General features: G+C 39.4%; 6 protein-coding genes across 6 annotated transcripts in view; 2 read left to right on the top strand and 4 right to left on the bottom strand.

Annotated features, from left to right (window-relative positions):
- Positions 1–20,578, top strand: part of LOC121378075 (biorientation of chromosomes in cell division protein 1-like 1) — a 51,343-nt gene extending 30,765 nt beyond the window's left edge. Inside the window, exons 2-3 of the mRNA XM_041506175.1 lie at positions 5,944–6,180; positions 15,939–20,578. Of these exons, the coding sequence (XP_041362109.1) occupies positions 5,944–6,180; positions 15,939–19,831 (4,130 nt within the window). The 3' untranslated portion in view covers positions 19,832–20,578. The remainder of the gene's footprint in view (positions 1–5,943; positions 6,181–15,938) is intronic.
- A 20,161-nt stretch (positions 20,579–40,739) lies between these two features.
- On the bottom strand, positions 40,740–77,252 carry LOC121377404 (glutathione hydrolase 1 proenzyme-like). The gene is made up of 16 exons (XM_041505383.1): positions 77,129–77,252; positions 74,576–74,720; positions 66,094–66,202; positions 65,366–65,517; positions 64,405–64,525; positions 61,914–61,981; positions 60,833–60,906; positions 58,690–58,886; positions 56,128–56,215; positions 53,396–53,526; positions 52,658–52,746; positions 51,520–51,669; positions 44,293–44,413; positions 42,632–42,758; positions 42,038–42,178; positions 40,740–41,108 (listed from the first exon to the last, which is right to left on the bottom strand). The coding sequence occupies exons 1-16, from the start codon at positions 77,151–77,153 to the stop codon at positions 40,936–40,938; spliced, it is 1,911 nt and encodes a 636-aa protein (XP_041361317.1). The 5' UTR covers positions 77,154–77,252; the 3' UTR covers positions 40,740–40,935.
- Positions 77,253–102,026: 24,774 nt separating this feature from the next.
- On the top strand, positions 102,027–113,983 carry LOC121377268. The gene is made up of 4 exons (XM_041505197.1): positions 102,027–102,096; positions 106,342–106,414; positions 109,521–109,760; positions 111,570–113,983. Exons 3-4 carry the CDS (start codon positions 109,557–109,559, stop codon positions 112,464–112,466), a joined length of 1,101 nt encoding a protein of 366 aa, XP_041361131.1. The 5' UTR covers positions 102,027–102,096; positions 106,342–106,414; positions 109,521–109,556; the 3' UTR covers positions 112,467–113,983.
- Positions 113,984–126,510: 12,527 nt separating this feature from the next.
- Positions 126,511–129,074, bottom strand: LOC121378074 (filaggrin-like). Its single transcript, XM_041506174.1, has 2 exons — positions 129,043–129,074; positions 126,511–129,007 (listed from the first exon to the last, which is right to left on the bottom strand). The coding sequence occupies exons 1-2, from the start codon at positions 129,072–129,074 to the stop codon at positions 126,511–126,513; spliced, it is 2,529 nt and encodes an 842-aa protein (XP_041362108.1).
- A 9-nt stretch (positions 129,075–129,083) lies between these two features.
- Positions 129,084–134,930, bottom strand: LOC121378073. Its single transcript, XM_041506173.1, has 3 exons — positions 134,835–134,930; positions 132,918–133,250; positions 129,084–131,783 (listed from the first exon to the last, which is right to left on the bottom strand). The coding sequence occupies exons 1-3, from the start codon at positions 134,928–134,930 to the stop codon at positions 129,087–129,089; spliced, it is 3,126 nt and encodes a 1,041-aa protein (XP_041362107.1). The 3' UTR covers positions 129,084–129,086.
- A 1,609-nt stretch (positions 134,931–136,539) lies between these two features.
- On the bottom strand, positions 136,540–143,688 carry LOC121377266. The gene is made up of 3 exons (XM_041505195.1): positions 143,461–143,688; positions 141,918–142,221; positions 136,540–141,444 (listed from the first exon to the last, which is right to left on the bottom strand). Exons 2-3 carry the CDS (start codon positions 142,212–142,214, stop codon positions 139,891–139,893), a joined length of 1,851 nt encoding a protein of 616 aa, XP_041361129.1. The 5' UTR covers positions 142,215–142,221; positions 143,461–143,688; the 3' UTR covers positions 136,540–139,890.
- Positions 143,689–144,179: the final 491 nt, after the last annotated feature.

Genomic DNA, 144,179 nt, shown 5'->3' with positions numbered 1-144,179 from the left:
TAGGAATTAAACGTAACATTTGCAAAAACTCTTAGGGTCTAAACAATTGAACAGGACTATAGTACGTGTAATCTTGAAACAGCGAAATAGGACACTTTAAAAAAAAATTAATGTCCGACCAGGACCTAGGACTTGTATTTCTAGATGTGCTAGAAACGTTGAGAATGTTAACGTTTATCTTGTTTAACTACACTACTAGAACACATTGATTTATTAATCATCGACTATTGGATGTTAAACATTAGGTAATTTCAACATATAGTCTGAGAGAGGAAACCCGCTACATTTTCCCATTAGTAGCAAGGGATATTTTATATGCTCCATCCCACAGACAGGATAACACATACCACAGCCTGTGATATGCCAGTCGTTTTGCACTGGCTGGAACGAGAAATAGTCCAAATGGGCCCACCGACGGGGGTCGATCCCAGACCGACCGCGCATCAGAGAGCTCTTTACCACTGGGCTACGTCCCGCCCCATAACTTGCATTTCTAGATATGCTATATTTAGAATGTGTATCTTTGAGAATGCATGTCCGACCAAACCAAGGACTTGCTTTTCTAGATGTGTTCGACGCCATATAACCGTAAATAAAATGTGTTGAGTGCGTCGTTAAATAAACCACTTCCTTCCTTCTAAATTTGCTATATTTATAATGTCTGACCAGAACCAAATACTTGTTTTTCAAAGTCAAGATATACTATATTTAGAATGTTTATCGATCCCTATTCATTGAGAATGCATGTCTGACGAAAACCTAGGAATTGCTTTTCTAGATATGCTACTTTTAGAATGTGTATCCATAGGAAACAAGATTCCGGTGCAACACCTATTCTTATAGTCTTGTGGACTGTGTAAGAGACACTGGGGTCGATGTGGTGGAATGCCACGCCAGATATATGTAAATTTTAGAAGCTGCCTGGCTTATCTGTCAGGATTTCCCGTTTTATATTTGCTTTGAGCGTAATTCCGCCAAATGGATTTTACAACTGGCTGATTGCTTTTTGAGTATTTGGAAATTGTTCTGAGTGCCAACGTATCAGGCGGTCATTGGAGGGGAGGGACTGGGTGACGATGTTTGGCAAGTGCGTAAGTATGTGTTATAAAAACAAATTGGGTTGTTTAACGACACCACTAGAGCACATTGATTAATTAATCATCGGCTATTAGATGTCAAACATTTGGTAATACTGATACGTAGTCACTAGAGGAAACCCGCTACATTTTTCTTAATGCAGCAAGGGATCTTTTATATGCACTTTCCCACAGACAGGAAAGCACATACCACGGCCTTTGATATACCATTGTGGGGCACTGGTTGGAGCGAGAGAAAAAAAACAATCAGTTCAATGGATCCACCGAGGTGGTTTGATCCTGCGACACAAGCACCTCAAGCGAGCGCTCAACCGACTGACCTAAATCCCCCTCCCCCTCCCCCTCCTCTATGTCTTATAATAGCATTTATTAAGCGACGGGGCGGGACGTAGCCCAGTGGTAAAGCGCTCGCTTGATGCGCGTTCGGTGTGGGATCGACCCCAGTCGGTGGGCCCACTGGACTGTTTCTCGTCCCAGCCAGTGCATCACGACTGGTATACCAAAGGACCGTGGTGTGTGCTATCCTGTCTGTGGGATGGTGCATATAAAAGATACCTTGCTACTGATGGACAAATGTAGCCGGTTTTCTCTCTATGACTGTGTCAAAATTACCAAATGTTTGACATCCAATTATAGCTGATTATTAATAAGTCAGTGTGCTCTTGTGGTGTCGTTAAACAAAACAAACTTTCTGTTTCGTTCCAGTCAGTGCACCACGACTGGTATACCAAAGGACCGTGGTGTGTGCTATCCTGTCTGTGGGATGGTGCATATAAAAGATATCTTGCAACTGATGGACAAATGCAGCGGGTTTCCTCTCTCAAAATTACCAAATGTTTCGCATCCAACTATAACCGATGATTAATAAATCAGTATGCTCTTGTGGTGTCGTTAAACAAAAAATCATTTCCTCTCTAAGACTATGTCAGAATTACCAAATGTTTGACATCCAATAGCCGATGATTAATGAGTCAATATGTTCTAGTGTTGCCGTTATACAAAACAATTTTTTTTAAAGTGCTGGGGAGGGGGATACGGGATCCCTGTGACACCACCACCACCATCACCACCACCACCACCACCACCCCACCTCTGGATCCGCCAAAGTATCCTAGACTGAGAAGATCAAGAGCGATTTACAAACGATAACAGAACAAGACGCGTGATTCGATGTCTAAAAATAGAACACACGCGGCGTCGGAAGCAATCCCATTTTAATCTTTGTGACGATATTGGCGGCCATTATTTTATTTTTGTCTTCGAATCGTCGCTTGCGTGATCAATCAACGAGATACGGTCTCCATTTAATTGCAGAAATCACGCACCGACCACAGAAATACTTAGACGTTGTCCCTAACAATGCCGGTCTTTTTGGCCTATTCATCAAAGTGTCGTATCTGGTTTCTACGTTAAAACAAAAAGAAGAAAGAAAAGAAAAAAAAGAAGAAAAGGGAAACTTTGTTGGTTTTTAACGTCACCACTAGAAAACATTGATTAATTTATCACCGATGACTGGATGGGAAACATATGCCCTAAGTTCAGCCAGCAAACGTTTCGCCAACGTTCGCGAAACTATTTCATTACTTTTCCCGACATGGCCATACGGTTTACCGTGAAGCGCATAAACCAGTCTTGCGGACGTTAGTGACAAGTGGTTGATTGAACTTACCCTTTGTCATTCTAGTCGTCGGAGAAAACATGCTACATTTATCCATTAGCAGTATGGGGGCGAGGCGTAGCCCAGTGGTAAATCGCTGGCTTGATGGGTTTGGGATCGATCCCCATTAGTGGTCCCATTGCTTTTTTTTTTTCGCTCCAGCCAGTGCACCACGACTGGTACATCAAAGACCGTGGTATATGCTATTCTATCTATGGGATAGTGCATATAAAAGATCCCTTGCTGCTAATCGAAAAGAGCCCATGAAGTGGCGATAGCGGGTTTCCTCTCTCAATATCTGTGTCGTCTTTAACCATATGCCCGACGCCATATAACCGTAAATAAATTGTGTTGAGTGCATCGTTAAACAAAACATTTCCTTTCCATATAACCGTAAATAAAATGTGTTGAGTGCGTCGTTAACTAAAACATTTCTCCTTCCTTCCATTAGCAAGCATGGCATCTTCTATATGCATGTTTTCCACAGAAAGGACAGCACATACCACCATCTGCGTCCCCCACCTTTTTGAAAGGGGCAGGGGGCAGACTGATTTTTGCCCGAATTATACGAAAATGTTCCAATGTGGATAACGACGTTCTTTGTATTACTACCCAACATATACCATTTTTACTAGGTTTACAATTAGTATTGTGGGTAGAATGATTTAAATATACATGGTTTCAGGCCAGCTCATAATGCCCGAACGTCCCCATCGTTTTTGCCCGAATGCGAATATTTGCTTCAGTACAAGCGAAGGAGAGAGGGTGGGGTGGAAAAAATCTGAGATTTGGGGTATTTTCAGAATAAAAGCAGTTCTAAATATAAATGTGTATTTTATCATCATCATCATCATCATCATCATCATCATCATCATCACAATCATCACTAGGCCTATGTTATATTCGTCTAACTAAACTGATTGATCTAATCAAAGTTATCCTGTGACTTTTCACTCGATCACTCCTATTACAGCCATGGTGAGCTGGTATTATTAGTATAATAGCATTGGCCTCCTTATTTAACGGACTTTGATATTTTCTTTGATACTGTGGCTTCATTCGAAATAATCACAAAAGGTGTCTGTTTCAAAGATCCGGATATCTGAGACGCCATATTACATTTTGTTTAATCGCCAATTAACGACTAATTTCGTCATTTCCCGGATAATCTCCGGTTAACTTCGTTTGAATTCGGGCGTTCACCTCGGCTGATGCGTGTACGTAAATTATGACTTGCAGGCTAGCGGTAGAGTTTGCGTTTCGGATACAATTAGAGGCAAATTTTTAAATACATATCGATCATTTTATGTGACATTTTGTGTAGTACGGCTATTTCCCTTGAGGAATCTCTCTATCAAATTATAACCGTTTCATGGTAAACATTTAATTCCCATCGCACGTGTATTTGCATATGCTATATCATATAATGTTTGTTTTGTTTAACGACACCACTAAAGCACATTGCTTTATTAATCGCTGGCTATTGGAAGGACAGAAAGAAAGAAATGTTTTATTTAACGACACACTCAACACATTTTATTTACGGTTATATGACGTCGGACATATGGTTAAGGACAACACAGATATTGAGAGAGGAAACCCGCTGTAGCCACTTCATGGGCTACTCTTTTTGATTAGCAGGAAAGAAATGAAGGAAAGAAGGAATTTGGCTTGAAACTTTCTAGTTTTTATTTTGAAAAATATTTAATTTAATAGTCGTATATGTATGTTTGTGGGGGGGGGAGACATGAGGGCATGCCCCCACTCCCCCCACCCCCCACCCCCCTCGCTTTCTTCCTGGCTAAGCCAATGTCTTTCAGAAACTGGATCATCTTCTAAGGTTTCTCGTTTTCGCTTGAATTCAGCAGACCATTTTGCAAATGTTGAATAATGGGAAGGAAGATCCATTACACCAGCCCTACACTTATGGAAAGGAAATGTTTTATTTAACGACGCACTCAACACATTTTATTTACGGTTATATGGCGTCAGACATAATATGGTTAACGACCATACAGATATTGAGAGAGGAAACCCGCTGTCGCCACTTCATGGGCTACTCCCTTAGCAGCAAGGGATCTTTTACATGCACCATCCCACAGACAGGATAGCACATACCACGGCCTTTGGTATACCAGTCGTGGTCCACCGACGGGCTTCGATCCTAGACTGACCGCGCATCAAGCGAACGCTTTACAACTGGGCTCCTATTATTGATAGGACAGAGTTATAAAAGAATCAGCTTTCGGAAGAAAGAAAAAACCTAACATATGATAGTGTACGAAGCCATGATATAGATAGTTCTACGATCTTTTTAAAACTGTCCCTCAAACCCCAGTCACACTAGGCTTGCGACCTCTTACGGCCACTTGTGATCACAAAAACATCGGGTGTTCGCAAGTTGGTTGCAGATGGTCGTAAACAAGTTTTAAGTGGTCTTACATTGGCCTTCACTGATCGCCGATAATGTTTGCGTCATTTTGGTCGCTAGAAGTTTGCAAGTGTTGCACCAAGAACCTTCTAGCGACCAAATTGGTCGCCAAAAGGTCGCCAAGCTTTTTCATAGGTTGGGGATTAGTTGCCTGATCAGTAGGAGATCAGTCTCAGACCGGTCCCAGATTAGTTGCAAAGTGATTTTCTTGGGTTTGGGGGGGGGGGGGGGGGGGGGGGGGGGGGGGGGGGGGGGGTATTTTGATCGCAGAGCTGTCAGCGATCATTTGCACCATAGAACACTGATCGCCAGCAATCAATCAGCGACCAGTCGTAAAACGTGGTCCTGCTCCAGGGACGGATCTAGGATTTAGTAAATGAGGGGTCACCCAAATTCTTTAAAGTGAAAATTCGAGTTTGCCAAACAAACTTTTTGATCGTGGATCATGAATTTTATTTAAATGGATAGTAAACTCAAACATGAGCCTTATGTGTTGGAAAGTTGCATACCCGGGCCCGTGCTTATAAAACGTTTAGAGTCTAGACTCGAGACTAATAGAGTCTGAGACACTAATGTCATGACAACGCCATACAAATTGTATGCGTGTGACGTCATTAAAGATGAAGTCATTAAAAGAGCATTTTATATGGGCAGAAGGCGTCACGGAATATTGTTAACCTCCCCCCCCCCCCCCCACCCCTCCCCTTCCCTGTATCCCCTAATACCTGATCTAAACCATTTTGTCCTTTTATTTCCAGGTAAACCGAAGAAGAAGCGCGCCAACAAATCGTGCAAGCGAACGGTGTCGTTCCCGCCAATGTTCCCCACCATTATTGAGAAGGTTGAGGAGGAAGAGAGGGCCGCTAAGGAAACCGCCAAGTTGCCACCTTCACCCCTTACAGAACTCTATGATGGACTCACCCTAAAGCAACGTCACACATGGCCGCGTTTCCTGGGAGATTGGGCGTTCGTAGACGGTGTGCCCAATCGTGGAGGTAACTGGTGTCTTTGTTTGTTGTCTTTTGTTCATGGAGAGTACATAGTCATTTTTTATTTATTTATTTTATTTATTTATTTATTTTTAATGTGCCTGCCCTTTTTATTTTCTCTCTCCTAACTCCATCTTATTTCTTGCCGATCCGGCAGCTCCTCCTATCGTTCAACTTCTTTTGCTGTCCACCTTCTCATCCCAGTCCTTGTCTCTCCAACCATGATGCGCTTGTCTCTCGTGATACAGGACCAACAGCAATACAGGGTCTCGACGAAATTATTTCAGACAAACATCGACAATGGGATAGGCTACTACAAACATTGCGATGTCCAGAAATGCATTGTTTATAGAGCTATTCATATTCTAAACCGGCCTATGTGATGCCGTGGTCAAGCCATTAGACATTAGGCTGGTAGGTACTGGGTTCGCAGCTCGGTACCGGCTTCCACCCAGACTGAGTTATAACAACTCAATGGGTAGGTGTAAAACCACTACACCCTCTTCTCTCTCACTAACCACTAACAACAAACCCTCTGTCCCGGACAGACAGCCCAGATAGCTGAGGTGTGTGCCCAGGACAGCGTGCTTGAACTTCACTTGGATATAAGCACGGAAATAGGTTGAAATGAAATTATATTCTGAACAAGCAAATGTAAGTAATTTTTTTTTTTTTTATTATTATTTTTTTTTTGAAGGCTACAAACTCGGGATGTCCGATATCTCTTTAAAAAGTAGGGTCATGATTTCCTTCCGCCATGCCGCCTGTGGCACGACATCAATTTCAGAAGTCATTCTGTGTAACCGTATTGGCTTTTAATTTTAGATTTGCGCAGCGCGTTTTCTGACATTTGTTTACCACCGCATCGGCTGCTGGCTTTGATTTGTCTCTGCCTTTAAATCATTCGACTATTCAACCGAAATGGGGCAGTTGTGGGCTTCCAAAGAAGCCGGCGCCATATTTTAGAACTACTTTTTTTTAAACAAGTACGGAGATGCTACTATCTTGCCGACCGTTTGTGATGAAATGACTACGACTGGAATTGGTTTTCGGTGTCGGGATCAGACGAGGATCTCCCGATTGCTGTAATCAGGAGCTGCAATAATTGCAGCGTTTGGCGTTTGGCGTGGCCGTTTGTTGGCACAAAAGGAAAAGAAACCCGAGCAGACAAATCATCTACCGTTCTCAGTGATTGGTAGGGACGTAATTAGCGAGAGAGGAAGCAAAGGGCGAAAATACATTTCATTTCATTTATGGAAAGTTTATTAAAGTTTATTTTGTTAACCGACACCACTAGAGCACATTGATTTATTAATCATCGGCTATTGGATGTCATACATTTGTTAATTTTGACATATACAAATGTAGTCTCAGGGAGGAAACCCGCTACATTTTTCCATTAGCAGCAAGGGATCTTTTATATGCACCATCCAACAGACAGGATAGCACATACCACGGCCTTTTTTAGTATGATTGAGGTTAGAATGGCACAAACGTTGTTACTAGTTATTTTGGTGTTCATTAGTGTTAATCAGAACACTATGCAGTGTCTGCGGAGATGTTCTGGACAGTTTAGGGGTACTAAGGATCTTCCATGTTTAGGGAGTCGATACGTGACGTCACATTAACAAATCATATCAAGCGTGTACACGTATGGAATCATTTGGAAATGACAAGGTTAACATCCCAATACATCCCTGAGTTAAGGCCAATCAGTGGAAGAACTGTACGCAACCAATTAGGTGATACTATGTACGACCATGACCGTACCTCTGTATGTTGTTCTGTTACATCGTCACCGACGGCGCACCAAGCACTGTGTAGACCGTACTTCAGGTTCAGAAGACAGAAGAGGATCACTGTCATTTTAACAGATAAACAGCACATCTGTGTAAACACACAATATAATATTTTTAGTGTCACTGAAATTTTAATGATGCACATGAATTTTTTTCCGTGAGTATATATACTGACACACAATGAAAACGCAAAAACAACTTTTCATTGCAAATAACGACAAACTATTAATGAATTGATGGATAATGTAATGTGACATTAATGACTGGTATTCATGGGATACATTCACATGGAAACATGGCCAGTTATCATCAGTAATCGAGTTGCATTAGTAATCGAAAAGTTCAACCCCTCCCCCCCCCCCCCCCCCCCCAATATCAAGGTCAGTATCTGGTGTGTCCACCATTGGCCCGTGAGCATGCGTGAAGATGACGAGGAAAGGATTGGCACAAACATCTCTAATAAGCCACATGAATGTTCCTCCACTCCTCCTGCAACGCCTGTGCAAGCTCAGCGACGTTACGCGGTGGTGATTGGCGGTGACGTACACGACGTCCTAACTCCCACATGTGTTCAGTTGGGTTCAAATCCGGTGAAACGGCGGGCCAGTTCATAACGGTGATACCGGCTTGTTGCAGGAATGCCTGGGTAATTCTTGCAGTATGTGGACGGGCATTGTCTTGTTAAAACAGAAGGGGACATCCTGGTCTTCCATTCCCAGTCTGCAGCTCGACGCGGTAAGACGTGTTTGTTTCGCTCGTGCATACTGCACGTGCTTTCGTGTGTTCGACATGGGGATCCTTCATTTCGTTGTTTTTGTCAGAAAAATGAAGCTTTCTACTAGGATGTATGCGGCCATTGGAACTGATTGAACGCTGAAACGCTTCTCGTTTCGACAGCCTGCGCCACCAGGTTGAATTCTTTTTCAGCGAGATTCCTTGCCTCCACGTCATTTCTCCAGCTGATTATGTCGACTTGTTTCTTTCGTGACTCGTATGACAGCCATTCTGCAGAACGCCACGGTTGTTCGCGTTTAGTCTCTACATGACCGAGCCTGTCCTAGCAGCACTGGGAGATTGACCGCCCCACTCTAAGAAGAAATAGGAAGTGGGGTCGGCCCCTACTACTCTTATTCTAGACTTTACTTTGCTTTATAGTGATACCATCTCGTATCCTCCGGAGTCGGGCCCGTCCGCACCACTATACCAACCCATGACGACTGGACTATACCCTAGTCTGATACTCTCTCTCATTCAGACGGATCCGGCTTCTCAAGATCTGTATTTCAGCACAGCACACCTTCAACGTCTATTGACTGTCAATCTAGGGGTGTTCTTGACGGGATGCAACCCATCTCGTCCCTATAAGCTGTGCACCCAAACGGCCTTAACGAGGCCACTCACGTGGACATATCGATCGGACTTTAAACTTTTACATCTGCGTTCAAAATTTTATGTCGAAATTACTTCTTTTTTTAAAATATTATTAAATAGTCCGATCCTCTCTTCTTTCTCTTATTTAATTTTGGACTGTCCTTCTAAAATGCTCCAAATGATATAAATATTCGGCCGAGCAGTCAATTATTTTTAATTTTGGCTTGTAACTTTTTTTCTTTTTTTTTATTCTTTTAACTTTTTTACTAATTGCTATTTTCAAAATTCTGCCCATTTTCAACTCTCCCCCCCCCCCCCCCCCCCCCCCCCCCCCCCCCCCTCCATCCCGAGTCAGGCCACCGATCTTATCAGGTCGGACTCGGGATGGGCGTGTTCGAAACCCTAGTGGTATATGGGCACGTTAAACTAGTTATCATCATCATCCTGGTCTTCGGTGACGGCGCAAAAGTGGCTGGAGAACTGGTCTTAGAATAACGTCAACATAACTCTGGGCTGTAAAGCCATCGTGGACAATGATGAGATCACTCCTGAAATCACAGTTGATTGCCCCTCATACCATCAGACAACCGCCACCAAACCGATCACGTTCCCTCACACATCCGTCAGCGTACCGTTCATGTAGTCTCCTGTACACACGTGCTCTTCCATCGGCAAAGGAGACAGAGAAACGGAACTCATCTGGGAAAACAATGCTCCGGTAAAAGGCTGGTGGATGATTACCATTCTGAAGAGCAAACTGTAGTCTCGCAGCACGATGTCGCGGTGTCATGATGTTACCGTTGTACGGGCGTCTGCATCTGAGTCCATCCGTTCTGAGTCGACGGATGACCGTCATCGGATGGATATGCCTTCCATGACGTCCTATCGTGTTGCTTGCTGTCATCGTCGCAGTTCTAAACCGGTCACGGAGGTGGTGTTGTCGAATCTGCCGATCTTGGCGTGGGGTCGTAACGGGACGTTGACCAGGTCGAGGTCGATCACGGACACTCCCGGTCTGTTGATGACGTTCAACAAATCGTCCAATAATTGATGGATGGACTCTGAAGGTTCTAGCAACTTGGCTTTGCGAAGTCCCCCCTTGAACCATGCCCAACGCTCGCTCCATTTGTTCTACTCTGAGTCGTGGCATTCTTAATGTGACGAGGAATATGACACCGTTACGTGACTTTTATGTGTCCACATACTGGCATTTCACGTGCATTGCAGTGAACGCATTTCACACCATTTTGTGTGTTTCTGCTATTGTGTGTATAACGAGAACAAAACCAGGATTAAAACCCAGACAAAAGTACCAATCAATGGATTCCTCTCATAAATTGTTATTTTAAGTCCAATAAATATATTTTTCATTAATCACAACAAAATATTGAAAAATATCTGTTTTGCGTTTTCATTGTGTGTCAGTATATATATATATAGACAGCTGTCATTTTTGTTTGTAACTCTTTATGGCTAAGAGATGCAAAAGTTCATATATGCGATGGTTGTATTTGCTAAAATCCCTCCATATCTCGGCAGCACCGGTCAGCCGAGCGAACGTTTTCAAAGGGAATACAATAATTGCATGTGTTGACATCGCGATGCTTGGGGCAGTCTTTGAACAGATTTAATTTACTTTGGTTGCTTCGCTCGGTGAAAGTCTAGCGGCAGTTTGAAACACAGAAAGTGGCTACGGTGGCCTCCAGTTCATATTCTAGTCATAATTATGTCCGTCTATTCCTGTAATACAATTTAAGAGCTGAGAAATTTGGCACATCGCACAAGCGCCTTTACAACACTGTGGAAGAAAGGAGGAAAGGAATGTTTAGGGTCACTTCAGTACATTTTAAACCATCGCTATTTGACCAGAGGAAAGGAATGTTTAGGGTCACTTCAGTACATTTTAAACCATCGCTATTTGACCAGTGTGTAACATGGTTATTTCAACACTTGGTGGAGAGAGGGGGTGGAGAGAGGGGGTGGAGAGAGGGGGTGGGGAGAGAGAAAGAGAGAGAGAAGGAAGACGGTGTGGTGGCCTTACACCTACCCACTGGTAAACTCGTTCGGGGGGGGGGGGGGGGGGGGGGGGTAAGCCGGTACCGGGAAGCGAACCCAGTACCTACCAGCTTTATGTCCGATGGCTCAACGACTGTAGGTCAGGTCAGGTCATAGGTTTTAGTGTGCACATTCAGAAAAAACTGTTGTATCACACGTCTGTCATGTGCGCAGGTGTTGACTTTCGGTTACCAACCACCATTAATTACTTCATGCAGTTCAATACAATTTCTATGTCAGAATATATTCTGTGAAAAGTACAACACTGTCGAGAGGATCGTGTGACTACTAATTTTAGGGAGTGCTCTCAACTGACAAGTACCGTGTAAAAAAAAATCAACATAGGTCGACCACGAAATTGTTCAGTTAACATCCCTCACGCCTGAGCACCGCCTTGTGTTGCTGTTTCACAAGTGGCACTATACCACTTGCACAGTTGTTATCAGTTAGTACTACATATAACAAGTAACTTCAAACCAATGGGATATTTAAATATTTATTATGTCAACCTACGTGTAATCATCAAAGAAAAAGTTCAAAAAGCATATCAGAATTTTGTAGTTTTTTTTTAATGAGGAATTATTTCCTACACCTGACTATATTAAGCTGCTATAACAAGTAACCACTACAGCGGTGTAGTTAAGCCATCGAACATAAGGCTGGTAACTATCACGGGTGGACCAGTTTCGGTGAGCATTAGCATTCGATTCTAAATCATATCAATATTTATACACAGACAGTTGTTATTCAAATACCTTCTACGCTTCAAATGAACACTAAACTGACCGCTATGTAGCAAAGGTCACCACACGTGCGTCAAAAACTGTAGCATGCATCCGCAGTAAATATTGTTAACTACGTCACCTGTTTCGGTGGTGAAACGTTTAGTGGTATAGCTTACAGCCAAAACGTTCCAACACAAAACCTTTCAGTGTTTTATCAATTTTATAAATTTTATAAATTATTATAAGTACATGTTTTGTTGAACATTTCAACAAAACATGTACTTATAATAATTTATAAAAAAATGTTTTAAATATTTTAAGACAACTTATAAAATGTAGTCCTCGAGAACTAATGTTAACTGACATTTTAGGAAAACGAATATAACAATTTTGATGTCTTGCAATTGTGTTATAACTTGAACAAATTAATAGTTATATAATGGTAAAATTGTTTGGTTAAAAAAATATAAGTTGCATTCTGAGTTTTAATAAATATATAAATAGATATCCAGAAATATATTTATGTTAAAAGCATATAAGGACCATATATTTTTGGCAAGTATCTGTAAAGAGATTTGCCAGCAGACGCCGTTACAATCATATGATTTCAATAACAAAATTGCTTTCTTTGCTCGTTTTTATTTTATTTTATTTTTACGAACATTTCTCTGAATGTGATAGACATTTGTTCACTTTCCCCATGCAAAAGTCAACGACGTCAGAAATCTTCAAATGTACGTACTTTTGAGCAAAAACGACGAAACCACCGAAACAGGGCCCTCACCGAAAAAGGGACACAGACGATACTGGGTTCACAGCCTGGAAATTAATTTTTTAGTTGTTTTGGAGGGGGCGTGGGGGGGGGGGGGGGGGGGGGGGGGGGGGGGGGGGGGGGGGGGGTGTTGTTATTTAACGACGCACTCAACACATTTTATTTACGGTTATATGGCTTCGGACATATGGTTAAGGACCACACAGATATTGAAAGAGGAAACCCGCTGTCGCCACTTCATGGGCTACTCTTTTCGATTAGCAGCAAGGGATCTTTTATATGACCCATCCCACAGACAGGATATACATACCACGGCCTTTGTTACACCTGTTGTGGAGCACTGGTTGGAACGAGAAATAGCCCAATGGGTCCACCGACGGGGATCGATCCTAGACCGACCGCGCAGCATCACGCGAACGCTTTACCACTGGGCTACGTCCCGCCCCTTCGCTGCCCGGTACCGTGTGTAAGACCACTACACCCACTGCACCCTCTTTTTCTATCACTAACCACTAACAACTAACAACTAACTCACTGTCTTGGACAGACAGCCCAGATATAGCTGAGGCGTGTGCCTAAGACAGCGTTGTTTAAATCTTAATTGGATACAAGCACGAAAACAAGTTGAAATGAAAAAAAGAAAGAAAAGTAGTCACTACACCACCGAGTCTGGTTATATCACAATTATCGTTTATGATATTTAATGACGGATTTTCGCTTCGTTTAACTGACCCGAACGCTCCAAAGCACTACCAATGGTCGGGACGTAGCCCAGTGGTACGGTGCTGCGCGGTCGGTCTGGGATCGATCCCCGTTGGTGGTCCCATTGGGCTATTTCTTGCTCCAGCCAGTGCACCACGACTGGTATACCAAAGGCCGTGGTATGTGTTATCCTGTCTGTGGGATGGTGCATATAAAAGATCTTTTGCTGCTAATAGAAACGAGTAGCCCATGAAGTGGCGACAGCGGGTTTCCACTCTCAATATCTGTGTGGTCCTTAAGCATATGTCCGACGCCATATAACCGTAAATACAATGTGTTGAGTGCGTCGTTAAATAAAACATTTCCTTCCCTTCCAAAGTATTACCATATCTTTGTTAAGACTGATTTTAGAGCTTAATGTTACTAGAATGTGACAAAACGGTCAAATCAGCAGTAGATTGTTGCAACAAGTCTCCCGAGTGCTTATCACCGACCTCAGTGGTGTAGTGGTTAAGCCATCGGACATAAGGCTGGTAGGTACTGGCTCCCACCCAGGTCACATTTTAACGACTCAGTGGGTATAGGTGTAAGACCACTACACCCTCTCTCATTAACAACTAATTCACTGCCCCGGACAGACAGAGCCCAGATATAACTGAGGTGTGTGTGTGTGCCCAGGACAGCGTGTTTAAACCATAATTGGATATAGCGCGAAAATAAGATAAATGAACGTGGTTATCGCGGCTATGGCGTAGAGGCGAACAATCCAGTTGAGACGTAAACGGCCACTCTCTAAAGACACGGTGCCGCTCTAACGATTCAAAGATTAAGCCATCGGACACAAGGCTAGTAGGTACAGAGTTCACAGCCCGGTACCGGCTCCCACCCAGATCGAATTTTAATGATCCAATGGGTATAGGTGTAAGACCACTACACCCTCTTTTCTCTCACTAACCACTAACCTACTGTCCTGGACAGACAGCCCAGATATAACTGAGAGGTGTGTGTGCCCAGGACAGCGTGTTTAAACCATAATTTTGAAAATAAGACAACGTGAACGCACTTATCGCGGCCTTGGCCTAGAGGCAAAAACTCCAGTTTAGACGTAAACGGCCACTCTCTAAAGACACGGTGCCGCTCTAACGATTCAAAGATTAAGCCATCGGACATAAGGCTGATAGGTACAGGGTTCGCAGCCCGGTACCGGCTCCCACTCAGATCGAATTTTAACGACTCAATGGGTATAGGTCTAAGACCACTACCCTCTTTTCTCTCACTAACCACTAATAACTAACCTACTGTCCTGGACAGACAGCCCGGATATAACCGAGGTGTGTGTGTATGCCCAGGACAGCGTGATTAAAACATAATTGGATATAAGCGCGAAAATAAGATAAAATTAACGTGCTTATCGCAGCCTTGGTGTAGAGGCAAACACTCCAGTTGAGACGTGAACGGCCACTCTTAAAGACACGGTGCCGCTCTTACGATTCAGAGATAGTTAATGGCCATTCATCTCCGCAGTCATGTGTAAACAAGTCCAAATCAATATTAGTCTACTTGACAGTCAGTTACTGGTGTCTTGCGTTTGACACTTTACAGTTCATGACCGCTGGTATTGTCTTCTGGGCGCATACACACGATGTGTCTTGCGTTTGACACTTTACAGTTCATCACCGCTGGTATTGTCTTCTGGGCGCATACACACGACGCCTGAAACCAGTCGTGAGGTGTTGGTTGCCACACGTAAATAAAAGTGTGTAACTAGTGTCAAGACTAAAATTCTAATATGTAATTAAAAGTTCCAGACGAACGTCTGAATTGCGTACCAAATACATCTCTCAGTCTCTTCCCTCCTTCTCAGTCTGTTTGTCTGTCTTTATAAAACTTTCTTTTCCCAATATTTCTCTCTCCCTCCCTCTCGCCCTCTCTCTCTCTCTCTCTCTCTCTTCTCTCTCTCTCTCTCTCTCTCTCTCTCTCTCTCTCTCTCTCTCTCTCTCTCTCTCTCTCTCTCTCTGTGTTTCTCTCCGTCTTCCTCTCTGTGTATCTCTCTCTGTATGTTTGTCTCTCTGTCTCTGTCTGTCTCTCTCTCTCTCTCTCTCTCTCTCTCTCTCTCTCTCTCTCTCTCTCTCTCTCTCTCTCTCTCTCTCTCTGTGTGTGTGTGTTTCTCTACGTCTTTCTCTCTGTGTATCTCTCTCTCTCTCTCTCTCTCTCTCTCTCTCTCTCTCTCTCTCTCTCTCTCTCTCTCTCTCTCTCTCTGTGTATGTCTGTCTCTCTGTCTCTCTCTCTTTCGCCGACTATTAACTTACAAGTTTGTATACATTATTTCTTATTTCACAGGTTCGACCGGAAGTGATGACGGTATAGAGTACATCGACTTGGATGCGATCGACAACGATGACGTCTTTGCTGTTGACGCTAAACCGAGTGACGTCCACCCTCTGTTTTTTCTCGATGTTGACGACAAACCATCAGAGGCTAAAGACGTCAAACAGACGACACAGAGTAAGCAAGAACAAAACAACAACCAATCAGACAAAGCGGAACCAAAGCCCATATTAGTCAAAAAGTCAAGTCAGCCGGATAATAAGACTGCAGACAATAAGGAAAATACCAAAGACAATGGTAACTTGAAAGATCCTGCAAAAACGCAGTCAAATAGCGTTGTGTCGGACAGTAGAGGTAAGGCATCGCCAGGACCTAAGGGTATTCTGAAAAAGACTAAAGAGGAAGAACCGAAACAATCAAATCTTAGCAAGACGCCCAAAGCAGACGACAACTCACAGTCAAAGAAAGACGATGTTGTTAATATTAAACAAGACAGTGTGGTAAAGCCAAAGGAAAGTGACAAAAGGGAAAATGACAAAAAGGGAAGCGAAAGAAAGTCTATTACTGGTGAAACTAAAGACATGTCCGCTAATACACCACCGGTTCCAGAAAAGATTGGTGATCTGGGAAAAGTAGAACTGAAACCGGTACAAATGGCGGGAAAGAAAGAAGCTACGTCTGCCCAAGATGGCGGATCTGTCAAGACAGGAGGCAAGCAGAAGATTGTGGAAGGTGACAGCAAGGAGTCTGCTGTTAACAAAAACCTTCCAGGAAAGACTGGGGATGTAGAAACGGCTAAAGTGAAGCCAGTAAAAGTGGCAGAAAAGAAAGAAAATACTCCCGCCTTGGATGTTGGGTCTACAAAGACGAAACCGACTGGCAAAACGAGTCCGTCTGTTGACAAGAAAGATGCAGGAAAGCCTGGAGATATCGAAAAGGTTAAACTAAAAGCGGTAAAATCTGTGGAAAAGAAAGATGATATTTCTGCTACAGATACAGGCAAAACTAAGGTTAAGGAATCCGGGAAATTGAGCTTAAAATCGGAAAAAACTACAGAAGTGAAAGAGGATGCAACCACTAATGGTGTGAAAAATGAGAAAGCAAGCGAAAAAATAAAACTGAAACCTGTAACACCTACCACAAAAGAAGAGAAGACTTTGACAGATGCAGGAGGTGAAAAGCGAAATGGAGTTGAAAAAGTGAAATTAAAATCGGCATCATCCGCAAAAAAGAAAGACGATATAACACAAGTTAAAACGCAGCAGCAAAAAGCTGTTGAAAAGGTCAGTCCAAAATCAACAAAACCGCTTGGCAATACAGAGGTGAAAGGCAATGACGCTGTGAAACCAGATAATTTCAAGAACGTGAAATTACACTCGGTTAAAAAAGTGGAAAAGGGTAGGGATGCCTCTCCTGAAGTAATTACCAAGCAAAAAGAATTCGAGAAAGTCAGCTTAAAATCAGTTGAAACGAAACCTGAAAAGATTCAAGTAAAGACGAGAAATCTCGAGTCAAAACCTGAGGAAATTAAGAAACTGAAACTTAAATCCGTAAACGGCGGAGAGAAGAAAACAACTGATAAGATCAATTCTGTAAATGCAGTAGAATCAAAATCTATCGAAATCAAAAATATAAAGTTGAAATCAACAAAAACAACGAGCGTGAAACCACTAGAAGCAAAATCAGAAGTGAAGTCAGAAATCAAAACGAAAGTGAAACTAATACCAGTTTCTAACGATGCACATACAGCTGGAGATACGAAACAGAAACCAGGTGCATCAACTTTACAGTCAAGGGATATAACAAATGACGACACAAGCAGGGTTAAACACAGAAGAGCGAGCGAGCCGAGGATAAACAAAATAGATTTCATGAAACAAATGTTTGAAAGCAGAGTGGAGAAAGGCTGGCGGTCTCGTAGTGCGGAAAGGCCTAGAACGTCGGCTACAACCACTGAGAAACAAAATTTGTCTAGAGATGAACCCATAATTTCACAGCACCTTGGCGATGCCATAACTTCGCAAATCCTTCACGAAACAAAAAACATAAAGTCGTGGGTACAAGCAAAGATTATCATCGAGGGGGAGACAACACCACAACCGAAGAAATCTTGTGAAAAGGAGGCCAGATCGAGTCCATCTCCAACAGTCGGGGAAGTCCGTACGACTGCGACTTCTCGGAAACAAGAGACTATCACCAAGCAAAGTGAAAGTAAGCAAAGCACATCGAAACACGAAGTGGGGCTTAAAACGAAAGTAGAAAAAACCACGGCAGTACAGAAGGATTCGAACAAGAGCTCAGCTAAGCAGAAGGAAACTCACGAAAAAATTACGCAGATAACCACAAAACAAAATACAACTGTTAGAAAAGAGACCGTCACAAGGGAAGTAATTCAAACTACAACGAAGGCAAAGTGTGTCGTCGATCAAAGGGCGGTAACTGGAACTACGATTATGGAAAGGCAAAATGTCAGCCTAGGACGGGAAGTAACTAAAAGTAAACAAAAGGAAGAAATGAAGACCTCTTTGCAAAAACAAGTAACCATGACAACCAAGAATACGGAAGAACATACGACTGTCAGTCGGGGAGGTCACAGCAATGTGCAGTCAAGCCAGATGATGAAACAGACAGTGAAAACTCACCAGCAAAATCATAAAAACAACGGTGAAGACAGGCCTGTTTCGACTGTTCTATTACAGGTCCATGAAGTCCGGCATTCGACAATAGTCGGAGAACAGAACACAGCACAGAAAAGCGAACCGGAGCTGCATCCCAGGACTGTAAAGCCGAGTCCAGGTCAGGAATACCTGAACATCAGAAAAGCAATTTTAAAAAACGCCAATTTTGAGATGGGTGACGAAACAGTGACCACAGAGGGTGCTGTGACACCAACCAGTCAATATCCTGGTGTTACCGATACCAGTTCGTGTTCTAACCGAAGGAAACCAGCTTCTGACGGATTGTCTGGTTTAGTTCCTGAACGTAGTGAGCGTGTTCAAAGTGAGGACGATCACGATCGTAGCTTTTCTGTAAATAATGCTTCTTGTGACTACAATAAGACAATCGCTAAAGCGGAAGGGAAGCTTATTAGTAGTGATAAATGCTGCAAAAGATCACCAGATACTTCTAATGAAGGAGCGAAGCTTGTTAGCAGTGATAAATGTCTCAAGAGATCACCAAATACGTGTAATGACAAAACGAAGGTTGTTAGTAGTGATACGTGCATCAGAGGTTCATCAGATTCTGCTAACGGGTCATTACCCAAAACTAGTATACATTTGTCTATGCAAAACCCAAAAGAAACCCGCCTTACGAGAAGTCAGATATTCCATTTGTTGGAATCAAGACAAAGTGTAAATTTAGGTTCAGACGAAACGAGTGAAAATGTGCATGCGTGCTCTACAAGAGGTGGAAAGTACGCGGGTGTGCAGAATGGTGACGTCAGAACAGACGGCAACAGGTGGGATGATAATCCCATCAAAACGGAAATCAAGAATAAAATTAACGAACAGATTGAACTCAGGAACTCGCCTAAGACGAGCAGAAAGCACAAAATATCTTCGAAAGCGAAAGTGTCGTCTGGTCAAACAAAACTGATTGAGTCGAGTCAGCCTAACATTAGGTCCCCCATTACGTTTTCGTTCTCGAACTCTGTAGCCCGTCGCCATGGCAGCACTTCGCCACAGTCGCGGGTCGATGTGCCTGTTGTAGAATCCGGAGAGTCCATTAGAAGTCGTTTAGAGTTATTTCCCTTCCGACGGAAATTTGAGTTTGAGGATGTAGCTTTTTTGTTGTGTATGCTGACGTTTTCTGCCCTCATGACTGGCATGCCTTCGATGAGTTTCGTTCTCCTCGTTATAACGGTAGAATTGTTGTATGTATTGGTATTTTGTTGTTGGACGTAGCGATTTAATTTATTTAATACCATTGTGTTCATAAAACCATATATATCAGTTGAACCTGAAGTTAGTCCACTACTGGCCATAATAGTTTGTGGGGGGTTTTTTCTCTCAAAAAAACATTTAGACCTCACCGTTTAATGGTAGAGGTCTCTATCACTGTGGCTCGAGTCTCTATCACTTCTCTGAGTCTAGTTCAAAGAGTGTAATTGTTAGGTCCTTGAACAACCTATTAACGTGCCCCTGTCCTCAAAAAGATTCTGTCACCCAGGGACCAGGGCTTGTGCTTAAACAACTTTTAGAGTCTAGACTCGGGCTCTAATAGAGACAGTAACGTCATGGTAACGCCATACAAAGTGCATGCGTGTGACGTCAGTTGAGATTGAGTCTGGACTCTAAAAGTTTTATAAGCAAAAAAACCCAAAAAACACCACAATTTATTCTTGAACTTTCAGTGTTTATCTAACACTTTTTAGCAGTATTCTGGTTGTCAATTGCTATAGTAAGCTGTCGCATATCTTTTAGACCGGGCACCAAAATTAATTCTGGACTTTAAACAGGCTTTTCTGCCAGAACATAAATTGAGTGTATGTAATAAAAACAAAACAGATCATAAGTGCCCTTAGTAGGTGATTATGGGTTAGAAATGTATTTAAATAGGACACTGCATTTCATGCGGTTTCTCGCTATTTCTCGTTCCAGCCAGTGCTCCACAACTGGTGTAACAAAAGCCGTGGTATGTACTATCCTGTCTGTGAGATGGTGCATATTAAAAATCCCTTGCTGCTAATTGAAAAGAGTAGCCTATGAAGTAATGACAGCGGGTTTCCTCTCTCAATATCTATGTGGTTTTTAACCATATGTCCGACGCCATATAACCGTAAATAAAATGTGTTGAGTGCGTCGTTAAATAAAACATTTCCTTCCTTCATGCGTTTTGATAAATTTTAAATAGCAGTTATCTTACTACCATCTATCTAAAATTTAAAGAATATATATCCATCAATTTCCGAGATTTTCCGTTTGGTAAAAACCCTTGGACGCAGTACAGAAACTATTACGGCCAGTATGGAAGCATGTTCAGGAGGGCAACCGATGGCGGTCGCTCTCTAGACTGGTTTTTAGCGCATACATTAGATGAATACAATATGATAGAAGACGACGGAACCAGTCTACGAGTTGGCGAGCGCTTGGCCCCCTGAACACGCCAGTGGAATACACTGAGGTTCGAATCAGTGGCAGGCTCTATTTTTACTTTACGGACCCAGATAAAATTAATATATAACATAGCACTGTGATCTGTATGGAAAATGTCCATGATTTTTTTTTTAGAGTAATTAACACTGGATGATTCATGAGACGCCCTTTTTCACCCCACACCACCCCTTTTATGGAATATGAAAGTAATAGATATTCTAATTAAAATTAGCTCCACTATTACATGTGGATCTAACAGCAGCCCGTTGGAGCTCATGTCCAGTTGACCTTTCATTCGACCAATCAAAAACATACTTGCAAAATCATGCCAGTGATTTGAAAAGAATTTGAAAATATTCGGGATTATGCCGAAGGTATACGAAATAATTCGGATGAATTACGAAGTATGCTGGAAACTAATTTCAATATAAATTCGTTTCAAGACGAAAAAAAAAACACGTGATGGTATAGCCATAAAATCTATTTATACTAGTATTCAATACAGTTTATTACTGCATCCACCTCCTCCCCCCTGTTTTTCAATGTTGAAATAGACCAACAAGTTCGCCTATTGCATAAAAAGTCTCGACCGATATTTTTAGAATTTGTATGCTCCCGAATAACGTTATAAAAGGCGATGTGTAATTGGTCGATTTTTAAATTGTTATTTATAGATGAAATGTCACCTGGACATGGGAGTCCATGCAATGCTGTTAGATCTACTGGCGAGACCAGTAAAGCTAATTTTAATCAGATTGGTAAATAGATTAATTTGCCTTCATGTGATAAATACTAGATTTTTCTACGCACTTCTAAGTTTAGTTCGCATGTCTCCTAACCCTATTTAGGTTTATATCCTGACATATAAAGTTTGTTTTGTTTGTCGACACCACTGGAGCACATTGATTAATTAATCAAGTATGGGATCAACTTTAACAAGTTTGGGACCGATTACTGTACAAATATGGACGATCATGTTGAGTTTTCTAAACATTAATTTAAATTTTAACTTGTTTCATGAATTGCATTTAGAATTTGAAAAATACTAATTTGAATTTTCAAAATACTACGTTGAATTGTCTAAATGCTACGTTGAATTGTCATAATAATAAGTTGAATTGTCAAGATAGAAATTTAATTTTTAACGTACTATGTCGCGGAATTCAAAATAAAGATATTTGTGGATAGCCACAACGGGATTTTGGCAGCTCTCTCTCTCTCTCTCTCTCTCTCTCTCTCTCTCTCTCTCTCTCTCTCTCTCTCTCTCTCTCTCTCTCTCTCTCTCTCTCTCTCTCTCTCTCTCTCTCTCTCTCTCTCTCTCTCTCTCTCTCTCTCTCTCTCTCTCTCTCTCTCTCTCTCTCTCTCTCTGTATAAACACGTTGTTGCCCTGTAACCAAACTAGAATATTTTCTTGTTTCGACATTGAAACCACGAGAGCGTAAACGATATATTTTAGGATGCATTTATTTATTTATTTTGCTACTAACGGTTTTCGTAAATATGGCAGATGGTGAAATATATTAACAAGGTCCTTATAGAGAATATAGTTTTGAGAATGTGTAAATAAAGTAAGGGTTTTACTATTCTACTTGTTTATTGTGTAATCCAAATACTTCAGAAATAAGGTCACAGATATGTATGTTGGTTAAAGGTGCTACCACGTACGTTGGCTTTCCTAATAAGGTTAGGCGGAAGTTCCATTTTTTCATAATCCGTATCCGTATTCGTATTCGTAATCTACGTATCGGATACGCACACACGTACGGATGATGCAACGGAATCTACTCAACTCAAAAATTTACGGATTAAATATACTTATTCGTATACGTATACGAAAGCGGATTTCGGGCACATGGTAAACAATATATATGCATTGGCGTAGTCAGGATTTTATATTAGGGAGGCACCCACTGTGGGGAAGGCCCCATGGACGGGTTACCTTTTTCCGGGGGAGCGGGGTGGGGCGGTGGCAGGCTGATTTTTATCCGAATTAAGCGAAAATGTCCGAACTTGGATAACAATGCTTATTCATATTATACCTAACAGTTATATAAGATTCAAAACTAATCGCTACACATTTTTTTTTACACAAATTCTTGTGAGTAGAATAATGGAAATACACAATGAAAAACGTTTTGCCTAAAGATCTCCATCGTTTTTACTGGAATGCGAATAATTGCTCCATCACTCGGTGGTTGGGGGTGGGGGTGGGGGGATTTGACCCCCGACACCGGTAACGCTAGAAGTAAGAATACTTGTTTTCACTATTCCACCAGACAAGTTTATCTAGAAATCTTACTTGTCCAAATAAAGGGTTTGTTTTGATCAAGTAGAAGGACAATGTTTTTGACTGCTCAAAATTAAAATGCATTGAACATTTTTACTTGTCCACTTCACAACCATCGAGGTACAGTTTGCTTGTCCGAGCAGATTAGCACTTGGCAGAACAAACGGACAAATACTTATAAATTTCGAACACTGACACCGTATCTCGTACTCTTATCAGGGGCGAATTATGCTTTAGGTAAGTGGGGGGGGGGGGGGGGGTGGGGTCCGAAATAATATGTAAATGTTTATAATTTGAAATTATAAATTTTACGCGGACATCAATTTAGATCTACGTGGTGGGGTGGGGTTCTTTTAGCGGGGGGGGGGGGGGTCCGTGCAACTGGGAACTCCCCCAATAATCCGCCCCTGTCTTATGGAGGGTTGACCCACACTTCCTGTGAGTCTTTAATTTCCGGTGTTTTATGGGAAGGCAGTCAAATACAAAGGTGGTAGTGGTGGGAAGAGGTGTAGGAGGGGGTGGGTGGGGTCCTGCTTGCTACTCCAGTGTATATCTGAAAGATCCGGTGGGTTGGGTGAGGGACGTGCCATGTTTAGTTTTCTCCCATGCGTCTGTCACCTGACTACTGTCATAAACTATTATAGTTACAAGGGGTTCACAACAGCAACTTCGATACTGAAATAGCAAAGCGGAGCTCTTTGCGTCGAGGGAGGAAATTACAACGTGGAATACGAAGAGAAATATTAAAATTTTGTTAAAAAGTTTGTTTTGTTTAACGACACCACTAGAGCACATTGATTTAGCAATCGTCGGCTATTGGATGTCAAACATTTGATTATTTTGACGTATAGTCTTACAGAGGAAAGCCACTACATTTTTCAATTAATAGCAAGGGATCTTTTATATGCACCATCCCACAGACAGGATAGCACATACCACGGCCTTTGTCCAGTTGTGTTTCGATCCTGCGACGCAAGCTCCTCAAGCGAGTACTCAACCTACTAATGGAAAAATGTAGCAGGTTTCCTGACCTGGACGAAGGAGCTGGCTTAAGTCGACACCTGCGCCCATGACAGGCGTGCACTACAGCAGCTTGCTCTGAATGTGCACGATAAGCCCTATGACCTGACCTGACCTGACCTAGTGGAAAAATGTAGCGGGTTTTCGTTTGAAGACTGTACCATAATTACCTAATGTTGACATCAAATAACTGATGATTAATAAATCTTTGTGCTCTAGTGGTGCCTTTAAACAAAACTTTTCCTTCCTTTCTTTTTTTCTACTTCTAGTGGTGAAAGATCTGTTTATTGTGTGGACATTTATTTGGAATTAAGAATAATCTATCTTAAATTATGGATTCGTGGACTGGTTGTATGTATGTTTGTATTATAATGGCATATAAGCAAAATATTGTTGAGAATTTTAGGTTAATATACCGGAAAAATATTGTTGAGAACTATTTACTGAAGGCCAAACTCCAAAATAGCGCGGACCGACTAGCAGAACTTTTTAGCCGTGTTCTGATTGGCTGAACACTTCGGTGACGCCTTTTTTTTTTTTTTCTCTGGACTCTTTTTTCTAGAGACGGGATTAACTCATATTGAGATTCACGAGAATTTTAGGTTAATATACCGGAAATGACCGTTTGTAATCATAGGTTAATATACCGGAAATGACCGTTTGTAATCATAGGTTATTATATACCGGAAATGACCGTTTGTAATCAAGTAAACCTCGGCCCGTGCTTATAAAACCTTTCGAGTCCAGGCTCAATTACCAATGACGTCACACACATAATTTGTATGACATTCACGTCTCAGATTCTATTAGAGTCTCGAGTCTAGACTAAAAGTTTTATAAGCAACAGGGGCCTAATTCACAAAGGTCTCTTAGGCTCTGCTAGACAACAAAGCATCCTCTTTGTAAGTCTTTTAGCATTGCACTGCGAGATCGCAAAGTTGCGAGCGTTTAGTAGTTGCGAGCGTTTAGTAAGTTAGGCCCGAGGGGCCTAATTGACAATGGTCTCTTAGACAACAAAGCATCCTCTTTGTAAGTCTTTTAGCATTGTACTGCGATATCGCAAAGTTGCGAGAGTTTAGTGAATTAGGCCCCAGGCCAGGACCCCGTTCCACGAAGCGATCTTAGCACTAAGATCACCTTAAGTGCATAACTAACCTTGTAGACTTACGGTGATTTAACTCTTAAGATCGCTTCGTGGAACTGGGGCCTGTTCTAATTGTCATCAATCCCTAATTCGGATTTTCATTTCTTTTGGTCTTCAGTGTATATTGGCAGGAATTATGGATCGTTTATAAATTACGTAACGCCATGCTTACCCACCCCCACCCCCCAAAATCCCCCTTTCAACTACTAGTATTGTTTTTACGGGCCTGTAGTTGGTGATTATGCTATGGTATTTTCGGATTTAGGCTATTCTCATAACACCAGCCCCAAGCTCAGCCAGCTAACGTTTCGCTGACGTTAGAAAACTCTTTGATTAGTTCCCAATGTGGCCATTTTCTTTACCGCGAAGCGTTTAAACCAGTCTAGTGGACGTTTTTTTCTGCTCGGTCTGGCTGAACTCGACCCAGCCCCAAATTCAGCCAGCAAAGGTTTCGCTGACGTTCGAAAACTCTTTGATTAGTTCCCAACTTGGTCATTTTCTTTACCGCGAAGCGTTTAAACCAGTCTAGCGGACGTTTTCTTCTGCTCGGTCTGACTGAACTCGATCCAGCCCCAAATTCAGCCAGCAAAGGTTTCGCTGGCGTTCGCAAACTATTTCATTGGTTCCCGACGTGGCCATTTGGTTTGCCGTGAGGCGCACAGAGACCAGTATAGCAGACGTTTTTCTACCGGGTCTGGCTGAACGCAACTCAGGGGTATATGTTTAGCCAGCCGTTTGTCACTAAACGTTTGTAAAGCTGTATAACGGTTTTACGTGTAGCGTAAAAACTAGTTTCGGAAAGCGTCAGCGACAAACGGCAGCCTAAACATGCATCATATGCTGAATTGTATTGTAAGCTTTAAAAAAAACACACAAAAACATACAACTTCTTGGTGTTTCGTAAATAGAGTCAAATGTACTCCACGACCCCACAGTATATAGGGATAAACTCCCACCCCACCTGACTCCACCCCTGGCGTTACGTAATTGTTGAATGTCCATTTACTGACATGTTGTTATGTAAACACTTTAAATATTACTCACGTTTTAATAAAGTGATGAAACAAAACATGTGTTTTTCTGTCGTTATTCAATACTGTCGTACCTTTTCACCGGGAGCGGCCCTCTAAATTCCGCCCCGTCGGGGGGGGGGGGGGGGGGGGACTATTTTTCGTTCCAGCCAGTGCACCACGACTGGCATATCAAAGGCCGTGGTATGTACTACCCTGTCTGTGGGATGGTGCATATAAAATATCCCTTGCTGCTAATCGAAAAGAGTACCTCATGAAGTGGCGACAGCGGGTTTCCTCTCTCAATATCCGTGTGGTCCTTAACCACGTCTGACACCGAAAAACCACGTAAATACAATGTGTTGAGTGCGTCGTTAAATAAAACTTGTCTTTCTTTCTGCATATACATTGTAGCTCTCGAACGACAGATAATGGAGAAATCTGGAGTGTGCCCCTCCACCTCAGCACTACAGAAATACAATTAATATATAGTTCCTACGGCTGGAATAAGGTTGTGTTTGTCACATATGTTGTCACTTAAGAGCAAAGTGAGAGTGGCAACTCCAGTGTTTTGTTGTCAGTTCACTGGTATATTGATTTTCCTCATGCTACTTGGTACTAAGAGATTGCAGGTTTCGAAAAGTGGCAGTCACTTATTAAATAGTGTGCCATTGTTGTGTTGGAGGGGGTGGGGTGGGGGATGGTGGTGGTGGTGGGGTGGGGGGTGGGAGGGTCTACACAATTTATTGTATTCCATACAGGTTTGTATTGAAATGCCTCAAGGAATAAATGATGGTTTGCAACTTAAAGGATCTCTTCATGAAGAATCAAGTTAGTTAGTTTTGTTTAACGAGACCACTTGAACACATTAATTAACCATCGGCTATTGGATGTCAAACATTTGGTAATTAGGACTTGTAGTCATCAGAGGAAAAGTTAAGTCTGTTTGTTTTGTTTAACAACACAACTAGAGCACATTGATTTATTAATCATCAGCTATTGGATGTCAAACAATTGGTAATTTTGACAGTCTTAGAGGAAACCCGCTACATTTTCGCATTAGCAGCAAGGGATCTTTTATATGCACTTTCCCACAGACAGGATAGCACATACCACGGCCTTTGATATACCAGTCGTGGTTCACTGGACCATTAGTAGAAAGGGATCTTTTATATACACCATCCTACAGACAGGACAGTGCATACCACAGCCTTTGATATACCAGTCGTGGTGTACTGGACCATTAGTAGAAAGGGATATTTTACATGCACCATCCTACAGACAGGATAGCACATACCACGGCCTTTGATATACCAGTCGTGGTGCACTGGACCATTAGTAGAAAGGGATCTTTTATATACACCATCCTACAGACAGGACAGTGTATACCACGGCCTTTGATATACCAGTCGTGGTTCACTGGCCCATTATTAGAAAGGGATCTTTTATATACACCATCCTACAGACAGGACAGTGTATACCACGGCCTTTGATATACCAGTCGTGGTTCACTGGCCCATTATTAGAAAGGGATCTTTTATATGCACCATCCCACAGACAGGATAGCACATACCATGGCCTTTGATATACCAGTCGTGGTGCACTGGACCATTAGTAGAAAGGGATATTTTATATGCACCATCCCACAGACAGGATAGCACATACCATGGCCTTTGATGTACCAGTCGTGGTTCACTGGCTAGAACAAGAAATAGCCCACCGACGGTCATCTGAGGAAACCCACAACATGATGAAGAATAAAAACAAACCCCTGGTAAATCTCAAGTAATATTTATTGTAGACATAAACTGAAGACCACAACACAATAAATAAATATTTATTATGTAAATACAATATACAAGGTCATGTTAAAGAATTCACAAAAAGATAATAAACCTGTATAATGAGAAACACATACTCTTTGAAAACATGTCAAACTGATCACGAAAAAAACAACAAAAGAATGTCTGTTTAAGGACACCTCAGCATGTTTTATATTATGTCATACATGTAATTTAACATTATAATTATTTCACCACAGGCTACTTCAACCTTAAGAGGTGAAAAATGTTCAAGGAATTTTTGGTATGCACTTTCTTATAGAAAGAACAGTACGTACCACATCATTTGATGTACCAATCATGGGGAACTAGTCGTAACCAAACAAAAGCAAAACAACCAACCCCTCCATTATTAGGGGATCGATCCTATGACCTCTTGGTCCTCAGAAATGTGCTCTATCACAATCACAAAAGACAAAAGAAGAAAAAAAAAGAGTTAAAGATTTGTTTTGTTTAACGACACCACTAGAGCACACATCGGCTATTGGATGCCAAACAATTGGTAATTCTGACATTAGTCATCAGAGGAAACCCGTTAAATTTTTCCATTAGCAGCAAGGGATCTTTTATATGCACTTTCCCACAAACAGGAAAGAAGATACAACAAATTTTGACCAGTTGTGGTGCACTGGTTGGAATGAGAAAAAAAAACAATCAGCCAAATGGATCCACAAAGGTGGTTCAATCCTGCGATGCAAGTGCCTCAAGCAAGCATTACACCGACTGAGCTGATGTTTTTAATATCATGAAGACAATTAAATTTTTTTTTTTAAAATGCATGTGCGTCTGAGAAGTAACAGTTGTCACAGTCCCTTTTTAAATATCAGTACAAAATAAACTCTCTAAACCAGACACCCCATAAAAGTTGACTTTCTACTTGGTCCCATGGGGGTCAGGTTTAGAGGGGTTTCACTTAATCCATTTGAATAAAAATAACAATTTAAAGAATTAATGATTTGAGAAAAGTGTATGTATATACATTGTACAAAAGGAATGTTGTGTATATTCGGAGTTCTATAAATTATGCACAAGGTAAAGTATCAAGAAAGGAAAGGAATGTTTGTTTAATGACACCTCAGCATATTTTAAACTGTGGCTATTTGGTGTCTAACATACAGTTATTTTAACACTTAGTTAGGAAAGGAAAGGAATGTTTGTTTAAGAGACCTCAGCACATTTTAAACTGTGGCTAGTTGGTGTCTAACATACGGTTATTTTAACACTTAGTTAGGAAAGGAAAGGAATGTTTGTTTAACGACACCTCAGCACATTTTAAACTGTGGCTATTTGGTGTCTAACATATGGTTATTTTGACACACATAGGAAAGGAATGTTTGTTTAACGACACCTCAGCACATTTTAAACTACAGCTATTTGGTGTCTAACATATGGCTATTTTGACACTTAGTTAAGAAAGGAATGTTTGTTTAACGACACCTCAGCACATTTTAAACTACGGTTATTTGGTGTCTAACATATGGTTATTTTGACACTTAGTTAGGAAAGGAAAGGAATTTTTGTTTAATGACACCTCAGCACATATTAAACTGTGGCTATTTGGTGTCTAACATACGGTTATTTTAACACTTAGTTAGGAAAGGAAAGGAATGTTTGTTTAACGACACCTCAGCACATTTTAAACTGTGGCTATTTGGTGTCTAACATATGGTTATTTTGACACACTTAGGAAAGGAATGTTTGTTTAACGACACCTCAGCACATTTTAAACTACAGCTATTTGGTGTCTAACATATGGCTATTTTGACACTTAGTTAAGAAAGGAATGTTTGTTTAACGACACCTCAGCACATTTTAAACTACGGTTATTTGGTGTCTAACATACGGTTATTTTAACACTTAGTTAGGAAAGGAAAGGAATGTTTGTTTAACGACACCTCAGCACATTTTAAACTGTGGCTATTTGGTGTCTAACATACGGTTATTTTAACACTTAGTTAGGAAAGGAAAGGAATGTTTGTTTAACGACACCTCAGCACATTTTAAACTATGGCTATTTGGTGTCTAACATACGGTTATTTTAACACTTAGTTAGGAACGGAATGTTTGTTTAATGACACCTCAGCACATTTTAAACTGTGGCTATTTGGTGTCTAACATACGGTTATTTTAACACTTAGTTAGGAAAGGAAAGGAATGTTTGTTTAATGACACCTCAGCACATTTTAAACTGTGGCTGTTTGGTGTCTAACATACTATGGTTATTTTAACACTTAGTTAGGAAAGGAAAGGAATGTTTGTTTAAAGACATCACAGTAAGTTTTAAACTATGGCTATTTGGTGTCTAACATACTATGGTTATTTTAACACTTAGTTAGGAAAGGAAAGGAATGTTTGTTTAACGACACCTCAGCACATTTTAAACTGTGGCTATTTGGTGTCTAACATACGGTTATTTTAACACTTAGTTAGGAAAGGAATGTTTGTTTAACGACACCTCAGCACATTTTAAACTACAGCTATTTGGTGTCTAACATATGGCTATTTTGACACTTAGTTAAGAAAGGAATGTTTGTTTAATGACACCTCAGCACATTTTAAACTACGGTTATTTGGTGTCTAACATACGGTTATTTTAACACTTAGTTAGGAAAGGAAAGGAATGTTTGTTTAATGACACCTCAGCACATTTTAAACTGAGGCTATTTGGTGTCTAACATATGGTTATTTTAACACTTAGTTAGGAAAGGAAAGGAATGTTTGTTTAACGACACCTCAGCACATTTTAAACTGAGGCTATTTGGTGTCTAACATATGGTTATTTTGACACGTAGTTAGGAAAGGAATGTTTGTTTAACGACATCTCAGCACATTTTAAACTATGGCTATTTGGTGTCTAACATACGGTTATTTTAACTTAGGAAAGGAAAGGAAAGGAAAGGAATGTTTGTTTAATGACACCTCAGTGTATTTTAAACTATGACTATTTGATGTCTAACATACATGTATGGTTATTTTGATACGGTCAAGAAGAAAGGAAAGGAATGTTTGTTTTAACGACACCTCAGCACATTTTAAACTACAGCTATTTGGTGTCTGATATATGGTTATTTTGACACTTGGTCGAGAGTGAGAGAAGAAAGGAAAGGAATGTTTGTTTAACGACACCTCAGCACATTTTAAACTGAGGCTATTTGGTGTCTAACATATGGTTATTTTGACACGTAGTTAGGAAAGGAATGTTTGTTTAACGACATCTCAGCACATTTTAAACTATGGCTATTTGGTGTCTAACATACGGTTATTTTAACTTAGGAAAGGAAAGGAAAGGAAAGGAATGTTTGTTTAATGACACCTCAGTGTATTTTAAACTATGACTATTTGATGTCTAACATACATGTATGGTTATTTTGATACGGTCAAGAAGAAAGGAAAGGAATGTTTGTTTTAACGACACCTCAGCACATTTTAAACTACAGCTATTTGGTGTCTGATATATGGTTATTTTGACACTTGGTTGAGAGTGAGAGAAGAAAGGAAAGGAATGTTTGTTTAACGACACCTCAGCACATTTTAAACTACAGCTATTTGGTGTCTAACACATGGTTATTTAAACACTTGGTCGAGAGTGAGAGAGGAAAGCAAAGGAATGTTTGTTTAATGACATCACAGTACATTTTTAAACTATGGCTGTTTGGTGTCTAACATAATATGGTTATTTTAACACTTAGGAAAGGAAAGGAATGTTTGTTTAATGACATCACAGTACATTTTTAAACTATGGCTGTTTGGTGTCTAACATAATATGGTTATTTTAACACTTAGGAAAGGAAAGGAATGTTTGTTTAATGACATCACAGTACATTTTTAAACTATGGCTGTTTGGTGTCTAACATACTATGGTTATTTTAACACTTAGTTAGGAAAGGAAAGGAATGTTTGTTTAATGACATCACAGTACGTTTTAAACTATGGCTGTTTGGGTGTCTAACATACTATGGTTATTTTAACACTTAGTTAGGAAAGGAAAGGAATGTTTGTTTAATGACATCACAGTACGTTTTAAACTATGGCTGTTTGGTGTCTAACATACTATGGTTATTTTAACACTTAGTTAGGAAAGGAAAGGAATGTTTGTTTAATGACATCACAGTACGTTTTAAACTATGGCTGTTTTGGTGTCTAACATACTATGGTTATTTTAACACTTAGTTAGGAAAGGAAAGGAATGTTTGTTTAATGACATCACAGTACGTTTTAAACTATGGCTGTTTGGGTGTCTAACATACTATGGTTATTTTAACACTTAGTTAGGAAAGGAAAGGAATGTTTGTTTAAAGACATCACAGTAAGTTTTAAACTATGGCTATTTGGTGTCTAACATACTATGGTTATTTTAACACTTAGTTAGGAAAGGAAAGGAATGTTTGTTTAACGACACCTCAGCACATTTTAAACTATGGCTGTTTGGGTGTCTAACATACTATGGTTATTTTAACACTTAGTTAGGAAAGGAAAGGAATGTTTGTTTAAAGACATCACAGTAAGTTTTAAACTATGGCTATTTGGTGTCTAACATACTATGGTTATTTTAACACTTAGTTAGGAAAGGAAAGGAATGTTTGTTTAACGACACCTCAGCACATTTTAAACTGTGGCTATTTGGTGTCTAACATACGGTTATTTTAACACTTAGTTAGGAAAGGAATGTTTGTTTAACGACACCTCAGCACATTTTAAACTACAGCTATTTGGTGTCTAACATATGGCTATTTTGACACTTAGTTAAGAAAGGAATGTTTGTTTAACGACACCTCAGCACATTTTAAACTACGGTTATTTGGTGTCTAACATACGGTTATTTTAACACTTAGTTAGGAAAGGAAAGGAATGTTTGTTTAATGACACCTCAGCACATTTTAAACTGAGGCTATTTGGTGTCTAACATACGGTTATTTTAACACTTAGGAAAGGAAAGGAATGTTTGTTTAACGACACCTCAGCACATTTTAAACTGAGGCTATTTGGTGTCTAACATATGGTTATTTTGACACGTAGTTAGGAAAGGAATGTTTGTTTAACGACATCTCAGCACATTTTAAACTATGGCTATTTGGTGTCTAACATACGGTTATTTTAACTTAGGAAAGGAAAGGAAAGGAAAGGAATGTTTGTTTAATGACACCTCAGTGTATTTTAAACTATGACTATTTGATGTCTAACATACATGTATGGTTATTTTGATATGGTCAAGAAGAAAGGAAAGGAATGTTTGTTTTAACGACACCTCAGCACATTTTAAACTACAGCTATTTGGTGTCTGATATATGGTTATTTTGACACTTGGTCGAGAGTGAGAGAAGAAAGGAAAGGAATGTTTGTTTAACGACACCTCAGCACATTTTAAACTACAGCTATTTGGTGTCTAACACATGGTTATTTCAACACTTGGTCGAGAGTGAGAGAGGAAAGCAAAGGAATGTTTGTTTAATGACATCACAGTACATTTTTAAACTATGGCTGTTTGGTGTCTAACATAATATGGTTATTTTAACACTTAGGAAAGGAAAGGAATGTTTGTTTAATGACATCACAGTACATTTTTAAACTATGGCTGTTTGGTGTCTAACATACTATGGTTATTTTAACACTTAGTTAGGAAAGGAAAGGAATGTTTGTTTAATGACATCACAGTACGTTTTAAACTATGGCTGTTTGGGTGTCTAACATACTATGGTTATTTTAACACTTAGTTAGGAAAGGAAAGGAATGTTTGTTTAATGACATCACAGTACGTTTTAAACTATGGCTGTTTGGTGTCTAACATACTATGGTTATTTTAACACTTAGTTAGGAAAGGAAAGGAATGTTTGTTTAATGACATCACAGTACGTTTTAAACTATGGCTGTTTTGGTGTCTAACATACTATGGTTATTTTAACACTTAGTTAGGAAAGGAAAGGAATGTTTGTTTAATGACATCACAGTACGTTTTAAACTATGGCTGTTTGGTGTCTAACATACTATGGTTATTCTGACACTTAGTTAGGAAAGGAAAGGAATGTTTGTTTAACAACACCTCAGTAACTAAATAGCCCTAGTTTAAAATACACTAACATATGGTTATTTTGATACGGTCAAGAAGAAAGGAAAGGAATGTTTCTTTAACAACACCTCAGCACATTTTAAACTATGACTATTTGGTGTCTAACATATTGTTATTGTGATACTTGGTCAAGAGTGAGAGAGGAAAGGTAAGTTTGTTTAATGACACCTCAGCACATTTTAAACTATGGTTATTTGGTGTCTAACATGGTTATTTTGACATTTGTTTGATAGAGAGGAAATCTGATGTTTCCAAACAGCCCTAAGTTTAGCTAGCTAACATTCGTGAACTATCTGATTGGTTCCCAACATGGCCATTTGGTTTAACATGGACGCATAAACCATGCTCGGTCTAGCTGAACTCGGCCCTAGCTTCTCCTACTGGCAAAGCAGCCATGGATCTTTTATATTCACTTTCCTATAGATGTACAGGACAACACATGATCATCTTTGTTACACCAGTCGTGGTGCACTGGTAGGAACGAGAAACAGACAGACGTCGATCTCAAACCGATCACGCATCAAGCAAATGCTTTACCACTGGGGCTACATCCCGCCCTTTGAGATGGCTAGCAAAAGAAGTTGAAAGATAGCAGCAACTGCCAGATCAGGAAAAAATTAGAAAGAATTCAAAGAAAAAAAAATTCCTCGTTTTCCCTGCTTGTACCTTCTGCACAACCATGATTAAATTCTAAAACAAAGTAATAATAAAATGTCTAACATATTTACAGTTTGAGCATTAGTCACAAGTTAACATACATTATAAAAAACAACATCCTACAGAGATTACCAGAAAACCTTTTAAGAGAAAGGTGGACTGAGATCAAAATGTAAAAAAAACCCACAACCCTATACATAAATATTGCCAAATAAACATACTGCCTGCAAGTATACCATATTAAATAAATTTAAAAACTGTACAAATATGAACTTAAAATAACTACCCTTTTCAAAACCTAAAAGCACAAACCACATACATGTGTACTTATAGGATATTAAACGAGCTTCCATTTCATATCACGTTTATGTCCTGAGTGAAATAATGTTCAATTGTCATGAGCTTTAGCGTGATACGAAATGGTAGCGAGTTTAATATCCTATCTATTACCCATAATCGATCTTAATTTATATCACTCATCTCGTTTTGTTTTACGGTTGTAGTGTGCCAGTTGATGACGTCGTTGTGTGACATCAAAAGCGTTAAGTCGCACTTGGCGTTCTAGTGGAACGTATCACTTTGATATGTACCAAGATATTTTTAACCATATTGGTAATAAAGATAAGTATGTACGTCTAAGTCCTATCAAGTCGTACATACACACAAACATGTAACATGTTTACATATACACCTGGATACATACGAACATGTGAGTTCTAAAATAAACAGACCTTAGCTTACAAAATTAATGTTTTATTACTGTAATTAAATGGGCAAGAACAAGAATCCATCACCATTATGAGATGTAGATAAGGCAATTCCAACCCTTGGGACAAAATGTTTTATTACTGTAATTAAATGGGCAAGAACAAGAATCTATCACCATTATGAGATGTAGATAAGGCAATTCCAACCCTTGGGACAAAATGTTTTATGACTGTAATTAAATGGGCAAGAACAAGAATCTATCACCATTATGAGGTGTAGATAAGGCAATTCCAACCCTTGGGACAAAATGTTTTATTACTGTAATTAAATGGGCAAGAACAAGAATCCATCACCATTATGAGATGTAGATAAGGCAATTCCAACCCTTGGGACAAAATGTTTTATTACTGTAATTAAATGGGCAAGAACAAGAATCCATCACCATTATGAGATGTAGATAAGGCAATTCCAACCCTTGGGACAAAATGTTTTATGACTGTAATTAAATGGGCAAGAACAAGAATCTATCACCATTATGAGATGTAGATAAGGCAATTCCAACCCTTGGGACAAAATGTTTTATTACTGTAATTAAATGGGCAAGAACAAGAATCTACACCATTATGAGATGTAGATAAGGCAATTCCAACCCTTGGGACAAAATGTTTTATTACTGTAATTAAATGGGCAAGAACAAGAATCTACACCATTATGAGGTGTAGATAAGGCAATTCCAACCCTTGGGACAAAATGTTTTATGACTGTAATTAAATGGGCAAGAACAAGAATCTATCACCATTATGAGGTGTAGATAAGGCAATTCCAACCCTTGGGACAAAATGTTTTATTACTGTAATTAAATGGGCAAGAACAAGAATCTATCACCATTATGAGATGTAGATAAGGCAATTCCAACCCTTGGGACAAAATGTTTTATGACTGTAATTAAATGGGCAAGAACAAGAATCTATCACCATTATGAGGTGTAGATAAGGCAATTCCAACCCTTGGGACAAAATGTTTTATTACTGTAATTAAATGGGCAAGAACAAGAATCTATCACCATTATGAGGTGTAGATAAGGCAATTCCAACCCTTGGGACAAAATGTTTTATTACTGTAATTAAATGGGCAAGAACAAGAATCTATCACCATTATGAGGTGTAGATAAGGCAATTCCAACCCTTGGGACAAAATGTTTTATTACTGTAATTAAATGGGCAAGAACAAGAATCTATCACCATTATGAGATGTAGATAAGGCAATTCCAACCCTTGGGACAAAATGTTTTATTACTGTAATTAAATGGGCAAGAACAAGAATCTATCACCATTATGAGATGTAGATAAGGCAATTCCAACCCTTGGGACAAAATGTTTTATGACTGTAATTAAATGGGCAAGAACAAGAATCTACACCATTATGAGATGTAGATAAGGCAATTCCAACCCTTGGGACAAAATGTTTTTGTAAGATCCTCGGTAAACCTCGGCCCTCACAAAAAATAAATTTTCCCTCGGGTTAGAATTGCCTTTTCTATACCTCATAATGGTGATAGATTCTATTAGGGTTCAACAAATCCACAAGCCCTCAGTTCCGGTTAGTAAACATTTATTCTGGGCTAGTGGAAATTATCAAATGCATTACCATAATACAGGGGCACTAGCCAAACTTCTGGGATGGCTAACGACTTTCTCAAACATCTGTCGAACACGGCGTTATCACATGATAATCTATCAAATTGAAATGTAAGTAATTCATTAATCAAATGATAATCCAAGTATTCAAAATTAAAATGTCAATAAATTACTAATTCATGAATCAATGATAATAAATATATAATATATAACACATAATTTTTTAATATATTTATAATATCAGTTTAAAAAATGAAATGTAAGTAATTCACTACTCAAAATGATAATACATATATTTAAAATTGAAATAGAAGTACATTACATATCAAAGGAAAGAAGGAAGGAAATGTTTTATTTAACGACGCACTCAACACATTTTATTTACGGTTATATGACGTCAGACAAATGGGCTACTCTTTTCGATTAGCAGCAAGGGATCTTTTATATGCACTATCCCACAGACAGGGTAGTACATACCATGGCCTTTGATATACCAGTCATGGTGCTGTGGCTGGAACGAGAAATAGCTCAATGGGCCCACCAACAGGGATCGATCCCAGACCGACCGCGAATGGAGCGAGCGCTCTACCACTGGGCTACCTCCCGCCCCCTCATATCAAAGGATTCAAATACAAGGCGATCGAATTGAATGATCATCAGCCAGTTGAACCAATTGATCACCTTAATAAAATTTAAAAACACAATTTTTGGATCTCGGTTTAAAGAGAGGCTATCAATTAAAAAAAATTTTTTACAACCGCTGTGGTAAGAATGAATGAAAGTTTAACGACACCCCAGCACAACTCATCGGTTATTGGGTGTCAAATAAATGTAAAGAAATGTTTTTACAGTCAACAATACACAAAATGAAAGGGGTACAATACAAGAATATATATTCCTGTCCTGGATGAAGGGGCTGACAAAAGTCGACACCTGCGCCCATGACAGGCATGCATAACAGCAGCTTGTTCTGAATGTACACGTTAAACCCTATGACCTGACCTGACCTGGAATATTATGACAAAAATTGAGATTACAGAGTAAAAGTAATTTCTGAAACAGAGTAAAAAATATTACAGTTGACAATATGTACAATGTCATGTAAAATAATACAAAACATAACGCAACATGTTTTTTCTTTCACATTATGGTAAATGAAGTACAATTCAGGAATATATTGAACAAATCGACATTTGAGAGAAAAGTAATTTCTGAACCAGAATAAAAAATATTTCAGTTAACAATGTCATGTAAAATAATACAAAACAAGACTGAACGTTTTTTCTTTTACATTATAAATTAGGTACAGTACAGGAATATATTGAACAAATCGACATTTGAGAGAAAAGTAATTTCTGAACGAGAATAAAAACATTCCCTGGAATGCATAATATTAATCAATACTGAAAATTATCAAATACACATTAACAGTACTGTTAAAAACAAATAAAAAGTTAATATGAAAAATATACAAATTGCACCTTTATACACAAATGTAGTTAATCTCCATAAATAGTTAAACATCCTCACAAAATGACATACAAACTGTACCAGTGCGACATCATTAGAGATTGAGTTTGCACTCTAAACAGTGTTAAAAGCACAGGCCCTAAACTGAATACCCCTTTAAAGTGGACTTTTTATGTAGTCATATGGGTGTCCTGTTTACAGAGGTTTAACTGTATATCTAGAATTCACCTCTCTAAACTGAATACCCCTTTAAAGTGGACTTTTTATGTAGTCCTATGGGTGTCCTGTTTACAGAGGTTTAACTGTATATCTAGAATTCACCTCTCTAAACTGAATACCCCTTTAAAGTGGACTTTTTATGTAGTCCTATGGGTGTCCTGTTTACAGAGGTTTAACTGTATATCTAGAATTCACCTCTCTAAACTGAATACCCCTTTAAAGTGGACTTTTTATGTAGTCCTATGGGTGTCCTGTTTACAGAGGTTTAACTGTATATCTAGAATTCACCTCTCTACACTGAATACCCCTTGTAAGTGGACTTTTTATGTAGTCCTATGGGTGTCCTGTTTACAGAGGTTTAACTGCATATCTAGAATTCACCTCTCTAAACTGAATACCTCTTTAAAGTGGACTTTTTATGTAGTCCTATGGGTGTCCTGTTTACAGAGGTTTAACTGTATATCTAGAATTCACCTCTCTAAACTGAATACCCCTTTAAAGTGGACTTTTTATGTAGTCCTATGGGTGTCCTGTTTACAGAGGTTTAACTGTATATCTAGAATTCACCTCTCTACACTGAATACCCCTTTAAAGTGGACTTTTTATGTAGTCCTATGGGTGTCCTGTTTACAGAGGTTTAACTGTATATCTAGAATTCACCTCTCTAAACTGAATACCCCTTTAAAGTGTACTTTTTATGTAGTCCTATGGGTGTCCTGTTTACAGAGGTTTAACTGTATATCTAGAATTCACCTCTCTAAACTGAATACCCCTTTAAAGTGGACGTTTTATGTAGTCCTATGGGTGTCCTGTTTACAGAGGTTTAACTGTATATCTAGAATTCACCTCTCTAAACTGAATACCCCCTTTAAAGTGGACTTTTTATGTAGTCCTATGGGTGTCCTGTTTACAGAGGTTTAACTGTATATCTAGAATTCACCTCTCTAAACTAAATACCCCTTTAAAGTGGACTTTTTATGTAGTCCTATGGGTGTCCTGTTTACAGAGGTTTCACTGTATATCTAGAATTCAGCATGAGCACTGAACCTCTCTAAACTGAATACCCCTTTAAAGTGGACTTTTTATGTAGTCCTATGGGTGTCCTATTTACAGAGGTTTCACTGTATATCTAGAATTCAGCATGGGCACTGAACCTCTCTAAACTGAATACCCCTTTAAAGTGGACTTTTTATGTAGTCCTATGGGTGTCCTATTTACAGAGGTTTCACTGTATATCTAGAATTCAGCATGGGCACTGAACCTCTCTAAACTGAATACCCCTTTAAAGTGGACTTTTTATGAAGTCACAGGTTTCCTGTTTACAGAGGTTTCACTATATATTGAAAATTCTTCGTTATTAAGAGTGATAACATAAATGCTTTTATCTATAACAGTCTTCTACACTGCAAGTGAAGAAGTTACACTATAATTCTAATGAGGCGTCTAAGTTTGACAGTAATTTCTAAAACTTTCTATCATGTCCTTTATGACTGAAAAGCAAAAAATGAATTGCAAGTGTTGGAACGTGAGAGTGATGCTTACACCAATCAGTTGAATGGATCTACCGAGGTGGTTCGATTCTGTGACACAAGCACCTCAAACGAGCACTCAACCGACCGACCTAAATCCCACCCCACCCCACCCCCTATTGTTAATTACGTCTACAGAGGCAGATCTAGGGGAGTGGCCCAGGGTACCACCCCATGCCCACACACTAAATTTTGCTATAGTTATAATTTTATTATATATTAATTTCATTTTTTTTTATCCCCCTCCAAACCTCCCCCAAAGTTCCCTTGTATTCCACCTCATGTCACTGGGCCCCCCATAATGGATTTTCTGGATTCGCCACTGGTCTATGGACCAAACCAAGCAGCTTTCCCGTGTTTCCGTGAGTCAGAGTGAGCGTAGATGTTGTCGTTATTCTTCATGACGGCCTGGACAGCACACAGCCCCTCCGACACCGGCATCATTGTCTGACCCAACTTCATCAGATCACTCACAATGTGGGGCGGGAACAGTTTCTTCACTGGAAAATAAAAAAGAAACATTTATTGAGGCAAATCTTTATAGAGCTGAATTAGAGTATTTAGTATGATGGGTGGGAAATATTTTCTTCACTAGACAAGGAACATTTTGTTCAATGTCACGTCACAATTCGGTCACAGGTTTCAGAGATCGCTACACAGTTTTAAAAGATTAAACAGTAGTTGCTAATCAATTTTCAATTGACTAGAAATGCTGCTAATAAAGATTTTCAAAACAAAATGTTCTCTGCTAGAAAACATAATTGAACAATTGAGTAAAAAAAATGACCATGCTGGACGGGAAAAGTATCTTCATTAGAAAAAACAAATGAACATTTGAGTCAAATCTTTATACAACAAAATTAAATACTTATAGAGCATTTAGTATGTTTGGTGGGAAAAGTTTCTTCATTAGAAAACATAAATTAACAACTATGTCAAACCTTTATAAAACTAGTTTAACATGCTCATACACCACTAGGGTTTTGAACATGCCCATCCAGAGTCCGACCTCCGATAAGATCGGTGGCCTGACTCAGGATGGGGATGGAGTGGGGGGGAGGAGGAGAGGGGGGAGAGGTAGAGTTGAAAATGGGCAGAATTTTCAAAATAGCAATTAGTAAAAAAAAGTTATTGTCTATTTGATCCCGGAAATAGAATGTAATTAACCAATCACAATACAGAACACACAACAGTCAGTTTACAATAAAAAAAAATTAAAGTAATTTCGATATCACATTTTGAACGAAGGTCTAAAAGTTTAAAGTCTGATCTATATGTCCACGTGAGTGGCCTTGTTATGGCCGTTAGGGTTGCACAGCTACATTAAATGTTGAATTGTTATCATATTTTATTTTGCTAACTGAATCTGAATTTGACAACCGATTTCCAGCTCAAATCTGCGACTACATATATGTAATACTATGCTTACTTTCAACTCCATCAACAACTTCAGTATAATTTTCGTACTCTGTATGATTTGGATGCCACATGTTGTGAAGACGCGGCCTCTCTATGGATTCTGTCAGGTTGAGTCCAAACACGAACGCATTCATGATAGTTTCAGCGACACCTGTAAAGTAGTAGGACTGTGAAAACCAATGACAGTTTGTTTTATTTAACAACATCACTAGAGCACATTGATTTCTTATCATCATAAAGAGATACAATAAAAAACCCACAAAAACACACAAAGGCATACAGACCCTCGTTGGGCTACTTGTGATCCCTTGCATATGCCAGTCCGGGTAACCCCCTCTCCCACCCACCCCAAAATCTTTTCCTGTCTTGGACAGGGAGCCAGTGAAAGTCAACGCCTGTGCCCATGACAGGCGTGTGCTACAACAGCTTGTTCTGAATGTGCACGTTAAAACCTATGACCTGACCTGACACGACCTGACCTGACATACATGTATACAATAAACAGGCGAACAGAGACAGATAGATAAACACATACACTAAAGAGACACATAAAAAACACATGCAATAGACAGACATAGACAGTCAGACAGTCAGACAGACAGACCTGTAATAATCCTCGTTCCGTTGGAAGCGCCGACCACCATCCGGAGAGAACACGGAGAGCGCTTGCTGTACACCACGGTGGGAACCATCGAACTCAGCGGTCTCTTCCCCGGGGCGATCAGGTTGTTCTGAAACAAAAAACAACCATCAATCAGCACTTAAAGTTTAACTCTTCTTTTTTTCCCTCTTTTTTGTTATCCCACTGCCCCCTTTCCGTTTACTCATCTTATTTCTTCACAATCTGGCAACTCTTCCTATTTTTCCATTCTTTCATTGTCAATCTCGACATCCCAGTCCTTGTCTCTCCAAGCGCGACAGGTCCCAATCTGCAATTCCTCCCCTATCTTTCAACTTCCTTCACTGTCCACCTCCACATCCCAGTCCTAGTCTCTCAGTTTTAATTTTTCTCATTTGAATTCCATCTAATTTTTTCCCGATCTGCAACTTTTCCTATCTTTTCATTCTTTCATTGTCCATCTTCACATCCCAGTCCTTGTCTCTTCAACTATGACAGGTGCTTGTCTCTTGTGGCTATCCGTGCCACACACCTGCCATTCCCCATCAGCTTTTAGCTGTGGGCTCAGCCTGACCACTTCAGAGAGTATTCAGTACCGTAGTTACTTCTGGCATTGTTAAGAGGCACTACCAGCGGTTTATTAGTTAGTGCCATGGGTCAGACCAGCTTTATTAGCGACAGAGGACGAGTATGCCACATGTAAAGTTCAACTTTGTTTCATTTAAGGACACCATTATAGTACATTGATTAATTAATTATCAGCTTCTCGATGTCTAACATTTGGTAACTCAGGGTTTTACAAATCCATTAGCCCTTGGTTCTTGCAATTTTCTGAGGCCTTGTGTTAATTATTTTTTAACAATTGGACATTTCAACTCTTTCCCTCCCACTCTCGACTGCAGTAGAGACGTGCAAAAACAAACATAAAAACCCATTCTTGAATTTAGTCGAGACACAACTGGTCTTCGTAAAGACAGCTGTCAACATTCGCAGGAATTATCTCTCTTGATTCCGTGAACGCTAGACCATAGTAGAATGACAATCGAACACATGGAGTGTATTTTGTTCATTGGTATTCGTATTTAAGTTGTTATCACATTATCGAAAAGAAAACAAAAAACGGTCTCAATTTGTGTAAACATTATTGATGACATAACGCACACATGGGTTCGATTTCTCACTATTTTTATAATTATTTCTTTTAAAACATGTTGGATATTATTATTTAATAAAAACTGAAGATTTGTATAGGATGTATTCGCAGTAAATAACTGATAATACAGACTTTGAAGTAGATGATGGATGGATTACTTCTCGTCGATTGAAAGTGAAAATAAACTGTCATAAACAATGACATCATGGATCGTGATAGTAGAGTTTTAAGAAAAAAATATATTAAATATTAATAAGTTCTTCTGTATATTTTAGTTTGGTACTTAGGACTCATTAAGATGTTCTCTAAAGTATGACACACGTCAAAATAGTGTTAAATTAGTTAGGTTTTTTTACAATTTGAGGTTGAATAATGTAGGTTCAAAATTACATATTTCATGTTGGAAACTTGGGTCAGTGATGTTTTCTGGTTGTAAAGCTGGGTGGATAAGAGTTAAACAATCATGTATTATTTAGAGTAATATGTAACTCACTGGGTAAGGCTGGGAGCCTGGTGCTGCATTAAACTTAGGAATGCTGAAGTCGGCCATTTCGTTGTTCAGTATTATCCCACCATCTGTGATGATCTGAGAGCCAAAAAATAAATTCAGAGTCCTAAAAAAAATAACAAAGAAAGAACATAACGATGTATAACAAATAAAAATTACAAAAACACGAAACCAAAGTGCAAATATAAAATATGGAGAAAACTTGGAGTGTTTTCTCTTTTATAGATACATTACCTATCCTCAAACAAGGGCACCTCCCCCCCACGCAAGTGGTCTGGTCCGAACATCCCAACAGCCAATGGGATGGCCTAAATTCTCCTACTGCATACTGCTCTCTAGTTCCGGTCACATGACTGTAACTTCCTTCTTTTTCCCTGAGCGCATCGCACGGAGAACAGGAAGCGGGGAGGCCCGGGCAGGATACAATCTTGAGGACAGGTAATGTATCTATAAAAGAGAAAACACTCCAAGTTTTCTCCATTTCTATAGCCATTACCTGTCCTCAAACAAGGGCAGCATTCAACAGATGGTGGTGGGTGCCGAGATCCGTAGATGCTTGTGATAACTCCCCAACCGGAAAGACGCTGACTAGTGGAAGAATAAGGCCAACCTTGGTAAGCCCTCCTCCTAGTGATGCCCGTCACAGACCAATGCAGGTGATGTTAGTAACAACAACCAGAATGGTGGCATCTATCAGCAGTGGCAGGTACGGCTCCCAGAACAAGGACCAGGAGGCGGCTGCCACATCTCATGCTGATTCTGACAGGTGGGAAGTCGTAGCCACTAGGGATGCAGGTGTTAGGTAACCCTCACGTATTGAAGTGTTATTTGTTTCAATAACAAGCGACAACCTAATGAGGTGCATCCGTCAGAACATTGAACAAAACAAGACCCCCGAGTGTTTTCTGTCTAGTACACCAAAGATCTGTTAGTTCAATAACGACAACCAATAACCACATGCAGTGCAGGGTAAAGGTTATCGAGACAAAAGTTCCGGCACCAGTACGTGAACTGTGCAAAAGAACAAAAGTCTAAGCAATCCTCATCTGTCGATTCGATGGACATCTCGGTATGCAGCCCAGAATCAGACAGACATCAACGGCGACGAGGACGGCTTGTATTCAACAGAGTCTGTGCAGCAACAACCGGACCCAGATGATGGAACCCCTCAACGTCTTCTGTGGAGACATCCCTCAGATAATAGTTGGCGAAGATGGAGTCCGTAGCCCAGAAACAACCAGTGGTAATGTGCTGAATGGGTGTGTTGCAGTGCAGGGACATCGTGGCAGCCAAGGCACAGAGTTCATGCGGATTAGAAGCAGACGGAGCAGGTAAACCCTCCTTCTGATAGGCGGTCAGGATAGAAGACCGGATCCAGGTGGCCACCGTGTTGTTGGTAATATCCCTCAACCGACTCTGGTTACAGGAGAGGAAAAGTCTTTTGCGATGTTGTCGAAAAGATCTGGTCCTCTCGATGTACTGGTGCAGGGCTCTAACAGGGCACAACGCCAAGTCCTCAACGTCCGCTGGACCAACGATAGAAGAGAGGGCCTGCACAACATACGAACGAGGCGCTTGGTCTGGTAACTGATTCTTTGCAACAAAGTTCATGAGTAACCCCAAGTTGACTGCACACCGATCTCGGTGAAAACGTACCAAGTCTACATCAAGAGCATGGAGTTCTGAGACACGGGCAGCCGTGGCGAAACCGAGTAAAAACACCGTCTTCCGCGTCAAGTCTTGCAGGGAAGAGGATTCGATCGGCTCATAAGATGCGGTCGATAACGCTCGTAACACCAGATTCAGGTCTCATCTTGGTGGCCGAAACCGGTGTACTTGATCTTCAAGGCGAAACCCTTTGATCATCTTATGGATCTCAGGAATACCGATAACTTCGTTCCAGTAGTGACATCACGAACAGTAGCAATGACCGAAACATACCCAGCGATGGTAGACCCCTTCAATCGTAAAGTGGTCCGCAGATACAGCAAAAAATCAGCAAGACGAGGTATTTGAATCGTCTGAGGGTTGAGTTTTTGCCGGACACACCATCGGTGAAGACAAAGCCATCTGACGTTGTAAGCCACAGTAGTAGATGATCTGTGCGCTTTCAAAATGGCCGCCGTAGACTGTGAAGAAAAACCTTTCTTCCTCAAACTCTTGGACATGTACGCTGAACTGAAGCCATCGACAGGACGTGCCAATCTGTAAGTTCTAGGAAGACGTCTGGTCCCGCCGGAAACAGCGTCATCCAAGGCCGGCGCCACACCGTTGAAGGATAGGTTGAAGACGGGAGACAATCAGTCACAGCCATGTGGGTCACTGCATCCGGATCTTCTATAACGGAAGGTGCCGACGCATCATCTGGAAAATCAGTCAGTAACCTGGCACAGGCACTTCGATCCAATGTACTGGCTGCAATCGGAACACGGACCGTGGACGGTCCCGTCAGGAGCCGGTGTAAACCCTGAACGCTGAATCAGCTGCCGACTGGTGTGGACGGTACGATGTACACGGACCGGCAGGAGCCGGTGGAACCCTGGACGCTGCACCACTTCGATCGATCACGGAACGACGGTACCGAACGGTGAGCCGATGACGCAATCTTCCAGTTGGTTACAGGGCTCCATCTGCTTGCTGGAACAACGATCTGCACAGGCCGGTTACTGGTAGCCGTGTAAACCGACTGGGGCCTGTGGCAGCCAACGATCGAATGCCGACATCTGCCGGTGGAACCTCCGTGGCGATCATCGAAACCGGACCCTTCTTGGCTGAAACAGGTGGATGGGCCAGCGGCGGTAGCATATCAGATATGACAGCCAGACAATCCCTCAGTGACAGGTGGTCCGCCGCATCCAGATCTTCCAGCACCGCAAGAACCGATACATCATCAGAAAGTCACGTAGCACCCGTGAACAGGCCAGTCGCTCTGGTCATGGCCCGATGGAGATACCGGAGAACCGGACCGTGGGCGGTCCCGTGTGGATACCAAGGAACGGATGACCACATCGTCGTTGGATGTGGCAAGGACGGCAACATGTCGTAGACGGCCGCCAAGCAATCCCTCATAGTCATATGGTCCGTAGAGTCGGGCTCTTCAATGACAGATGCCGCAGGCGCTTCATCACCAAAGTCTCGTAGAACTCGAGCACAGGCCAATCGATGTACCGTAATGGAAGCCGCCGGTTAACCGGACCGTGGATGGTCCCGTCTAGCCCTCGGAGGCCTTGGAAGCCACATCAACTGAAGGTTGGCGCTGACGATCTGTGGAACCCGTAGGGAGCCATACAGGTCATGTGGAACGGCTACGGTCCCGGCTCCGATCCGCCGAAGATCGGTGAGCCTTGGAATCCGTGGAGCGTCTATCTGAATGAGCCGGCTTCTTAGAGGGCTGCGTAGAGACCGCAGGCCTGTCATCCGAAGTCTTAGGTATTGGTGGAGCTGAAGAAGCCGCACCCCCTGAAGAGGGGACTGGAACCGGACCTGACCCCGAACCCGCCGGTTTGGGTAAGGTCGCCATTGACACCCTTGTTTCTTCCAGCATGGTCGGTAGAATTGAACGTAACACTTCCGCCACGGAGTCAGCAATCGAAGGCGAAGATTCCACCTTCTTGGTCCTCGAAGATTCCACCTTCTTGGTCCTCGCTGACACCACCTTCAGGTAAGCCGCGAACTCGACATCAGACAAGCCCGCATCTAGAAGTGAGGCCACACGAAACACGACAACCTGGACATAAGTCGTGTGGGTCGCCGCCGGCACTAACTTCTTGCAGCGTAACACGCTCGAACTAGTCGCCTGAACATTATCAGATATGATAATAGTAATTTTTCAATCTGTGAAAAGAAAGAAAAACCAACCATAACACAAATACAAAGCCGGTAAATAAAGACGCCATTTTGCAAATGGCGTCCGACACGACAACCGGCGATTTGACAACATTTCATGTAATTAACACTTGGCAAGTCAAGCGAAATACACAAAAGACATACGAAAGCTAACGAAAGTTAACGAAAATTAAGGTGAAAAACATTTCACCCAAACACAAAGCCAGTCAACACAGACGCCATTTTGCAAATGGCGTCCGACACGACAACTGGCAATATAAACAACATTTCATGTAATTAAACGCTTGGAAAGTCAAGCAAAATACGCGAAAAAAACATAAGAAAGCTAACGAAAACGAAGGTGAAAAACATTTCACCCAAACACGAATACAAAACCAAAGGTCTTATAAAAGTTGACTCCAAACAGAGCCAAGCAAAAGGACGTCCAGACCCTTTAGCGAAGAGAAAAAGAAGGAAGTTACAGTCATGTGACCGGAACTAGAGAGCAATATGCAGTAGAAGAATTTAGGCCATCCCATTGGCTGTTGGGATGTTCGGACCAGACCACTTGCGTGGGGGGGAGGTGCCCTTGTTTGAGGACAGGTAATGGCTATAGAAATAGGTATTTTTGTTGTATTACTACAGTGTTGTATCTTAATTTTATATTATTTAGGTGTAAAAAAAGCGCAGGCTTTATTAAAAAAAAATTAGTTTTAACATCAATATGTAAATAAAAACAGTACATAACATTTTATCTGGACCACGAGGGATGAATATAGTTGAAAAAACCCAGAAGGAAATGTTTTATTTAACGACACACTCAACACATTTTATTTATGGTTATATTGTGTCGGATATATGATTAGGGACCACACAGATAATGAGAGGGGAAATCCGTTTTCGCCACTTCATGGGATACTCTTTTCAATTAGCAGCAAGGGATCTTTTATATGTGGTCCGACAAGGAAAATGGCACTTAGCCATCGGGAAAGTAAAGAGCAGCTACCGCCAGTTCCTGCAGGGGGATACTACAGATACGGCGACACTGAGGGGCAGATTTTCCAACCAAAACTGGAAACCATTTCCGAATGGGAGCCACTATGAGCTCCATACAGTCCGACTGCAGAACAAAAGATCGGGACTTGGGCGCCAAAAGATCTACAGACAAGCAATCCTGATGTCAGAAATGGATAGCCATACCATACACAGGAGTGTCAAGACCATCTGCGGTGCCGGTTACCACGTCGTGATTCAATACCTACTCAACAAGAAGCACATGGTCCCGAATCTGAGTGCTATACCGTTCCTCAGCTCGCCGTAGATGCTCAACCTTACCTAGGGCTCGATTGGACTTTAAAATCTTTGGGTCGTCATTCAAAATTTTATGTTTATTTTTTGGGGTAAATAGTCCAACACACTTCAAGTTTGATTGCCCATCAAAATTGCTCAAATCACTTTAAAACCTTTTCGGCCAAGCACTCTTAATTTATTTTTGGTACAGACATGTCTCAGGTCTCAGAACCTACTTCTAAATTTTTATTGCAAATTCTGCCCACCTCAAACTTACCCCCACCCCTCTTGGCCCAGCGAAAGTCAGAGATTAAGCCTGTGACAGGCGTGCATGAAGCCCTAGTGGCATATATGCACGTTAAGACTTATCCGCTCCGCTCCTATGAACAGGTTTCAACTTATTTTTTAGTATTAAAGGAAGGAAGGAAATGTTTTATTTAACGACGCACTCAACACTTTTTATTTTCGGTTATATGGAAAGGAAATGTTTTATTTAACGACGCACTTAACACATTTAATTTACGGTAATATGGTCATTGGGCCTATGGTTATGGACCACACAGATAATGAGAGAAAACCCGCTGTCGCCACTTCATGGGCTACTCTTTTCGATTGGCAGCAAGGGATCTTTAATATGCACCATCCCACAGACAGGATAGTACATACCACGGCCTTTGTTGCACCAGTTGTGGAGCACTGGCTGGAACAAGCAATAACCCAATGGGCCCATGGACATGAATCAATCCTAGATCGATCATTATTAGAGATGTTTTTTTTATAACTGAAATCAGACATTACTTAGGTAGTACTATTTAGGTTATCCAGTTCCATACATCCAAAGTGTTTCGGGTCATTCTGGTGTTTGTAGTACATCGAAATGCATTTTTTATATACTCTTCAAAAAAAGTAGGGGAATTCCAATAAGAATTTACAATTAAGGTATATTAGATGTGGGAAATGGTTATATGATAATAGTGAATTAATTGGGCAAACATTACAACTGGTTAGTTCAGTATTACAGTAGGTTTTATGACCACCAAAGATCTTGAAGGATGATTGAGGTCAGAAATGAAATTTGAAAGTTGACATTTTTTATCAGTTGCATACGCCGCATCGCAAATTCAAACAATAAAAATTACTTAAAACAAAACAAAACAATAACAACTGTATGATCAACAGAATGAAAAAAAGATTGACAGCAATAATGTTCACAGTGATTAATCGACATTCCTGGAAATTGTCAAAATCGAGAATGAAACCCCATGCACGTGTACGGGACAACTGTGTGATGCATGTGCAAACTATGGAATGTGTTTCAGTGTGTTGATAAACAGTCCTGAATGTTCTTTACTAGGATATCTGTGGTCAAAAGGTATGTTCGGTCTAATAGTTGATATTAACATTAATATTTCAGGTTCCCCTACTTTTTTTGAAGAGTATAATATAATTCTAAAAATAAACATACATGTACCTCTGAGATGTAATGGTTATGAACACGAGCGATAGTCTATTTTCAGATGGTCAATTTCTCCGTTTCATTATCACAGACTCTCATTTCACGCTATTGTAATTTGGGGGCAAGACATAGTATAATAAATACTATTAACAAAGCAACTGTTACAAACTGTACATAAATGCTTTTAAAGTCTACATAGTTAAATAATATATTTATTTTTACTACTTTATAGTTAAATTAAAGTTAAGTAAAATTAGATTTTTTTTTTTTTTTTGATTTTTGTCAAATTAATTCCCCCATATCTATTTATTTATTTCAACTTATTTTTGTGCTTATATCCAATTAAGGTTCAAGCACGCTGTCCTGAGCACACACCTTAGCTATCTAGGCTGTCTGTCCATGACAGTGGGTTAGTTGTTAGTTGGTTAGTTAGAGAGAAGAGGGTGTAGTGGCCTTACACCTACCCATTGAGCCCTTAAGAACTCGCTCTGGGTTGGAGCCGGTACCGGGCTGCGAACCCTGTATCTACCAGCCTGTAGTCCGACGGCTTAACCACTACCCCACCAAGGTTGGTCATTCCCCCATAGGAGGGGTTGCTTAAAAATATGTCTCCCCATAAAAGTGTCAAGCCTATGACTCACGCAGTAGCCGACACCATGATCTCCTCTGAGTCGACAACAGACAGGTGAGTCGTCCCTTTGTCAAACACCGGCTCCAGGTCAGGCCCGTAGTACGACGAAGGGTGGCTAGAGTTATTGATCTTCGATCTTAGCTTGTTGGCAAAACCTTTGCTAAAAACAGACCAAGGATATGAATATTAAAATATTAGTAATAAATAAATTATCCTGTGTCCTCTCTCTCTCTCAGTCTCTCTCTCTCTGTCTCTCTCTCTCTCTCCCTCTCTTTCTTCCTCCCTCTATCTTTATCTCTCCCTCCTCCCTCCCTCCCTCTTTCCACCTCTCTCTCTTTCTCTCCCATTGTCTGTGTGTGTCTGTCTGTCTCTGTCTGTGAAGGCATGTCTGTCTGTCTGTGAAGGCATGTCTGTCTGTCTATCTGAAAATACAAGTAGGTGATAATGATTTCAACAGTCCTAACATACAGGTATCTCTATCTCTCCCTCCCTCTCTCCCCCTCTCTCTCTCTTTCTCTCTGTCTGTCTGTCTGAAAATACAAGTAGGTGATAATGATTTCAACAGTGAATTTGCAGTGAAGTTCTAACATACAGGTATCTCTATCTCTACAGGTAGGTGGTAACAACAAGATCATTACTGAAGTTGCAGTGAAGTTCTAACAGGTAGGTACTCATAATGATTTCAACAGTGAAGTTGCTGTGAAGATCTAACAGGTAGGTAGTCATAATGATTTCAACAGTGAAGTTGCAGTGAAGATCTAACAGGTAGGTAGTCATAATAAGATCATTACTGAAGTTGCAGTGAAGATCTAACAGGTAGGTAGTCATAATAAGATCATTACTGAAGTTGCAGTGAAGTTCTAACAGGTAGGTAGTCATAATAAGATCATTACTGAAGTTGCAGTGAAGTTCTAACAGGTAGGTAGTCATAATAAGATCATTACTGAAGTTGCAGTGAAGTTCTAACAGGTAGGTACTCATAATGATTTCAACAGTGAAGTTGCAGTGAAGATCTAACAGGTAGGTAGTCATAATAAGATCATTACTGAAGTTGCAGTGAAGTTCTAACAGGTAGGTAGTCATAATAAGATCATTACTGAAGTTGCAGTGGTCATAACAAGTTCATTAATCAGCAGCAAAGTTCCTACCTTATTAAGACATCAGATATGTTTGACATGGCCTTGCTGAATTCTGGATCACCCAGCAGAGTTCTCTGGGCATAGGCAAACTTGAAGGCCTGTGTATACATAAAAATGAATGAATGAATGAATATGAATGATTTATTTAATTAAAGTTTAACAACACCCCACTACAAAGAACTATAAAGAACGAATGAATGAATGAATGTTTGACACCCCAGCAAGACCCACTACAAAAAGTATTCAGTTAATAGAACCTGTCAATGGTAAATGAATGAATGAATGAATGAATGAAAAAGAAAGAAAGAAAGAAAGAAAGAAAGAAAAAAGAAAGAAAGAAAGAAAGAACACCCCAGCATAAAAGGAAGGAACAGAAAATTAGTTTAACGACACTGTAGCACATTTTGAACTACAGCTACATAATTAGTATTGTGGTTTTCTTTACAATGCATATTTATCTGAATTTACCGGGCTATTACTTTTCTTAAAATACTAGAGATTGCAATACATATTTTTCTTAATTTACCAGGGTATTACTTTTCTTAATATACTAGAGATTGCACTTTTAAAACATCGGACTCAAATACTAGAGATTGCACCTTTAAAACACCAGACATAAATACTAGAGATTGCACATTTAAAACATCGGACTCAAATACTAGAGATTGCACCTTTAAAACATCGGACATAAATACTAGAGATTGCACCTTAATACTAGAGATTGCACCTTTAAACAACCGGACATACCTCCACCATATGCTGGTAGGTCAGCGATTTGTTGACCTCTTTCTTCGTCCAGTTGTAACCATCAAGAATGTTCAGCATCAGCAGCAGAGCCGGGCCGGAGGAAGGGGCTGGCATCGTGGCAACAATACTTTCTAAACAACAAGGAATCAAACAATACATTTTAAATAACAAGGACAAATAAAATACTTTCTAAACAACAAGGAATCAAACAATACATTTTAAATAACAAAGACAAATATAATACTTTCTAAACCACAAGGAATAAAAACATTTTAAAAAATAAGGACAAATATAATACTTTCTAAACAACAAGGTATCAAACAATACATTTTAAATAACAAGGACAAATATAATACTTTCTAAACAACAAAACAGATAATACTTTCTAAATAAGAAAACAGATTATCATAATAGAAATAAAACTTTCTAAACAACAAGGAATCAGATAATACGTTTTAAACAACAAGGATCAAGATAATACTTTCTAAACAAGGAATCAGATAATACTGTCTAAACAAGAAATCAGATAATACTTTCTAAACAAGAAATCAGATAATACTTTCTAAACAAGGAATCAGATAATACTTTCTAAACAACAAGGAAAAAATATATACTTTCTAAACATCATCAGGCAAGTGCTTTTACCACTGGGCTACATCACGGCTCTCCTCCCTTCCCCCCCAAACTATAACTACAGTAAAAAACCCATAAACCGCACACCCTCGGGACCAAGTAAAAAGTCCGGTTTTAAGAGGTATTCTGTTTAGAGAGGTTCTAGTCTGTACAGATATTTATAAAGGGGTCATGAAAAACATCCGGTTTTGAGGGAATTCCGGTTTACTGAGGGTCCAGTTTTGAGAGGTTTCACTATAGTGCAGGTTTATTAATTTTTATAAAACAAGGTGTGTTCAAACATACAGCACAATAGTTTGTACACCTCCGACTGAATTTAGGGATGCATACAGGTGTGACAATGACGACTTCAGCACTTTAATTAATTAGTCATCTACCACTTGATTGATCAATAGACCTCTTTCACATTCCAATGCGCATATAGGGGCAACTGGTGGACGCTAGTCGTGAACTGATGCGAGATCTCGTAAAAATAGCCCTGTCTATAAATTGGGGGACATTGACAATGGAAGGCCACACAATAGGAACGTGAATTAACTCTATTATTAATTATTGTATCAATAGGAACCCAAAACTTCTGTAAACATCCAACAAATACTTATTGGAGACGTTTGCGTATTATTGCTTATCACGAAAAAAAAATTGAAATGATAATCTGTGTGTGTGCGTGCACGTGTATGTATGTATGCAGATATTTATCGTATTTAACGTGATTTAAATATTTATAAAACATCATACGGATAACTACACACATGTACATTGTGGATTTTTGTCGGGATTTGGTTTTAGCCAATTATTTAAAATTTTGAAAAATGAAATGAAACATATGGAATTTGAGCTACTATAAAATATTAGAATCAGGCCCGTAGGAACGATATTGGGGGTGGGGGCACAATCTGTAGTGGAGGGACACAGTCGTGTGTGTGTGTGTGTGTGTGTGAGTGTGTGTGTGTTTTAAACCAGATTTATATAAAGTAGTTAAAATTTGGGGTACAGTCCCCCACCCCGTCCTCTCGGTTGCTTCCGACCCAAGAATGGCCAGAAATGTAACTGTATTGCATATACAGATATTTATATTGGAAGCAAGAATATGTAGCCTAAGAAACATGTAAGGTTTATTTATAAGAGATTAAACTAGCCGACAACTTGAAAATATGGCTACTAACTCATTTGAATGTTAGAAGCAAACATATGATGTATAATACCTCGGACGACGGACAAGCCTGAATTTAAACCGAAATAATTAAAATGGTGAAAGAAAAAGAAGAGTTAGGCCAATAAATAAAAATAAAAAAATCAGATCACATACTTTCAGAATTTGATAACTGTAAATTAATCAAGGTATCGGCGCTATGTTTAATGGCATTTATGCAAACGTACTACGGTGACACTCATGGTCTATGTGAGGTAGAGATTTTGTTGGGGTTTTTAGGCGGAAGGGGAGGCATATTTTTTTAATTAAATTTTAAATACTGATATATGTGGAGAATTAAACATCACTAGAAATCCGCGTGAATATAACTACAATTTTAATTGTTAAAAGTTCATTTTATTGTATAAATATTTTAATTTTGCTTTGTTAAAATCGTTGACAGGCGGCTCCAGAGACTTCGTCCACGTTAATGTTTCTCTGCGTTTGGTCTTAAACCATTCCATTCCAATGTAAACTTTAGTAGACCATTTTTTGCTGCCATTATAACATCTGATATGAAATATGTACGTTAGTCGCTAGAGATTCAGAGCTTCTACGAATCTACTCATGACGCTCATGACACCTGTCGATTATGCCCCCAATTTGTTTTCAGCCTGGATTCCATCTAATTAGGTAAGGGACGTCACTCTTCACGCGCATGCGCAATGGAATGCGAAAGAGGTCTATTTATCAATGTCTATCAATTTTTAACAGTCTTAAGAGACTGCATTTTTCCATTAACAGCAAGGAATCTTTTATTTGCACTTTTCCAGACAGGACAGCACATACCACAGCCTTTGATATACCAGTCATGGGGTACTGGTTAAGACTGGTGGTGGGGGGGAGAATGGGTCCACTGGGTGTGGGGGTGATGGTGTTCTATCAGATACTGATGAAGGATACTAACTTTGGAAAGATGTTGTGATGACGTCACGCGTCACAATGGAGTAGCTGTGAAGATCATCGGCTGTCATAACACCAGCAGCTTTGCTTATCTGAAAAGAAACAAATATAATAATACAACATTATCTACTGATGAAAGTGCCCAGGAGGTAGGACTATGCAGAAGAAATAACAAAAATCCTCATAAGAATGAGTATTAAATGCAATATGTTATAAAGACTGAGTCTCATTACGACGGCCTCCGTAGCATAGTGGTTAAGCAATCAGACTTAAGGTTGGTAGTTTCTGGGTTCGAATCTCTGTACCGGCTCCCGCGGTAACTGTTCCTTATATAATCAGCTTCATTCATTCTTTCATTCACTGTCAATTATAAGTTTATTTATTGACTCATTTTAAGAACGGGCTAGGACGTAGCCCAGTGGTAAAGCGCCCGTCAAATGTGCGGTCGGTCTCGGTTCGATCCCCGTCGGTGGGCCCACTGGGCTATTTCTGATTCCAGCCAGTGCACCACAACTGGTATATCAAAGGCCGTGGTATGTGCTACCCGGTATGTGGGATGGTGCATATAAAAAGATTCCTTGCTGCTAACTGAAAATAGCCCATGAAGTGGCGACAGAGGGTTTCCTCTCTCCATATCTGTGTGGTCCTTAACCATATGTCCGACGCCATGTAACCGTAAATAAAATGTGTTGAGTGCATTGTTAAATAAAACATTTCCTTCCTTCCTTCCATTTTAAGAATTACTCATCTATACCTACTGCAAAACAATGCTCTGTTAGCGATCCATCATATAATGCTCTGTTAGCGATCCATCATATAATGCTCTCGGTTAGCGATCCATCATATAATGCTCTCGGTTAGCGATCCATCATATAATGCTCTCTGTTAGCGATCTATTATATAACCATATATGCTCATTGATTAACTTCTAGTGAAATGTATATATTGTTTCAGCTAAAAGCTCATTAAAACTGTTGCAAATAAAGTGATTATTATACAATTCAGGACTTTGAAAATTGAATATTTGCATAATACATTTATGGGTTACGAAAAAATAAATTCAGGTAAACCATTTTCTTTTTGTGTAACCAGTTATGTCCATTTAATAATGTCCTACATTTAATGTGCAAAAAAAAAAAAGAAGGTTACACTAAATTAGATTTGCGTGAACGGTGCGAGAACGAAACAATCGTTCTCGCAATTTTCAGAGGCCTGTAATTGTTTCATTCATTTGTTCTTCATTCACTCTCTGTAAATTAATTTATTCACTCACTCTTTGTGCTTTATCCACAAATACTGCAACAACAACAAAAAATGCTGTCTGTTAACTGTTCATGGTATAATTCATTAATTCATTAATTCATTCATGTGTTCACTGTCCATTACAAGAGCATTTATTCACTCACTCTTGGTGGTTTATGTACACTACTCTGCAGAAACAATGCTGTCTTGTTAACTTTCCATGATATAATTAATTAATTAATTAATTAATTAATTAATTAATTCATTCATTCATTCATTCATTCATTCATTCATTCATTCATACATTCAATGTCCATTACAAGAGCATTTCACTCTTAGTGAAATATAATTAATTAATCATTTAATCATTCATTCATTCATTCATGTGTTCAGTCCATTACAAGAGCATTTCAGTCTTGGTGGTTCATTCATCCATTCATCCATTCACTCATTCATTCATTCACTAATGCATTCACTGTCCATTACAAGAGCATTTCACTCTTGGTGGTGGTTCGTTCACTCACTCACTCACTCACTTACTCATTCATGCGTTCACTGTCCATTACAAGAGTATTTCACTCTTGGTGGTCCGTCCGTCCATCCATCCACTGTCCATTACAAGAGTATTTCACTCTTGGTGGTCCGTCCGTCCGTCCATTACAAGAGCATTTCACTCTTGGTGGTCCGTCCGTCCGTCCATCCACTGTCCATTACAAGAGCATTTCACTCTTGGACCGGCCTCGGTGGCGTCGTGGCAGGCCATCGAGTCTACAGGCTGGTAGGTACTGGGTTCGGATCCCAGTCGAGGCATGGGATTTTTAATCCAGATACCGACTCCAAACCCTGAGTGAGTGCTCCGCAAGGCTCAATGGGTAGGTGTAAACCACTTGCACCGACCAGTGATCCATAACTGGTTCAACAAAGGCCATGGTTTGTGCTATCCTGCCTGTGGGAAGCGCAAATAAAAGATCCCTTGCTGCCTGTCGTAAAAAGAGTAGCCTATGTGGCGACAGCGGGTTTCCTCTAAAAACAGTGTCAGAATGACCATATGTTTGACGTCCAATAGCCGATGATAAGATAAAAAAATCAATGTGCTCTAGCGGCGTCGTTAAATAAAACAAACTTTACTTTACTTTTTCACTCTTGGTGGTCCGTCCATCCGTCCATCCACTGTCCATTACAAGAGCATTTCACTCTTGGTGGTCCGTCAGTCCGTCCATCCACTGTCCATTACAAGAGCATTTCACTCTTGGTGGTCTGTCCATCCGTCCATCCACTGTCCATTACAAGAGTATTTCACTCTTGGTGGTTCATCTACACTCACTGCAGAAACAATGCTGTCTGTCAACTGTCCGTTATAGAAAACCTGCGGCCCACCCTCGGCCACGGCTTGGAGAGTAGTTCCCAGTTCCTCCAGTGTAATCCAGTCTCCCTCCTTGACCAGTTGACCCCCCGGCACAAACCATTTCTTCAGTAGGGGTGGAAATCCGGACACATCAACCTTGGTTCTCAAGACTTTAGCTGAATAACGAAAACATCATTCAAAAATACAAAATATATTTTATAAATATAGAATTGAAAATGTAGGATCATTGCAGGGATGTGAGAGGGGCTGGAACAAAAAAGCTGACTGCGGCCTGTGTTCAGGGGCCGCTCAAGGGCCCCTGAAGGAAAATTGTTGTTTGCAACCCCTGGAACTGCCAAAAATTGCATTCAACGCTAACAAATTGAAACTGGTTATAACTTATAAGGCATATGTCATAAACTTGAAACTGTAAAAACATGCAAATGAACCTGTGTGGTCAACAGTATTTGAACATCATGTTTTTTTTGGGTTTTTTAGACGAAATGGAAAAATGCATTTACGCATTTCCGTATAGCTCTCACATCCCTGTAATTGACTTCTCTATTCCCAGAAAAAAAAGGCAAAAGGTTTTGTAACAAGAATTTTATGGAATTAAATGTGAAAGTTAAAGTTTGTTTTGTTTAACGACACCACTGAGAGCAATTTGAGTTATTAATCATCAGGCATGGTATATCAAAGGCTGTGGTATGTGCTATCCTGTCTGTGGGGTGTGACTATATGTCAAAATTACCAAATTGTTTGACATCCAATAGCCAATGATTAAGTAATCAATGACCTCTAGTCGTGTCGTTACACAAAACAAAACTTCTTTTTTATTATTAATCATCAGCTATTAGATGTGAAACATTTGATCTTTTATGTGCACTATCCCACAGACAGGATAGTAAATACCACAGCCTTTGATACACCAGTTATGGAACGAGAAATAGCCCAATCGGCCCACTGACAGTTACATTCATAGATATTCATCTCAATGTATGTTTTAAAAAAAAGAAAAATCAAAATAACAAAAATTAAATTAAATAAAAAAGTAAATTAAAATTTTAATTTAATGATTTATTGTTTTCACATGCATTGTGCTGAACTATAAACCATGTTTCATTGATTTAGGAGTTATACTCTGTAAAAAAAACCTCATAGCTATAACTGCAAAACTTTAATGTTCACCTAAATGCAAATGTTGACACTGTCACTACCAATTTTTACTTTGTAAAACAAATAAAAGTTTGTTTTGTTTAACGATACCACTAGAGCACACTGATTAATTAATCATCAATTATATAATTATTGGATGTCAAACATTTGGTCATGTTGTCATCAGAGGAAACCTGCTATATTTTTCCATTAGTAGCAACTGCCATGGGATCTTTTATACCGGTATGCACTCTCCCACAGACAGGAAAGCACACATACCTTTAACCACACGCCTTTAACCAGTTGTGGCGCACTGGTTGGAATGAGAAAAAAAGCACAATCAGTTGAATGGATTCAAAGAGGTGGTCTGATCCTACTTTGTAAAGGCGAGACAAACGTGAGTAAATTAAAAACATTTCAGTATATGTTGTAGTCTAGTTACAGTCCGTCCCACAGGGATCGCATTTTTTTCATACTATTGAATTTACTACAAGTTATTTACTTCCGAGCCGACTGATTTGTAAATTGCACACACAACTTGTATTTCGTTGTTATTTCCAAAACCATTTTACTTTACTTCTTATGTCAAACCAAACTGAAATGATTTACAAAAAACATTTTAATAGAATGATGGGACGGACTATAGACTGGATCCTGCATCAGGCTTGTGAGAATTGAAAATCTGCCCGACCTATTTATCGGTTATTCAGAAATAAATCCAGGTAACCCATTTTCTTATTGCGTAACCCATTATATCCAAGCAAATGGTGTTCCAAATTTTGGGCGAACAAAAAAATAGGTTATGCAAATTAGATTTGCGTAAGCAACGCGCGAACGAAACGATTTCTCTCGCAATTTTTAGAGGCCTGCTGCATGAAACCTAAATTAATTTCACCGAGTACAGCAACCAATCTACATGTGGTTTCCATTTTGAAATTAAATTCAAGTAAAAACTAAATTATTTTACCCAAATCCGCAGTGACATTGAAACCATTGTTAGCTATGTCTATTGCTGGTTCAATCAGGCTTTCCCAGGCCAATCTGTAAGAAGAAAAGAAAGAATTAAAGAGCTCACCTACTATAAACTGATTCACTTGATTAAAGAAATAAAGCAGGATACAGCACTGGCCGAAACGGAGCAACACTGGCTGTCAAGCTTTGGAGTTCCAAAGAAGACCTGACAGACAGTGTTTTTTATCACCACAACCAGACTTCAACTATAGCTAGAACGCAGAAGGAGATTATTCAAGAAATAATTTATGATGTAACATTCAAGATTAATATAGGGTTTTTTGGTTTAAATTTAAATTTATTTAATAATACAACTAAATTTTTTAAATTTTAAAAATAACATACATTTATGTCTGCACCGAGTTTGGTGCAGTTTAAAATGTGCTGAGATATTATTAAACAAACATTTCCTTCCTTTGTTCTGTGTTAAGTGTCTAAATACAAGGAAGGAAGAAATGTTTTATTTAACGATGCACTCAACACATTTTATTTACGCTTAAATTTGCGTCAGATATATGGTCCACACAGATATTGAGAGAGGAAACTCGCTGTCGCCACTTCATGGGCTACTCTTTTCGATTAGCAGCAAGGGATCTTTTTATATGCACCATCCAACAGACAGGGTAGTACATACCACGCCTTTGCTACACCAGTTGTGGAGCACTGGCTAGAGCGAGAAATAGCCCAATGGTTTCACCAACGGAGATCGATCCTAGACCGACCTCGCATCAAGCAAATGCTTTACCACTGGGCTACGTCCCATCCCCCACACACCAAAGAGCCGCAGTTTAAAAACATGTTGACGTATTATTAAAAAATATTCTTCTCAGTTCCACTCTTAATCCTAATGATGTATTTTCGAAGTGTGTCGAGACATCATAAAAACAACATTCCTTTCCTTTTTCCTGTTTATTGTCTATACCAAGTATCAAAATAACCATATGTTAGACCCCAAATACATGTAACTGTTGTTTAAAAATGCACTGACTTATTATTAATTAAACAAACATTCCTTTCTTTTGGAATGTCGTACTTACTTCCCTTCGTTCTTCTGTACCTGCCATAAGCCCTTCAGCCATCCAGGTGTCGCCACAGATTTCCCAGACTGAAAAATAATTAGGGGCCAATTTTCACAAAACATCGTAAGTTTAAGTCTGCGACTAGCAGTTATACCGGGCATACATTTACAAGTGTTTGGCATCTATCTGACATTGCAAATTACATCATTACGGGAGATGGAGCATTTTAATGACAAAAGAAAATGAAATCTGTGTACTTAGAACTATATTTGTTGTACTATGATAGTAGTAAGAATTGTGTTTTAGTCGTAGATATACGTTTACGTGCAAAACTAGGCTTACGATGTTTTGTGAAATTGGGAGCAGGACTCTTAACAAGACTTTCCCAAGTTTTCTGCCATTGTGAAGATGTAGCTGTCTAACAGAGATCTTTTAATGACTAAAATAATTTTTATCAAACTAAAATATATTTCTGCATAAAATATCAGTGGTTGTATGTTAAATGTGTTTCTGATTGTCTTAGTGTTTGTTCTAGGTCAAACGTCACTTCATTTCCTAATATATCTAAAAAAAATTACTTAAAAAATTATTGGGAGACCAAATCCAGTTTGTGCTACATACAAATATTAGAATGACCAGAAGCACACTGACCTCACAAAAAGCTAGCACTGAAAGAGTTAAAGGCTTAACAAGTAGAGGGATTGTTTGACTGATTGAAAACATATTTTATTCTACAAACAAAAGAATCAGACACAAGTTTAACAACTTACGAGGCCCTCTTCTACATACATACATGTACAATATACATGGTGACTATATTATATAGTTGTATATTAAAACTACATTAAACAGTCAAAGATAACCAGTGGAAGGAAATATATTATATACAAAGGAACATGAAAGAAGAAAAAAAAGATACATAATGGACCTAACGAAAAGATGGCATTGAAAGGGATAAAGGCTTACATAGTAGATGGATTGTTTGATGCTTACATAGTAGACAGATTGTTTGATACACAATGGACCTCACGGAAACTAGCACTGAAAGGGTTAAAGGCTTACATAGTAGACAGATTGTTTGATACACAAAGGACCTCACGGAAACTAGCACTGAAAGGGTTAAAGGCTTACATAGTAGACAGATTGTTTGATACATAATGGATCTCACGAAAAGCTAGCACTGAAAGGGTTAAAGTCTTACACAGCAGACAGATTGTTTGATACATAATGGATCTCATGAAAAGCTAGCACTGAAAGGGTTAAAGTCTTACATAGTAGACAGATTGTTTGATACATAATGGATCTCATGAAAAGCTAGCACTGAAAGGGTTAAAGTCTTACATAGTAGACAGATTGTTTGATACATAATGGATCTCACGAAAAGCTAGCACTGAAAGGGTTAAAGTCTTACACAGCAGACAGATTGTTTGATACATAATGGATCTCATGAAAAGCTAGCACTGAAAGGGTTAAAGTCTTACTTAGTTGAAGGATTGTTTGATACATAATGACTCTCTCGAAAAGCTAGCACTGAAAGGGTTAAAGTCTTACATAGTAGACAGATTGTTTGATACATAATGGATCTCATGAAAAGCTAGCACTGAAAAGCTAGCACAGATTGTTTGAAACCTCATGGGCACTGAAAGGGTTAAAGTCTTACATAGCAGACAGATTGTTTGATACATAATGGATTTCATGGAAGCTAGCACTGAAAGGGTTAAAGTCTTACACAGCAGACAGATTGTTTGATACATAATGGATCTCATGGAAAGCTAGCACTGAAAGGGTTAAAGTCTTACATAGTAGACAGATTGTTTGATACATAATGGATCTCATGGAAACTAGCACTGAAAGGGTTAAAGGCTTACATAGCAGACAGATTGTTTGATACATAATGGATCTCATGAAAAGCTAGCACTGAAAGGGTTAAAGTCTTACATAGTAGACAGATTGTTTGATACATAATGGATCTCACGAAAAGCTAGCACTGAAAGGGTTAAAGTCTTACATAGTAGACAGATTGTTTGATACATAATGACTCTCTCGAAAAGCTAGCACTGAAAGGGTTAAAGTCTTACATAGTAGACAGATTGTTTGATACATAATCGGAGCTAGCACTCACTCTCTCGAAAAGCTAGCACTGAAAGGGTTAAAGTCTTACATAGTAGACAGATTGTTTGATACATAATGACTCTCTCGAAAAGCTAGCACTGAAAGGGTTAAAGTCTTACATAGTAGACAGATTGTTTGATACATAATGGATCTCATGAAAAGCTAGCACTGAAAGGGTTAAAGTCTTACATAGTAGACAGATTGTTTGATACATAATGGATTTCATGGAAACTAGCACTGAAAGGGTTAAAGGCTTACATAGTAGACAGATTGTTTGATACATAATGGATTTCATGGAAACTAGCACTGAAAGGGTTAAAGGCTTACATAGTAGACAGATTGTTTGATACATAATGACTCTCTCGAAAAGCTAGCACTGAAAGGGGCCAAGTCTTACATAGTAGACGGATTGTTTGTCAGGAAACATGTCTGAAGTAGCAGCGGCAGGGGCGGTCTCGCGGAAATCGTACGCTTTTGACTTCTGAACCTTGTGATCGTGGACTAGCATGAAGCCACCACTGAAAGTAAAAAAACATACAGACATTCAGAGTTTTAACTCATGGTAGGGTCGCAATGACATATAACCCTAAAACAAATTGCAAGAAAATGTTTTATGGTACATGTATGAGTTTGTACTGTTAGATCTACAAAACAATATATCAAAAGTTGGGCAAAATTGGAATTATTCTATTAAAAAATACTATTGACTGTAAGTAATCTTAGTGTTTATAGAGGTTAAAAATGCTGATATTTAGTAGATATCAGTTAATATCATGCATTTTTAGTATATTGGCAGTCATCTCTTTTTGATATCATACTTTGACACCTTCTAGTATTCTAATTTTGGCCACTGTTTGAGGTATCGTTAAACTATGATAATAATATCTTTTATCCTATAACTACCCATGATATCCATGCTATAAACCCATGTGATAATTTAGTGTATTAACCCGGTTAATAATGGTATGCAAATTCGCAAGGTCTCTAGGTAATGTGGATGGGTCATTTGCGTACAAGCCAACAAGACCTGAGCATAACGTTTTCAAAGATGTAGGTAAAATGCGCGACATCAAACTAATTGTTATCAATCACACAGCCTTTGATATACCAGTCATGGTGCACTGGTTTCAACAAGAAATAGCCCAATGAGTCCACCGACGGGGATCGATCCTAGACGCAATTTTCAGAGGCCTGGGCCCAGATTTTCAAAGCTAACTTAGCACTACGATATCGTAAAACATTGTGACGTCATAGCTTATGATGGTTTTACGATATCGTAGCACTAAGACAGCTTTGAAAATCTCTAAGCTGTACATGTGCCTCATGAAGTTAGTAACACAACGAAGGGTAAAACGTACCCGCCAAAACCTGAGTTATGTGGGTGAACTACACTGAGACAAAACATCGCTGCGATGGCGGCATCCACGGCATTTCCGCCTTTCTTTAGTATGTCGAGGCCAACTTCCGAGCAGACTGGCACATCAGTAGCTACAGCCCCAGTAGAACCGATCTGTTAGAAAAGAAAAGAAACAAATTGTAACCGGACGTGTATGGTCTTTCAGGAACATGGTTCATTAGTTCAGTGAACATTTCTTGAAATAATTTTTTTTATTATTATTAAAATTATTGTGATTATTATTATTATTATTAACTAAATAAAATAAATATGAGTTGAAAATCTAGAAAAATTAAGCTACTGACCGAAAACATATTTTATTGCATAAACAGAGCTTTACATGTAGCTCTCACTAATTTGGGCACAATAGGGACTTTTGTCTTTTCTGAGCGCAGGAAGGTCAGTTTTAGTTCAGTACTGTCATTAACAGCTAGTGTAGAGTGGTCACTATTCAGAAATGCATTTCAAGTTATTTTAATCTAATTAAACTTTAAACATTTTAGTGGTTTTGAGGTGAAATATTGAGGTCAGAATGTTTGTACTTAATATGGGCATTTGTATTTTGGACACAACGATAATTGTCTCAACTCTGAAGCTGTCTGAAACCCTGATAAACAACAAAACGACTGGGCACAAGTTTGCTAAATTAACTAGGCCTCTCCTAATGATGTAGCTACATGTATACTGTACCTGTGGTGGTAAGAGGTAGATGGTTAGAATGAGTGGGACTGTGATGCAGACAGCAAACACGACATTCAGTATGATGATAATACGCAGACTGAATGACTTGGTCCCCAAACTGAAAATCAAACGTATATATACATGTATGTAATATGATCAACACTGAAAAAAACAGTTTGTTGTAATCTGATCAATGCATAAAGAATGAACGACTTGAAGTTGGTCCCCAAACTGAAAATCAAACATATGTACATTTATTATGTACATAGTTCAAAATATTCAGGGAAATATATTATTAATATAACCAGTATGACCCATGTGTATCATAATGGTTTGACGTGCACAATGAATGACGTAATTTTGTGAAGAGACGTCATAACTTAACGGCTTCCGCAGTGTTTATCAAAACGACATAATTTCGGAAAATGACATTGTTTTGTCGTCTCTTTTTAGTTACATGTACGTTTCAAACGTTTTGACATGGTCCTAGCTTGTTATTCATAAAAATAATATTTTGGATAATGTGGATAATAAAGAAATTATTACACTTGTGTGTGAGTTTTTACGAAACTCGTGTCAGGATTCATGCATTACCCTCGCTCTCGCTTGGGCAATACTGTACAAAAATCCTGACACACATTTCATAAAATCAGTACGACACACAAGCTTGTATAATAATCTCCATGTATGTAATACAACCAACACTAAAAAAACCCAGTCTGTTATAATCTGACCGACTCATAAAAATTATCACATCATGTCATGTGTTGTTTTAATTTACATCCATATATTTTTTCTTTTATATGTACTTTTTTTTTGTTTTGCATTCCATTTTTGGAGTGGGATCTACATGTAGAGCACTACAAAAATTACTTAAAGGAGGGGACAATCAAGGCATTTGACATGGTATGCATATTCAGCGATATATACTCTTCAAAAAAAGAAACGCAAAAGGGTACAAATGGGTTATAACTCCGATTTTATGTTTCCTACCGGTTCATGCTTTGTGAATATAAGGTCATTGCATGTCCCAAACATATTCCCACGGTTACATTCGATAAAACGCAGCTACTGTACAATAAAGTTCCAAAATGTGAATATTCGCAAAAACGCAGCCACGTGCAAACCATGTCACCACTGCACGTGCGTTGTCTGCACGTTATATATTATATTTAATACGACAGTATAAAAGTGCAGGGTGTCGCTTGCCTGGCCTCTGTATCTGGCCGACAGTTGACAATCCAGGACATGCCACGTCTCAGTAATAACCGCAGAGAAACAGTGCCATCGGCCGACTAGACGCCGTGGCGAATACCAGAACGGCCGTTGCCAGGGCATTCCATGTGTCCCCAAGCACCATCTCCAGACTGTGGGACCGTTACCAGCAACATGGATCAACACGTGACCTCCCTAGATCCGGTCGACCACGGGTCATTACCCCCGGGCAGGACCGCTACATCCGGGTACGCCACCTTCGGGAACGATTGACTACTGCCACCTCCACAGCCGCAGCAATACCAGGTTTGCGCAGGATATCGTGACCAGACCGTACGGAACCGCTTACGTGAGGTAGGAATTCGTGCCAGACTTCCAGTTCGAGGTGTCATCTTAAAACCACAACACCGTCGACTCCGACTGCAGTGGTGCCAGATTCATCGACAATGGCCTACTGCGATGGAGACAGGTGTGGTTTCAGTGACGAGTCCCGATTTCTGCTCCGACGTCATGATGGAAGATGCGCGTGTATAGGCGTCGTGGTGAACGTTATGCGGCAAACTGCGTGCAGGAAGTGACAGATTCGGCGGGGGTAGTGTCATGGTGTGGGCAGCCATCTCACACACTGGCAGAAACTGACCTGGTCCACGTGCAGGCAACCTGAATGCACAGGGCTTTATTGACCAGATCCTCCGGCCACACATCGTTAAAGTTATGGTGTCAACGCCAACGCAGTGTTCCAACATGACAACGCCAGGCCTCAACAGCACTAGTCTCACAACGGCTTTCCTAACAACAACATTAATGTCCTTCCTTGGTCATCGACATCACCGGATTTGAACCCAATTGAGCTCTATGGGACGAGTTGGACTGACGCCTCCGACAGCGACAACCCCCACAGCCCCAGACCCTGCCCGAGCTGGCAGCAGCCTTAGCAGGCCGAATGAGCCACCATCCCCCGGGACGTCATCCGTACTCTGGTTGCTTCAATTGGCTCCTCACCACCCCAGGCAGTTGTTCAACACGAATCAGGCCACACCCGGTATTGAACTCCAGATGACCTATGACCTTGGTGGTGTGTCCTATCACTTTACTCCTCACAATGGACTAGACTAATTGTGAACAATCATGCAGAACCTCTTAGGTAATTATATAGTACCATTCAATAATTAAATGTATTTTGATGTTTCACTTTGACTCCTTTTGACCCCCTTGAGACTATAATGAGAATCATATTGCTTACCTCTTAACATGTGAATTAATATAGTATAAAATGGTTAAACGTGACGGTATTTTGATTTTCACTTTGACGGGCGCAGCCATTTTGTACCAATCACAGTGAATACGCCCTCTGGCAAGCTGGTGAATTACGTAATACCTAACGTGTCACGTCAGGAATTAGTCTTCGAACTGAAGAAACAAAACATACCTGATTTTTGCGGATGTTCAATCGCAATTTTCTGTCATAATAGTCATCCCAGTAAATATGGTACAATTATATATTTTGATGTAATACAAATAAACTCATTGTCACCCCCTTGAAATAACTCAATGAGAATCATTTTGAGAACCTCGTAGCTGTGAAATAATAATAGTATCAATTAGGTAATTAATACATTATTTTCCGTGGCCTGTACCTGTGGTTCCACTGATTGGCAGGTGTATATTTTAGACGGTCCCCAAACACTGTCTAGACACACTAAAAAGACGTGCCTCTTTTATTAGGATCACAAGGTATTGTCTGATAGCCGCACGGATACCCCTCTATTCGTAATAGACATTATCACTTTATTACTGTAAGTAATTCTGTAAAACCCTTGATTAAGTAGTTTCCCATCTAAAATAAAAAAAACTGACAAATTACATAGTCCCAAAGAAAGAAAATTATCACTTGGGTATCGTGAGTGGTCATTTTTGCTCGAACGTAGCATACCAATAGGCTTAATAATATGCATTTTTTTCTTTGGATTTAAAAAAAAAAATAAAAATACTATAACTCCATTTTGTTCTATTGATGCTAATTGAAATATAATTAGTTAAATAGTTTATTATACTATCAAGTCATTTATGTTGTTTTACAAGTCAGGTTGATGAAAGCGAAGCGCCTTGTCGTAAATTAGAGTATTTGTTTACACTGTGCATTGAGCAGATGGACGGAGCTGATGTCACTTCGCCCCAAGCTATACCACTTTGGACGTCACCAAAAAACGAGAACAAAATGGCTGCTCCCATTTTAGCAGAAATTCTTTTTTTTGTGACTCCAAAATATACGCGTTTCAATCATGGTAAAGTGTCATGTATGTGTGATGTTTCACTTTGAGTTATTTACCACCCCTTGAGACTAGTTCAATGAGAATCATTTTGAGAACCTCTTAGCATGTGAATTAATATAGTATCAATATGGTAATTAATACATGTATTTTGATGTTTCACTTTGACTCCTCACCACCCCCTTGAGACTAGTTCAATGAGAATCATTTTGAGAACCTCTTAGCATGTGAATTAATATAGTATCAATATGGTAATTAGCTACATGTATTTTGATGTTTCACTTTGACTCCTCACCACCCCCTTGAGACTAGTTCAATGAGAATCATTTTGAGAACCTCTTAGCATGTGAATTAATATAGTATCAATATGGTAATTAATACATGTATTTTGATGTTTCACTTTGACTCCTCACCACCCCCTTGAGACTAGTTCAATGAGAATCATTTTGAGAACCTCTTAGCATGTGAATTAATATAGTATCAATATGGTAATTAATACATGTATTTTGATGTTTCACTTTGACTCCTCACCACCCCCTTGAGACTAGTTCAATGAGAATCATTTTGAGAACCTCTTAGCATGTGAATTAATATAGTATCAATATGGTAATTAATACATGTATTTTGATGTTTCACTTTGACTCCTCACCACCCCCTTGAGACTAGTTCAATGAGAATCATTTTGAGAACCTCTTAGCATGTGAATTAATATAGTATCAATATGGTAATTAATACATGTATTTTGATGTTTCACTTTGACTCCTCACCACCCCCTTGAGACTAGTTCAATGAGAATCATTTTGAGAACCTCTTAGCATGTGAATTAATATAGTATCAATATGGTAATTAATACATGTATTTTGATGTTTCACTTTGACTCCTCACCACCCCCTTGAGACTAGTTCAATGAGAATCATTTTGAGAACCTCTTAGCATGTGAATTAATATAGTATCAATATGGTAATTAATACATGTATTTTGATGTTTCACTTTGACTCCTCACCAACCCCTTGAGACTAGTTCAATGAGAATCATTTTGAGAACCTCTTAGCATGTGAATTAATATAGTATCAATATGGTAATTAATACATGTATTTTGATGTTTCACTTTGACTCCTCACCACCCCCTTGAGACTAGTTCAATGAGAATCATTTTGAGAACCTCTTAGCATGTGAATTAATATAGTATCAATATGGTAATTAATACATGTATTTTGATGTTTCACTTTGACTCCTCACCAACCCCTTGAGACTAGTTCAATGAGAATCATTTTGAGAACCTCTTAGCATGTGAATTAATATAGTATCAATATGGTAATTAATACATGTATTTTGATGTTTCACTTTGACTCCTCACCACCCCCTTGAGACTAGTTCAATGAGAATCATTTTGAGAACCTCTTAGCATGTGAATTAATATAGTATCAATATGGTAATTAATACATGTATTTTGATGTTTCACTTTGACTCCTCACCACCCCCTTGAGACTAGTTCAATGAGAATCATTTTGAGAACCTCTTAGCATGTGAATTAATATAGTATCAATATGGTAATTAATACATGTATTTTGATGTTTCACTTTGACTCCTCACCACCCCCTTGAGACTAGTTCAATGAGAATCATTTTGAGAACCTCTTAGCATGTGAATTAATATAGTATCAATATGGTAATTAATACATGTATTTTGATGTTTCACTTTGACTCCTCACCAACCCCTTGAGACTAGTTCAATGAGAATCATTTTGAGAACCTCTTAGCATGTGAATTAATATAGTATCAATATGGTAATTAATACATGTATTTTAAAGGGACAGTTCTGAGTTTACAGCCATTGTAAACTGTTTCCGATCAATAGAGCCTTTTCCATGACGTAACATACAAATTAAATACATTTTCTTATTTAGAATATCAGTGTCTGTATTTACAAGGTGTTTGTTGTTGTCCTAATGCTTGTAGTAGCCCAAACCAGATTTTACCTCCCAATAACTTCATACGTACGAAAAAATATATATCACAAATTAAGAAAAAACTGAGTGCTATAAACATTAGTATACGACCGCAAACACATTTGATATACAGACACTGGTATCCTAAACAAGAAAATGTATTTAGTATGAAATAGTAGTCGCCATCAAGGCTCTGTTATCGCAAACATCTTACAATGGTTGCAAACTTGGGACAGTCCCTTTAAAGGGCTTAACCTAAGTTAGGACAGCAATTAAAGGGACACACCCTAGCTTTTAAACACTAAGGCATATTTTCGACTATTATAGCCATTTCTAATAACTAAAATCATACTTTACTTAGATTTTATGGTTTAGATTATCACATTCCGTACATTCAAAGTATTTTTGGTCATCCTGATGTTTTTAATATCACAAAATGCATTTCTCATATTTTTAAAAACGCATGTGTGATGATAGAGCATTACAAAAATTACTTAAAGCCGCACACCCTAGTTCCATCCTGCGAAAATAAATTATAATTTGGTTAATCTACAAACCTGTAACACACTTAGATCACGTTTTTATCAAATGAAGTGAAAAAGCAGGTTTTATATCGATAAATACCATGGGAATCCCCATGTCCCAATTGCTTGAAATAATTTTGAAAGTTAGTATTTTGATGTCACCGGTAGATGTCTCTCGAAGCACAACAATGCCTACATCACGACAAATTTCACAGACTTGGGGTGCGTTCGTTTCACCTCTCCTGGTCTGTCCTGGTTGTATCCCCTCTCCAGATATCGTAAGACTTAGCAAAATTATTGGTTTTAAGGGTTTGTAACGTTTTGTATTGAGACACTTACTTGTCTGAACTTTATTGTTACTGAAAATGTTCACGAACTGTGAAGAAAAATCTCACAAATGAACAACAACAAATCGGATGTTGATTGCACGAACCGTGCACGAGAAAACAAACCGAACCAAAATGATAACGGTCACGTGGTATACCAACATCTGTGACGTTTACACAGGAAGATTCCCTCTAAAACTAGATTGGACCTCGCTTGCTTAACGGTTTTTTCTCGACAGCACGTCTTGTGAAAAAATGCAAAAAATGCATTTCGTGGTTTTACAAACATCAGGATTACCAAAAAGCACTTCAGGTGAATGGAAATGTATATTCAAATAATAAACGGTAAGTAAAGTGCAGTTTTATTTGTGAAAAAATGGGTTTAATAGCGAAAAACAACGCCATAATGGTTAACAACTAGCCGTAACTAGGGTGTGTCCCTTTAACAGGGCCCCATTCCACGAAACGATCTTCGCACTACTATTGCCGTAAATACCTACCATCGCGATCTTAATTTTTGTCAACGATCACCAGCCCGTTCCACGATCTGGTGTAGCTTACTATCATCGTAAATTGCTGTGAAAATTTACGAGGCAGTTGTAAGCCACTAACGTAGCTGTCAAATGGCAGTTAAATGATGATTTTGTCATTTTCTAAGAAGAATACTAACTTTTTGAATAAAAATGGATATAATATATACCAAATACCTTTTATAAAACTCGGCGTTCGATGAAAAACATTCTAGGCCATAGACTTTCACACAAAAAATACGGGACATAACTCTCATGTCTTATGCATTCGGAAATTATCGCTTAGCAAATGAACTGACAAAGTTTCTTCATGGATGTCCAATACCAATGAATACATCTAAGATGTTCCGAAAAGTCGGTAACCAATTCATTATTTAACTAATTCGTACTTCTTCGTAAAGAATATTTTAACAATGGGCTGGTGTGTAGTACCCTATCAATCTACTGATAAGGGACATCATCCTAACACAAATTGTAATCCCACCACCCCGATCTCAATATAAAGATGGACCCTAACCCTAACTCATACTAACCACAGCTTCTAAAAAAAAAAAATTAAATCCACTAGCCATGGGATCAGTGATTTTTTAAATTTACTAGCCACAATTAAAAATTAACTAGCCCTACTTTACATTAAATTAATACAATTTTATTAAATAATAGTAATAATCAGATATGTCACCTAAAGAGGGAAATAAGAGCTAAAAAAACACTAACATTGGGGTCAGGATATTCATATTTACAAAATAGACTTAACTGCAACATTTGACTTTTTTTCACTAGTCATCAGGCATGGCAATAGTAGTTATTTACTAGCCCAACATTGAATATCACTAGTCATGGGAGTGGGGCTATCATAATCTAGAATCCTTGCTAACACTGAAGTCATTAAGATCAGGGGGACTACATGTAGCTGGGCAGCTACATGTATTTTGATGTTTCACTTTGACTCCTCACAGAATATAGAGCCTGTCTCGATAACCATTATTTCTCAGACTAATGTGCGTTTTTAGAATTATGAAAAATGCACTTTGGGTTATTACAAAAACCTGGATTAACAGAACTACTTTAGGCGTACGAAAATGAATATTCTAAATAATAAAATGTTAGTACTCCTAATTTAAATTATTAAAAACGGCTTTAATAATGAAAAATATATTGTAGTGTTTAGAAAGTAGGGTCTGTCCCTTTAAGGGGAGCTTTATCAGTCTCACTCCCTATCACTACTCTAAGACTAATTCAAGGAGTAGTTTTCAGCTCTCCCGGTGGCACAGTGGTTAAGCCATCGGATTACAGGCTGGCAGGTACAGGGTTCGCAGCCCGGTACTGGCTCCAACCCAGAGCGAGTTCTTAAGGGCTCAATGGGTAGGTGTAAGGCCTCTAGACCCTCTTCTCTCTCACTAACCACTAACCACCTAACAACTAACCCACTGTCAGATAGCTGAGATGTGTGTCCAGGACAGTATGCTTGAACCTTAATTGATATAAGCATGAAAATAAGTTGAAATGAAAATGAAAGCACCCCACCCCACCCCCCTTGCAGGTGAATTTACATGTTAATCAACATGGCAACATCTTAAAATTAACTCCACATAATCTAACTTAAGCGAAGTTTGGGGAGGGGAGGGGAGGTGGGAGGGGGGGAGGGGGGATTCGTGCTGGGTGCCTGAATACTCACATTTTTTTCTTGCTACTGGTTGGTGTCTGTGCAGCATGCAAGGAAGACAACTCTGCTCCAACAGGTTCATCGCTGGGACTGTCAGATGAAACCGACTTGGGCAGTTTAGATTTAGCGTCTGTATCAATCAACTGAATCTGGTCACCTGCAAGTTTAATCAAGGTAAAAACAATGGTCAGTCTACTCAATACAGGATAGCACATTCCACGGCCTTTGATATACCAGTCGTGGGGCACTGGCTGTAACGAGAAATAACCCAATACGTCTCACCCCATGATGGTTAGAGAACTGCTATTTAAACTTTGTCAACGTATATGAAATGCAATATCCAATTTCAAAAGATTTCAAACCCATAACTACCTATAGTCCGTCCCACAGGGAACACCTTTTTTCATACTATGGAATGTACTACACGTTATTTATGTCTGAGCCAACCGTTTTGTAAATTGCACACAATAATGGTCTATTTTTTTTATTTCCAAAACACTTTTGCTTTTCTTCTTACCTCTAACCAAACTCAAATTATTTACACAAAAAAAAGGTTTAAAGAATAATGGGATGGACTATAGTGCCGGCTAGCTCTGGCTGAGCAATTTCATCACTAACTTACCTGTTAAAGTTCAAAAATTGCACAAACCGAGTTATTTTTCTGAAAATTGTCAATAATTACATGAATTTAGAATTTACTTTGCCAAATAAAAATAAAATTTGCGAGTTATTTCTAACATTTGAAAATGGAGAACTTGGCAAGTGTTATAGCTAGCCCTGTGGTAAATAACAAAATACCTGTAATACCTGATACCTGTAATACTTCGCAGGGCTAGCTTTGGGTGAGCAAAACATTTCACCAAATTGTTTATTAAACTTCAAAAATTGCAGAAATTAACAGTTATTTTCTAAAAAAAAAAAAAAAAAAAAATTATTTCGCCCCAAATTAAAATAAAATTTGCCAACTGCTTTCAAATTTCACAATTGGCGAATCTGGCAAATGCCAGAGCTAGCCCTGAATTCGACAGTTGTCAACAACCAAATGGTAGCCAGCTACTGTGTCTAAAATACAAAAAGAATTCCTGAATCTGATGCTACAGAGCTTTAGTTTGATTATTCTCGAGTCAGTCATGACATTAAACTTACATCTATTTGTTAACCAGTACCAACACTACATGAAGAAACCTGAAGCTTGTATGCCAAACGAACCTGTGCGATAGATCAAAGCGTGTGCCCACGTGACACCGGTTAACAACATGTAAGTTTAATGTTATGACTGGACTCAAAAATAATCAAACTAAAGCTCTGTGGCATCAGATTTAGGAAAATACGTGTTTTAGACACAGTAGTTGGCTACCATTTGGTCATCGACGATTGCCAAAGTATTACACACATGCAGTCCTCTCTAGCCCTCCCCTACAACATATCAATAACGGGAGGGCTGGAGGAGACTTGAGCTAGAATAGGACATGAGCAGTTAGCATTATTAGTTTTGGGATACATGCATTTTATTTTATTTTTCACATTATACTATTTATACTTTGCCTGGAATTGTTGGTTATTGTTTTCTTATTGGACAAAGTCCTGTTTAATCATTACTGTCCAGTGATAGAAATAAGCAGAATTGTTTACTAGTCCAACGGACAAATACATCTAGAAATTTACTTATCCGTCACTATTTTCAATTGTCCAAATAAATGGTTTGTTTAATTCAAGTACAAGGATAATGTTTTCATTTTTTTAAATCAAACTGCATTGAACATTTTCACTTGTCTACAGGACAACCACCAAGGTACACTTCGCTTGTCAGAATAGATTTTCACTTGTCAGGACAAAGGGACAAGTGCTTATTTCGAATGCTGCTGTCATCTGAATCATACTCTTGCATTTGTTAGGTGCTACTAACACTGTAATTGTTGACCCACAAGATTACAATACCAATAATATGGTATGATTAAAAAGTTTTTTTAAGGCTGACAACTGACACTTTTCTAACCCTAACTTGGCCTATGGCCTTGTTTTGGATTCGCACACAATAGATAAATATTATGTTACTGTACTTTCACTTTAAATCCACATTATCATCATGTAAGTTATACTTACCCTGACCCCTGGGCCCTGTTACCATAATTTTGAAAATTATTCTAAATTCTACACTGAGCTAGACAATGCTGTTTACATTTCAGAGTGTTTTTAGTTTTCTTAATTTTAGATAAAATATTAAGTTTAAGTTTTAAAAGATAAAAGAAATAAAAGTAACCCTTGCGGCTTGCCGGCAAGACTTCCGAACGTTCCAGCATTCAGGTATAAGTTTAGGGTTAAGGTTAGTGGTGATATTAGCATGCATCGGAAGTCTTTCCCATTCGCCAGATATATCATATTTAAACCAAAAAAAAAAGCGTTGGATATATTTTATTTATTGCGTACGAAGCATAATCTTTGATAAACAAGGAACGATGGATGCGAAAACAGAAAAGTGACTTTTAGTCTTTTCCACCTCAGTTCCATTGCAGTTACGTAGCTAGCCATTTGTTTAACTATTTTATTTTATGCTAACATCTATACCTTGCGCTCTAGCTAAACCGTCCATGCTGCTGTATTATAATAGGGTAAAACAAGACACTTTTAATACATTTTAAACTGATAACTTAGCGAAGTCAAGACACAACCAAGCTGACACATCAAATCGTCTACCACGTTCTGTAAATAATGCGCGACATATAATGACAAATCGCATGGTAATATAATCGTCACGCATACCAGTGGAATAGAAACGAAACAAAACATTGGAGTAGTCTCCCTTAGATTGTTTTGTAATCCGAAACTTGGTTCCCGCACTGCTTGCCATGTTGGTGTGATAAACAAGCGTTTTCTGCCTCGCGCGGACGCAGTTTAGAACGCACAGAAAAGTGGGAACATAACTCGTCCCAGCCAGTGCGCCACGACTGGTATATCAAAGGCCATGATATGCAGGCCCGTACGCAGGGGTGGGGTGGGTGCATACGCACCCCCCATAGTCTGCCGAGGTTCGTTGTAAAATAGTCCAATTTATTTCCCAGAATGCAGGAAAATGCATCTCCTGCATTCTAGATTTTAAAAATCCCCCCCCCCCCCGGACTTCCCAAGCAACTCCGGCCCTTTGGGCCGTCGATTACGCACCCGCACCCCCACCCCATCCTGTCTGTTGGATGGTGCTTATAAAAGATCCCATGCTACTAATTAAAAAATGTGGCGAGTTTTCCTCTCTAAGACCATACGTCAAAATTACCAAATGTTTGGCATCCCAGGCCCGTAGCATCGGTGTCTTTTTTTTAAATATGTTCTTGGACACACACACACACCCTCCCCCCCCCCCCCCCCCAGTAACACGGGCGCTTCGCAACCTCGTGAGAGGCACTTCATAAGCCTAAACGACCCCCACCAAAAAAACAATCCTGGTCACGGGCCTGCATCCAATAGCCGATGATTTATATATCTATGTGCTCTAGTGATGTCTTTAAACAAAAACAACTATAAAGCTCAATTCAAGCTGTCGACCTACAAATTATAAAATTATATATTAATCCATGGGCCCTACCACGCTATGCACACTATATTATTATTGTTCTTTCTGCTGTGCATAGATTATTTCAAGAATTTTTCAAGGGGGGGGGGGGGGGGGGGATTTTGGAGGTCGAACCTCCCCGCTCAAGCCATTTTTTTGTTCAATATATTTTCCGGAGGAGCATGATTCACGACACCCCGACCATAAACGTCGCTCGCACAATCAGTATTTATTAGATTAGCCCAGTGTCCTTGTTTCTGTGTTCTCCTGGTCAGAATCTTTATGGCATTTAAGGAGAACAGACCACTTTTTCGAGAAGACAAGCTATTATTAACAGCAACTGCACAACTCACATTCACAGAGAATCATGTAGGTGACAACAGTCTGTTATAGCGATATCTGCAACAAGGGGTCTTCATATCCAACCCGATTGATGATCCAGAATAAAACCTAAACCCCTGCCGAGTTGTTCATGTTTTCATCTCATACAACACTTCGGTAACATTGGAGCCGACGTAGGTACTGGGTGTTCTTAACACAAGAATACAACTATAACCCAGTCAGGACCCGTAACAGTTCAACTGCCCGTGGCCCACAGCTCCGGGACGTAGCTTCACTTGAGGGGGGAGTATGTAGTAGTGTAGGTATTAAGTGGTCCTACTGATAGTAGCTAGTGGGAATTTCCGTAAATTAGCTCAGTTGGTAGAGCGCTGGACTCTCGTACTGCGAGTCCGTGGTTCGAATCCTTTCAGTGGAGGTTGATTTTTCTGTGCACTGGCTGGAAAGAGAAATAGCCCAATGGTTCCACCGACATGGATCGATCCTAGACCGACGGCGCATCAAGCGAGCGTTTTACCACTGGGTTAGATCCCCCCCCCCCCCCCCCCCCCCCAGAGTACGGCGCTAGCACCTCGGGAGAGCGCTCTGCCGACTGAGCTAGATCCCATTTTGCATTACAAGCAAGAGATCGTTTATAAACATTTTCCCCACAGGCGGCCTTTGAAATAATCCCAAAACTGTGGGACACTGGTTCGGACGGGGAAAATAGATAATGGCTCCACCTAGAAGGTTTGATCCTGCGACCAATTGCAATCCGCCCCCACATGTAAAAAGTATACGTCTCCCCTCCCTACCCCTACCGTGACGTGCATAAATTAGACTAGCAAAGACTTTTTTTTTCTGTTCGGTCTGGCTGAACTCAGCCCTGTTTTTGACTGTTTGATACTAGTTAATTTGGGCGTTTTGTTGTTGTTTGTTTCTATTCCACAGTTTTAATATGCAAACAACAACTACAGTCAAACTTTTCATAGCGGACACCTGTAATTAGCGGTCACTTGCCGTAAGCGGCAACTTTTTTCCCCTCCCATACGACTTTTAATGTAACTGCACTCGTACTTAATGTAACTTTATGTAACTGCACTCGTACTTAATGTAACTTTATGTAACTGCACTCGTACTTAATGTAACTTAATGTAACTGCACTCGTACTTAATGTAACTTAATGTAACTGCACTCGTACTTAATGTAACTTTATGTAACATCACTCGTTCTTAATGTAACTTAATGTAACTGCACTCGTACTTAATGTAACTTAATGTAACTGCACACGTACTTAATGTAACTTTATGTAACTGCACCCAGGGTTCTTACATTTGAAAAAAACATAAAATTGAAGGACATTTCTAAGACTTTTCCAGGACATTTTGTTAACCTTTCCAGGACATGAAATGTTCAATCTATCAATGTGTTTATAACAAACTGTTGTCTGAATTTAGACAGGTTATGAGGACAACAAAAGTAAAGTTGCGAAAAAAAAAGAAGAAAAAAAACATCCACCGAACTTTTTGCTTAAATTTCCAGGATATTTCCAGAATACAATCAAATGTAATGCTTTTTCCAGGACATTCCAGGCCTGGATTTTAAAATCACGAAATTCAAGGACATTCCATGGATTTCCAGGACGCGTAAGAACCCTGTCACCTGTCTAACCCGGCCAGCGGCCATCTAAATCGGATCCCAATATACCTGTATTAAGCGGCCACATTAAATGTTTACTGTTATATAAAAGGAATATGTTTTACCGCGACAAGGTCTTCCAACACTTTCAAGAATACTAGTAGTCAATCAGTTCCGACATCTCTATCACTCCTCCCCCCCCCCCCCCCCCATAATTCTGAATAAAAAATATTATTGGTACTTGGTAGTAAATCTTAAAGTAGAGATGAATTTTACTTGTAGATGCAAAACAAATAAAAAAATATTGCATTTCAAGACATCTAATTTTCAAACATTTTACGGGAGAACATACCCCCGAACCCCTAAAAACTGTTTTGCGCCCTCGATCTGTCAGCCCCCTCAATGTCTACTTGCTTCCGCCGTACCTGTCTGTATGTATCAACCTGTAATCAGCGGCCACCTGTCTCAAGCGGTCGCTTTTCTCTACTCCCTTGTGTGACCGCTTAAAACCGGTTTGACTGTGTGTGTGTGTGTGTGTGTGTGTGTGTGTGTGTGGATACCACTCTGAAAACTGCTATCATTATTTGTTTGAATGTAATCTTTTTACCAAACAGAGACATCTTCTTTTAGATTCTTTGAAAACGTTTGCATCGGTTAATTTGTAATTAATATTGTATGGCAGTACTGTTGTAAATGATACTATTAACAAACAAGTATTCTATCATGTACATAAAAAAATATTATATTAAACAAACACAGCATTTTGAATAATAATAATAATAATAATAATAATAATAATAATAATAATGTCTAATTAATTCTAAATGAGTTACGCAGGAACCTGTCTGCTAAGAATTGGGTTGTCTGATTGGAAAACAAATCACGTTCGTTTGCTTTCCTTCTTCATTTTTCATTATTTTTTTATTTTTTTATTATTTTGTTTTTGTTTAGGGTTTTTTCTGTATTTTGTTTTTCTCTCATATATATATACTTCTCTTTGAATATTTAATTTTTTGTATATTCTTGTAATAGTTGTAGTCGCCGTTATTGTCATATTTTCATTATTGTATGATATTAGGAGAGGGCCTCATAAGTTGGATAACTTGTGCCCAATCCATTTGTACATAAAATGCAATAAAATATGTTTCAATCAATGTGTGTGTGTGTGTGTGTGTGTGTGTGTGTGTGTGTGTGTGTGTGTGTGTGTGTGTGTATGTATGTATGTGTGTGTAACTAGCGCCGCGTTGGTTATTTTCGTTAAAACAGTCGTTAAACTTTATGTTCCCGTCAAAACTGTGAGATCACACAAGAATCAAAACACTCGTGATATTCCCAGTTTAATGTGACCAAAAAGTTACTACGTGACGCTTGAGTGACACAGCTATTTCATTCATTCTAGATGTGTATTCTGTCCTGCGCCAGACCACTGGACATCCAGAGACCGTGCCCGGGATGAACATTCATTTCATTCATTTCAACTTATTTTCGGGTTTATAATATAATATATCCAGTGAAGGTTCAAGCACGCTGTCCTGGACACACACGTCAACTATCTGGGCTGTCTGTCAAGGACAGTGGGTTAGTAGTTAGTGGTTAGTGAGACAGAAGTATGTGTAGTGGTCTTACATCTACCCATTGAGTCGTTAAAATTCGCTCTGGGTGAGAACCGGTACCGGGCTGCGAACGCAGTACCTACCAACCTTATGTCCGATGGCGTAACCACTATACCACCGAGACCGGTTCTAGACCATGGATATGAATCACCAGTTTGTTTTGTTTAACGACACTACTAGAGCGCATTGCTTTATTAATCATCGGCTGTCGGATGGCAATCATTAATTTTGGTAATTTTGACAGTCTTAGAGAGGAAACCTGCTACTTTTTTCACTAGTAGCAAGGAATCTTTTATGTCAGAATTACAAAAATGTTGACATCCAATAGCCGATGATTAATTAATCGATGTTCTCTAGTGTTGTCGTTAAAAAAAAAAAAACGTTTAACTATCACAAACAATCGATGAAAGTCCGGCCTGTAATACCACAAAGTTAGCGGGGCGGGGTAGATGGAGCTGCCAATCACTCTATTGCATCATGCCAACGACATACGAACACGCTCCTGACCTTGTGAGTAAAATCGTACGATTATTATGCAACCCAGTCTCTATGTGACTAAGATTCCTCTTAAGATCTCTTTTACATGTTTCGAAATGATCGTGGTATATATTAATACAATCTTAAGACTAACTTTTGAAAGCTAAACGTGATCAACAAACGTGTGTGGTGTTGTCTACATAAAACCGACCCATGTCTATTTTTAGCTTAATACATTATTTATAAGGGTATCCCGTGGTATTTAAATACGTTACAGTATAAAGCCCAGACGTCACAGGAGCGCGTACAGTGTCGACATTGTTTGGAGTGCGCAAACAAAATTCAAATAAATAAATAAATAAATAAATAAATAAACTAAAAACAAAATCCATGTTTAGCTGATGAATAAATACATTTAGTTATGTTTATTGTAGAACATATAACACTGGCGTAGGAAGCGGGGGGGGGGGGGGGGGGGAGACAAGGGGTGCATGTCCCCACCACTTTGTAGCAGCAGCGATGTTTTAATATGTGTGTGTGTGTGTGTGTGTGTGTGTGTGTGTGTCACGGGGATCCTATAATACCCGTAACTGAATAAAACACGATTATCCAAATATCTCTCCTAACTGTATATCTATTAGATCTCTCTGTAACGGGCAGTCCAATACCCGCGTGGCTCGGTTCTAGGTATGATCAGAGATACGATCTTATATAAAGTATATATAATATAGCACGTTTAGTTCACTAGAAAACACAACAAAACACAATACACTTTGGAATCTGTATTAACCTTACGCTGACAAATATATTTGCCGCAGTTAATTACTTACAACAACAATAATAATAACTACCCGGAACTAATCACTTAATTAGTTAATCACTAGGTGTCTAGTTTACACAATATTCTAATCACTTCACCGTGATACAACACACACACGTGTGATAATTGAGAAACGCTTCCAGGGGAACTTAATTAATAAAGGAATTACAACTCTATTCCTAACTGGTTAATTTTTAATTAACCCTTAACTACTCATTCAGTAACCTTGTAATACAGACTTAATACTGGTACCTATCACAATAAAGACAATAACCTACAGTTTACCTAGGTCCTCTAGGATGACTGGCTAAGCTTTAATAATTTTAGCACAGTGAAGCCTACAATTTACTTCGTCAGTTTACCGGAAACACTGTCTAAATAATATGGGTATAATACAGTATTAAATATTTAAAGTCACATCAATCACATCAAGGTTATACAACAGAGCAGACATATATATTTACCAGTCCAAATGGACTAACGTTCCCTGGAAGCCTTCCAATATGTTTCTCCCCGATATCTCTAAAATCCTATCTATTTATTCAAAAATCTGAGAGACAGCGAATATCGCCTGGGGGCACAACGCGGCACCTCACCTATCATGTGAATTTGCCCCAACTCCCAGAGACGGTATTTTTCCTTAGATGGCCAGACTTACCGTCGCCTAGTTCGCCAAATCACGGTCGTAAAACCGCACTATCGGAGGTATTACGTAACTACTGGCCACATGGCCTCCACAACTGGTCTAAGTGTGTATTAGGGGGGTACGGTCGCGCGGAGGTATTATGTAACCAAGTGCAAACAGCCCTCTGAAACAATTAACATCGCCACAGGCGAAACAAAATAAGAGCATGTTCCGTCACAGTGTGTGTGTGTGTGTGTGTGTGTGTGTGTGTGTGTTAGGCCCTCCACGAGTCCAAAATATCGAACTCGAGTACTCGAGGGTCAGACTCGACCCGGACCCGAGTACCCGACACCTACACTAGATGACGTTTTTTGCACAATCCTACATCCGTGATATATTTTGGTCGGCTTGATATTTCTAGGGAAGATGACCATATTTATATAATATGTACATTTTTCTTGGGGTTTCACTGTATACACAGATGTGTGGGTGGGTGGAGGGTGGGTGGGGGTTCGGAGTGTTATAGTGTACTTTTTAATAAGGCGTAAAAAAAAAAAATTGTGTGTTTCCGGTTTCCCGACCGACCCTAATTTTACGCTGCGACCCTAAAAAAATCTGACTACAAACCCCCCCCCCCCCAAAAAAAAAAAAAAAAAAAAAAAAAAAAAAAACCCCAACATCTACCGCGATTTTTGCAGACAGGTTATATGCAGTATGTCAAGAACACGGTTTAAAAAAAAAAAAAAAAAAAAAAAGTTTCTACCTACCTACCCTATTTTTTCCAGAGATGAAACCTGAAACACACATTTTTTAATTTTTTTTTGCTTAAAGGAGATAGGATGGGAGAAAAACAATCAGTTTAGGCGCGTGTGGGGATATTTTAGCAATGGTGGAAGTCTAGACTGGCGAACGAAGTTCATAGAGGGTCGAGTCATACCACCCCTAAAAATATATTGGAAAAAAAGAAGGAAATGTGCTTGAGTTTGGAGGGTTTCGACGTCCTAAATACTCCCACCCCCACCCCCGCACACGCGCCTGGAGTCGGGCACGGTGGATTCAAGTAGACATTGGAAGGGGGGTGACTGAGATCGAGGGTGCAAAGCAAAGTTTCTATGGGTTTTCGGGGGGTATGATTCCTCGTAAAATTTTAAAAACTAGATGTCCTGAAATGCAGTTTCCTGCATTCTACAAGTAAAGATCATCTCTGTTTTAAGATTTGATTCAGAATTATTGGAAGGGCTAGAGTCGACCCCAGCCCCCCTCCCCAACCATCTGCGCCGTGCCTGGGAGTTAATGGGTCAAATGAAGGAGTTCGATCCAACGCTAATTAATTAGGGACTAGTAATCAGACCAATGAGTGTCAAACTAAATTACAGCAATCAAGGACACTTTGTATTTTAATTGTTGCCCCAGCTTAATACGCAAGGACTAGAAAACCATGGCAATTACGTATCATTAAATATATGTAACTTATAAATTTATATTCGTTTTTCTATACATGAAAGAGAGCCCCAAGGAGGACATCTCTGCTGTTCGTACCCTTGAGGTTCTCAGTCGCAATGTCAACTCTATCGGGAGACCTGTGTGTCATTCCCTTGAGGTTCTCAGTTGCAATGTCAACTCTATCGGGAGACCTCTGTGTGTCATTCCCTTGAGGTTCTCATGTCATGTCATGTCATGTCATAGGGTTTTACGTGCACATTCAGAACAAGCTGTTGTAGCGCACGCCTGTCGTGGGCACAAGAGGCGGTAGCAGGCGGGTGTTGAGGTTCTCAGTCGCAATTGTCAACTCTATCGGGAGACCTGTGTGTCATTCCCTTGAGGTTCTCAGTCGCAATGTCAACTCTATCGGGAGACCTGTGTGTCATTCCCTTGAGGTTCTCAGTTGCAATGTCAACTCTATCGGGAGACCTCTGTGTGTCATTCCCTTGAGGTTCTCAGTCGCAATGTCAACTCTATCGGGAGACCTCTGTGTGTCATTCCCTTGAGGTTCTCAGTCGCAATGTCAACTCTATCGGGAGACCTCTGTGTGTCATTCCCTTGAGGTTCTCAGTTGCAATGTCAACTCTATCGGGAGACCTCTGTGTGTCATTCCCTTGAGGTTCTCAGTCGCAATGTCAACTCTATCGGGAGACCTGTGTGTGTCATTCCCTTGAGGTTCTCAGTCGCAATGTCAACTCTATCGGGAGACCTGTGTGTCATTCACCCAAGAGCTGAGACCTATATTACAGTATTTGTATGACTAACTTTCATGTTGGAGATAGAGAATACTACATGAGCGGCCGTTAGATACTGTTATCTTACAACAAGTTGTTTAAAAACATATCCAACGAGCGAAAGCTTGTTGGATACTTTATTAAACAACGAGTTGTAAGATAAACGGTATCTAACGGACACGAATGTAGTATTCTATTTCTTACATATCTTCAGAAAACTGTTTTAAAATAAATTTAAACGTCTTTTTCAACTAAAACCTATATACGGCCCTAGCGCTTATAGCTAACCTGTGCGTCACAGACAAGTCAATTTCAGGTTAACTTGTACGTCACGGAGTGATCGATTCGACCGTGATTTTTTTTTCTTTGGATGTTATGGCATTGGTGACCTGATCACCACCTAGGAGCAGCTAGTCGTATGTCTTTAAAATGTTATCGCATGTATGTGTGTTAACAAGTACGTGTTATCAAAAATAACGAATGACGTTCTCACCAGCAGGTGTGTAAGAAAGGAAAACACAACGTACAAGCCAACTTGTGACTTCTGTTATTCATTTAACATCCCGGTATAACAAAACAAACGAAAACCTACACTGTGTTAGCAGCAAAATATATTTTATAATACACCATCCCACAGACAGTAGCAAAATATATTTTATAATACACCATCCCACAGACAGCAGCAAAATATATTTTATAATACACCATCCCACAGACAGTAGCAAAATATATTTTATAATAATACATCCCACAGACAGTAGCAAAATATATCCCACAGACAGTAGCAAAATATATTTTATAATAATACATCCCACAGACAGTAGCAAAATATATTTTATCACAGACAGTAGCAAAATATATTTTATAATACACCATCCCACAGACAGTAGCAAAATATATTTTATTAATACATACACAGTAGCAAAATATATTTTATAATAATACATCCCACAGACAGTAGCAAAATATATTTTATAATACACCATCCCACAGACAGTAGCAAAATATATTTTATAATAATACATCCCACAGACAGTAGCAAAATATATTTTATAATAATACATCCCACAGACAGTAGCAAAATATATTTTATAATACACCATCGCACAGACAGTAGCAAAATATATTTTATAATACACCATCCCACAGACAGTAGCAAAATATATTTTATAATAATACATCCCACAGACAGTAGCAAAATATATTTTATAATAATACATCCCACAGACAGTAGCAAAATATATTTTATAATACACCATCCCACAGACAGCAGCAAAATATATTTTATAATAATACATCCCACAGACAGTAGCAAAATATATTTTATAATACACCATCCCACAGACAGTAGCAAAATATATTTTATAATACACCAGTAGCAAAATATATTTTATAATAATACATCCCACAGACAGTAGCAAAATATATTTTATAATAATACATCCCACAGACAGTAGCAAAATATATTTTATAATACACCATCCCACAGACAGTAGCAAAATATATTTTATAATAATACATCCCACAGACAGTAGCAAAATATATTTTATAATACACCATCCCACAGACAGTAGCAAAATATATTTTATAATACACCATCCCACAGACAGTAGCAAAATATATTTTATAATACACCATCGCACAGACAGTAGCAAAATATAGTAGCAAAATTTATAATAATACATCCCACAGACAGTAGCAAAATATATTTTATAATACACCATCGCACAGACAGTAGCAAAATATATTTTATAATACACCATCCCACAGACAGTAGCAAAATATATTTTAATAATCCCACAGACAGTAGCATCCCACAGACAGTAGCAAAATATATTTTATAATACACCATCGCACAGACAGTAGCAAAATATATTTTATAATAATACATCCCACAGACAGTAGCAAAATATATTTTATAATACACCATCCCACAGACAGTAGCAAAATATATTTTATAATACACCATCCCACAGACAGTAGCAAAATATATTTTATAATACACCATCCCACAGACAGTAGCATATAATATACACCATCCCACAGACAGTTTTATAATACACCATCCCACAGACAGTAGCAAAATATATTTTATAATACACCATCCCACAGACAGTAGCAAAATATATTTTATAATACACCATCCCACAGACAGTAGCAAAATATATATATGTTGTAATACACCATCCCACAGACAGTAGCAAAATATATATATGTTGTAATACACCATCCCACAGACAGTAGCAAAAAATATATATAGTGCAAAATATATTTTGTAATACACCATCCCACAGACAGTAGCAAAATATATATATGTTGTAATACACCATCGCACAGACAGTAGCAAAAAATATATATGTTGTAATACACCATCGCACAGACAGTAGCAAAATATATATATGTTGTAATACACCATCCCACAGACAGTAGCAAAATATATATATGTTGTAATACACCATCCCACAGACAGTAGCAAAATATATATATGTTGTAATACACCATCGCACAGACAGTAGCAAAATATATATATGTTGTAATACACCATCGCACAGACAGTAGCAAAATATATTTTATAATACACCATCCCACAGACAGTAGCAAAATATATTTTATAATACACCATCCCACAGACAGTAGCAAAATGTATTTTATAATAATACATCCCACAGACAGTAGCAAAATATATTTTATAATACACCATCCCACAGACAGTAGCAAAATATATTTTATAATACACCATCCCACAGACAGTAGCAAAATATATTTTATAATAATACATCCCACAGACAGTAGCAAAATATATTTTTAATACACCATAATACATACACCCCACAGACAGTAGCAAAATATATTTTATAATAATACATCCCACAGACAGTAGCAAAATATATTTTATAATAATACATCCCACAGACAGTAGCAAAATGTATTTTATAATAATACATCCCACAGACAGTAGCAAAATATATTTTATAATACACCATCCCACAGACAGGACAGCACATACCACGGCCTCTGATACACCAGTTCTTTTTTTTACTTCTTCTTCTGCTTATTATTATTTGGTATTATGTCTCTTCGATTGTTTCGCTTTCAAAATAATGTTATGCTTAGTCAGAATGACAAAATATAAAATTACATTTCAGAATGTCATCATTTCGGTTTTTCGCGTGACGTTGTAATTATACTATCGATTGCTTCATCGTAGCCATACACACTTACATACCTGCGGTGACTGATACGTGTCTTGTTCTCGGACCACTATCGTGGAACGTATTACTAACGTGTTTACACAGATAACAGACACGTGAGTCCCATTGAACTTCAAGTTGAATGAATGAATACCACTGCATCTACTACTATCACTACTACTACTACTATCACTACTACTTCAATAATTACTACTACAACACCTACTACTACTATCATTGCTACTACTACTACTATCACTACTACAACTACAATCACTACTACTACTACTATTACTATCAGCACTACTACTACAACTACTATCACTACTACTACTACTACAACTACTATCACTACTACTACTACTATCACTACTACTACTATCACTACTACTACTATTACTATTACTACTATTACTACTATCACTATTATTACTACTACTACTACTACTATCTCTACTACTACTACAACTACTATCACTACTACTACTACTACTATACTATTTCAATTATTAATACTACTAGAACACCTACTACTAATATCATTGCTACTATTATTACTACTACTATCACTACTACAACTAAATCACTACATCACTACTACAACTACTATCACTACTACTACTACTACTACTACTACTATCAGCACTACTAGCCTACTTATACTGTTACTATTGCATTTACTGCTATCACTACTAGTACTACCAATATCACTAGTAGTAGTAATAGTAGTAGTAGTAGTAATGGGCCACTTTATTGACTACTACTACGTAACTATACTATTACTACTACTACTACTACTACTACTACTACCACCACTACTATTACTATTATTATTACTACTACCACCACCACTACTACTACCATTGTTCGTACCACAGGTATCTCCAAACAATAACGTCAGATATGTTATAGTAACATTATATATATGTAACTATAGTATATGTACTAAGAGTTTCTGTTTGGGAATACCTGTGGTTCTTACTAACAGCTACTATCATTATCACTGCTACCACTACTACTACTATTACTACTCCCACTACTACTACTATTACTACTACCACTACTACTACTATTAGCTAGGCTACTAATACAACTGTACTAAAAATGGAGCCTACTATTATTAAAACGTCCAATTACTACTTCTACCAGCACTACTATTACTATTACTACGACAACAACAACAACAGCAACATCACCAACAATAACAACAAACAACAACAGCTTGGTTTACGGTGTGACGTTACGGTACAAGCTAGACACAATAACGGGCTCCTGTGTGATGTCAATCTTGACAATTCACTTGACCTGTTTTTGACTGCAGTCTGGGCATTTTGTTGTTTGTTTGTTTTTCGTTTATTTGTTTATATTCCTCCGTTTTAACATGTAAACAGCGACAGTGGTGCTACGTTTGTTATTTCCGTTAAAGTAATCATTAAACTGCATGTTCCTGTAAGTGCAAACAAGAATCAAAACGCTCATGGTGTTCCTAGTAAATTACAGTGTGACCCAAAGGTCACCACGTCACGCGTGAGTGACACAGCTATTTCATTCATTCGAAACCACGCGTATGACACACCAGTTAATGCCTACGTCACGAAGAATTTATTTTAAACCAAATAAACTTTATACCTATGAAACCAGAAATGGTAGCTAAACTATATATATGCACATTCAGAACAAGCTGTTGTAGCGCACGCCTGTCGTGGGCACAAGAGCCGGCCTTGGCCGGCTCCTCCGTCCATGACAGGTGACAGCGAAAGCGAGTTTGATACGTTGTTAAACAACGAGTTGTAAGATAAATGGTATTTAACGGACAAGAATGTATTATTCTATTTCTTACATATCCCCCAAAACCAGGTTTTAAGCAAACGTTAACATCTTTTTCGACTATAAGTTGTATACAGCCTTTGCTAATTTACGCGTTACAGACAAATGATTGTCGGGTTAACTATACGTCACAGTGCAATCGATTTCGATCGTGCTGTTTTATCATTGAATGTATGGCATTGGTGACCTGGTCATCACCTAGGAGCAGCCAGTCGTATGTCTTGAAATTTTTAACGTATGTACATGTGTTAACAACCATGTGTTATCAAAAATAACGAATGATGTTCTCACCAAAAGAAATGTTCTGGAAAGGAAGGGAGGTGTTTTTTTAGAAATTGCATAAAGTTTTCAAAACAATGCTTTAGTTTTATTTATCCAGACAAATACTGTCATGATATTTTGTTCTTTAACATTTTTGTTTTGTTTTAAGTTATTTTAATATTATTAATATTTAAAAGCAATTATTATAATTATTATCTAGTTTTTATTACCAACAGACACGGCTGAAGAAAGTCGACACTTGGGGGTGGGGGGCTGACTGAGATCGAGGGCGCAAAGCAAAGTTTCTAGGGGGTTCTGGGGTAAGCTCCTCTTAAAATGTTGAAAACTAGATGTCCTGAAATGCAATTTCCTGCATTCTACAAGTAAAATTCATCTCTGCCTTAAGATAGACTACCAATAATACTTTTGATTCAAAATTATTCGGGGGGAGGGGGGGACTAAATCCCACTCAACGCCCCCACCCCACCCCACCCCACCCCACCCCACCCCACCCCCGCTCCGCCGTGCCTGAACAAACCAAACCACATAAAAATACAAGAAGAAAATTCAAAAATATTGGTCAACTTATGTGATTGTAATATGGAAAAGGCGTGAAAGCGATAAGTAATTTTAGAGCGGAGATGATTTTGGCGTTGTAAAACGTTACATTGAGTAAAAAAAAAGAAGAAAAAAAAGAGTATTAAAAAATAACAAATGTTGTATTACGTAAGTGGTGTTATAAATTCATGGTCTAATATATGATTTTTGTACGTACGAAAATATAGGGAGGTAAAATCCAGAAACATACTGTAGATACAGCCCTATACGGACAGGTTACATATGTACGTTGGAAGGAATTTGACATTGGGACGGCGGAGATGGTGGGTGTGGAAGGGATGTCCCCCTCTTGCAGATGGTGCTGTAGGGGTGTTCTCGCTTGAAAAGATATCTGCCGGTACGTTCGGGCGATATTGTCAGAATATTAAACAGAAAGAACAATAAAATATGTACGAGTATTTACTGTTCACGTGATAGCTAATACACCTAGAATTTTCCGAAAGTTGCCAGTCGCGATTCCTTATACATGTACTAGTAACTTGAAAACTTGTATTACACTAGCGTTTGCAGCTAGTGAACGCAATGTCCACTAAACTTCCACAGTTGGCGATAGTGGGAATTTTAATTTATTTTAAGGAAACTTAAGAATTTAAAACATATTTTAAAATGCCGAAATATTGTGGCGGCGGGAGCTTCCCCTGGCGCCCCAGCTCCGACGCCCCCTCGGGCACTGACATTCTAAACAAGAAAACGTATTTAACGTGTAATTTTACTTGTTTAAAAACACTGGCCAAGGTGGCGCAGTGGTTAAGCCATCGAACTACAGGCTGGTAGGTACGGGGTTCGCAACCCGGTACAGGATCCAACCCAGAGCGAGTTCTTAAGGGCTCAATGGGTAGGTGTAAGGCCACTACACCCTCTTCTCTTTCGCCAACCACTAACCAGCAAACAACTAACCCTTTGTCCTGGACAGACAGCCCAGATAGCTGAGGTGTGTGCCCAGGACAGCGTGCTTGAACCTTAATTGGATATAAGGACGAAAATAAGTTAAAATGAAATAAATGAAATGTTTAAAAACTCAATAATTAATGGTCAAACACATGTTGGTTAATCTATTCGCATGTAATACATCGGCAATAAAACTTACACATTCGAATATGTGTGTGTGTGTGTGTGTGTGTGTCTCTCTCTCTCTCTCTCTCTCTCTCTCTCTCACTCTCTCTGTGTGTGTGTGTGTGTCTGGATTGTGGTTGAAAGGTTTAGAGAGGAACAGAGAGAGGCATACAGAGAGAGAGACAAAGAGAGAGACAAACAGAGAGAGAGAGACAGACAGAGAGAGACAGAGAGACAGACAGACAGAAAGAGGGTAATATATATATATATATATATATATATATATATATATATATATATATATATATATATATTACAGTCAATCTATGAAACCAGTCATTACGCGTAATGCCTAAACAAATCAGTCATTTCGAGAAGTGCCTGTGACCACCAGGCAATACGCGAAATGACTGAAAATTCCAGGCATTTCGCGAAATGACTGAAAATCATGGCCAGCCATTATGCAAAATGACTAAAGTGCTATCTATAATACCACACCACTTAAGTCCTAATGTAACACTTTATTTAAACTCGAATCAAATCATTTCAGAAGTTGTACATGAAGATGAAGTTGAATGTTACCAAGTAGTCGGTGTCAAATCATGAAAGTAACATATTGGTATAGAAAGGTCACTTGTTTTTGCACACAAGACTACCATAACAACGGCTGGAACATTGAATTTTGGTTTTGAAACATTTTGCATCGACTGGACTCGCATCTCTTAGGACCAGCACAGTTATACCTAACATATCTCTGTCCACCACAGTTGGATTCGTGATTAACAGCTTGGTGTAAGGTCACTGACTTTGTACGGTTTACATCAGCATCAGTAAGTAAACGCTGGGGGCACAAATCAAACTGATTGCGTGTAAACCTCCCTTTTAGAATCCCTGCTTTCACACAAATTGCGTACATATCGTTCTCAACACGGTCTATAATATGCAAAAATCCATGGAAATCATATAAATCTTCAATATGCACATTTTATTTAGTTTCTAGGTGAAGATTAGACTTTTGAAAAAAAATCCTCTCACTAAAAGGTTATTGATCAATCATAGTCATAATTTGGACATACATAGATTTATAATCAAGGAATATTTATCCTCTAAATATTTAGGTATAAAGTCTATTGTATGGAAGAACAGGCAGACTGTACAATTATTAAAACAGTACTAATCTTGATAGACACACACACAATCATCGTCATCTAGAAAAGTGATTAATATAATATTTTTAAAAGATGAAAAGAAGCTCCTAGATAACAAGACGTCAGTAATATAGCAGATTTTGTGTTCTTTGTTTAAGAATAAACCAGAGAAACATTAATTACCAGAACCTTTTGTTAGTAATATTCAAGTGTTATTAAGCATATTTTCTATAAGATTCTTTAATCTGAAACTATAGCAAAAGGTGAATATTAAGTTATTGTATAATAATAAATAATTATTATTAAATAGTATTTTAAATCGTATAATCAATATACTTATCCTTGTTTATTCTTAAAATGTGATTTTATCAATATTTAAGACCAAAAGCCTGAATACAAGTGTCAACAATAAGACTTGAATCACTTTAGTCATTTTGCGTAATGGCTGGCCATGATTTTCAGTCATTTCGTGAAATGCCTGGAATTTTCAGTCATTTCGCGTATTACCTGGTGGTCACAGGCACTTCTCGAAATGACTGATTTGTTTAGGCATTACGCGTAATGACTGGTTTCACAGACTGACTGTAACATATATACATATATATATACATACATACATATACATATACATATACATATACGTATATAATACCAGAAACAAATTAAGGTAGGAGGCGGGGTATTAACTGTCAACCACTCAGTGGTATCATGGCAATAACATATACATATCCACATGTCCACGTCTGTGAAATCGTACGATTATTGTGCAACCGTTATTCGATGTAGTTTTGCAATTTTAGTTTTGAACCGTATATATACACATATTAATGAATACTGAACATTATTAATCATTTTATATAGGTATATTAAGTAAAAGACTAACTCCCGAAACCTAGATGTTCCTTAGTGTACGTGAGGACAACCCATGTCTATTTTTAGCCTGTACATTTATAAGGGTACCAGTATATCTCACAGTACTAGTATTTAAACGTCACGGTATATAGGTTGGACTATACCAATTCAAATCCCATAGGCGACCATGTTAACGTTTGTGTTTAAAAACACTATATGCAATATATCAACCAAACTGTGACCCATAAATATCAGTACTACAACCCCTACCTCAAAGTATTAACTGCAGAAAATGGTACCTTTCATGGCTCATTTTCGGTATAACCAGATGTTTCTGCAACACCCCTAGTTTCGCACAAAATTTTAGTACTTTTTTTTACAGGTACCCCATACATGTTCCAAGCACAAGGCTACTTGACACGGTGGTACTACATCAAATAAAATTGCATACATTTTTAGCCCAGATGAAACTAATTTTTTTTACAACCAACACACTCACATTTATAACCAATCACAGGACTTGTGGTGTTAACTTCTGTATCAAAAGTTCGGTACACCTCGAACTTCGACCCAGCCGGAAATTAATTGGTATAGTGCAACCTATAGCATAGACGTCACACGTTCGTTTCAGTCAGTGGTGACATCGCTGGTAGACAGAAAATCAGAAATCACAGGTAAGACATTTCGTATTTAATTTGTAATTATTCATTACTCTAAGGTCTCTCTCTCTCTCTCTCTCTCTCTCTCTCTCTCTCTCTCTCTCTCTCTCTCTCTCTCTCCACACACACATACATACATACATAAATACATCAAATACATACATACATACATCAATACATACATACATACATACATACAAACAAACAAACAAACATACTTTAGTACATACATACATGCCCCAATAGCTCAAAAGGTGTCGTGGCAAGTCTGCAAGTTGTGGACGATTCGGTGCCATAGGTTCGAGTCACAGCAACGGCATGGGACAATTTGTGAGGCCAGAAATAATTTAATTATCCCCTGCGCCAGTGCGTTAATATCTATGTATGTAACAGCCAACCTCGACATACATACAATATATAGATATTCATACATCAATACATACATACATACATCAATACATACATACATACATACACACACACACACACACACGCACGCACACACATAACGTACATACATACATACATACATACATACATTGTACATACATACATGCACAAATGCTCGCACGCACGCACACACAAACACGTCCCCACGTACACATACATCCACATATAAAGGCACATATAATGCACGTGTTACATATCATGTCAGCAGAGTTTAGACTTTGTTCACTCTGGTATCAAAGTATTGTTATTCTTTGTACGATCCCAATTCTTTCCCGGTGACGTCAACGGTCATCGTACAATGTACTATAGGTGCGCATCAAATACATACACTTCATTTGTCACGCGCTCGCATAGTGTCCTGCATGCCGGGTAAGTATATACTGTTATAATATAATAACTCGTTACTTATTATAAATCTAGAGTTAATTTCTAATACCTGCTGTTGAATTTATTTTATCTTCTTTTTTATTATTATTTCATAGTTTAGTTGCTATAACATTGTTTAAAGAAAAAAGAAAGAAATGTTTTATTTAACGACGCACTCAACACATTTTATTTACGGTTATATGGCGTCAGACATATGGTTAAGGACTACATAGATTTTGAGAGGAATCCCGCTTTCGCCACTACATGGGCTACTATTTCCGATTAGCAGCAAGGGATCTTTTATTTGCGCTTCCCACAGGCAGGATAGCACAAACCATGGCCTTTGTTGAACCAGTTATGGATCACTGGTCGGTGCAAGTGGTTTACACCTACCCATTGAGCCTTGCGGAGCACTCACTGAGGGTTTGGAGTCGGTATCTGGATTAAAAATCCCATGCCTCGACTGGGATCCGAACCCAGTACCTACCAGCCTGTAGACCGATGGCCTAACCACGACACCACCGAGGCCGGTCATTGTTTAAAGGGACAGACTCTAGTTTCAACCCGTGTAAATTAACACTAAGTTTAGTTAATCTACAAACCCAGGGCCCCGTTCCACAAAGCGATCTTAGCACTAAGATCACCTTAGTGCATAAGGTACTTATGCACTTAAGGTGATCTTAGGGCTAAGATCGCTTTGTGGAACGGGGTCCTGTAACACATTTGGATCAAGTTACAATTGAGTGAAACATGAGTCTATGACTTTGAAATGGTGAAATACCCTCTAAAATAGACTAAAACTCGACTCCATAACTGTTACTTTTCACCGGCCTTGGTGGCGTCGTGGTTAGGCCATCGGTCTACAGGCTGGTAGGTACTGGGTTCGGATCCCAGTCGAGGCATGGGATTTTTAATCCAGATACCGACTCCAAACCCTGAGTGAGTACTCCGCAAGACTCAATGGGTAGGTGTAAACCACTTATACCGACCAGTGATCCATAACTGGTTCAACAAAGGCCATGGTTTGTGCTATCCTGCCTGTGGGAAGCGCAAATAAAATACCCCTTGCTGCTAATCGGAAGAGTAGCCCATGTAGTGACGACAGCGGGTTTCCTCTCAAAATCTGTGTGGTCCTTAACCATATGTCTGACGCCATATAACCGTAAATAAAATGTGTTGAGTGCGTCGTTAAATAAAACATTTCTTTCTTTCTGTTACTTTTCAGACGCACGTACGTTTTAAAAAAAATATGAGAAATACATTTTGTGATATTAAAAACACCAGGATGACCAAAGATACTTTGGATGTACGGAAATTGATAATCTAAACTATAAAATCTAAGTAAAGTATGATTTCAGTTATCATAAACGGCTCTAATAGTAAAAAATATGCCTTAGTGTTTAAACACTCGGGTATGTCCCTTTAATGACTAAAACTACACAAGAATGCAAAACATCTTCCTGTTAAGGATATCATAGCCCGAGTTGGGGCCATTGGTCTATTACTTGTTCTAGCCAGTGCACCACGACTGGTATATCAAAGGGCCGTGGTGTGTGCTATCTTGTCTGTCTGTCTATATATAAAAAAGATCCCTTGCTACTAATGGAATTTTTTTTTAGCGGGTTTCCTTTCTAAGACTATATGTCAAAATTACCAAATGTTTGACAGCCAATAGCCGATGATTAATGAATCAATGTGATCTAGTGGTGTCGATAAACAAAAGAAACTTTACACATGTAGCAACCCAAATTACCTACGCCCATACGAAAAAGAAATGTCTTAGGACGGTCAGAAAGTTTAAAGTTTTTATTTAACGACACCACTATAGCACATTGATTCATTAATCATCGGCTACTGGATGCGCGGTCGATTTAGGATCGATCCCTGTCAGTGGGCCCATTGGGCTATTTTTCGTTCAGATGGTGCATATAAAAGACCCTTTGCTACTAATGCAAAAATGTAGTGGGTTTCCTCTCTAAGACAATATATCCAAGAAAGAAAGAAAGAAAGAAATGTTTTATTTAACGACGCACTCAACATATTTTATTTACGGTTATATGGCGTCAAACATATGGTTAAGGACCACACAGATAATGAGAGAGGAAACCCGCTGTCGCCACTTCATGGGCTACTCTTTTCGATTAGCAGCAAGGGATCTTTTATATGCACCATCCCATAGACAGGATAGTACACACCACAACCTTTGATATACCAGTCGTGGTGCATGGCTAGAACGAAAAATACAATATATCAAAATTACCGAAGAAAGAAAGTTTGTTTTGTTTAACGACACCACTAGAACACGTTGATTTATTAATTATCGGCTATTGGATGTCAAGTATTTGGTAATTTTGACATATAGTCTTAGAGAGGAAACCCGCCACGTTTCCATTAGTAGCCAGGGATCTTTTGTATGCAAATTCCCACATACAGGATAGCACATACCACGGCCTTTGATATACCAGTCGTGGTGCACTGGCTGGAACGAGAAATATCCCAATTGGCCCACCGACGGGGATCGATCCCAAACAGACAGCGCATCAAGCGAGTGCTTTACCACTGGGCTACGTCCCGCCCCCAAAATGACCAAATGTTTGACATCCAGTAGCCGATGATTAATAACTCAATGTGCTCTAGTGGTGTCGATAAACAAAAGAAACTTTTTAACTTTAGTCTCTGACCACATTTAAGAGTGGGGCGTGACGTAGCCTAGTGGTAAAGCGCTCGCTTGATGCGCGGTCGGTTTGGGATCGATCTCCGTCGGTGGGCCCATTGGGCTATTTTTCGTTCAGGCCAGTGCACCACGACTGGTATATCAAAGGCCGTGGTATGTGCTATCCTGTCTGTGGGAAAGTGCATATAAAAGATCCCTTGCTGCATTAGAACAAATTTAGAGGCTTTCCTCTGATGACTATATGTCAAAATTACCAAATGTTTGACATCCAATAGCCGATGATTAATGAATCAATGTGCTCTAGTGGTGTTGTTAAACAAACCAAACATCTAAGAGTTTTCAGCAATAATACGTGTGGCACTTGTAACCACCTACTATACTCCCTTACTACCGGCGGTCGTTAGTTAACTTATTGACGTATTTTACGTAGGGCAATATTCTTGTAACTCTCCATTCCCGAAAAATAATGTGACTCGGCCCTAGTGGGTCTCGTCTCCGATATTTTCCAGGAATGGAAAATAAATAAGTCGGTCATTCACCTTGCAAAATCATTGGAACTGCGGTGCGGTAAGATTTATTCTGTCAAGCCAATCCTAGGAGAGTGCAAGAAGAATTAAATAGTCTTGTGATGTGCTCGCGTCGGCCATACATACTTGACACATTCATTTGTTTATTCTGAAGAAGGGTGATCCACCTCATTGTGAGCATTTTTAGTGTACTCTGACGGTTTGTCACATTGTGGTGGAGTGCAATCATTTTGGACCGACGAGGAAAAATATATTTGGTACCGTAGACTAAATGCGATGGAATCGTTTCGATTTCACCGTGAACTTGTTTTTAAATTTTTTTTTTTTAATGTACTTACCTATGATAATTGTATGTTTGCGCAGCTCTTCACAATTATATTTTAATTTAATTTTTGAATTTTTATATTGATTTCATAATCACTTTATTATGTAATGACCTTTCTTTGACATCTAGTAGCCAGTAAATTCATTCATTCGTTAATTTATTCAGTCATTCATTCATTCGTTCGATCGATCATTCGTTCGTTCGTTCGTTTGTTCGTTCGATCATTCGTTCGTTTGATCATTCATTCATTCGTTTGTTCGTTCGTTTGTTCATTCGATCATTTGTTCGTTCCTTCGATCATTCATTCGTTTCTTCGATCATTTATTCTTTCATTCATTCCCTTATGTGTAATTTAACGTATCATTCGTTCGTTCTTTTGCTAGATCATTCATTCATTCACTAATTCATTCATTCACTCATTTATTCATTCATTCATTCATTCCCCTATACATTGTGTAATTTAACGTATATATCATCATCATCGTCATCATTGTTATTACTATTATTATCACCATCACCATCATCACCAATTACCAATTATTATTATTATTATTAGTAGTAGTAGTAGTAGTAGTAGTAGTAGTAGTAGTATAAGAAGAAGTAGTAGTAGTAGTAGAAGAAGTAGTACTAGTAGAAGTAGTAGTAGTAGTAGAAGAAGAAGTAGTAGTATTAGTAGTAGTAATAGTAGAAGAAGTAGTAGTAATAGTAGAAGAAATAGTAGTAGTAATAGTAGAAGAAGAAAAAGTAGTAGTAGTAGTAGTAGAAGAAATAGTAGTTGAAGAAGTAGTAGTAGTAGAAGTAGTAGTAGTACTAGTAGTAGTTGTAGTAGTACTAGTAGTAGTACTAGTAGTAGAAGTAGTAGTAGTAGAAGTAGTAGTAGAAGAAGTAGTAGTAGTAGTAGAAGTAGTAGTAGTAGTAGTACTAGTAGTACTAGTACTAGTAGTAGTAACAGTAGTAGTAGTAGTAGTACTAGTAGTAGTAGTAGTAGTACTAGTAGAAGTAGACGTAGTAGTAGACGTAGAAGTAGTAGAAGTAGTAGTAGTAGAAGTAGTAGTAGTAGTAGAAGAAGAAATAGTAGTAGTAGAAGAAGTAGTAGAAGTAGTACTAGTAGTAGTAGTAGAAGTAGTAGTAGTAGTAGTGGAAGTAGTAGTAGAAGAAGTAGTAGTAGTAGTAGAAGTAGTAGTAGTAGTAGAAGTAGTAGTAACAGTAGCAGTAGTAGTAGTAGTAGTAGTAATAATAATAGTAGTAGTAGTAGTAGTAGTAATAGTAATAATAGTAGTAGTAATAATAGCAGTAGTAGTAATAGTAGCAGTATCGCAATACCCGAAAATAATTAACACTTCCTAATAACTAGGATAATTGCGTGTCTTTTCCCAGCGATAGCATTACCAATTTTATAACAAAACCAAAATGTCTCTGGTATGCGGACAATGGGAAAATTGCAAGTCATGCCAAATATTTCCTTGAAAATCAACCCTAAAAATTCCGGATACCACGGTACCCGGTATTACTCTTCACTCCGGCTTCAGCCAATAGTATCGCCCGAGTCTTCTTCCTGAACGATAAGTATCAATTGGTTGTTCCTTGTTTTACTCGCAATATACGGATCTTACCGTACTATATATACGAAACTGTGTCTTGTCTTGTCTGTCTGTGTGCGTGTGTGTGTGTGTGGGGGGGGGGGGGGGGGGGGGGGGGCGTGGGGGGGGGGGGGGGGGGGGCGTAGCCCAATGGTAAAGCGTTCGCTTGATGCGCGGTCGGTCTAGGATCTATCCCCGTCGATAAGCCCATCGGGCTTCTTCTCGTTCCAGCCAGTGCACCACGACTGGTATATCAAAGGTTGTGGTATTTCCTGTCCTGTCTGTGGGATGGTGCATATAAAAGTGCCTTGCTACTGATGAAAACATTTAGCGGGTTTCCTCTTTGAGACTATATGTCAAAATTACCATATGTTTGCAATCCTATAGCCGATGATTAATAAATCAATTTGCTCTAGTGGTGTTGTTAAACAAAAAGAAACTTTAGTCCAGTTTGTAGAATGAAATGAGCTGTCTGTTCCACTTCTCATATTATGCCACCATCGTCTGCAACTACACCCGGTTTCCATAAAATTTACCGATCTGCGGCTACTTTCGCCTTGCTTCACATTGTATTGGAAACTATATAGGTTTTAGCCTACTCAGCGATTTTCAGCTTTCACTTTCCAGTTAAACAGAAATCTGCCATTTTTGTTATCGATCTGTTTTTTCTTTCTTTTTCAGCTGAAAGCTAATAAATAGAAGTGCAGTAGCGTCTGAAGAATAGTGTACGTAAAAAAGTGTTTGTAGCCAGGTAGGTGTTAACTGTAGTTAAAGGGACATTCCTGAGTTTGCTGCAATTATTAAGTTGTTATCGACTAACAGAGACTTTTTAACGATTGTAATTACATATCAAATACATTTTTCTGCATACAATATTAGTGGTTGTATATTAAACGTGTTTCTGATCGCTCTACTATTTGTACTAGGTTAAATTTCATTTTATTTCCTAAAATATATTTTTTCGTACGTACGAAATTATTTGAAGACAAAATCCAATTTGGGCTTCTTACAAATATTAAGACGACCAGAAACACATTGAATATACAGACATTGATATTCTAAACAAGAAAATATATTTAATAAGTTTAATCGTAGAAATATTTTATTTTTCGGAAACATCTTACAATGCAGCAAACTCAGAAATGTCCCTTTAATGAATCAATGCTCTCTAGACGTGTTGTTAAACAAAAACAAAAAATTTAAAGAGATTTGTTACATATTAATACATATTAACAATTGTCGCAAACTCCGAATAGTTTTTTTTAACGTTATTAGGAAATGAGAAATATGGAAGATCTCCGATAATTAAAAAAAAAAAAAAAATATTGATAGTTCAACTAAAAATAATGTTTTTTTATTATAATTTTTACTTTTATTTATTTATTTTACTTTACTTTATTTTATTTTATTTTTAAAAAATATTTTCACTTTTGTTGTTCTGTTCTGTTCTATTCTATTCTATTCTATTCTACTCTATTCTGCCTTTTAATTAAACAAATATTCAATTGAATATATTCAATTTATGTTATTAATTATTATGGTGACCAGTAGCGGTGAATGTTTTTATCAATATATAACGCAGGCACTGATTTTGTGAAGGCGTAGAGCGCACCCCTCCCTCTTTTACCCCCTCCCCAGGCGCGTGCGCAGGGGGGGGGTGGGGGTCGACCCCCCCCTACTCAAGGCGAAAAAAAAATTAATATCCCGATTTTTTACATTCCTGTGAAAGCAGCTCGACTAGCCAGCAGAAAACACCTCAGAATAGCCCTAAAAGGGGTCAATTTTTCAAAAATTTTTAGGGGGAGGGCCCCCAGGACCCCCCCCCACGGGCTTCGCGCCCCCTGCTAAATTTCCTGCGCACGCCCCTGCTCCCTCATTCACCTCTCCCCATTTTCTTTGGAATCCTTGCATTGCTCAAAAATACTTTATATCAAAAAGTCAAAAATAAATTAATTTTTTTAAAGTTTAACTCAGTCGGTTGATGTGCTTGTGTCGCAGGATCGGATCACCTAGGTGGATCCATTCAGCTGATTTTCTCATTTTTCATTTGTTCTCTCGTTCCAACCAATGCATCACAACTGGCATATCAAAGGCCGTGGTATGTGCTATCCTGTCTGGGATGGTGCATGTTGAAAACAAAATATATCCTGGCTACTAATGGAAAGATGTTGCGGGTTTTCACTAACACAATACCGTCAAAATTACCAAGATTTAATGCTTGACATCCAATAGTCGATGGTTATTAAATCAATGTGTTCTAGTGGTGGTGTTAAACAAAAGAAACTTTTGCCCCCTCCCCCCCCCCCCCCCTCCACACCAATCAACTTTAAAAACAAATTACATTTTATAAAATCATACATACATATATAAATACATACATTGTATGGGTCCCATCCCCAATAGTGGGTTGCCCCACACCCTCCCACCCCATAAATTCCTGGCTAAGTACGCCAGTGTCCAGGATGTATAAGACGGAAAACATTCCAGTTTTCATCAGTGCCACATTTAGCACGCTTAGTCTTATTCCATACATGTTTGTATTTTCGTCACACGTATCAGGTGACTTGTTTTCGCGAACTACGTTTCAAAACCTGTCGTCCATTTTACTTCTGCGATTCTGAGTCGCGTCTCATATTCTATCCATCAACTTGAACGAGTTTTTACAGGTACGTAAGATCAAAGTATTTTCAGATCCAGGCGTTAGTTAAAGTTTGTTTTGTTTAACGTCACCACTAGAGCACATTGATTTATTAATCATAAGCTATTGGATGTCAAATATTTAGTAATTCTGACACGTAGTCATCAGAGAAAACCCGCGACATTTTTCCTAATGCAGCAAGGGATCTTTTATATGCACTTTACCACAGATAGGAAAGCACATACCACGGCAACTTTCATTTAAACCATATTTCATCTATCAACCGAGCGAGTTACGGCAGTACAGGTGTTTTTTGGTTTATTTTAAATAGGCCGGTCAAAGTATTTTCAGACTCGCATTCAAGAGGAGGATAGTTTGGTGATGGTGATGACCACCCCTCTTATCTCTTTGAACTCCAAAATTACCCCCCCCCCCCCCCCCCCCCCCCCCCGTTTTTTAATTTTTAATTTTAAATATTTATTCCAGTCCGTCATTTACACGGCACACATCTCATGCTGGAACAAACAAAAAAAACCCCAAAAAACAAACAAAAACAAACAAAACAAAAACACCTTTTTTTTTTTCTTTTTTTTTTTTTTTCGTGCTTATATCCAATTAAGGTTCAAACACGCACGCATCTCATCTATCAGGACTGTCTGTCCAGGACTTTAGATTAGTGGTTAGTTGTTAGTGGTTACTGAGAGAGAAGTCGGTGTGGTGGCCTTACCCGTACTCACTGAGTCGTTTAAACTCACGCTGGGTGGAAGCCGGTACAGGGATACGAACCCAGTACCTACCAGCCTTATGTGCGATGGCTCAAACACTACAACACCAAGGCCAGTACTTGTCCCTAAATATAATTATATATATACTCTTCAAAAAAAGTAGGGGAACTCTAATAAGAATTTACAATTGCCAAAATTGTAAAGTATATTCGCTCTGGGTGGTTATAATAATAGTGAAATTTGAAAACATTTGGCGGGTTACAGTAGGTTTTATGACCACCAAAGATCTTGAAGGACGATTGGGGTAAAAAGTGAAATTTGAAAGTTGGCGGGGTTCAAACAATAAAAATGGCTAAAAACAAAACAATAACAATACTGTTATACTGAACTACTGGTTGTAATGTTTTCCCAATTAATTCACTATTATCATATAACCATTCCCCACAACTAATATACTTTACAATTTTGGCAATTGTAAATTCTTATTAGATTTCCCCTACTTTTTATGAAGAGTATATATTAATTTTGAATTTTTTTTTTTACGATCCCTCTCCAAACCTTCCCCAAAGTTCCTTTGGCATTCCGCCTCATGTCATTGCGCCCCCCTCCCCTCCCCAATGGATTTTCTGGATCCGCCACTGACAGTGATGGATCTTTTATTTGCGCATTCCACAGACTGGACAACACATACTATAGCCTTTGACGTACTAGTCATGGGGCACTGGTTGAAACAAAGAGAAAAGAAGATGAGAGAATGGGTCCACAGAGGAGGTTCGATCCTGCGACCAGCCCCCCCCCCCCCCCCCCCCCAGGCGAGCTCTCTGCCGACTGAGCTAAATTCCGCCACCAGATCTGTCATATGCACACACCACGGCCTTTGACATACCATTCATGGGGCACTGGTTGGAATGAAAACAAAAATCAGAGAATAGGCCTACAGTGGTCCGATCCTGCAACGAAAACACCCTATATTTCTCCCATGGATCTTTCATATGCACATACCCACATACAGGGCAGCACATACCATGCTATTTTAAATATCATTCGTAGATGATAGGTTCGGACGGGGAGAAAACAATGGGGTTGGGTCCTCCTAGACCCAAGCACATTCAATGCGAGTGAATTTTTACAGTATTATTAATAAGACATAATAATACATAAAGTTTATGATAAACAGTAACAAATAAATAAATAAATATGGCAGACTTGTATCAGCAGTGGCATACATATTAACACCAGGCTGCAACAACACTACGTAATATGACAACACAGCAGTGTTGACCGATTTTCTTGTCCCTGGCGCTATCTGGTTCACGTTAGTGCACACTCGAAACAACTGACATCAATAAAATGTTGATACCAGTCTAGAAGCTTCGATGTCACGTGCTATTTGTTTTTATGTCTATAAATAGCACGCTGACATCACATACTCGCCATCTGATTGGGTGACCCGAGCGACCTCTCGTATCATTGGCTGTAACGTCTGACGTCGGTAGTCGTACATGACCCCGATATATAGTAGCTGTTTTGTTTACAATGATGGAGAAACATTTGACGTCGCTATCTTAATAAGTTGTGCTTTGTAGCTCTGTGAGTCATCTGTGGATACCAATTGATTTTTTTCACAATTCAGGCGTGATATAGCTATATCAGTGAACACGGAACAGTATCTCGGCAGATCAGAAACCCCGGACCCTGGACCGAAGGTAGGTGATTAGGTCGTGACTCGATGTCAGTTTCTATTTTTCTCGGAATTCCCCATGTGATTTCGGGCCGTTTTTCTTGGTATGTATCCGTTTGCCGTGGACAAATGACAGTTATCAGCTGATTGACACTTCCTAGAAGTAGAAACGATAACTTGTTGGTAACAAAATGACATCAGCAGTTTTTCGGATGTAGTCATTTTTATGTTTAGTTACAAACGAGTATTGTTATACCAGAATATAAGAAATCGTCGAAATGTCGTTTTGCCCTCTGTGATAAAATTGCCAAATGTCAGTATGACATTGTCATCATTTGTGGAAAGTCGCGGTGGAACGGTAGTATTTTCATGGGTACACGTGGGTACAAGTTGACTATTTCTCTAAAATGACATTTCATTAAATCTGAAATATAATTATTAAATTCCCAAGTACCGTAATCATAAATCAATTAATTATGACTAAATTTTAATTATTTAGTTGTGATTATTGGGGGTATTTAATGTATAAAATATTGATAACTAATAATATTAATAGTATTTGATACCCTTCGATAAAGCTAAAAATGTTGTTACATTTTTTTTCTGACATTCAGAATTTATTTTTATATTTATTTTTTTACATTTCTGCATATATCTATTTACCGTGGTACCAAAAACATCCGAGTATATTTTGTATTACCTGGCCTCAATAAAGTAGTAACAAGATATTTTTAAAACAAACATCTGCCCATTTTGAACTTCGTGTATTATTGTATTATATAGTTAACATTGGAGTGTAAACTGGGGTGTGGTTCAGATAATACTATAATATCTCGGTCACTTGGGGTTCAGTTTGTAGGACAGTTTCCGAATTCCACTAACCGACAAATGTCGATGCATCACGATTCGTCACGAATGAATAAGCGTCACACTATTTACAACGAGCGCGTAAGAGCAGGGGACAAAGTAGGTCATTTGAATATGCTGACAATGGAAAACAATTTGTCATCTGCAATTCGCGGATTTGCTGTGTCAGATTTGGGGGCATCGAAACCGTGTCCTCCTTCCCCTTTAAAATACATAGTAGCGGATGAAGGAAGTCAAAATATTTAACGGGATGGGGGAAGGGGGCGTAGGGTTATAGTGTCATGTAGCCCTTCCCTGTTATAATATGGGAGGATAGGATAGGGCTACAGGGCAGTGGGAACACTCGAACTTTACATGTTATTACATTTTAAAGCGGTGAAAAGGGTAGGTTCGAAATTTTAATATTTGTGTGAGGTGGGGGGGGGGGGAGAGAGAGAGAGAGAGAGAGAGAGAGAGAGAGAGAGAGAGAGAGAGAGAGAGAGAGAGAGAGAGAGACCAACAAGTATAGGTGAGATTTTGTATTGGCCTACATAGTGTACATGTACATTAAAACAAATTGTTACTTGTTTAAACCAGAAATATATGTATCAACTAATGTTTACCATATAATGCTCATTAGAGGGCTGTATGTTTAAAGTGACTGTCCTGAATTTGCAGCCATTGTAAGATGTTTGCGATATTAAACAGAGCCTTGTTGGCGACTACTATTTCATACTAAATACATTTTCTAGTTCAGAATACCAGTGTCTGTATATCGAATGTGTTTGCGGTCGTATACTAATGTTTGTAGCACTCAGTTTTTACTTTAATTCGTGATATATATTTTTTCATACGTACGAAATTATTGGGCGGTAAAATCGGTCTGGGCTACTACAAGCATTAGGACAACAACAAACGCCTTGTAAATACAGACACTGATATTCTAAATAAGAAAATGTATTTAATTTGTATGTTACGTCATCGAAAAGGCTCTATTGGTCGGAAACAATTTTACAATGGTTGTAAACTCAGGACTGAAAGAAAGAGAAATGTTTTATTTAACGACGCACTCAACACATTTTAATTTCGGTTATATGGCGTCAGACATATGGTTAAGGACCACACAGATATTGAGAGAGGAAACCCGTTGTCGCCACTTCATGGGCTACTCTATTCGATTAGCAGCAAGGGATCTTTTATATGCACCATCCCACAGACAGGATAGTACACACCACGGCCTTTGATATTCCAGTCGTGATGCACTGGCTGTGACGAGAAATAGCCCAAATGGGCTCACCGATGGGGATCGATCCCAGACCGACCGCGCATCGAGCGAGCGCTCTACCACTGGGCTACGTCCCGCCCCTAACTCAGGAATGTCTCTTTAATAAATGAAACGACACAAAACCACAGAGGCATAAATAGGTAAAGTATTGGGACAACTGTATTAATAAATACAGGCGCGGATTTACATATCTAAATATGAAAATAAATTTGTATTAATAAATACATGCGCGGATCCAATGGGGGTGGAGGAGGGGGGGGGGGGGAGGGTTTTGGGGTGCGCATCTCTTGCCCAGAACTTGGGAATCCTCTAAATAATTCATGCTACTTTGGAATACCGGATGTTTTCTTTTTGGTCATTGCACCCCCTCTCTAGAGAAATCTACAGCCGGTACTGAAATACGATTCAGTATTTATATTTGATTGAATGTTTGTAATTATATTATGTTTGCGGGACGGAACACAGCCCAGTGGTGAAGCGCTCGCTAAATGCGAAGTCGGTCTAGGATTGATCCCCGTCAATGGGACATTTCTCGTTCCAGCTAATGCTCCACGACTGGTATATCAAAGGTATATAGTATGTGCTATCCTGAATGTGGGATGATGTATATAAAAGATCCCTTGCCACTAATGGATAAACATGTAATGGGTTTCCTCTCTATGACTATACTTCAAAATTACCAAATGTTTGACATCCAGTAGCCGATGATTAATAAATCAATGTGCTCTAGTGGTGTCAAACAAAACAAACTTTAACTTTATATTATGTTGCTGTATGTTCTTCTCTAAGACTGTATTTCAAAATTACCAAATGTTTGACATCCAATGGCCAATGATTAATAAATATATGTGCTCTAGTGGTGTCGTTAAACAAAGCAAACTTCTGTATGTTCTTCTGTTTTTTTACATTTGTGACACCCAATAGCCGATGTGTATTTTTGTGCTGGGGTGTCGTTAAACGTTCATTCATTCATTCATTCTTCTTGTTTTTATTATTTCAGAAGGCAGATGCTGCCTCGTCAGCAAAATCACCCCAAATGTCGGGTGATAAACCGGTAAAGAGGGCTGGGAAAAGGCCAGGCCGTAAACCCTCTAAAATCGACTTCAAAGCGAAACTAGAACGGAGTCGCCAAAGCGCCCGTGAATGCCGTGCGAGAAAGAAACTGCGGTACCAGTATCTGGAAGAACTGGTCGCTCACAGGGAAAAGGCGATTTATTCCTTAAGAGAGGAACTCAATTCCGTGAGTATTATGGGATGTGTTAGTGATATTTAAGATTTGGTCTATTTAAAAGGTTCTTCGTTCAATTTAATAATAATAATATGGTCTGGGTTTTTTAATTTTTAAATTTTTTATATGCATGTGTTTTAAGTTATGAAATGTAAAATATTTTGGTCTGACAAAGAATTCCATTAGTTGAACAAGCAGGTGCATCGCAAGAGAGGGTTTGGTGTGAATGACGACTTGTAATTAAAACAAATATATACATATATCTTATTAATTCATTCATTCATTCATGTATTCATTTCTTTTACAAAAATGTAATTCCTTTTAAAACATCCTGGTGACGCCCTTAATTTGAAAAAGTGCATGAACGCATTTAAATAATATATATATACACCAGGGCCCATGCTTATACAACTTTTAGAGTCCTGACTCAATCTCTAATGACGTCACACACATACAATTTGTATGCATTGCCATGACGTCACTTTCTCAGACTCTATTAAGAGTCTCGAGTCTAGACACTGAACGTTTTGTTAGCACCAGGCCAGACTCAATCTCTAATGACGTCACACACATACAATTTATATGCATTGCCATGACGTTACTTTCTCAGACTCTGTTAGAGTCTCGAGTCTAGACTCTAAACGTTTTGTTAGCACCAGGCCTGACTCAATCTCTAATGACGTCACACGCATACAATTTATATGCATTGCCATGACGTTACTTTCTCAGACTCTGTTAGAGTCTCGAGTCTAGACTCTAAACGTTTTGTTAGCACCAGGCCAGACTCAATCTCTAATGACGTCACACACATACAATTTATATGCATTGCCATGACGTTACTTTCTCAGACTCTGTTAGAGTCTCGAGTCTAGACTCTAAACGTTTTGTTAGCACCAGGCCAGACTCAATCTCTAATGACGTCACACACATACAATTTATATGCATTGCCATGACGTTACTTTCTCAGACTCTATTAGAGTCTCGAGTCTAGACTCTAAACGTTTTGTTAGCACCAGGCCTGGATTGGACCTTATTTAATTTCCTTTAGTTTTACAATGGACGTTTGAGATTATTTTGATGTCTCTTGAATAAAATAATACTACGTGGACCATTAAAAAACAACAACAGCAACAACAAACAACCATGTATTTCGAGGTTCATCTAAAAACAAAATCAACAATAAACCCCCAAAACCCCAAAAGGCAAACAAAACAAAAAACAAAACAAAACAAAAAACCCCAACCCAAAAAACCCCCATGAAAAACAACAAACAAAAAAGCAACAGCAAAATAATAATAATAATAATAATAATAATAATAAAAATAAAATAAATAAGACAACAACTTCTAAAACCAATGGAGTTATACAACAGGTGGGTTCTTTGTAAAAGTTCACTGTGAATGATGCATTGGATGATAAATTTATATCACACGAATTTGTTTTTATGTCGATGAAAATCTGTATATACAAACCCCCACCCAAACCACCAACCCAAACGAACAACCAACAAATGTATTATGTATATGTACATACCCAAACTTTTACCAAAAGACACCCCCACCCCCAATTGACCCACACCTGTCATTTTGATCAGTGAAGTTTTTCATTAAATGCGGAAATAAAATGGATTCAAAGCGTCTTTGTGTTGTTCTTTTACGTGTTTCTACACACATATGACGTCATCTAACCGATAACACGTCACAACGGATGCACGTACGTGCAGTTTGTGAAACCTCGGTCAAGTTTTTGCCACACTGGCCATTTTTGTTTCTGCAAGGTCGGACTTTTTTTTAAATGTCTGTTTTTTGTATGTCCCCATAGTACAAGAATTGGTGTATTCAAGCGGATAACGGAATCGTTTCGAAAGAACTCCTTAAGAACATTGTCGGTCGTCATGACAACATCGCCGAAGCGTCGACGTCTTACGCACCTCGCTATGTGGCGCCATTATCAGCAAGGGAAGGTCACTCCAACCCGTCGGTTACGAGAGCCTCAAGTTTCCCGGAACAGATAACAGTTGGGGGTGCTTTCACCCGTGCAGCAAGTTTTCCTGAAAGTGAATCCATTGTTTACAGTCGCCCACAGCAAAGCACTGTTCACCCACATGACATTTTCCCAGGAAGGACTGCCCAAGTTTTAGATAGTTCAAATTATGTAACTTCTAGCATTTACAGTTTAGCCGGTTCCTATTCTGAACCAAACAGGACTACACCGACCAATCAGATTCGTGAATTACGCGGTACTGACCGACTAACCGGTGCAGTCCAGTTCGTTCCCAAGACGACGACGTCATTTCCCGTGACGTCTTCGGAGAGCCAGTCCGTGCCAGTGAAGAGTAGTTTCGACGTGCCGTCTGACAACACCGCTTTCCAGGATGCCTTTGACATACTGTCCAAACTGGAAGCGGCCAATTCGTCTCGATTCGTTTCAACCTGCACGAGCGACATCCCGTTTACCTATAGCCATTCGCACTCGCCCAGCCAATCGTCGTTCTCGGAGCAGCAGCCGTCGACCTCGACCGGGGTCAAAGGTCACGACATGCAGCCTTCTTGGTACTCCATACTGACCGAGCTAGAACCTCACCATTCGAGACAAGGAGCAGAATCTACTTCCGGAACGCCAACGATGGGAACACCGAAATTAGCCGAGGATGACGTGTCTCTTCCCACTGTCCTTTGCGACTTGGTAGATAGTAGTACGGACTCTTCCGATGGATAATTAGTGCTCATTTGTATAAATAATTAATGTTGTGTTTTGTGTCGGACGTGGAAAGAGGGAATTCGGAAAACCAGGCAGCAAATGGAAGTCTTAATTAGACAAGGGCAGAGGGGCGGTTAAAAGGCAGCTGGTATATGAGAAATCAAAACAATTTTAAAATGGTGCTGTGACTAATAAACCAAAGTGTGAAAAAAGGTTGTTCGTTTTGTCCACATATACATTTTGGAATTTATGACAATCGAGTGCAGATTACTAATATTCTGGATGTGAAAAGATCCGAAAAGGGTCATCTTGACGACGAAATAAGAAACTAATGAAGCCAAAAAGACAAGGCACCAAAAGGAAGGAAGACTTGTTTTTAGTGTAAACATCAATTGTTATTATTTATTGTGTTGTGTTGCTATAGACACCATTCATGAAGAAAATTAATTGTTAAAATTTAATTGTTTGAAATATTGTTTCTAAGCTGTTTTACAATGCAAACGTGGTATATTTAATACAGGGCACATATTGTTTAACTATATAACATTATTTTTATATTACTGTATACGTTGTTCTATTGATCTTTGACATTTTAACAGCAGGGAGAGAGTATTTAATAGGCATATATAGTGGGGAGGGAGAGAAAGTGAAAGAACGTGATAGAGAGAGAGAGAGAGAGAGAGAGAGAGAGAGAGAGATATTGACAGAGGTAGGGAGAGACGAATGGAGATCAAGAGAAAAACCACCTTTATCTAGTCAGTATCGTTTATATTTTTATAAATCTTTTGCTAGATTTTATTACTATTTTAAAGTCAAACTGTAATTAATTGTTATTATGTTATATCTAAACCAATTTGATATTGATCTTTGTGTCTTTTTGTGCATTTGTTCTCTTACACATATTTATAAAAAGTAAATAAATTTTGAGATTTATTCATTGTTTTGTAAATAGAAAATGTAACCATATGTTCTTAAACCTTCGGCTGTGTTCGGAAATACTCGGCTATGTTCGTTACTTAGTACCATAGGCTGTTACAAATATGATATTCTTCATGTGTAATGGCCGGTTTACTTTATTATAAATCTTTGTTTTATACAATCATCAGTGATATTTGTATTTATTACTAATATATTAATCTGAAAGTTGTTCATTGGCCCTACACCCGAGTAGTTCCGAACGGACAAATCCGAAAGTCTCCGAACAGCCAACATCATCTTTGGCTGTATGACAAGAATAAATCTCAAAACTGCTTGGTAAATATACGAACAATACCCATAGTATTAATGGAAAACAAATGGCTGGACATATATGTATCTATTGTTATAGATTACACTTTTCGTTTGGTTTTATCTTTTATGTTAGTGCAGGGCGCACATTCAGTCAATACTTTCTTTCTACGTCCGTTCGGACTGGTTGTATGTTACTGATTAAACTTATTGATCTGCTCATTTTAAAATGCACTTATTGGACTGAAATTAAAAGGACAGTATATTACCCAGATCTGTAATATTTTATAAATTATTTATTTTCTTTATTTGTGTATATAGTTTATTCATTCATTGATATACTGTAGATTTTAAGAATTGTTGTTTTTTGTTTAATGTACAAGTGGCAAAGACTTGATGAACAGAAACATATATACTGAGAAAGAAAATAAGAGAGCACTTGGTACTAATATAATATATCAAATTTAATTCACTATTAGCATCATAATGTCTTTAAAATACAATGCTGTTATGTGGGGATGAATATCAGTAATGTGGTATTTTATGTCAGTATTGTGGTTGACTTCCTGACACAATTGGGGGGGGGGGGGGGGGGGGGGGGGGGGATTTAGGTCAGTCGGTTGAGTGCTCGCTTGAGGTGCTTGCGTCGCAGGATCAAACCACCTCGGTTGGATCCATTCAACTGATTGGGGTTTTTTTTCGTTCGTTCTAACCAGTGCATCACAACTGGTCAAAGGTGGTTGGTTTCCTTTCTGTGGGATGGTGGGTATAAAAGATCCCTTGCTGCATTAGAAAAAATTGAAGGGGTTTCCTCTGATGACTTCGTGTCGGAATTACCAAATGTTTGATATCCAATAGCCGATCATTAATAAATCAATGTGCTCTAGTTGTGTCGTTAAACAAAACAAACTTCTTTTCTAAGACTACATGATGTCAGAATGACCAAAGTTATGTTTGACATCCAATAGCCGATGATTAATAAATCAGTGTGATCTAGTGGTGTCGTTAAACAAAACAAACCCTTTTTTTTCCTGGATGAGTCTCTCTGCTGTTAAGTATGTTGGTATTATCTCTTATTTCTTTCTATCAGTATATATATAAATAATACGCGCGTGCGTACGTGTGTGTATATATAATGTAATACATACTGTGTATGTATTAGGGATGTGTATTGTAAAAGAAATTTGCGTCGCAAAATGGGTACCGTGTATCACGACATGTACCATGGTGTATTTTTCACAGCAGCTTCAAATTGTAGACATTATTTTGAGGAACCGTAGTTTAACCTCGAAATATATGAGTTTCTCGGCTCGTAGGAACCGGGCGAGTGACTGTGCCCCCCTCCCCACCTTCCCCGCCCAACGAAGACACGTTTTTGTGTTCGACTTTATGTCTTGGGACCCCTCCCCCTAGTAGTGACTGTGATGGGCCTGGTTACATCGGTGTTCTGTACTTTATTAATGTTTACGTTTTGAAAACTGAACTGAGAAGTTCGGAGAACCAGTCTAAGACAGGAGACCGGTCTTTCCGACTAACAACGAATCTTTACGGAAGTTACCGAATGTATCGTTACTTGAAAGCTATCTTGTAATATGTATTATTTACCTTTTGAATCGTTATTAAATCGGTATTAATAACCGGTAATATCGCACATCCCTAGTGTATATATACACACATACATACATACACACACAAATCTAGTCATATATTTAGTTGCTTTTTAAATTTATTCCACTGGAAATATACATGTAATGTAATGATTTACTGTTGGAAGAAAATTTGCATTGTTTCAACGATTTCATTAGTCATTAACCCTGTTTTTTAAAGGAAGTATCAAGTATCAACTTATACATATTACTTTCAGCTTGTTTTTGTTTAAATTATTAACTTTTGGCATATTTAACGTGTTTGTGGTCATCCTAATGTTTTCAGTAGCTGAAAATTAATTTTATGCAAAGCTAAAAAGGTAACTTGAAAACTAGGGTTAGTGGCTTTAACGCTGATGGTGATAATATTATGTTATAACTGGTAAAAATACTCTGTATTTATTATAACTATATTATAGGCATTTATACTGGACGGAATTAATATTTTGTTTGTTTATTATTATAATAGTAATTATTTGCATTGACACATTGATAGTGAGTGGTCACGTAGTAGTTTTGGTTGCTTTTTCTTGTCAATAATAATACTTGTTAATAATTTCAATTTTGTTTGGATAATGTTATATATCAGTGTATGTAGTGGCGTTCTTTTAAATTTTGTAGAAAAGATCTGTCAAATATTTGTTCGTTTTTGTTCACAAACTTTCTTGTAATTGGCCTGTGCCTGACATTGGTTGGGGTGGGTTGGGGTGGGGTCACATGCCGTTAGTTTTTTGGTAGAATGCATGATTTGCAATGAGTCGAAGGATCTGTCCCCTCTGTGTGCTAAAATGTTTTATATTACCGTTCCACCCACTATTCCACGACTGATATTTCAAAGGCCATGGTATGTGTTGTCCTGTCTTTGGAAAAGTGTTTACAGAGATCACTTTCTGTTTATCGAGAAGTGTTCCCTGTAGAAATTGACTTGTCATAACTTTCAAGACTGTTTGATTCCTTGAGCACGCGATGGGTCGCATATATCCGTAGAAACCGGTAGCTATGTAGGGTGGAGGGTGGGTTTATGGGTGGATGGGGGATGAGGTAGCACAGGTTCCCTACTTGAGGACAAATTATCCATTATTATTATTATTATTATTATTATTTTTTTTTTTTTTATTTGGTCCTGCTCTCTATAAACAAAGTTAGAACAAAATCTGGCTTGTGTCTTTTACTCAATTGTGCCACCTACCCCGCCCCCGCCCCCCTTCAGATATCGTTCGTACGGGCCTTCTGTAAGATCGATCGCCCTGAATATAATTGTTGGATTTACTTCTGTCTCAAGCACTGCCACAACGACTCGTGTATCGAAAGTCGTGGTATGTGCTGTCTTGTCTGAGAGAAAACAAAATCCGGAAGCTTTCTTGCTTCTATTCAGTAGGATTGCCCATAATTATGTGGCTGGAGAGGTTTGCTCATTATTTAGACCAGCTGTCACAAAACCACGTTGGACACTGAAATACCAAATACAAAAATAGCTGTAGTAAAAACAAAATGTGTTGAGATCCCCCCCTCCCCCCCCCCCCCCACACACACACAATATAAAGAGACCTGGCTCCATATTCATAAACGTACTTAAGTCAGTGTATGATAGTTATCTATGTACTTTAAGTATGTATTTAGGTATCATGCATTGACTTAAGTACGTTTATGAATACGGAGCCTGGGGCCTAATTCATAACGGTCTCTTAGGTTCTGCTAGACAACAAAGCGTCCTCTTTGCAGGTCTTTTAGCATTGCACTGCGAGATCGCAAAGTTGCGATAGTTTAGTGAATTAGGCCCAATGGCTCCGTTCCACGAAGCGATCTTAGCGCTAAGATCACTTTAAGTGCATAAAGTAGTTGTGCATTTAAGGTGATCTTAGCGCTACGGTCGGTTCGTGGAACGGGGTCCAGAAGTGGGATTAGGGGCGGTAACTCGTTTTCTACAGGTATTTATTAAAAAACCAATAAGTATCCAAATAATTTGGACGTTCATGACTTATTGGTGCAGTAGATTCAAATCCTTTCAATTCGACTTCTTGTTTGAATATTTATTTATTTATTTATTTATATTTATAATATTTTCTTTTTTTAAATTTATTTAATTTACTTTTTGATGATAAAAGTGGACCCAGATTTCACGTGTGTCGTTTTTAATATACATATGCATTAGATTCAAATATAGGCCTATGTTATAATTTTTCTATAATATTTCATGTTATTTTACGAGTTGTCGCTTTGTTTTTACTTCACCCTCCTAGTCCTTTATACTATGGAATATTCATTTTGTAATCAGAAACTGAACACGTCTTTATATGTTGAGTAAGTTTGAAACTTTTTTTAATGATATTTATGTACATAATTATTATCATTATATGATGTGAAAACTTAATATTTTATTCTCAACCATGGTGGATTTGTACTGACAGTATAGGACGAGCTAGTGTCTATTTTTGTATTTATATTTATTTTGTATTGTAATCATGGCTTGATGGTTATCTGTTTATTTTGTATTTTGTATTTACTATTTATATTTACATGCACAGGACAATATCCTAACTGTTAGTGTATACACTTACAGGGTCGTACCTAGCCTAAAATAAGAGGGGTGGTATTAAAAATAATACAAAAAAATAAAAAAATTCAGGGCACAATATTGGATGGTGTTCTTCAGGTTAACAAAAGGGGCGCTTTTGAACTCAAAGCGGATCTTTCTTTTTTTATTATTATTTTTTTTTTTTTTTAACTTTCCTTGGATGCACCTGCCCCCATATCACTTCACTGGGTACGCCCCTGACTTACATTGATAGTGTATGTCATGTCCATCCTCTGTTAAATTTATTCCCGTCCCGAGTCAGACCCCCGATCCTATCGGAGGCCGGACTCTGGGTAAGCGTGTTCGAAACCCTAGTGGTATATGGACACGTTAAACCAGTTACTAAGCTAAGCTCTGTTAAATTGACTGTTTACACTGGCGTAGCGGAGGTGGGGGTATAGTTTTGGGGTGGCGAGGCCCCTTCCCCAAATCACACCCGTTTTCCTTTATTTATATTTGAAATGTCCACGGGAATAACGGGAATGTCCAAACAGATAGTCGGTAGTATAACGGGTGTGTATGTCAAGGTCAAAATGACACACTAAATTAAAAAAATATAATTACGGTAAGCCATTTAAAAGTAGTTGTTAAATTCTGCTTTCTTCGCCATAAATATTACACGATTTCAGAGTTGTAAACGTTAAAATTAAAAGATATATCACTTTACCAAAAATGTGACATCCAGGGGCGTAGCGTGACCTGGGGTGGGGGGTCGAATATGAACCAAGTGGACCCTTTTTTTATTTAGTTTTTGTACCACCAGAAACTCCATATGTATAAACCAATATGTTTTAGTTCTGAAAGCAGAGAGATAAACTAGTTTTTATATTTGTCATTATTCTGCGATTAATTATGGTTTATTTGCAATAAAAAGTAATAGTATTTATTGTTAGTATGTACATGTATATGTATAGGATTTTCGACAGAGTCTGTTACCTTTTTATTTTTGTACTCATTTCTACTGTATGACGTTTGTCGTTTTGTCAATCAATATATATTAAATATATATTTCTTAATAAACGGCTGAGTAGTATTCTTGTGTTTGGTTGTTTGTTAACCGGTACAGAATTGGTTGTTGAGGTTCGAAAAAAAATACCCCAGTAGTTTATAACCAATAGTCTTGTGGTTTCTAGAATATTTCAGCATTCTCACAATGGTCTGAATAAAACTTCTCACTGTTGAGAGAGAGAGAGAGAGAGAGAGAGAGAGAGAGAGAGAGAGAGAGAGAGGCACGTTTCCACAATGTATATCCATCAATATGTGTTTTTAAACAAATGTTTGACAATGATTTACGTATCCTCTAGATTTGTGTTGTGTCATGACTTGGCAGTGGGAAGGATATACCCATCTTTCAAGAACACCTAATATGACCACAGTGGTGTGTGTGCTCATGGTTTCATCATCGCTGTTTAAACATCCAGTGAACTCTGCCTTGTGTAGGTTCAGATTTGTCACTTGCCATCCATATAAGTGGCGGTCCTCCTTCAAGCGAAATAGGGAGAATGTTGTCATGACCCCGTACTTATAGAACTTTTAGAGTGAACTTTTAACGTCATGTCAGCGTCATACAAATTGCATGCATGTGACGTCATTAGTTTTGAGTCTAGACTCTAAAACATTTATAAGCACGTGCCCTGGGAAGTGGCAATCATTCTACAGGCGAAAGTGACAGTGGTTCATGGGAGCCGTCATGACATTGTCAAAATTTCCTTTTGACTCTTTCTTGAGTAGAGATACGAGTTTGAAGGTGTTGTTTTCTCGTTCAACTTTGTATACTGCTCCTAACTGCAAGATCCCGTGCTTATAAAACTTTTATAGTTTAGACGCGATCTCACATAACGTCATGCGCATGCAATTTGTATGGCGTTGCCATTACGTTAAAATCTCAAACTCTATTAGTCTTGAGTTCAGACTCTTAACAGTTTTATAAGCGTCAGTCCAGATACATTTTGCCATAATAAGATAAATGGTAGCTGACAGCTACTCGTGTAGTATTCTCCATATATCTGATGCGTTAGTGTTAAAAGGACATTCCCGAGTTTGCTGCAATTTTTAAGTTGTTGTCGACTAACAGAGACGTTTTAACGATTGTAATTACATATCAAATATATATTTCTGCATAAAATATTAGTGGCTGTATATTAAACGTGTTTTTGATCGTTCAAATATTTGTACTATCTTAAATTTCATTTTATTTCTTAAATATGTTTTTTTCGTACTTACGAAATTATTTGAATGAATGAATGAATGTTTAACGACACCCCAGCACGAAAAATACACCGGCTATTGGGTGTCAAACTATGGTAATGCAAACAAATAAAGTGATTATCAACATCAATATAAAAATTCAAGATTTAAATAAAAACAGTGTAAAGAACTGTGCAAAAATACAAATGTCACAGATAGATACTGACTTTTACTCAAAATTTCAATTGTATCTCGAAGAAAACAAGGGGATTTGTGCTGTATTGGCCATTCTCAAAGAGAAATTATTTGAAGACAAAATCCAGTTTGGGATTCTTACAAATATTAAGACGACCAGAAACACATTGAATATACAGACATTGATATTCTAAACAAGAAAATATATTTAATATGTAAGTTTAATCGTAGAAATATTTTATTAGTCGGAAACATCTTACAATGCAGTAAACTCAGGAATGTCCCTTTAAGGTTTCATTTATTAAATTTTAAAAAATTGTTTTTGTTTCTAGTACCGAGAATGGTGTAAGGACGTGGATAGGGGTGAACGTCCACAGAAACTGTTGGAGTCGTTGCGGTCCGCCACAGACAGTGATGACGACCACAGCACGCATACGCGGCGGGAAACTTAGACGGAAGCAGACGGCTTCAACAGCATGACGTCACAGAAATAGACGTTTTGTAGCAGACATTATTGTAACGCAGATCTTATTATATTTAAAAAGCAGTAGCCAATTTTACAAAGCCTTAGCAGTTTACCGGACATATATTTACACGTGTTTGGCATTTATTTCACGCGAAAGATTATCCTTTTTACCCCCCCCCCCCCCCCCCCAACAAAAAACCCACAACAAATTAGTATAAACATCCACTTTATTTAACCAGCTACGTAGTCTAGACTCAAATCTCAAAGGACATCACACGTACATGTATGCAATTTGTTTGGCCCTGCCATAACATTAAAGTCTCAAACTGTAGCGTTGGGTCACTATAAACGTGTTGTTGTTTTTTTGTTTATGTGTTTTTAAAAGCATGAAGCCTCTTTCTGATATTTTGGGATCAAACTAAAGTAAGGTTTCTTAGCCATAAATCATAAAAATAACTTGGTTTATTTAAAAAAAAAGAAAAAGTTAACACTATCTGTTTAAAACAAAATTCAAAACGGCATGAAGTAGCGAACATTAGCCTAGTAGGAACGCACATGTGGTGTATATTGCAAGTCACGTTATTAGTGCGACTAGCTTTAAAGCTTCTTCGTGTAACGTTGAATCAGAAGAAAAGTAAAAAAAAAGAAAACAAAAAAAGATACAAATTTTGAAAAGATGATATGAATATATAACAGTCCTAACTTTATTACTTTTTTAAATAGGATATGTACCCCCACCTCCACCCCCACCCCCACCCACAGGTATCCCCAAACAATAACGTCAGATATGGAATGGAATGGAAAATTGTTTAACGTGCACATTCAGAGCAAGCTGTTGTAGCGCACGCCTGTCCTGGGCACAAGTGCCTGTTCCTCCGTCCAGGACAGGAAAGGTTGGGGTGGGTGAAGGAGGGACTGCCTGCACTGGCAGGTGCAAGTGAGCACCAGCAGTCCGACCGTAGTTGGTAACAGGCGTCAGATATGTTATAGTAACGTTATATAATAAAGAGTAGGCCTATTCTATTTGTATTAGGGGTTTCTGTTTGGGGGTACCTGTGCCCCCCACCCCAGCCCCTCTGTATCCACCCTGGTAATATTCCCTATGATGACTGCAAACATCTGTGACCTGTTCTGACCTCTGTTTTTCACAGTTTAATTTATTTCTGTGTCTAGTGTGATTGACAAATGCAAATTATAATATGCAAATTTTAGATGTAGTATATAGACACATTGGATAGTATTATTATACTCCCAGGGCAATCATTTGCAATGACAATACTAATCATACGGAACAACAGCATATTGGTGAATAATGTATGTGTATATCGAATTTATTTTATCATGAATATGTATATTTCCGTTAAAAATTAATTTATATATATATATATATAAAAATTATTTTTTAATGGAAATATTATACATATTGATAGTAAAATAAATTCGAGAATAACACTATCAAAATTTCCGCAAGATATTGATATTTTTAATAGACAAAAGTTAATGGGATTCAAAATTAATATTTCCAAACTGTATATATAATAGACTTTTATGCATCTAGTTCATACTTTGTTTTTATTGGTAGATTTTATGTAAATAATATTGTTATTTTTGTCTTTTCAATATACTGTACATATGTATTTTTTTATGTTTTGAGGGGATTTATAAAAAACAGATTATGTTGCGGGTTTTTTATCTGTTTGCCACGAAACCTTATTATTCATAAAATGTACTAGTTCATTATAAAAATGAACTCCAGTCAGAAATTCCTGTTGATGCTCGTACATTGCAATGATTGATGTTGATTGTGTTTTGTTTTGTTTTTTTTGTCAGGGGTGATTTTTTTTCTGTTGAAAAGGGCTTTTTTCTCTCAGTTTTTTTGTTGTAAAATGTATTCAAGTATTATAATTTGTGTCTTTGTAACACTGTTTTTTCTTCTTGGGTGGATTTTATATACATATTTTGATTTAGTCTAGGTTTTTTGTTTGTTTCTTTGGTTTGTTTTATTTTGGTTTTCTTCCAAAATAAAAATTGTAAATATTTAAGATGCACACGTATTTTGTACATAATTAATGCTGAATTATTTAACTTAAACGGAAGCAGTATTTTTGTACACAATTCAGTTTTAGTGTAAATTTGTTAACTTGATATAGATATATATTTATTAATTATTGTTGACACAGATGTATAATTTATTAAATATTGTTAGTGTTATCACATTTTACTTACGGTTGTATATATTAGTATATTGTATTTATTTTAGAAAAATCTAAGAATTTGTTACTGTTATTTATGTTATTAAAAAAGAAAATGGTTTATTTGTCATTAACTCAGAATTATTATTAGTTGCCTCTTCTTGTTTTTTTTATTTATTTATTATTATTATTTTTTTTTTTTTTTTTAAATATATAATTGGTTGTTGAATTTGTATGGAATCAGACATTTATTTAATTTTTCAACTGAAAAATCAGAAAGGCCAGGAAAGTCAAAAGATCCAGTTAAAGTATAGAGATAGAATAGTTCGACTGATGGCGAACGTTTACGAAACTTATCAAGTTTATCAAGATAGAACTGCAGGGCTTCTATATTATGGTAGCCCCACTCCCATGGCTAGTGATATTCAGTGTTGGGCTAGTAAATAACTACTATTGTCATGCCAGACAGGGCTTCTATATTATGGTAGCCCCACTCCCATGGCTAGTGATATTCAGTGTTGGGCTAGTAAATAACTACTATTGTCATGCCAGACAGGGCTTCTATATTATGGTAGCCCCACTCCCATGGCTAGTGATATTCAGTGTTGGGCTAGTAAATAACTACTATTGCCATGCCAGACAGGGCTTCTATATTATGGTAGCCCCACTCCCGTGGCTAGTGATATTCAGTGTTGGGCTAGTAAATAACTACTCTTGTCATGCCAGACGGCTAGTGACAAAAAAAAAGGGAGTCAAATATTGCAGTTGTCTATTTTGTAAATGTTAGTGTTTTTAAGCTCTATCTCCCTCTTTAGGTGACATATCTGATTATTACTATTATTTAGTAAAAGTGTATTAACTTAAAGTAGGGCTAGTGAATTTTTAATTGTGGGCAGTAATTTTCTTTAATCACTGATCCCATTGCTAGTGGATTTTATAAAATCTCTAGAATTTCTAGAAGCCCTATACAACTATTTTATTTAATGACGCACCCAACATGTTGTAACTACGGTTATACGGCATCGGACCTATAGTTAAGGATCACACGGATAATTAGAGAGGAAACCCGCTGCCGCTACGTCTTTCAATTAGCAGCAAGGAATCTTTTTATATGCATCATCCCACAGACAGGACAGCACATGCCACAGCCTTTGTTAAACCAGATATACAGCACTGTCTGGAACTAAAACTAGTCCAATGGGCCCACCGACGGGGATCGATCCTAAGGCCGAGCGCATCAGGCGAGCGCTTTGCCACTTGGCTACATCCCGCCCATGCATCTGTATCGGTGTAGTTAACGTGTACAGTAATGAGTAAAACGTAATATTCACGTTTTGAATGGTAAATATATCTGTATAAAGGTAATACTGATCAACACTAGGCCTACCATAAAACAAATAAAATAATAATAATAATATTTGTCCAGCTATAAATATTTGTTAATCATCAGCTTTTGGATATCAAACATTTAACAATTATGGCAGTCTTAGAGGAATCCCGCTACAATTTTTATGTTAGCAGCAAGAGATATTTTGTATCCACGTTCCCACAGACAGGACAGCACATACCGCAGTCTTAGTTAAATACCAGTCGTAGGGGACTGTTTGGGATGGGGAAAATCCAATCAGTGAAAGGATCCATCGCTGCGGTTCGATCCTACAACCCGAGTACCTCGGGCAAGCGCTTTACCGTCTGAGCTAGACTCCGCTTATGGCTATAAATGTTAAATTATTCTATTATAAACTTTTTTTTTTTTTAAACTGAAAATGATTTCTTCTTTGCTAATCATGAATGAATGAATGAATGAATGTTTAACGACACCCAGCACAATTGCTTAGCATAGGCATGCTTTTATACTCGACAAAATTAATTAATGGTAAATAGGTTTTTGGTAAGTTTTTGTATTGTAAATTATTTTATCAAGCTTTGATCACAGATGGTTGTAACGTTGAATACATGTTGACCTGTGATGCATGTAAAAAAAATTAAAAATTAATTAATTTATTTTTTAATTTTATTCTTTTTTAATTTTAATTTTATTTTATTTTTGTAATACTTTGTACTACATATAAAGAAAATGCCGATTTTTTTTTTTTTAATCTACTGGTCACTTAATTAATTTTGTTAAGTACATATGACAGTTAGGAATGGCTGTTTGTTGTGAATTTCACCCGGTGGTAAAGAATAATGACAAACATTAAAAATTATGTATAAATACATGATTAATAAAACATTTAAATGACACAAACGCGTTATTTTTATTGAGATATTTTTTTTTCAAATGAAAGTTGGGCTACGTTCACCCTGACAGAGAAGAAAGAAAGCTCACAGACTAAAAAAAAGAAAAAAAGACACCGACTCTGGGTCTAGTTCTGGCGCTGTCGAAATTCTAATGACTTACATCGTGACCGTTACAGGGACAGACTCTAGTTTTTAAAGACAAGGTATATTTTTTCACCTAGACACTAGTTATAAAACCATAAAATGGACACTAAGTTTGGTTAATTTACAAACCTGTAATAAATTTGGATACAACGGAGTGAAACAAGAGTCTATGACGTTGACACACCCTTAAAATAGACTAAAACGCAACTCCTATAGCCGTTACTTCTCAGACGCACATGCTTTAAAAAAAAATATGAAACATGCATTTTGTGGTATTAGAAACACTAGGGTGACCAGAAACACTTCGGTTGTACGGAAGTGGATAATCTAAACAATAAAATATAAATAATGTTGGATTTCAGTGATCATAAACGGCTCTAATAGTGAAAAACATGCCATAGTGCTTAAAAACTAGGGTCTGTCCCTTTAAGTAGTTCATTTAGAAAGAAACAAAAGAATGTTTGTTTACCAACAACACAGCACATTTTAAAACTACGGCTATTTGGTGACCAACATAATATGGTTATTTTGACATGGTCCACGAGACTCGGGGGGGGGGGGGGGGGGGGGGGGGGGGGGGGGGGGGGGGAAAGAGAGGGAGGGGAGAGAGAGAGAGAGAATGAGTGATGGAATAAGAGACAAATGAGAAGAAACCCGATTCCGCCACATAGACTACACCTTTCGAAACAGCGAACCCAGTAACAATGCCAGTAAACTCTTCCAGGGCAACCTGTTCATCCAGACCCAAATAAAACCGTACAATATGATGCAGATATGGTTTATTTAAACAGCTAATGTGCGGATCATGGGAAACCCAGTAACTATGCCAGTAATCACATCCAGAAGAACACTTCATCCTGACTCAACTATATTGGCACAATATGACGCAAGTATGATTTATTTAAACATCATCTAGTCGCCCGGCCCACTATAACAAGCACAGTCCTTTCCCATTGTCTTTTTATAAGGTTCATAAGAACATCACTTGTCTTAAAGGTACCCCTATCATAATCGGAGATGTCTGAATATAAACTAGGAATCTTCATTTCAATCATAGTTCTTGCTAGACTATCAGACGCTATATCATCAGCAGCTTGTTGGTCTAACACAAAGTTTCCCACCGTCAGACAGTCCATCACCATCACCTACCACTGTTCTTATCTAACAGTCACATTTAGTCCCACACGTCTCAGCAGGTTTGTCTGTGTCCACCAGAAGTGCTCCTGCTGCCAACAGAGTCACGTCTGCTACGATCTGGACTTAGTCTCTCTCCACCAACGGAGTTACGTATGCTACGATCTGGACTTAGTTTGTCTCCACCAACATAGTTACGTCTGTTGTGATCTGGACTTAGTCTCTCTTTATCAACGGAGTTACGTCTGCTGCGATCTGGACTTGGTCTCTCGCCATGAACCGAGGTATGTCTGCTACGATCTGGACTTAGTCTCTCTTTATCAACGGAGTTACGTTTGTTGCGATCTGGACTTAGCCTCTCTTTATCAACAGAGTTACGTCTGTTGCGATCTGGACTTAGTTTCTCTCCATCAACAGAGTTACGTCTGTTGCGATCTGGACTTAGTCTCTCACCATCAACAGAGCTACGTCTGTTGCGATCTGGACTTAGTTTCTCTCCATCAACAGAGTTACGTCTGCTGCGATCTGGACTTGGTCTCTCGCCATCAACCGAGGTATGTCTGCAACGATCTGGACTTAGTCTCTCTTTATCAACGGAGTTACGTTTGTTGCGATCTGGACTTAGCCTCCCTTTATCAACAGAGCTACGTCTGTTGCGATCTGGACTTTGTTTCTCTCCATCAACAGAGTTACGTCTGTTGCGATCTGGACTTAGTCTCTCACCATCAACAGAGCTACGTCTGTTGCGATCTGGACTTAGTCTCTCTCCATCAACAGAGTTACGTCTGTTGCGATCTGGACTTAGTCTCTCTCCATCAACAGAGCTACGTCTGTTGCGATCTGGACTTAGTTTCTCTCCATCAACAGAGTTACGTCTGTTGCGATCTGGACTTAGTCTCTCACCATCAACAGAGCTACGTCTGTTGCGATCTGGACTTAGTTTCTCTCCATCAACAGAGTTACGTCTGTTGCGATCTGGACTTAGTTTCTCACCATCAACAGAGCTACGTTTGTTGCGATCTGGACTTAGTCTCTCTGCACCAACAGAGTTACGTATGCTACGATCTGGACTTAGTCTCTCTCCATCAACATAGTTACGTCTGCTACGATCTGGACTTAGTCTCTCACCATCAACAGAGCTACGTCTGTTGCGATCTGGACTTTGTCTCTCTGCACCATCAGAGGTACGTATGCTACGATCTGGACTTTGTCTCTCTCCACCAACAGAGTTACGTCTGCTACGATCTGGACTTTGTCTATCACCATCAACAGAGCTACGTATGCTACGATCTGGACTTTGTCTCTCGGCACCAACAGAGTTACGTATGCTACGATCTGGACTTAGTCTCTCTTCACCAACACTTACTCTCTTTGGACTTACATCTGTAGATCTATCGACGCCATGTCTCGCCCCTTCGTCACGGTAGGTTTCTATGTGGGCGCTACCAGGTGTTATGTCTCCGGTATCTGCAGTCAGGTCGGCGTTACCAGAGGCCCCGCCTTTACTAGATAGTCGATAGCTGCCAACATATTTCATCACATCACTGGCAGTTTCAAAGTCTTTACTACCTGGAATTATTTCCTCGATATCTTTAGACGTAACAGCGCTATCAGACCTTCTGCCTCTGATAGGGTACCGTGTTCTACCATCAGGAGAGTTTGTTCTGTCTATACTAACAGTATTAGCATTATCTGATGTTGCCCCCTGGGTATGTTTAGACCTAACATCACTGCCAGACCAGTCTCTACTAAAGTGCCGTGTTCTATCATCAGTAAAGTATGTTTTATCTCCATCAACAGTTTCTAAATCAATTCTTTCCGATGTTACCCCTTCGATATCGTTAGATCTACCAGTACTACCAGCTCGTCTGCCTCTGCTAGAATGTCGTGTGTTTCCACCAGAAGGTATTTCACCACTAACAGATTCTACATGTGTACTACAGGTTTTGTTATCAATATCGCCAGACCTAATCGCACTACCGAACCGTTTATCGCTGCTAGAATGTCGTCTGTTACCATCAGAAGTTAGTTTACTAACAGTTTCTGCATCTGCGTCACAGGTTTGGTTCGACCTAGCATCACTCCCAGACCGTCTATCTCTGCTAGAATGTCGTCTGTTACCATCAGAAGTTATTTCACTAACAATTTCTGCATCTGCGTCACATGTTTGGTTCGACCTAACCTCACTCCCAGACCGTCTATCTCTGCTAGAATGTCTCCCTTTAACGTCAGGGGTTGTTTTGTCTACACCAGCAGTTGCTCTGTCTGGACTTGAATTCTTGGCCGACGTGACGACAGCGACGGTTGCTTTATCTTCGCCATACACGTCGCCAGGTTCGTTGTAAAGTTCTTTGTGTGAAGTGTCAGCTACACCATCTCCGTCCGTAGTTCTAACCACACTTCCAGATCGTCTGCTTCTACTAGAATGTCGTCTGTTGCCATCAGGAGTCGTGCCACCACTAACAGTGCATTTATCCGTACAACAAGGTTCACCGTCTTTGGTGCATGTTACGTCCCCTCGATCGGCCGACCCAGCGTCACTACTATCAGATCTGGTTACACCAGAGTTACTCCCGTCACCACTAACAGTGCCGGTATCTGTACCACAAATTTCTCCATCTCTGTTGCATGTTACGTCCCCCCGCGAGAGCCAGATATCCACGCTGGTCTGGAGTGCCGTCTGCTACGTCCAGACGTTACGTCACTACCAGCAGTTTGGAAATCCGTAACGCGGGTCGCGCCCACGTGATCTGCACACCTAACCACGGTACCAAATGTTTTGGCGGCGGACCGTCGTCTGCTACCGACTCCACCAACGATCTGTGAGCCTGCACCAGACCACCACGCTTTACTGCTGACGTCAATCGGAGATGCGTCACCACTAATGATTTCCCTGCCGGGACTACCGCCTGCCAAGTCCATTCCATCGCGGTAGCTAATAACGCTGCCTCCATCAACAAAGTGTGATTTGCTACCACCAGTCAGTGTTCTGTCTGCACCAGCAGTCACCCTCTCTGGACTGATACGTTTAGCTGACTCTCCATATATTCCCCCATCTTCTTTGTGACGTTCTCTGTATGCGCCGTCGGTTGTTATGACCCTTTCATCATTTGTTTCCCTGAACACAGCGTCAGTTAACCTGACTCTCCCAGATCCACCATTACAACTATTAACAGAATTCGTTCTGTCATCCCTAAGAGCTTTTAAATCTGTAGCGCAGATTATGTCCTTGGAAAGAGTCGACCTAAATGGAATGCCTGATAGCACGCCTCTGTCGGAGCGTCGTATGCCACTATCACAAGTTATTGCGTCATTACCAACTGTTCCACTAGCTGCGTCAGTAATGTATGTTGATTTAATTCCACTGCCAAATTGCCCGCTTCTGTCAGTGTGTCGTTTGTTACCATCAGAGGTCGCTACGTCACAAGCAGCAGTTTTCAAAGCTGTACTACAAGAGATGTCATTTTGATATGTACGCGCACCGACATTCTGCCTGCCTTCATCACAACAGTATTGTCTGCAGTTATCAGATGTTGCTCTGTCTGTACCAAGATTTGCTCTGTCCATACCAAGATTTGCTCTCTCTGGATTAAGGCGTCTAGGTGAAGTTCTAACGGGGCGGGCGTTGACTATGCCTCGTATACCAGTGTCCTCACTGTAAATGTCTGTATACGTACCACCTGATCTTGTTCTCGCACTGCCAGCTGGTTTTATATCCATTCTACCAGTCGTCGCAGCAACACCATGCAATGGCGTGCAATCTGCGGTATCGGTTCGCCAGCCTGGACTGAACTGTTGTCTGTAGCGGCCAGGACTAATGTTTAACGTTCTAATGACGCTCTCTAGTTCTTCGTCATCGTCGTCACAACCTATTCTGCCTCCTCCGTGAAGCCTTTCTCGTTCCACCATGCCAGTCGTGTCAGCAGTGGGAGATGTGTGAACAGACCCAGCTGTCCGTCTCCCGCCAAACGGAGACGCTCGTCCGTCGCGGTCACGTCGACTTCTCTCAGGACTGGTGCATGGATCTCTGCCACGCACGCCCACGTCCGCACAAAGCATTGTTGTCCTGTAACCACCGTCAACTATGTCTCCGGACATCGTTCTACTCCTGAACGGATCTGAAGTCCGTCTAGAACCAGTCAGAGCTCGCCTGTTTACACCAACAGGATCCGTGTCTACAGTTCTGGTTGTGTATCCACCAGTTGTGGCCATGGCGTCACCAGCTGTGGTCCTGACGCCACCAGATGTGGCCATGACGCCGCCAGATGTGGCCATGACGTCACCAGGTGTGGCCATGACACCATCAGAAGATGGTATTCTGTGACGAGAGGACATCCACCAGTCTACACCAACAGCTTCTACGGCTGCACTGTAATCCGCCATGTCCCCACCAGCTGTGCTTCTGATTTCCATGACACTATCGAGAATTTCATCGGCCTCGGACAAAATTTCGTCGCCCACCACTATGAGCTCCTTTATCTCATCCAGCAGCTCGCACCCTGCCAACAGAAGATCGTCAGCTCTTCCACAGCTTTCGCCAGGCCTGTCGAGGTTCTCGTTCGCCGTCTCATAGAGATCTGCATTCAATCTGTCGACGATGCCAGCGGACGTTCTTCCATCTACGGTCGATCTGGCGTCGCGGGAGAAGACGGTTCCAGTCGCTGCTCTGTCTATGCAGGACGCTGGACGTCCCGACGACACACGCGACTCCGACTGTGGGTGCCTCCTCTCCAGCAGTCGGTAGATGTTGTAGTCTGACGTCGCCCTCCAGACGTCGTCGACCGAAGTGGAGGGCGACAGCGAAGAGACGAATCTCTCCCTGGTCAGGGTTCTCACTCCAGAGCTGATCGGGATTCTGGTCATTGACACGGGGTCATTCATGGTCGCTGTGGCATCCTCATCCTGCTCTCCCTCCTCCTCCTGCTCCTCTCCAGTCTCCTGCAGATCAGATACAATAACTACGTCTGCCGGGTCGCGTGGTGTGACGTCTGCCGGGTCACGTGGTGTGACATCTGCCGCGCCACGTGGTATGACGTCTGCCAGGTCACGTGGTGTGACGTCTGCCGCGCTGCGTGGTGTGACGTCTGCCGTGTCACGTGGTGTGACGTCTGCCGTGTCACGTGGTGTGACGTCTGCCGGGTCGCATGGTGTGACATCTGCCGCGTCACGCGACGTCACGTCTGCTGCAGCAGTTTGAGTAGCTGTGGCAGATACTGAAGAAGAAGAAGTGTCAGCTGTCGTGTCCTGGAAACTGGAACTCTCAGCCTCGGCCTCGACTTCTTGTCTGGCGTTGGAAACCAACTCGAGGGTTTCTGACAGCGTGAAAAGCTGAAAAAATGGATGTAGGAAGAAGTAGTTACAGTGCAAATGACGCAAATGGCGCTTATAAATATCAATATATTAAAATCTATAAAAAGGTCTAGACCTAGTTATTAGGTAGCATGAAATATGTTCCGCAGTTGTTTTGTTTGTTTAGAATTGTTCTGTTCTGTTTTACTTTGCTTTTTGTTTTCATTTCATTTCGTTTTTGTGTTTGTTTTTTTCTCTTTTTTTCTTTAGTTGTTTGTCGTTTTCTTGTCGTTTGTTTGTTTGTCATTTTGTTGTTGTTTGTTTGTCTGTTTACCGGCCTCGGTGGCGTCGTGGTTAGGTCATCGGTCTACAGGCTGGTAGGTACTGGGTTCGGATCCCAGTCGAGGCATGGGATTTTTAATCCAGATACCGACTCCAAACCCTGAGTGTGCGCTCCGGCAAGGCTCAGTGGGTAGGTGTAAACCATTTGCACCGACCAGTGATCCATAACTGATCCCAGTCGGATCCCAGTCGAGGCATGGGATTTTTAATCGAGATACCGACTCCAAACCCTGAGTGAGTGCTCCGCAAGGCTCAGTGGGTAGGTGTAAACCACTTGCACCGACCAGTGATCCATAACTGGTTCAACAAAGGTCATGGTTTGTGCTATCCTGCCTGTCGTAAAAGAGTAGCATATGTGGCGACAGCGGGTTTCCTCTAAAAACAGTGTCAGAATAACCATGTTTGACGTCCAATAGCCGATGATAAGATAAAAAAATCAATGTGCTCTAGTGGCGTCGTTAAATAAAACAAACTACTTTTTTGTTTGTTTATTTGTTTTGTTTTTAGATTTGTTTAATAGTTTTTTTTTTTCTTTTAGTCTAGCCTAAATTAACAATGATAGAAAACACACACACACACACACACACACACACACACACGCACGCACGCACGCACGCACACACACACACACACACAAAAACACCAAATAAATCAGGCCAAACCCCAAACCAAAAACAAAAAAAAAAAAAAAAAAAAAAAAAAAGAGAAAAAAAAATCCCAAAAAAACGAAGAAAGAAAGAAAGAAAAAACGATAAAGTTTGGGTTTTTTTTTGGGGTGTTTTTTTTTGCGTATTGTTACTTGTCCCACCCTACTACCTTGCAGCTCCTTACCAAACTTTTGTCTGACGTCTGCTCGTCTGTATTCTGTTGGTACGTCTCCTCCATTTTCCTGAACACGTCCACCAGCTTGGAGAGTTTGAAGTCTGCCGGAAACGAGTCTACTCCGGTAGAGGGCAGGTCGAACACTCGTCTGCACTCCGGACATCGGACGAAGGAGGTGTGTCCGACCAGGTCCCAGACGCTGGGATCGGAGCGCCTCTCCATCGACAGCAGACACTTGCGACAGTAGGAGTGGCCACACCCTAGTCTCAGTGGGTTGGAAAACAGTTCCATACACACGGGGCAGGTTAGCTCCCCTTTCAGGGCTTTGTCCATTTTCTTGTCCTAAAAAAAAAGAGAAAGAAAAAAAAAGTTAATTTGTTTAATTTCACAGTGGCGGATCCAGAAAATCCATTGGGGGGGGGGGGGGGGGGGGGGGGGCAATAACATGAGGCGGAATGCCAAGGGAACTTTTGATCGTAAAATAAAATAAAATAAAAATATTATAATAAAATTATAACACAAAATTTAGGGGGGGGGGGGCGGGCCCCTGCCCTCCTAGATCCGCCTCTGCTTCACCACCTAAACACATTGATTTATTAATCATCGGCTAATGGATGTGAAACGTTGTGTTATTTAAAGTTTGTTTAATGTTTAACACCAGTTACTATTGTCCGAACCAAACTACAAAAACATTACTCTCCTACCTTTAATTGCCGTTAGATTTCCTCCAAAGTTTGTCCAGACACAAATCGCAAAAAAACACCCACTACAAATATACAGATTCCACACATGAGACTGCAACGATGTCGCCGATATCGCCTTTGGTGAGAATGCATAGGAAAAAATACATGCAGTTTTCTGCCGTCTGCCTTGTTGCTTGTTTATGGAATACTCTTCAAGAGGGGTGAAAGCCTCCAAAGTATGTGACACAATTAATATGAAATCAATGATCTTTAATGGTATCATTAAAAAAAAAAAATAATAATAATAACAAATAATAATAAATAATATGACGTCATCACGTTTGCTTTTATATCATAACATGTTATGACGTTGTTAGATTAAGTCCTATCCTTTCACCCCTCTTGAAGAATATTCCAAAAAAAGTCAAAATGGCAGCTGGCACAAAATTACATGCTTTTTGCCCAATGCGCTCTCAGCGAAGTCGATATAGGTGACATAGTTATCATCTGGTATTTAGAATCTGCGTCATTGTAATGGTTTTTTCAAGATTTGTCTGGACAAACATTGGAGGAAATCTAACAGCAAAAAAAGGTAGGAGAGTAATTTTTCGTAGGTGTTAACAATTTGGTTCGGACAATAGAGCACATTGATTTATTAATCATCGGCTATTGGATGTCAAACATTTGGTGATTTTGATTTTGATTTTGATTTTGAGAAGAAACACGCTACATGTTTCCATTTTTAGCAAGGGATCTTTTATATATGCACCATCCCACCGACAGGATAACACATACCACGGCCTGTGATATACCAGTCGTGGTGCACTGGCTGGAGCGAGGAATAGCCCATTGGACCCACCAGCAGTGCACCGGTCACGACTGGTATATCAAAAACTGTGGTATGTGCCATCCTGTCATTGGGATTGTGCATATAAAATATACTTTGAGAGAGAGAGAGAGACAGAGAGACAGAAACTGAGAGACAGAAACAGGCAAGAGATGGGGGGGGGGGGGGGAGATAGAAAATGTGAGAGTTTATGCCGCGTCACTGACGTCATAGCTCTCACAACGTAGAAACGTGCCGATTGAAAATATACAACCCTGTAACACCACCATCACCACCCCATATCTTAGCTAGGTACGGACCTATGTATGTGTAAGGTACTGTAGCCAAATCAGTCTATATCTGTAATAAATAAATAAATAAATAAATAAATAAATAAATAGGATGTACGGATCTTACCACTTTCTGTATTTTCCGTCTGTAGGCTACTTGTTTACGTAACCGTTTTTCCCCTGACATGACGTCATCATTCGCATATCTTCCCCAAAAGAGCATCGTTTGTCAACTAGGTATTCATAAAGGTGTCGGAAGATACTCTGTGTGTGTGTGTGTGTGTGTGTGTGTGTGTGTGTGTGTGTGTGTGTGTGTGTGTGTGTGTGTGTGTGTGTGTGCGAGGGTATTACTGTCAGTGCAATGGCCTGGCAGAGCCGGGTACAATATTTTTTTTTAGGGAGGGGTAGGGCCTACGTTTAAAGGGGTAACCTCCAGCATTCAGAGGGGGTGCAGCGTTCTGGGCACACACCTCAGCTATCTGGGCTATCTGTCCAGGACAGTGAGTAGTGGTTAGTTGTTAATGGTTAGTGAGAGAAAAGAGGGGATGTAGTGGCCTTACTCCTACCCATTGAGTCGTTAAAACTCGCTCTGACTGGGAGCCGGTACAGGGCTGCGAACCCAGTACCTACCAGCCTCATGGCCGAGTTAGCTACATGTACAAGATTAAAACATGCATTAGCATGTATTATCTATATGATAAGCTAAACATCCACAGAAATACTAAAACAAACCCCCAAAATTAAAAAAAAACCCAAAACAAACAACAAAACTACAGTAAACAAACACGAAAAAAACCCCACACCAAATCCAAAACAATAAAAACAAATAAAAAGTAAAATAAACTAACAAAATCAAACACAAAAAGAGAAAATAAAAAATAAACCAACAAAAAACAGCCCTTCCCCTAAAAAAAAACCAACAACAAAAAAACACAAATAAAATGAAAACCCCACCATCAAAAACCTTGTTTGACCCCTACTCTATATAAATAAAGAAAACAAATCTGATTTTAATATGACCCCTACCCTACTAGAGATTGTGTCTCCTCCCTTCAGATTCTGACAGTGGTTGTGACCTCCACCCACCCCCAACCCCATCCCCGATTATAGCAATAACCTATATCGTTCGTACAGGCCAGCTTTCATATATTGACACATTAATTCCACCCCAATTACAAAAAATATATACTAACAAGTACTGCCACCTTCACATACTTGGGTAGCGTCATTAGCCAGGTTGGAGGTGCAAGCATGGACATTCAGAGCAGATTGAATAATACCAGAGGTGTTTTCGTTGGTTTGAATGCAATATGGAAATCAGCACAATATAGCACACGTACGAAGCTAAGAATCTACCAGAGCTGTATACTTACCACCCTTCTCTATGGATCAGAGTATGACAGAGAAAGACCTGTCTAGGCTATCTTCCTTCGACACAACCAGTCTCCGGAGAATCCTAAAGATATTGTGGCCCAGGAAACAATTTAATCTCCTTTGAGCAAGTACTGGGAGAGACCAATAAGGAAAGCATGCGAACCATCATCACCGGAAGACGGTGGAAGTGGATTGGCCACGTGCTCCGAAAAGAAGACACGTCTATCACCAGAACTGCAGTGCGCTGGACCCCGGAAGGGAACAGAAAGAGAGGAGGTCCGAAAACAACATGGTGCCGAACAGTGGAATTAGAGATGAAGAAGACAGGACACAGTCGGGGCACCATCGAGAGATTGGCAAGGGATAGACCGGCGTGGAGGAACTTTGTCGCTTCCCTAAATGCCACTAGGCGTGAAATGAAATGAGTGAATTACATAAAATAAACAACAAACAGAAACAGCAAACCAAATTTTAATAACAAATATTCGTTATACATGTATAATATTATTATTGTATATGCATAGTTGTCTGTTATAATACTGCCATATCATAAAATGCAAAGAAAATAAGGCACTGGATTATCGTAAATGAGCATTCGCATAGTTAAACATTGGTTTCCTTATAAACCAATGATGAAAAATATAAAATAAATAGAGAATATTCATCACATATCCACTGGAATGGCATCTAGTTGTTTTGTCAATGTTAATAATTGATCCAAATTCAAACAAAGAATTGTGATGCCATCATGCCATTTATAAATAGTATTAAATAAAATTATTTCTAGAAATTTTTGTGGGCATTAATCAAAGGTATAATCATTACATTCCACAAGAAATATCAGTAGCGGATCCAGGGGTGTCCAGAGGTCCGACCCCCCCCCCCTTTGAAAACCGCCCATAACCTTTAAGGGGAAACGTGATTATATTAACTGTTCTAAATGCTTAAATAATAATATCACACTTGACCCCCCCCCCCCCCCCCACTTCAGATTTGGACCCCCTTTCAGAAATACTGCATCCGCGGCTGAATATGAATTTAAAAAATTGGTCGCTATGCAACTGTGCGACTGCCTCTTTAAATGACACTCCCATTTAAACCCACACCTGAATAAAAACATGGAATACGTTTTGCGTAACATGCCTGTACACATGCAGAGGTAGATAAAAAAAATAAATCCATACAGTTCAATTGGCCGAGCAGAAGCCAGGGCCGTAGCTAGTGGAGTGTGTGTGTGTGTGTGTGTGTGTGTGTGTGTGTGTGTGTGTGTGTGTGTGGTAGGGGTGGTGGTGGTGCAAGGGTGACAAAAAATCAATTTACTGGTTATTGATATTGACGTTTTAAGTATGTAACATCCCTGAAATGGCTGCAAAATGGTCTTGCAGAGCCTCTAGATTTCAAAATTTCGGAGAGGGGGGAAGGTGCATGCAACCGAACCCCCATGTGTCTTGCGCCTTCCATGCTCGATCGTTCCAAGAATTCACCTCCACCTCCTCCCACCCTGCACCCACCCACCACACACAAAATCCTAGCTACGGTCCTGAAAGCATATTATAATAAACCACGTGATCTCCGATGAATTTCACCTGCTTCCACGTGTGCCAAGCATAATTAACATATATATATATATAAAAACAAACCGATCACAGTCTCAAGCTAAAAGCAACAATATGCACGGAGATGTTTGTTATGCAATATTACCAAACAGTATTTCTCTCCTTATCAATAACAGTTACCACGACTTTTGATATATTCCTGCAGCTCGGGGGTGGGGGTGGGGGGATGGGTGGAATGGGGAACTGACTGAACAATCCACTTCACCTCCGCTCCGTTCCACGAAGCGATCTTAGCGTTAAGATAATCTGAACTCCATAAGGTAGCTATGCACTTAAGGTGATCGTACCGCTAAAATCGCTTCGTAAATCTTAAGACAAAGGTGAATTTTAATTGTAGAATGCAGTAAATTGCATTTCAGGGCATCTAGTTTTTAAACATTTTACGGGGGAACATAACCCCGAACCCCTTAGAAACTTTGCTTTGCACCCTCGATCTCAGTCACCCTCCCCCCCCCCCCCCACACCCTTCCCAGTGACTACTAGTATTGAATAAAACCATGAACATATGTTAAAATGAAAATGAACGGTTGCACTCATAGCTTTGGGGCAGTCACCTCGCTACCCAACCCGCCCCAATCAGACTTCAGAGATAATACCCCGCAAGCCTGATCTCTCGAAACTAGACTATCGAAGAATTCAGCCCTTTTCAAAAAGACACTTGAACAATTATACTGCTGTCTCCAAAGAGATCCCAAGGCAAACCAAGCTTCTCCTGGATAACACAGCATTTCCAGACTCCGGTACAATTACCCCCACTACCCCGTCTTCTCTATACAGGCTCTGAGGTACTAGTATTTACCCTGCAATTCTTCTTTTTCAAACAGACCCCATGATTGTACCCTCTCAAAACAGACTTTTGGAAAAATAGCTCCTCTACCACCCCGTCTTCATCCTACAGGTTCTGGGGTATCTACCTGCAATCACGTCCTTTCAAAATAGACCTCTAGATAAATTGCCCCATGATTGTACCCTCTGCAAACAGACTTTTGGAAAAATAGCTCCTCTACCACCCCGTCTTCATCCTACAGGTTCTGGGGTATCTACCTGCAATCACGTCCTTTCAAAATAGACCTCTAGATAAATTGCCCCATGAGTGTACCCTCTCCAAACAGACTTTTGGACACCCCCCCCCCCCCCCCCCCCCCCCCCAGTCTTCTCCCTACAGGCTCCTGAGTATTTACCCTGCAATCCTGTTCTCTCAAAACAGACCTCTAGAGAAACTGCCCCATGATTGTTCCCTCTACAAACAGACTCCTGGACAAATAACTCCCACCCCCAGTCTTCTCCCTACAGGTTCTAGGGTATTTACCTGCAATCCTGTCCTCCTCAAACAGATCCCTAGAGAAATTGCCCCACGTCTGTACCCTCTCAAAACAGATTCCTGGACAAATACCTCCACTACCACCTTTTCTTCTCACTACAGGCTCTGGGATATCTACCCTGCAATCATGTCCTCTGCTAACACACCCCAGAAAAATTAGACCATAAGCATGCCCTCTTCAGACTCCAAGACAATTACTTTTCCCAACATCCCGACTTCTCCATACCTACATTTTCTCCCTACAGGTTCTGGGGTATCTACCTGCAATCCTGTCCTCCTGAAACAGATCCCTAGAGAAACTGCCCCATGACTCTACCCTCTCAAAACAGATTCCTGGACAAACACCTCCACTACCACCATTTCTTCTCACTACAGGCTCTGAGGTATCTACCCTGAAATCATGTCCTCTTCTACCACACCCCAGAGAAATTAGCCCATAACAATGCCCTCTTCAGACTCCAACACAATTACTTTCCTCAACATCCCGACTTCTCCATACCTGTAGCTAGGCTTTGAGGTACAGTGAAACCCCTCTAAACCGGACACCCTCAGGACCAAGTAAAATGTCCGGTATTAAGAGGTATCCGGTTTTGAGAGGTTAAGTTCTGAATCGATTTTTAAAAAGGACCGTTAAAAATGTCCGGTTTTGGGGGAATTCTGGTTGACTGTATATACCCCGCAATCCTATCCTCTCAAAACAGACTCTACGACAATTAGTCCTGAAATCCTGCTCTCTCCAAACAGACCCCAGATAAATTAACCCCCATAATCGTGTCTTCTGCGAACAGACTCTTGGACATGTACCCCTGCAATATATATATATCCTACCGTGTACAAACATACAGGTTCATCACCAAACTGAATCCGATCCTTTACTGAATAAGTCCATCGTCATCATCGTCCTGACGTGGAGGCATGCGCAGACGACTTCCCGTGTGGTCGGTCAGCAGATCGTCGTCCGAACCGTACGCCTTACGAATCTCCTCCTCGGAAAGTGACGAGGAAGACGAATTAAAAAACGAAAACAGCGATCGCTTCTTCTTCTTCTTTGTGTGCACCACCCTTCTCGCTGTTCTCTGCTGCGATGATATTGGCATCGATGATGCCATTACGTCCTGCTGGCTTCCCCCGGTTGTATCAGCAGCAGCAGCCACGCTCCCTGCTATTGGATGTGTTTGAGTACTGTGTACAAACGAAACTGATGGTGTTGCTGAGGCCACATTTGCTTCAGAATTAGATATTTCTCTTTCAGCAGCTATTGTGCCTCTAGAAGCTATATCACTAAGTTCACTAGCAGTTGCCGCAGTTCTTAATCCACTAAAACTAGCTACTGGTTTAACTCCTCTAATCATGTCGTTATTAGAATTTACTCCTTCTCCAGCAATATGTCCTGGAACGCCACTACATGTTGCTGCAAGTCCACAAGTCGAAGTTCCGACATTACCAGGAGAAGAGAATGTGTCTGGAACTGCACCAGATGTTGTACACTCACTACCAGATTCTACATCTGCCCTGACAGCTGACACATTGCTAACAGCTGCTGTTTCTATATCACCAGCAGATCCCGTGTTTCCACCAGATGTTAGTACATCTCGGGAAACATTTGGGCTATTTCTGTTTCCATTTTCAGAACCAGCTGGATTTATTGTTAACCCACCTTGTCTTCCAGTTGTTCTATCTGTATTCGCAGGTCTTCTACCACCAAAACTAGTTTCTCTATCTATATCTACGGCAGCTCCGTCTGCACTAGGTACTGCAGTATGATCTGAACGAACATCACTAAGAGGTGGAAGATTTTTTTCTGGAAGACGATAAATATTAGAATCCGAAGAGGAACTAGACGAACTTCCCCACCCCTCATCGTCCGAGGAAGACAAAGATAACAGGGAGGAAAAGAACCGTAGCACCTTGTTCTTACGTCTTCTCCTGCCAAGTCCACCAGGCTGATCACGAGGACCAGAGTTGTCATCATCACTGTCGTCAGAATGCTGAGTCACAACTCTGGCCGGTCGTCTGATTCTAGAGCTCTCTGGCTCATTGGGTACTACCACGAAACCATCGCTTTCAACTGATGGAGGTCTTCTTCTGGACAATTCTAATTCGGAAGGTACCGTCCCAGTGTCGTCACTTTCTCCGGCCAAACGTCTGCCTCCCGATGTCTCAGATTCGTTAGGTCGTGTCTCAGTATCCTGCAGATTTGTACCAGAAGAGAGAAAGGACGTCTGACGCAAATCCCCAGTGATGTCGTCTGCTGCTGTGATGTCTGTCGGACTGTTACCAGGACGATCACTTGTAGCTGCTGAATCGTCAGTCGTACCCCGAGGATTGGAGCTGGCGTCTGTTAGGCGGTCTGGTTCGTTTTCTTCATCTTGTCGTGTGATGGAAACATGATCTGCTATGACTCCACGTTCTTTTGCTGTAGAGTCCTGAAATAATTTCAATAATAGTTTTATTTAATCGCATGGTGGGGGATTGGGGGATGGTGCGGGTGGGGTGTGTGTGTGTAGCGGTGTGGTTAATTAGCCAAAAATAACGGGAAGGGGCAGCAAAAGTAAAAAGATATTCAGAAAAAGCCATTTTAAATTAACGTTTGAGGACATTTCTTCAGTTCTTTCCTGTCCATATTTTTTCTTCTTTTAAATTTAAAATTACTTTTGTAATTTATTATGTTGTCTTACAACAATACTCCACCAGCAAATTGACTGTTATGTAAGAAATATTATGTAAGAAAACAGCAACTGCGTTGGCCTAATAATTAATTGTTGAAACCTTTAAAAATCTGATACCACAGATTTTTATTCGAATAATGTTTTTTATGTGTTTTGTTTAAAGCATGACATTACATTTCGTATGCTAGTGACTATCAGAAACAAACCCGGATGTCTGAGACCGCTCTTACCACATTCGAGTTTTGTGTCGTCTGCTCCGCACCCGTCCCATAAGTCTCTTCCATCTTCTTGAACACGTCGACCAGCTTGGACAGCTTGAAGTCGACGGGGAACGAGTCTACTCCAGTAGACGGAATGTGGAAAACGCGTCTACACTCTGGACAACAGATGGCGCCGGGCACGGACCGTTTCGCCATGGCCAGCAAACAGTTGCGACAATATGAGTGGCCGCACGCCAGTCTCAGCGGGCGGGAAAACAGTTCCATGCACACGGGGCAACTTAGCTCCCCTTTCAAATTGTCCTCCATCTTTTGTCTGGAAAAAAAAAAGAGTATGTTTTGTTTAACGACACGACACCACTGGAACATATTGATCAATTAATCATCGGCTATTGGATGACATTTGGTAATTCTGACTCGGAGTCATCAAAGGAAACCCGCTACATTTTCCCTAATGAAGGAAGGAAAATTGTTTAACGTGCACATTCAGAGTAAGCTGTTGTAGCGCACGCCTGTCCTGGGCACAACTGCCGGTCTCAGCCGGCTCCTCCGTCCAGGACCGAAAAGGGTTGGGGTAGGTGGAGGAGGGACCGCCTGCACTGGCAGGTGCAAGGGAGCACCAGCAGTCCGACCGTAGTCAGTAAGAGGCGGGGGGAGTTTCCCTAATGCAGCTAAGGATGTTTTATATGAACTTTCCCACAGACAGGAAAACACATACCACGGCCTTTGTCCGGTTGTGGTGCACTGATATAAAACCACTTTTTCATCCACTACTCTCACTACAATGTGGGTGCCCCCTGACAATGTTCCCCCCCCCCCCCCCCCCCCCCCCCTCCGATATATATTTTTTTTTTTTCGGTCGGTTTGGAATCGATGCCCGTCGGTGGGACCATTGGGCTATTTCTCGTTTCAGCCAGTGCACCACGACTGACATATCAAAGGCCGTTGTATGTACTACCCTATCTGTGATGGTGCATATATACAAAATCCCTTGCTGCTAATCGAAAAGAGTAGCCCATGAAGTGGCGACAGCGGGTTTCCTCTGTTAATATATGTGTGGTACTTAACCATATGTCTACCATATAACCGTAAATAAAATGTGTTGAGTCGTAAAATAAAACATTTCCATTTCCATATTCTTTATCAATACAATGGGGTTGGGCAGCTGGATATCTTGCCGTTCGCTAACAAAATTAACACACACACACACACACACAGGCGCGCGCGCACACACACACACACATACACCACACACACACACATAGACAGACAGACAGACAGACACAGACACACACAAACAAACACACACACACACACACACACACACACACACACACACCTGACTACCATACGTTGTGTTTATATTTCGCACCCTCTGCTGACGGGATTTGGCAGGTAGGCCTACCGAGTTCCGAACCTAGTACCCATTAGCCTTACACCCATTAGCCTTGCACCCGCTGACTTAACCACTGCAGTATTGCTCACGTTTAGTTACATAGTCAACGCGTTGTAGGTAGGTGTTCATTACATCAACAGGTTATAGCGACTGACTCACCTTTAGCAGTCTGTCATGTGACCATCCTAGGACACCTTCGTTCTGCCCTTTCTGCCCTTTCCTTGTTTTTAAAAAATCACTACTTTTGTCATGTACAATACCCTTTGCCACGCCTTCGTGTCCATGACGATCACAAATTCCAGAAACGGTTAAAAAGAAACACACAGTTTGAGAAAGTCAACGAGTAACTCGCTGAAACAGTTATTTCTGGGTTGAACGCACGGGAAAGACCGAACGAGCAAACCCGAAGTGTCCCGAATGATGATCGTAAGTCTACGCCACAAATCGATGTTCAAAATAGTTAAATTCAGAAATGTTTTCTGTCGTGGATAAGGATTCAGTGTCAAATTATTTTTTAAGTCTGTGTCTTTTATAGTAAGAAACTTCGATGAAGAGATGTATTTTAGGGGATAAAAGAATTTTATAAGATGTTAGTACAGTTTGTGTGTGCGTGCGTGTGTGTTTTAAGATCCCATAGCTAACTGCTAATGGAAATGTATCAGGGTTTTTTTTCTAGTAGCTGAAATTAATATAAATCAATGTGCCCTAGTGGTGTCATTAAAAAAAAAAAAAAATCTTTTTTTGTTTTGTTTTTAATAATAATAAAAAAAAAACGCACAAAAATACTTTTTAATTTGGGCTATATGACTTTCCTCAAGCGCAAGTATGCGTAACCTGGAGCAAAACCACAAATTCGGTCAAAAATGATACAGATATTC

This window comes from Gigantopelta aegis, chromosome 7 (assembly GCF_016097555.1).
Source record: "Gigantopelta aegis isolate Gae_Host chromosome 7, Gae_host_genome, whole genome shotgun sequence".
NCBI classification, from domain to species: Eukaryota; Metazoa; Mollusca; class Gastropoda; order Neomphalida; family Peltospiridae; genus Gigantopelta; species Gigantopelta aegis.
Note: the sequence above shows the minus strand (reverse complement) of the source record. Positions and strands in the feature narration are given on the sequence as shown.

Excerpts from the sequence above, each read along its gene's own strand:
- LOC121377404 (XM_041505383.1), bottom strand. The coding sequence starts at position 77,153 with ATGGACGGTTTAGCTAGAGCGCAAG. Across the intron at positions 53,527-56,127 it reads CATCACAACATCTTTCCAAA|AAAGTATTGTTGCCACGATG; the intron begins GTTAGTATCCTT and ends CTTGTTGTTTAG. Across the intron at positions 51,670-52,657 it reads ATATCTGATGTCTTAATAAG|CAAAGGTTTTGCCAACAAGC; the intron begins GTAGGAACTTTG and ends GTCTGTTTTTAG.
- LOC121377268 (XM_041505197.1), top strand. The coding sequence starts at position 109,557 with ATGTCGGGTGATAAACCGGTAAAGAGGGCTGGGAAAAGGCCAGGCCGT. Across the intron at positions 109,761-111,569 it reads TAAGAGAGGAACTCAATTCC|TACAAGAATTGGTGTATTCA; the intron begins GTGAGTATTATG and ends ATGTCCCCATAG.
- LOC121378074 (XM_041506174.1), bottom strand. The coding sequence starts at position 129,074 with ATGGAGAAATTTGTGGTACAGATACCGGCACT. Across the intron at positions 129,008-129,042 it reads GTGGTACAGATACCGGCACT|ATCTGATAGTAGTGACGCTG; the intron begins GTTAGTGGTGAC and ends TGGTGTAACCAG.
- LOC121378073 (XM_041506173.1), bottom strand. The coding sequence starts at position 134,930 with ATGCTCTTTTGGGGAAGATATGCGAATGATGACGTCATGTCAGGGGAA. Across the intron at positions 133,251-134,834 it reads GACGGAAAATACAGAAAGTG|GACAAGAAAATGGACAAAGC; the intron begins GTAAGATCCGTA and ends CTTTTTTTTTAG. Across the intron at positions 131,784-132,917 it reads AGACGTCAGACAAAAGTTTG|CTTTTCACGCTGTCAGAAAC; the intron begins GTAAGGAGCTGC and ends CCATTTTTTCAG.
- LOC121377266 (XM_041505195.1), bottom strand. The coding sequence starts at position 142,214 with ATGGAGGACAATTTGAAAGGGGAGCTAAGTTGCCCCGTGTGCATGGAA. Across the intron at positions 141,445-141,917 it reads CGACACAAAACTCGAATGTG|GACTCTACAGCAAAAGAACG; the intron begins GTAAGAGCGGTC and ends AAATTATTTCAG.